At 37.6% G+C, this 144,179-nt stretch overlaps 3 protein-coding genes, 1 long non-coding RNA gene and 1 other non-coding gene across 11 annotated transcripts; 3 read left to right on the top strand and 2 right to left on the bottom strand.

Annotated features, from left to right (window-relative positions):
* Positions 1–33,928: 33,928 nt before the first annotated feature.
* On the bottom strand, positions 33,929–34,411 carry LOC149023890 (uncharacterized). Its single transcript, XM_089143371.1, has one exon. The coding sequence runs from the start codon at positions 34,409–34,411 to the stop codon at positions 33,929–33,931; it is 483 nt and encodes a 160-aa protein (XP_088999497.1).
* A 3,742-nt stretch (positions 34,412–38,153) lies between these two features.
* Positions 38,154–38,260, top strand: LOC149023891 (small nucleolar RNA R71). The gene has a single exon (XR_016171863.1). It is a non-coding gene; the product is annotated as a small nucleolar RNA R71 (small nucleolar RNA).
* Positions 38,261–47,233: 8,973 nt separating this feature from the next.
* On the top strand, positions 47,234–62,878 carry LOC149023892 (protein FAR1-RELATED SEQUENCE 5-like). Of its 4 annotated transcripts, XR_016171575.1 has the most exons (7): positions 47,234–47,527; positions 48,244–48,316; positions 50,060–50,131; positions 59,281–61,419; positions 61,515–61,556; positions 61,645–61,707; positions 61,799–62,878. XR_016171575.1 is itself a non-coding variant. In XM_089144351.1 (4 exons), the coding sequence occupies exon 4, from the start codon at positions 60,176–60,178 to the stop codon at positions 61,148–61,150; it is 975 nt and encodes a 324-aa protein (XP_089000477.1). In that variant the 5' UTR covers positions 47,234–47,527; positions 48,244–48,316; positions 50,060–50,131; positions 59,281–60,175; the 3' UTR covers positions 61,151–62,878. The 4 variants fall into 4 exon arrangements, 1 of the variants encoding a protein (XP_089000477.1); XR_016171576.1 differs by having other exon boundaries at positions 50,060–57,732; positions 59,281–61,707; XR_016171574.1 differs by having other exon boundaries at positions 59,281–61,707.
* A 10,199-nt stretch (positions 62,879–73,077) lies between these two features.
* On the bottom strand, positions 73,078–79,603 carry LOC149023893 (NADH-cytochrome b5 reductase-like protein). 2 transcript variants are annotated; one of them, XM_089144353.1, is made up of 4 exons: positions 78,849–79,603; positions 78,438–78,480; positions 78,031–78,105; positions 73,078–76,595 (listed from the first exon to the last, which is right to left on the bottom strand). In XM_089144353.1, the coding sequence occupies exons 1-4, from the start codon at positions 79,011–79,013 to the stop codon at positions 76,576–76,578; spliced, it is 303 nt and encodes a 100-aa protein (XP_089000479.1). In that variant the 5' UTR covers positions 79,014–79,603; the 3' UTR covers positions 73,078–76,575. The 2 variants fall into 2 exon arrangements, with proteins under 2 accessions (XP_089000479.1, XP_089000478.1); XM_089144352.1 differs by having other exon boundaries at positions 78,010–78,105.
* A 32,543-nt stretch (positions 79,604–112,146) lies between these two features.
* LOC149023894 (uncharacterized) lies at positions 112,147–128,220 on the top strand. Of its 3 annotated transcripts, none has more exons than XR_016171578.1 (5): positions 112,147–112,450; positions 113,166–113,238; positions 114,414–114,483; positions 126,375–126,409; positions 127,154–128,220. It is a non-coding gene; the product is annotated as an uncharacterized LOC149023894 (long non-coding RNA). The 3 variants fall into 3 exon arrangements; XR_016171579.1 differs by adding an exon at positions 113,385–113,557 and having other exon boundaries at positions 126,375–128,217; XR_016171577.1 differs by having other exon boundaries at positions 126,375–128,216.
* Positions 128,221–144,179: the final 15,959 nt, after the last annotated feature.

Genomic DNA, 144,179 nt, shown 5'->3' on the forward strand with positions numbered 1-144,179 from the left:
CTGATTACCAACTTCCCCCCCCCCCAAAAAAAAAAAAAGTAAAAATAAAAAATAAATGGAGTTGCTCTAATATAGACATATCAAGCAATGTGAAGCATTAACCATTAAGCAATGTGACGTATCAAAGACCTACTCCTAACATCCTAACCCATTATTATTTCAAAGAACGAAACTTATTGAGTATAAACTAGTATAAAATTCTGACTACTGTCTACACAAAAATTAAAACGGCATGGTGCTTGTAATGATAATCTACCTAAAAAGAATCACTGGTTAATGGCAATAAACAAACAAGTCTAAATCTAAATGTTTTTTACAACAGATAAAGAGGTCCATCTATCACTCTACTCCCAAATTCCAAAATCTCTCATTAGGCTACCATTCCAAGCAGCAACATTCATTAACAGTGAAGGATAAGCAAATAAAGGGTTTCAAAAGCAGATATGACTTCACTTCTTCTCAATTCTTTTTGATGAAGCCATTGTAGGGCAGGTGATCTTTCAGAATCTATGTTCACTCAGTTGATATCATAGAAGGGCAAAGAGTTTATGTAGCAAACATGACATTCGACATATAGAAAAAACTTCTACGAATTGCCTGTTTGTCATATCAGCTTCCATCGACCTTCATTGGAGAAGCAAATAAAGGGTTTTGAAGACAAACCTTGGTAAACAGCAAGTTTAAGGAATGAAGAAGGCTATCTTCTCGCAGATTTGAGATTGATGAAGGTGTTCTTAATTTGGAAACAAGAACCCTATATACCGTTGTCATAGATGAAGCTCATATTTCTTTCGCAAGCTCTCTCCCTTTTTCTCTCGTTCGCAAGTTGCAACCCTTCACCTCATCAGTCTGGAAGTGAACCCTATCGTCGAAAACCGTAAGTGCAAAGTACTGAGAAACCCTAAGTGCAGAGTAGCTCTCTTCAATCTTCAAGCTTGCTTTTTAGAGAATGAATCAACATTTTCCTCAAATTGCCATTTTAAATTGCACCGTTTCTAAGTATTTGAACCGATTTGGTTTGAAATGAATCTACTCGAACTGCATTAGTCGAACCGGTAACCTAACTTAAAACTACATGATCTGCATCATGTTACGAATCAACGGTCAATATTCAAGGTGCAAACGTTAGCTTGTTCTTTTCAAAGGGCATCATGTCGTTCTGTGCAAATGTGAAACGACACCATGCCTTTTTAAAATTTACTCTACATTTAGTGAAACGGCATGGTGCTATTTCAAATATCTGCAAAATAGAACCATGCCATTTTGCAGGTATTTAAAACGACACCATGCCTTTTCCAAATTTAAAGGGGATCGTGAAACGGCATGGTGACATTCTGTGTAGATGTTAAATGGTATCATGTCGTTTTAAAGTTTAAAGATCCTATACATTTAGTGAAACGGCACCATACCTGCAAAACGGCACCATTCCGTTTGATCACTATGATCACAATGATGAAACGGAATGGTTCCGTTGTGCAGGTATTTGAAACAACACCATGCCTTTTCCAAATTTAAAGGGGATCGTGAAACAACATGGTGCCGTTATGTGTAGATGTTAAACTGTATTATGTCATTTTAAAGTTTAAAGACCCTATACATTTAGTGAAACGGTATGATGCCGTTTCATATACCTGCAAAATGGCACCATTCTGTTTGATCACTCTGATCACAATGATGAAACGGAATGGTTCCGTTATGCAGGTAATTGAAACGGCACCATGCCTTTTCCAAATTTAAAGGGGACTGTGAAACGGCATGCTGCCGTTCTATGTAGATGTTAAACGGTATCATGTTGTTTTAAAGTTTAAAGCCCCCTCTACATTTAGTGAAATGGCATGGTGCCATTTCAGATACCTGAAAACGGCACCATTCCATTTGATCACTGTGATCACAATGATGAAACGAAATGGTTCTGTACTATAGGTAATTGAAATGGCACCATGCCTTTTCCAAATTTAAAGGGTTCCCCCTACATTTATTAATGGCATGGTGCCATTCTATGTAGATGTGAAACGGCAGCATGCTGTTTGAAATTCTAATTTTTTCCCCTTTCCTATAACATGCATTCGTTTCAAAAAATATAATCGTAGGATTCGTCAATTACCTCTTGTATGTCTGTCGAAGGCTTTGCTGAGTTGCTTAAAAATTCATGTAAATTGAAAGTGTTTTTCAAACGTAGCTATACAAGTTTGCATATACGTTAGTGCATGAATACATACCAACTCTTCATCTCTTCATCATTTTTTGGTAAATTGCAATTACACGTCTACATACCAACTCTTTATATCAAGTACTTTTCTGAGAGAATCTTGCTGCCTCCTTAGACTTTGATTTCTCTATCAACAACACCACCATGATGACATCAATAGGTAACTAAGCTTTCTATGAAACGGCACAAAAAGATACCAGAGTTGGGACATGGATGGATTTGAAAGTTAGCGCATCAGTGAATGTTGTCAGAGCTTCTTGATGGAGGCCCCTTTGCTTCATATACTTACACCTAAGACATTTGATGAGTCCCCAACTAAAGAATTGATGAAATAGAAGAAACCTTCATTAGTATTCAAAGCAAGACTTTCTTATCAATATTGACAATAAATATAACAACCAAATTTTCTAGTAGCAAGACACAATGACACATCCCAATATCTCATATATTATAACCTCTACTATACTAGAAAGCCAACTTTCAATAAAACACATTTAAGAAGACTGTTTAAAAATTTTTAAAATATTTCAAAAATGCTGAATAAAGATATTAAACAAGAAAAATATTCACTATACAGCAAAATACATGGTTGGAAGTGGAGACACCCAACTGCAATAGTGCATATGATCTACTCATCCTCAATGTGCACCCTTGAGTATTGTGACAAGTACACGTGCTCAGAACGCTGACAACATTCTATTCCAAACATTGGTGGGCCTTGTAAGCCACATACTTCCTATATAATCCAACAATAAATATGTAAGAATAACTTTGAAATTAAAATAAATGAGCAATACAAAAAGAGATAATATATGCATTTACCTGAGTTGAACAATGATCAGAACCCTGACCAAGTTGTATTGAATTCTGGGAGGAAATTACGTGCTGTATAATCCAACAACACATAGGTAAGATTAATTGTCAAATGAGGTAAAATAGATTTACAATACAAAAAGATAATAAATCCATTTACCTGACTTGACCATGTATTAAAACCCTTGAACATTTACAAAGAATCAGACTCTAGCAAGGTTACTTCAATGGAGCCTTGTCCTTCCACTAGCTTGACAGACCTCATCTTTTTAGTTTTTTTCATGCTAGAGCTTCTGTCTTTTTTCTAATCCCCTTTTCTGAGACTCCTTCGGTCTTAACTGTAAATTTCTGTATGTTTCACCATTTTCTTCCTAGAGATGCTTAGTAGGTTGCACAGGATGTACATTTTTTAGCTCTTTGAGAATCCCATTTACATGCTTACATAGTATCTTATAACCAACTTGTAAAACCCAGCCCTAACCTTGACCCGGAAACCTTGTTATTTGTAGGTCCGATGACCCGAAGTAAAGTAAGAAGTCAGCTTTGGGCCATCCCAGTAGAGGACTTGGTGTCTGGCTTTGAATCCATGAAAGTTGATGTTGAGGTTCTATTTATGGAAACTGAATCCTGATGAAGATCTGATTAGTTGATGGACTTGGAGTGCTCTCTATCTTGGTTTGAAGGCATTTCTACCTATTAGGTAAGTCACTTGACTTGTGTGCAAAACCCCTTTAGGATTGGATTTGATCTGGACCTTCAATTCCCTGTTTTGGTCTTCTTGTCGGCATTGGTCGACCGATTGGTCGACTGGACCAGTCGACCAATCCACTCGACCAATGAGTGTTGTCTTTGGCAATTAGGTTGTTCTTGCTCTATTTAAGTCCAATCTCGAGTCCACTTCGTATTTGCTGCCTCCAAACTCTCTGGAACGAACCAAAGACCTCTGCAAGTCATCCCTCTTGCATCCTTGGTGTTTTCTTGACGGATCTTCGTCGAAACTCTTCTTTTTGCATCAAAAGGTATGTCTACTCTCTCTTCTTCTCCTCCATCTTTGTTTTTCTTTCCTTTTTGAGTTGAGACAGTAGAAGAGATGCTGCATTCTCTGTTGCAAACATCTCTGAACATGTTCTCATGATCATCCTAAGGATTTGAGGCTAGAACAATGATCTTAACCATGATCATTGCAAGCTTTTGAAGGAATCATGATCAAACCATGATCTAATCTTTGTTAAACTCCTAATCTGAATTCTGATCTCTTTGGATCTTCTATGTTGATCATGTTAGTAGTTAGTTACTGTGTTTTCTTTCCATGATCCATAATCTATCAATTTCTAGTTGTTCTCTTCTACCATACTATGTGTTCTTCATGATGCATGGTAGTTACATATATGGTAGGTTTTATTTCCTTATTTAGATTTATGCTTCTAAGCCTTATTCCATGAAGATCTATGTATGTTTTCATGATACCCTTACCTGAAGCAAAGATCTATCCTCCTATTGTTCTTGTCTTTGTTTTCTATTTCAAATTCATCAAGATCCATGGTTTAATTATGGTAACTTTTTGTTTCCTAATTTGGATCTTGATATCTTGATTTGGATTAGTGTTTTGAGGTCCCCTATATGTTAGAATACTACTGATGTAGTCTACCCCTTGATTAGTACCCTTTTGAACCACCAAATTCGGATTTCATATCTTAAAACTCTGTTTTTTTTAGGCTACTGTCTGCATTGGTCGACTGGACCACTCGACCAATCCACTCGACCAATGAGTACAGCAACTCCAGAATTGGTCTGTGTTGGATGTTTTGGTATCTTTTCTGTTAGGGATCTTTCCTAATATGTTGTATATACTTGTTTAGGACCTTCTTCTCAAGTTTGCCGAGATCTTACTTGATTTCTTAGGATTCCTTTGCGAGTTATAAAAGGTAAGGATGGTTATTTCCTTAATTACATAGATAGCATGAATCTAGTTTCTATATTTGAATATCATAGATATGATTCCTAAATTAGATTCTTACAATGATATACTACTGTTGCATAACTTTGATTACAGTAGCATTACTTATTCATATTGAATTGATTCATGTATGATTTACTTACCAATGTTATACAAGTGATTGTAATTATTGATTTCTTTCCATATATGAAGTTACCATATATGTGATGATATGAATTGATGCATGTGTATGCTTAAGTATGGTTTGGAAAGGAGAGGTGTCCTTTTGACACTTCTGTTCTTGGACTACTACGGGAATATTATGGGATGTTTCCGGAGATGCCCTCTGGACACCTTCCTAAACTGTTGGATGACATATCTAGGATTGTCTAGTAGTGTTTGGCTAGGATGTCCTGTTATGTCGAGACCCTAATCGGAGGGGTATTGAGACCGAACGACCCGTGGTAGCAATGGGGATTCATGGGCGCTCAAGACCGGTAACCAACCCGTGAGAGGACAGGAATCACATTGTGGGGGCCATTTATTGGTAGGGTTGCATATGGTTAGACTTGGGCTCACGGGCGCTTAAGACCGGTAACCAACCCGTGAGAGGACGTGAGAGCTTCCCGTTTACCATATGTGGATGATCAATAGGGTTGATGAGTCCGTAGTCAGGGACTATGAGGACTCTAGTGTGAAGGATACCGGAAAGGATCGTCAGGGACGAGGAATGGACGTATCTGGATCTGACTTGATGTAACTAAGTAGAAGACTTGCATATGGCTAGGTTTTACCCCGACATGCGCCAAGATTTATACCAAATGGTTGTGAGAGAGTGTGTTGACTTAACCCCCTGCCAAGGTTTGTCCCGAGGGATGAAGGACCCATTACCAATCGGCTGCTCAAGACCGGTGAAATGATCCGTGAGAGAATCCAAGATATCTTAAATGGTTGAGGATGTGAGTGGACTTTCCTAAAGAAGTACGGTGCTATGACTTAAAGCATGTCTGCCAATAGAGACCAGCATACATAGAGTTAGATTCATTCATTCATTGCTTGTCTTATATCATATTGCATTCATGATTGTTCTGGAATCCTGCCATTTATGTTATTATGGATTTTTAATCGCCTTACTGAGTTTCTTTGAAACTCATTCCTTTATTGTACAATGTTGTTAGACTATCCTGCAGTACTTGAGTACTATGACGGTCCCTATGAAGAAGCGCAAGGCGAAGAGGCATATCTCCAGGAAGGTGATTGCGGTTACCACAATTACTCTGAAGATCCCGCGAGTGGTTATGCTCCGTACGATGCTTAGTCCGACCATTGAGTGGAAGCGTCCTTGTGCTATTTATGAGATTTACACTTACAAGGATGTTGTCTATAAAGTGGAGAACAATTTAGTTACCCAATGTACTTGCTACTGGGATTAGGTTTTGTCTAGTTTATTCTTAGAGCTACTTTTCCGCTGGATGTAAAGTGGGATTTTTGCTTCACTTTACTTATCTGTTTGATACTCTGATTATATCTATTATTCTGATTCATTTATGATTCATTCTTTCTTTATTGGATCTATGATTTATCTTCCGCACTCTTGTTATGATTGTTCATGATTATGTTATTGTTTATGTGGGAGGTTGATCACTCGATACCTGATCTTCGGGCTGTGGATCACACTCTCGGGTATGCCAGATAGGGTACCGGCTAGGAGGGCGTGACACAACTTCTGTTTCATAGGCTTGGTTAATAACTTTCAAAAATGTCGGAGTAATCATCCTACATCATTGTAAGCAACTTAATTGTCCATCAACTTTAATCCTTGCCCTTTTTCTTCCTATCCTGTCAACTACTGACATTTTCAAACTAATCTTGTCCATCTCACCAAAACATATTTTATTGGAATGCACTTGATTTGGAGATAATTTAACACTCTTAAGATATGGACACAAATGATTCCAAAACTCTCAAATTTATTACAATTACATGTTAGGCTTTCTTCTACTGTATTACGCAATACTCTGTATCCCTTCCCAGTATAATGTCTATTCACATCTATCTTCAAGATCATATATTCAACATAAATATTTGAGACATTCTAGCTGTTGACACCGTAAACATGCACCAACTCATACTCCTTCATAAATTCTTTGAATATAATTGAAGTATATAACTTGTAAGCTTGAATCAACATAGGTATCATTGAATGTCAACGCCCAAGAACCTCATTTCGTGCATCAAATTCTTTTTTCAATTCATTTGCACGTTTTGCATCCACAACATCCATAAAATGTTTCATAAACCTTACAAGATCAAGTTTGTGTCCAAGACATTCTTTCAAATCAGCATTCACACTTTCATCCAATTGTGTGCTCCTCACATCTATCGTGAAACAGTCCTTCATGTAACAAAAAGCCCAGTTTTTCCTTATTCATATGTTCTATCTAGCCAACCACTGTTTACAACCTCATAATTTTCTTTTAAATTCCTCCATGCAAATTCAAATTCCTCAACTTCTGTATAATCGTAGATGCATTTGTACAAAACTTTGGAATTGTGACTTATCACTCATCAAATATCCATGGTGTTTCCTTGCATTTTGACAGAGATGCCAAGTGAATGCATGGCGTGTATTAGTTGCAACCTCAGTTAATGCCCTTGCCATTGCAACGTCTTGGTCAATAAAAATTGTCTTTGGCTTCTTTTAACTCCAAAAAAAAGTTTGAAATAACGATTCAAATGACTCAGGTATCTCATCACAAAGCAAAGCAGCTCTAAAGATAATTGCAGTCCTATGATGATTAAACTCCACAAACACAGCCAATGGTTTATTTTCCTTGTTTGTGCAGAAAGTAGTGTCAAACACAACTACATCACCGAATAGTTGATAATCACATTGCATCTGTGGATCAACCCAAAATACATTTGTCAACTTATCCTCACTGTCCATCTATACAAAATACACAAAAGCAAGGTTTAAGTTCCGTTGATTGTCTAAAAAAAGTATCAAGCTCCGACATCACCATATGCCAAATCACGTTGGCTTTTTCTATTCAAATAATTATGCAAATCTTTCTTTGTGAAACCAAGGTTTTCATTGCCCCCTGCTTGCAAACCCAACAAATTAAATGTCAATCTTATCCCCGTTCTAGTTCTGTCAATCAATTATATTTCTAGCTTAGGTACTTGATATTGCACGTTGGGAGCGTAATACATGTACAACTTCTTCTTTCTGAAGGTCATGGTTGTGTTCATCACAAAAATTTTCAATTACTAATCGTCCGTTATGATCTCTTCTTACAATCCATCCTTGCTAAACAGCCAGTTCTAGTCTCAGGACGTTGTAGTTTTACATCTACTTCTTTTTCTCTTTGATGTCCTTCTTTGTTGCAAACGCAACACCTTTGCACGATGATACTCATATCTATCGTGCTCCTATGCAAATAATTTCTCACTAAACCCACACATACGCCCATACTTATTATAAAAGTCATAAGCTTCTTCATATGATTGAAATTCCATACCAATTCGAGGTGTCACCTCATCTTCATTATCATCCATGTCTACCAACTTTGGCAATTCACTACAAAGACACATTTATAAAAGTTAGGTATGAAAAATAGTAAAGATTATTCAACAACAAAGATGAAGCTAACAAACATTATGAGATGACAAACACTTCAACACAAACTTTAAGTAGTTTAACCATGTTGGCCTCCCACATAAGAAACATAGAGGAGACCTTAAGTGCCTTTGGATTATTCTTTTTTTAATTCGAGGCAGTTCGTAATGATCTTGGCATAAAAGAAGCTAAGTTTACCAAGTATATCTTACAAGCAAATTCAGTTTTCTTCATGAAGCTGAAAGCAACAATGTATTACATTGTAATACTTTTTTAGGACATGAATTAACATCGTAGTCTCAGAGTTTGAAAGTCACAAGCTAAGAGTAAGTTACATATATTTTCAACAGTAATAGACTTTGGCAAGAATTAACTAGAATGCCTTTATTGAAAAAGGAAAAAACCTAACTAGAATGCACACACAGTTGTTCAAAATGGAAGACGTGAGTATGGGAATGAGAAGTTCAATAGCTCAAAGCCAGTGGAATACGTTCACAGCTTTAGGTTCTGCCAATTTGGTTGTATAAATGACTACCTCACAGCGCACTACCAGTCTCCTGAACAGATGACCTGCATGTGAGACAAATTGCAACAAGAAGGACGACCTCATTGCTACAATATGAGATGATGATGATGATGATTTGTGTTCCTACATCATATTAAAAGCTTCTACAAATGACAGTCGCAACAACAACAACATTAGCGACTACAACTGTAACGCCTTGATTTCCAATATGGGAAATTAGAACGATACTTAACCCAAGAATCGATTTTCCTTAGGTAGTGAACCAGTCGTGATAGAATAGATTAGAAATTTTTTAACATCAAACTCAAAGTATTCAGAATATTTAAGCAGTGGAAGTCTATTTTTAAATTGTAATAAACTAAATGTTTCCATTATTCTAAAGTATCCAAAATAAAGGGTTCGACTATTACATTTATCAAATAAAACATTTCATTACCAATTACATAATTATATAAATATAGATAAAAAAAACATATTTTATGTCCTTAACAAATAATATATGAATGAGGCTCATCAGCAATATGGACTTCTTCTGTATCACAACTCAATTCTTCAAAGTCATGCCCTACACATTCACCATCTGGAGAAAAATATTGGGTAAGTTTCGAAAAACTTAGCAAGATAAAAAATAGCAAGATCTCGACATGTTTGAAATAATGTATCGAAATAATACAAGAAATACAATGAAATGAAATAAATAATCCAATAATGCTAATGCACAAAATGATTATTTATCTTATTTAGAAACAATACGATGCCCCCATGTCGTTATATGGCCTGCATGCGTTATACAGGCTTAACATTCGTATTGCTCCATTTGGGATTCAACACATCATACCCCATGCCGTTACATGGCCTGCACGCGTTATACAGCCCTGATATGTGTGTTGATCCCTCCAGTGTTATCATGGGTTTTCCCAATAGGAAGGGATGAAGATTGATCAACGTCGTTACGTGGCCTGCGCGTGTTACACAGCCCTATCAACCCATCCATGTCTCTATCGGACCATGATAAATGGAAAAATTTATGTCTTCTTCTTATAATGCAATATGCAATGCAATACTAAATCTTGATACTCATAGAAATTTATAAAAGACAATAAATGAAACATATAGATATAACGCAAAATTTGCAATATAGATCAAATGTTACAATGGTTCAAATTAGTAGATATACATAAAAGATTCTCACTTGCAATACATATTAAGATAAAACACAATATTTCAAATTATAGATAATATGAAGAGTTATTACATGCAATTTATATCAAATAAAATGCGACATATCAAATACACAATTATTCAAACAAGTGGATATACATGAAGATTCTCACTTGCCTCCATGATAGATTCAATATCAAAATATTGCAATGTTTGAGCGGTCCAATAAAACACAAACTAGGACAGACGATTACAGTGAACGGATTTAGTTTAAAATAAATAAAAAAAATTAGAAATTCTTATTGATTTTAGAGAGAAATGAACTCTCTCTCTCTCTCTCTCTCTCTCTCTCTCTCTCCTTTGGAAAAATTTCTCCCCCGTAAGGTGAATCCCTCTCTCTCTCTCTCTCTCTCTCTCTCTCTCTCTCTCTCTCCTTTGGAAAAATTTCTCCCCCGTAAGGTGAATCCCTCCCCCTATTTATATGCAAGAATTCATAATAACAATTAAGTAAATTAATAAAACTTAACGTATGATAAATTCTTAAGGGATTAACTATTTTTAATATACATAAATTAGTTTATTATATTATATTTTAACTCTTAGCGTACTTTGTTTCTTAAGTTTACAAAAAAAAATGAAGTGTTAATTTTCTTAAAGTATAAAAATGTTTAAGATTTATTAAGCTAACAATCATAATAAATATTTAACTGATATATTATTTATTAATTTAAAATTTTGAGTTTATTTAAGTAAATTGACTAAAAACGATTCATTTATTTGGTTTCATTAATTAATTAATTTATCATTTTATTATTTTCTAAAGAAATGGTAATTACTATAAAGCAAAATATTATAACTAAATAATATAATTAATAATTATTTAATGACAAAAATACCCTTAGTAGAATGTAGGGGATTACAACGATGATCTTTTGATAATTGGTGACTTGGATGTTTGTCATCTTTCCAGGCTTGGTCTAGAGGCACATAGGCTATCTTGGCCAATGGGTAGCTTCATGACACACAGTAATTTGGTTTATAATGTTTTGTTGGTAAAGTGTTGGTCTAGTCCTATTACAATGGGAAGTCATTCAATATCAAAATTTTCTTGGCACAACTACTGCAGAACTCGGATACATACTAGTGATTTCAGAGGACTTTGTACAATAAGCGAAAACCCAAAGTTAAATTCATACAATACAACACTAAGCTTCATATTCTAATTACTTTGTAGGAATATTGAGATACGTCCATTGCAAAATTGTAGACTTGCAAACTAACTCAGTACTTCCTTCAAGATCACTTACTTTATGTATATCATAGAGCCACATACCTATAATATACATTTTGTAAAACCCCTCCAATAAATGGTGACCACCTACTCCTACTTTAACTTAAGTTATACACAAAATACATAGGTCATATTGATCCCTATAACTCCAACTTGGTGCCAATCTCTAAATTTTTCTTAGCCACTGGAACAAATAAGGGCTTTAAATTAATATTTGATGTCAAGATGGAATTCAGTTGTAATGGGTAAATATGTGGGTGTAATTCTCTTACTACACAATGTTGAATAGATCTGGCTACCTTGAGGCTTCAATGATTGGAGCGCATATACTGTCACACCCCACCCGCCTGTCTCGGTTACCCGCCGACAACCCATGGGAGTGATCCTTCACAGGATCCACGGTTTTAGTCTATCAACAATAATAAATACAAATATAGACAATCAAGAGCAATAAATGTTTAATAAATGAATTAAAGAATTTCAGGAGTCCAAATACTCCAATAACATAATAAATGGAAGAATAATGAATTAAAATGAATACGAGTTCAGCGGAAGCAATCAAAAAGAATTATATTATTTTCTTTCCAGTTTCCTTTTCTAAGGCTAAATAATGTTTCTCATGAATTTCTAGAAAAGTCGTCCTCCAGTTCTTCTCCAATCGTTGAGCGAACTGTCTAACAACTTTCCGTCTCTGTCCATCAATAGATGCGATAAGCGCACTCCATGCACTCGCAGGAGCTCCCGCACAGGCTATCTCCATTTCCCACTGCCGGTGCCACATCCTCTTCATACGGGAAGGTTCTTTCATAAGAAACCAGTCCATCTTCCAGCACAATTCCTCCATCTGTGCAGGCTAAAAAAAATATACAATAAAGGAGTGAGTTCTAGAGAACTCAGTAAGAACAATTACAATTCCCATCAAAATATCCAACAAACTAGAAATGCATAAATGATATGAATGAATGCAGAGTATGAATGATACTATAATTCTAACTATGCAAGTCTCTAACAGTTGACATGCTTTAAGATATACACCAGCCCTCCTCTGGGTAAGTCTAGTCACTCTGATCCGGCAAGGACTGGTTACCTCTGTAGGGATCCTGGGCAAAATGGAAGGTCCACACCTGGCTCTCAAACCATGGCTGGGGTTAAGTCAACACTCTCTCACCACGACCATTGGTAATGAGTACTAGCGCATGTCGGGGTTTCTAATCCAATGCAAGGTCATACAGGTAACATGTCTACATGAAGTCCAGATACATCCCCTTATGGCACCAACCAACTCGGTTCAGTATCCTTCGCAACCTAGGAATGAGAATCCTTACGGACTGGCTACCGATGTTGGACTCCATTCCATAACCCTATGGTCATCCACATATTGTTGGGGCGGAATGCTCTCATGACTCCTCACGACACCCGGTCCGTTCCTTGGACATCCATGAGCCCAACCCTAATATATGCAACCCTACCATTTATATGACTAAAAGTGGACCAACGTCACATCACTATCATCACGGGTCATCCGGTTTCAATCCCCTTACCGAAAGGGTAGTAGCATGTGGGGTACCTAGCCATGCAATTCTAGACTCTACCCAAGAATGTCATCCAATAGTTATGACAGTGCTGGAGACATCAGCAGGCATGTGTCCCATTTGACAGCCTTCTGATATCCCAGAGGAATACCTCATCCAGCAGAACAATATACCAACCATAATCAGTACATAACATTAATAACCAACAAAGTATATATGTAAACAAGATGAACAGCAGTAATATAACAAGATCAGTATGTAAAACATGGTTACAACAACATACATAATGAAAGACTAATACTAACAGACACTGGACTAGCATGTTCAAGTCTATTCATAAAGATAGGATTGAATGTCCTTACCTGCATATAAGTAAATCGTCTGTAAAACGGAATCCGTAAACTATTATAACACTTTCTCTTCAAACAGAGAACACCTATATACAGGGTTACAATAATGTATAAGTCAATTTAATCAGATTGGATCAAAACCAAAAGTCAGTTGGTCACTGTTTACCAGCCGATCGCTTAGGTTGAGCGACCGCCACTAGTGACCGCCCCAAAAACAAAGAGTTTCAATCCGAAACTCAGGCTTCTGATCATCCGTTTTCAATCTGGATTTCGAGTGATCATAGCCTAAATCTCGAATCTAACACTCCCACAACCACTGGGTGAAAGGAAACCTAACAAACACCATAATTGGGTTACCCATAACTCTCCCCTTGACTGGATCTATCCTTTTCACGAAAGTAGGGTTTCGTTTTCGGATGAATCATATCAAAAAGATTGGAAAGAGAGTTGCGCTTGATCAAAAGGGTAACCACCATGATGAGGGGATGGGTTAACACGAAATTAAAAGACAAAGGAGATAAAGGATGAAGGGTGAATCCATTACCTCACTTCAAAATACCATAAACAGGGAAGGATTGATCACCAAATCACTACCAGCACTTCAGATCTACTTCGACACTTCTCCGCAGCCATCTAACCTCCAAAAACAGTAACCACGAATAAAATATTCGTAAATTGGACGAGGGTTACCTTTTATAGAAGTCGGGGGGGGAAATAGGGCAAAATCCAGCAAACAAACCAGGCAGTCGCTTGGTTTGATCGACCGCCACTAGCAACCACCCCCATGTATTTTGCCATACAAGGGTGCTTTTGCTAGGGGGTTGATGTCCAAGTACAACCTAGCCCTAAAGGAGAGATGGGGGAGATCTTACCTTTATTCTGGACATCTCCAGACATCACTTGTCTTCCAGAAGTCCAACTACCAAGCAAGGCAGGCTCTTCAGAGGATCCAGATCCATGGGTTCAGGGTATGGATCATGGACTTCTATCCGGACACTGCACAAATTTAATATGGATCTCGGGTTAGAAAAACGGGGGTTGTTACATATACAATCTCAAAGGGCTCGAAAAGTTGGGTCTGACCATGTATACTAGTTGTGGATTCATGGATAAGCCACCCAAAGTCTTAAAAGAGATCCCTTTGGCTGACTTTGTTTGATGGAATTCAATCCTTTGTGGTTATGCACAGAATGGCTTCAATGAAGAATTTATCAGATTTTACATGCTAACAAACGAAAATTTCTTACGACCTAACCACATGATGTTCACGAGTTGATGAAGAAGAATGGCTTAGGACCTAGGACCTAACCACAGAATGGCTTCAATGAAGAATCAATTAGATTTCCCACAAGTTTGTACTGTTGACTTTGTAAATTAATCTATTCAAGATTAATGAATAAACAACCAGCAGATTTATATAGAATTGATTCAAAACAATTACAATTAATCTATTCAAGATCAATGAATAAACAACCAACAGATTTATATAGAATTGATTGAAAACAATTACAATGCAAAAAATACCAAATATTCAACACAAACAAACTCTGATAAATTGATACACACATACATAGAATTGATTCAAAAAAAAAAAAAAGTTTTCAAAATGCAACTACTCCTTAGAGGAAAAAATAGAAAAAGAAAGGATTGGACTCACCAAATGCACCATTTGATTGGAGCTCAGCTGATCGACTCACTGATTTTACAGCATAAGAAAGGAACGCAACCCACCTTTGTTGCACTCCTACTCTGGTTCAAATCTGAAGCTCAAATGGAATAATTGGATTTGATGGGAGGGGTACTTGAAGAATCATGAGGGAGAAACATGGAAGCACAAAAAAGATAAGAGATCAGAGACGTTGCAATTTCATCCAAATCGATACTTCAAATTGTAAACCAATTGTTTTTACTACGTATCTCATCCAAAACAGTCGATTAAGAAGAAGAATCACACCTGAACAATGAACAAGAGAGAGAACGAAGAACAAGAGACCGAGAGAGCGAGAGAAACGAAAAACCAGAGTTGTTTTGCTTGAACGAAGAACCAGAGTATTTAGGTCTTTCGTGCCTTTGTGATCGAAAAACCAATTTTGAAAACGTATCTATTTTTTAATCATATTGTATATGTTTTTCAATTGTATGGTTTTTGTAAACGTATATATTTTTTAAACCATATTTTTAAATTAAGTATGGCTTTATGTATAAACGTATAAGTTGTTTTGAATTGAACCACTAGACCGATAGTTCTGGGTGGACTGATTAGGGTAAACCGATGCTTTAACACAAAATCCAATTATTTTATTATTATAATCAAGCCAACCGTCCAATTATGATTGGACAATTGGCTTGACCATCCTGCGCATTTATTGCAGGACTCAAGCAAAATCCATCACGCGAACCTCATCCTTGAGCTCCATCGTTGAGTTGAATCACAAGTTCAATGTCGAGCTTCTTCTTCTGCAACATCTAGTTGAGTCTATTGTTGCCACTGTCTCTCAAGCTCTATTGTTGATCTTCATCGTTGAGCTCTATTTAGTATTATCGGTTTTACATTCTAATGTTTTTTAATAAAAATCTTCTTCTTTTGTAAATCTAGGTGAATCAATAGTTGCCTTTGTCCTGCATCAACCTGGTCTTGCATCTTCTTGTTGTTCGGCACTGGTCTTGAATCTTCTTGTTGTTCGGCTTCTACCAAATCACAGGCACACATAGACTAGATTTTGTTTCAGATTTCTCTGTTATTTTGATTATGTGTTCTAATTGCATCTGGGTTAGGAATCTGCATGTCAAGTTTTGTCATCTATTGATTGCATTTCATTATCTCATATTTCTCTGTTTTGGAGGTTTTTTGAGTATTATTATGTGTTGGTTAATCAAGGGGATAGTTTGATTACTAGTTGGTTTTTTTGAGTATTATTAAGTCTTGGTTAATTTGTGGATTTCTCTTGTTTCTACTGAATCAGTATGATATTGAATTCAAGTGAGCTAAATAACCTTCTTCCCACTTTATTTTTAGTTTTGATGGCTTTTGTATTCTAAATCCACAGCGAAAGACAAATGAATGATTTACTTTGAGACCTGCTTTGATCAATGAAACTACAGGGAAGTTAGATCTTCTGTGAAAGATTCCCACATGTTGTGATTAAGGCCTGAAGCACAACTGTTTATTAGTATTAGACAATGAGGTAGGAATTAGGATTTGGATTTCTTGCTTTTATTTGAAATTAGAGATATGGAATTCATGCTAATTGGCCTCTTCTATGTAAGGGGACTTCACAAAAGGATATGAAGTGATAAATTACTGGACTAAGAGAAGATTGATAAGATTGGGTTTGGGACCACAAAGTATCTTGGCCTTTTCCCCCAGAAATTAGCTACTCTACTTTCTAATCAATTTCCTTTTCTAATCAATTTGGTCCTCATAAGATTACACCAATGGAAAAATTAATCTGTCCATAGATGAGAAAGTGAAGGGCAAGAACGCACAAGATATAGCTATTCCCTACCTGTATAAAATAAAAGACTTCTTCCTTGTCTCTTTTAAAGCCTCTTTTTTTTTTCTTTTTTTTTTTATTTTTATTTGTATGATTGTCACTTTTCAAATAAGTGGTAGATATTGGAAGCATACGTGCATCAATATCTTATATCTCTAGCAACTCCAAATTGAGCCAAAAGACAAGACAAAACATGCATGCTTTATTGAAATCTCTCAGTACGTTTCCGTGGTGGAGTGGGGGGGGGGGGGGGGAGAAGGTCCACTAATGTTAATTAAATATCCCTTATTAGTATCATTTTGTGTATTAATTAGAAACTAAGGCATGACCTCAAAGTGAAAGGGAGACCTGCCATGATCCTCAATAGGATTATATTTCTAAATTAGTTTAAGTTTTATGGTATTTTCCATGAGTGGATTCAAGCATTGCCATTTTTACCGGTACCAAGTTAGTTGAACAGTTGTAGATGCTAGTACAAACTAAAACAACAAACACGATAATAATGGATCAAGTATTCAACAAACAAACCACAACAGACACAAGAATTTTTAACGTGGATAAACTCGCGAGGGAAAAAACCGTTGGATTGTTATTGGAGTCCACCCAAATTTCCACTATCATCAATGATAACATCAATGGGTGCATAATCAATATTCTTTCTCTAGATAACACTAGAGGAACACAAAGTCACAACCATATCATCAAAGAAATGGAAATATAAGAGAATGGAGGAAAGTCACCAGAGAGGCTTCCCATGAACTGTGGTAGAATAAAATTCTGACCATTGGATGTGAAGAGCTAGGTGTCATGACCATTTCCTTCAAATTTTATCTCATTCCGGTAACGTTTCACCGCTGGATTCACCGAAGAAAGTCAAGAAAATCTTACTTTCTTCTTCCTCCCGTTTCTACTCTCTCTTTTCTTTCTATGCTTTTTTTCTCTCTCCTGTTATGCGGTTACAATAGGTTTTCAAAAAACCTATTGCTTTTTTATTCATTTTAAAAAGCATGGCCCCACCTCCATACCCATGAGGGAGGAAACCACAACTTGACTCCTTACTTGGAATCCATTTGCGCAAGCTCCTTGCACACCTCAAACTTCTCTCAAGTAACAATCTTTGTTAACATATAAGAGGCATTCTTATCTGTGAATTTTTAAAATCTTCAACAACTCATCTTCCACCACATGATGCAACCAAAGATATCTGACATCAATGTGCTATGTGCGAGAGTGATATCTGGAGTTTTTGCTCAAATCTATAGTTCTCTGACTGTCATAGTATACCACATACTTGTATTGCTTCAAACCCAATTCTTAGAAAAATCTTTTTAACCACAACATTTCTTTCCCTACTTTTGTAGCAGCGATGTATTCAGCCTCAGTTGTAGACAAAGCCACACATTTTTGTAGTTTGGACTGCCAAGAAACAGCTCCCCCTGCAAAAGTAAACAAATACCCAGAAGTTGACTTTCTACAATAAAGGTCACCCGCCATGTCAGAATCAATATACCCTTCCAAGACTGGATCTGAACCTCCAAAACATGAACACAACTTGGAACTTCCTCTCAAATATCTGAAAATCCATTTCATAGCCTCCCAATGATCTCTCCCTGGATTATCAAGAAACCCTCTCACAACACTAACTGCCTATGCAATATATGGTCTAGTGCAAACCATGGCATACATAAGACTACCAGCTACAGATGAGTAAGATACCTAGCATTGCCTCTCTTTCTTGACTAGTAAATGAGCATGACTGCTTACTCACTTTAAAGTGACTGGTAAGAGGCGTGCTTACATGCTTAGCACCTTGTATGTTGAACCTTTTAACCACCCATTCAACATATTTTTCTTGTGACAACCATAGCTTCCTAGCCTTCCTGTCACGAACAATCTACATGCCCAATATTTGTCTGGCTGGTCCTAAGTCCTTCATATCAAAGGACTTGAACAATTGTTATTTCAACTTCTTAATCATATCTACATCATGCCCAATGATCAACATGTCATCAACATAAAGGAGAAGAACAATGTACTTACCAACTGGAAATTTTCTAAAATATAAACAAGGATCTGCTTGAGTCCTCTTATACCCAATAGCCACCATAAGTGAGTCAAAATTCTTGTACCACTGCCTCGGTGCCTACTTTAGTCCATAAAGACTCTTCTTTAACTTGCATACCAAGTGCACCTTCCCTTTGACTTCAAACCCTTCTGGTTGCATCATGTAAGCTTCTTTATTTAACTCACCATTAAGAAATGTAGTTTTCACATCTAACTGCTCAAGCTGAAGATCCATGCTAGTTGCTAAACCCAAAATGACTTAAATGGAATTTTACAACTAGAGAGAAGATTCATCAAAGTCAATGCCCTTCTTCTATCCGAATCCTTTAACCACCAAACAATCCTTGTGGTTCACTAGCTTCCCAGATGCATATCTCTTTATCTTGTATACCCATTTGTTCTTCAATGCCTTTCTGCCTTTAGGAAGTTTTACCAACTCATAAGTATGGTTCTTATGCAAGCAACTCCTCTCTTCTTGTGTAGCTTTCATCCAACTAATTTTATCACTATGGATCACTGTTTCCTGAAAGCTTTCGGGCTCCCCCTCATCAGTAAGAAGAATATATTCAGAATTGGGATGCCTTTGTGTTGGTTTACGCTCTCTAGTGGACTGCCTCACTTAAGATTCTACAACTTCTTTGTTGGTGCAACCTAGAGGGGGGTGATTAGGTTGTACCTCGTGGATTATACCAAATTCTCGGTTTGATTGCAATTTCAAAGTAGATTGACAATTTGAATGAAATTCAGTAAAGACAAGCAATCACAACACATGAATTTATAGTGGTTCGACTTTACAAGTCTACGTCCACTCCTCTCTTAGCCTCAAGAAAGTGTTCCACTAATGAATCCCTTTCAATACAATGGGTAGGGAGTCAAACCCTTACAATCTTTGTTACAGGGCAAGAGTACCCTTTACAATCTTTGTTCACAGGCAAGAGCACCTAAGCAATCTTTGTTCACGGTCAAGAGTACCCAATAACAAATTCTAATCAACCTAGACTAGAATTCAACAACCAATTCAAATACAAGAAGTGTTAGATATTACCTAACAAGGAGAGTGACACTTTACCCCTTGTGTGAGTGTGATGCAATGAATGAATGAACGCTTCAAGAACAGCAATGCATCAAGGTAAGGCTCCAATGACCTTCAATGACTCCAAACTTGGCTTCAATGAGCTTGCTTAGCAACTTTGGAATGACCCTCAAAGTTGAATGGAGTGGGAGTGCTTGTGATGGTGCTAAGACACTCAATATTGGCTCTTTCACTTTAGAGTGAGTATATGGCTTAATGGGGGGAGAGGATTAGTCTCAAATGGGGGTGGTTGGGATCTTATAGACCTCAACTCAATGCCCTCCCCATTTCCCCAACGGACATAAAATTTCAGTGAAATTTTACTCCAGACGGTCAGCCGTCTCAAAAACTAGCCGTTGAAAAATAGCCGTTACACTTAAGTCAGGGCCAGACGGTTAGCCATCTGCCTAGACGGTCGTCCGTCTGGCCTTTTGTTTGTGCAGAATCAGAAAAACCAATCCAGATGGTCAACTATCTGCCCAGATGGTTGACCGTCTGAGCTCTGTTCTTCTGAACAAATTTGGGGCTGGGACATGGCTTGGGTTTTTGGACTTTTTGGTCAACCCTAAGCATTTTACACCTCATTAACATGTCCTAGGTCACTCTAATAATATGAATTACATATAATTGATGCATTTACATGAATGTGTATGCGAGAGTGTCCTAAGCCCTATGTCAGCCTAAGTCTTGATCTTCGACTTGATCTTTGACTTGATCTTCAGCTTGATCTTGAGCAATGGTCTCGACACTCATCTTGACTTTGGTTCTTTGTCTAAGATGGTTTGAGTTGGTCTTGAGCTTGACTCTCCGGTAATTCTTTGATCCGGCCTTTTTGCATCGAGATTCACTGTAGTGATGAGCTGGACATAACACAACTACATGGAATCATTAGTAGAGTGTTTGTCATCATCAAAACTTATTGGAGGCCGATGTGGCAAATGCTGACATGGAATTTCCCAACAATCTCCCCCTTTTTGATGATGACAAACATGCAAGTGATAAAATGACAGAAAACTGTAAACATTACCATTTACGCACTTGGATGATCATATAGCCATGAAGTGTGCTTATTACCCCTATTAAGCATCATGTAAACCATCATATATTCTTCCAACCTTCATGCTATTAGATTTACAGTTTAAGGAGAATTGTAACGGACTCCTTATTTTCTCCCCCTTTGTCATAAACAAAAAGGAGGAAAAACATGGCATGCTCCCCGTACATATAAAGCTCCCCCTAATTATGAGCTTCCCCTTGTAGCAAGAATAAGAGAACAGTAGATAAGATAGAAACAGAAACTTGCATTTCATCATATGTCATTTACATCAATTAGAGTAAAAAATCAGATGAAAATACAGGTGTTAACAAAAAAAAATGCAGCAGCAGAATATCATAGCCACAAAAGAGCTGTTCAACATAAACATATCATAATTCAACAAAAGACAACTGAACTAGTCTTCCTCGTCACAGCCCTCTGCATCATCTCCACCTTCTTCATCCCCACTGCCACTGCCACTGGCCTCAATGTCTTCTTCCTCATCTCCTTCCTCATCCTCATCTTCTTCAGCGCCTTCCGCTTCTTTGACTCCCGGAGCCGGTAGAGGAGGAATTTTGAGATGAGTCATCATATGTTGCATCATGATGGTTTGATGAGTGATCATCCCTTCAATAGTATTCACGCGATGTCCCATTGAATCAATACGGGCATCAAAGTGTTGTTGCATGTGGGTGAGGCGAGAATCAAGAGCCTGAAATCTCGAGGCTATAGAGGAGGAGTAGGCAGATGGTTGTTGTGGCTCAGCTGATGTGCCTTCTGTATCCATGGGCTGAGGTGCACTTATTTGATGGGCTTGTGCTGCTGTGCACTTGCGGGAGGGTACAATGCCTTTGGCGTCTATCTTTGGTGGGGGTTGTGTAGAGTCTTCATTCTTCAGACTGACTTTAAAGTGCTTGAAGACTTTGGTGAGGAGACTACCATATGGTAGACATTTGTTCCCAGTCACAGCAGACTGAATCATGTAGTTTAGGATGGCATACGGGAGGCAGAGGGGTTGATGATGAATGATGCAGTAGGTGACATAGGTTTGAAAATAGGTAATATCAGACCAATGTCCCTTTTTAGGAATTAGGTTCCGCTGAGTGATTTTGCTAACAACCTTGGCTTGTTCAGTGAACATGGTTTCTTTAATGTCCACGTGGTAGCGAAGAGGGGTACCAGGTGATAGGAGACTTTGATAGACATCATCTATCTGAACATCCTCAGGTGGGGTATCCTTGTAGGTCCAGAAGCAAAGATCACCCTCAGTGGAGATCTTGCATATGAGATAAAAGGATGGGATGGTGAGAATGATGTCTACCCCTTTCACATACGAGGTGACTGTCAGATTTTCGTTGGTTCCCTCATGTCGAAGATTAGAATAGAAGTGATTCACCAGGCGGGTATAAGTGACGTCCTTAGCATGAAGCATGGATTCCCAGCCCATAGCTTCGAACATTTCCTTGATGGGAAATTTGAGAAGGCATCATGGTCAACAATTGAGCCTTGCTCGATGCTTCGGGCAAAAACCTTAGGGAACATCTGTTGAGCCTTGGCATCCCTAAACCATTTGTCTAGTCTAGGTGGACGCTCAGGGGACTCATCACGAGGGGGTGGAGGAGAGACTCTAGAGGAGGAGGCACCACCTCAAACTGACGGATTCTTGCGGCGAGGCATGATGAGCTGTCAATCAAGATGATACCAAGTATAAGCAAACACACTTCATAGAAATCTTGAAAATTTCTATAAGATATGCATGATGGACTCATGTGCTTAAGGCTGAATGCAAGATTCAATGGCTGAAATCATGACAAAAACCAGAGAATATTTCAGAAACTGAGATAAGCCTAGATTTTCTAGAAAAAGGTAGCCCAAAAGAAAACACAAAAATTTTGCCCTTAGGGCATGTAATCTTCATAGTTTTGAAGATGAAGAGTTGGTTTCACTCATTTAGAGACTTGTTTCAATCAACAAGTATTCTTCAGAATATGATTGAACAAGTGTCTCAGAGTATGTTTCAAAAACAATTTGAAGAGTTTTGGAGACTAAAACAGGGGAAATCATGACCCCATGATACCAAATCAGGTTTTGAAGGAAGCATTTTTAAGATGTCAAAGACAATCTGATGGAAAGGAATTCTCAATGATGATAAGAGGGTCAAAAGACAGGCTGCTGTCATACTACTGGGATCAAGTATGACAGCAAGTTAATGACCCAAGGAATTCCATAGCCAGTATTTTAACATGATGGGCATGTCTTAGTAATGAAAAGAAAACTGTATTGGTAACCCAGAATTCAGCCAACTTAAACCCAGAATTTTTAACCTAAAAATAACCATTTTTCCCAAAACACTACAGCAGAGTGAAACTCTTAGGTTAAAAATTTCGTTTGAGAAATACAGCAACTCAGAGTTTTTCTAGCAATCCAGAATTTTACAGCAACTCAAAATACTGCATTTGAGATCTTTGGAGACTTACCAGAGGGCAAGCACGCTGAGGAGAGTGGATTTGAGGGCTGCTGTACTTTGGTCCTTCACACACACAAAGAGAAGAAGCAGTTCCCCACTCTAAATCAGGGCTGGTGTTCTTGGGTCTTGCACACGGTGTGGAGAGATAGATGGAGAGAAAGAGATGAGTTTTAAGGAGGAAGAAGGAGAGATTTGAGGAGAAAAATCGGGATTTTGAATCGTGGGAGGTTAGAGACGAAGAGAGAGAGAGAGAGAGAGAGAGAGAGAGAGAGAGAGAGAGAGAGAGGGCTGTGAATGACTCAAAAACACACTCGTGTGTTTTTGAAGAGAGCCAGACTTACGATCGTCTGAACTAGACAGTCGACTGTCTAGTTGTAATTTACTGTGTTTTTTGAACACAGTGGGCTAGACGGAATTTCCGTCTGGCAGACGGAATTCCGTCTAGGCTCTATAGTCAGACGGACGACTTGCTGGGCAGACGGTCGACCGTCTGATTGCTGAACTACCCTGAATTTTAAGAGTGGGATTTGGAATAGGTTTTTTTGATGATTTTGACTATTCTAGGAGGTCAATCAGTCCCAATTCTCTTTTTAGTTCAACAAAACGGTCTTCGCTTAGGGGTTTGGTGAAAATGTTCGCCAATTGATGGTTTGTATCAATGAATTCAAGGACAACTTCATTCTTTTGAATACAATCCCTAAGGAAATGATGTCTAATGTCAATGTGCTTGTCTCTTGAGTGAAGCACAGGGTTCTTGCTAAGATTGATGGCACTAGTGCTGTCACACTTAATGGGACATTTCTCAAGTTGAACCTTGTAATCTAGTAATGTTTGTTTCATCCAAATGACTTGAGCACAGCACTTACCAGCTGCAATGTATTCCGCCTCGGTTGTCAAAAGAGCGACACAATTTTTTGTTTCTGCTTGAACCATGACAGTAGGCATGGTCCAAGCAAGTGACATATGCCACTTGTGCTCTTCCGGTCAACATGACAGCCGGCAAAGTCGGCGTCCGAAAAACTTAACAAGTCAAATTCTTGACCTTTGGGATACCACAGTCCTAAGTTTGATGTGCCTTTCAAATATTTGAATATTCTCTTAACAGCACAAGCATGAGACTGTTTAGGATTGGCTTGATATCTTGCACAAGCACAAACACTAAACATGATGTCCAGTCTACTAGTCGTTAAGTATAGAAGGCTTCCAATCATACCTCTATACTTGGTGGCATCCAAAGGCTTCCCATCCTCATCTTTTGACAATTTCAAAGATGTGCTCATGGGTGTTCCACTAGCCTTTTGAGATGTTACATCAAATTTCTTTATGAGTTCTTTTATGTACTTGGTTTGACTAATGAAGATGCCATTTTCATTTTGCTTAATTTGTAAACCAAGAAAGAAAGTTAATTCGCCCATCATGCTCATTTCAAACTCATTTCTCATGCAAGTACTAAACTCATGACATAAGGATTCATTTGTAGCGCCAAATATGATATCATCCACATATATTTGTACAATAATGATGTCATTTTTCTTGTACTTGACAAATAGTGTGGTGTCTACCTTACCCATTGAGAATCCCTTTTGGACTAGAAATTTACTTAGTCTTTCATACCAAGCTCGTGGAGCTTGTTTAAGTCCATAAAGGGCATTTTTAAGTTTGAAGACATGATTGGGGAAAGTGGAGTCTTCAAAGCCCGGAGGTTGTGTAACATACACTTCCTCCATAATAAATCCATTTAAGAATGCACTTTTTACATCCATTTAATATAATTTGAAGTTTTTGTGACATGCAAATGCCAACAACATTCTAATGGATTCTAGGCGAGCTACAGGTGCATAGGTCTCATCAAAGTCAATCTCCTCTTGTTGATTATATCCTTGGGCAACCAACCTTGCCTTGTTTCTAACAACTTGACCATTCTCATCAAGCTTGTTTCTAAACACCCATTTGGTGCCTATGATGGTATGGTCTCTAGGTCTTTGAATGAGTTCCCAAACATCATTTCTTTCGAATTGATTCAACTCTTCTTGCATGGCCATGATCCAATAGCTATCGGTTAGGGCCTCTTTAGCATTCTTAGGTTCTATAGTTGATAGGAATGCAACATAATTGCAAAAGTTTTGAGTTCTTGATCTAGTTTGGATTCCTTGACCTAAGTTGCCTATGACTTGTTCAAGAGGATGGTCTTTCCATGGGACCACCTCTTTAGGCAATTCTTGAGAGGGGGTCCCATCATTTTTGGGATTTTCTAGAGATAAGTTGTCAACTTTTTCTCTAATGACATGTTCAATCCTCTCATCATTTTCCTCATCAACTAGAGGTTTGTATTTTTTCCTTAGGTGGAGATATATCGAATGAGACATCCATTGATTCTTCCACAACTAGGGTTCTTTTATTTAGCACTCTATATGCCCTACTGTTTTGGGAATATCCCAAGAACACTCCCTCATCAACTTTTTCTTCAAATTCTCCCTTAGGGTCTCTAGTGTTCAATATAGTGCATTTACATCCAAATATTTGGAAATGATCAACCCTAGGAACTTTGTTGTTATACAATTCATATGGTGTCTTGTTTAGGAATTTCCTAATTAGGACATGATTCAAGATATAACAAGCGGTGCCCATGGCTTCCGCCCAAAGATACTTTGGCATTGAGAATTCGCTAAGCATGGTCCTAGCCATTTCTTGGAGTGACCTATTCTTTCTTTCTACTACTCCATTTGATTGGGGAGTTCTAGGAGCTGAGAAGTTTTGAGTTATACCCTGTTTTTTGCAGAATTCTCCAAAGTAATTGTTGTTATCAAATTCCCTCCCATGGTCACTTTGAATGGTGGTTATGAAGTAACCTTTCTGGTTTTGAATTCTCCTAGCAAGGATGAGAAATTCTTCAAATGCATCATCTTTATGCTTTAGAAATATGGTCCATGTATACCTTGAGTAGTCATCAACTACCACAAAAGTATAATGTTTACCTCCCAGGCTAGCTGTGGGAATTTGTCCAAATAAGTCCATATGTAGGAGTTCTAGTGGTCTACTAGTGGAGACTAAGTTTTTGGACTTATGTGACACTCTAGTTTGTTTTGCCTTTTGACATGCATCACAGAAATAATTTTTTTCAAACTTCATCTTTGGAAGGTTTCTAACTAGATTCTTTGATGCAATGGTCTCAATTAGCCTCATATTGATGTGGCCTAATTTTCTATGCCAAACTATAGTTTCTTCATGTGACATAAGGCAAGTCAAGTTAGGAGATAATTCATTGAATAAGCAAGTATAAATGTTATCCCTCCTACTACCTTTTATGATTAGGTTTCCATTCATATCTTTCACATGGCAACACGAGACATCAAAAGTGACCTTATATCCTATACTACATAGCTGACTTACACTAAGCAAGTTATACAATAATTTATCAACTAAGTATACATTAGAGATAGAAGTACCTCCAATGTTGATTCAACCAATGCCAACAATTTTTCCTTTGTTGTTGTCTCCATAGGTGACGCTTCCTCCATCATACCATCGAAGCTTTGTGAAGAGCTTTGGATTTGACGTCATATGCTTGGAGCACCCGTTGTCGATGTACCATTCACTTCTTTGGATGTTCATCAAGCAAACCTCATGATCTTGTTCTTCATGTGATTTAGCCATCAATGCTAAGTTGATCTTTTCTTCATCGGACTCTTCACTTTCTTCTTCATCATCTTGTAGATAACTTCGGCTTTGTACGCCTTCTTTTTCCCTTTGGTGGGGCATTCATTCTTGAAGTGTCCCAGTTTCCTACACTCAAAGCAAATGACATCTTGACTATTAGTGGGTGGGGTTCTACCTTTTGATGGATTTTTACCTTTGAATTCTTTTGACCCTTGTCCTTTTGATGGAAATCTTCCTTTCCTTCCTTTGAGAAATTTTCTGAACTTCCTTGTGATAAGTGCAATATCACTGTCGGAGTCACTTTCTTCTTCTTCACTTTCATCATCCTTCTTGATGGAGCTTTTAAGAGCAATGGACTTCTTCTTTGGCTCTTTTGAATGACTTTCTTCATACCTCTTGTCTTCCTCAAGCTTAGCCTCATGTGCAAGTAGAGATCCCATGAGCTCATCAAGTGTGATGTGTTCTAGATTTCCTACTTCTTGAATTGATGTTTTCATGGGTCTCCAAGATGGTGGAAGAGCTCGTAGGATTCTTCTTATCACATCTTCATTTGCAAATTCCTTGCCAAGGCTATGCAACTTATTTATAATGTTAGAAAATCTAGTAAACAAAGAAGTTATATCGTCATTATCTAACATTTTGAAGTTTTCATATTGAAGCATATAAACATCCAAATTTATCTTATTTATTTGGTTTGTTCCTTCATAGGTGACTATTAATTTGTCATAGACTTCTTTTGCATTCTTGCAAGTACCACACCTATTGTATACCTTTTCACTCAAGGCACATTGTAGGAACATTTTAGCCTTATGGTTTGCTTGGGATTTAACTTTGTCAATTTCATCCCATTCGGTCCCTGGTTTGGGGATTTTATTACCATCTTTATCAAGTTTGGTAAACTCATTGGTCCATATATAATTATGTCCCAAACATCTAAATCAATAGCACATACAAAGTCCTCAAACCTATTCTTCTAATAAGCAAACCCTTCTCCATCAAAATATGGAGGCCTAGAGGTATTTAGACCTTCGGGTCTTGAAGAGAATTGGTTGGATGATGATGCCATGATCTTCTACTCCTTTAGAGATTGATTCTAATCTCAATTTGAGCTCCCGCTCTGATTCCAATTGTTGGTGCAACCTAGAGGGGGGTGATTAGGTTGTACCTCGTGGATTATACCAAATTCTCGGTTTGATTGCAATTTCAAAGTAGATTGACAATTTGAATGAAATTCAGTAAAGACAAGCAATCACAATACAGGAATTTATAGTGGTTCAACTTTACAAGTCTACGTCCACTCCTCTCTTAGCCTCAAGAGAGTGTTCCACTAATGAATCTCTTTCAATACAATGGGTAGAGAGTCAAATCCTTACAATCTTTGTTACGGGGCAAGAGTACCTTTACAATCTTTGTTCACGGGCAAGAGCACCTAAGCAATCTTTGTTCACGGTCAAGAGTACCCAATAACAAATTATAATCAACCTAGACTAGAATTCAACAACCAATTCAAATACAAGAAGTGTTAGATATTACCTAACAAGGAGAATGACACTTTACCCCTTGTGTGAGTGTGATGCAATGAATGAATGAACGCTTCAAGAACAGCAATGCATCAAGGTAAGGCTCCAATGACCTTTAATGACTCTAAGCTTGGCTTCAATGAGCTTGCTTAGCAACTTTGGAATGACCCTCAAAGTTGAATGGAGTGGGAGTGCTTGTGATGGTGTTAAGACACTCAATATTGGCTCTTTCACTTATGAGTGAGTATATGGCTTAATGGGGGAGAGGATTAGTCTCAAATGGGGGTGGTCGGGCTTTTATAGACCTCAACTCAATGCCCTCCCCATTTCCCCAATGGACAAAAAATTTCAGTGAAATTTTACTCCAGACAGTCGTCCGTCTGCCTAGACGGTCAGCCTTCTGCCCAGACGGTCGTCCGTCTGGCCCAGACGGTCGTCCGTCTGGCCTGGACTAGCCCAGATGGAATTCCATCTGCCAAACGGAAAATCCGTTTGGCCTACTGTTTGTGCAGAATCAAAAAAACCAATCCAGACAGTCGACCATCTGCCCAGATGGTCGACCGTCTGAGCTCTGTTCTGCTGAACAGATTTGGGGCTGGGACATGGCTTGGGTTTTTGAACTTTTTGGTCAACCCTAAGCATTGTACACCTCACTAACATGTCCTAGGTCACTCTAGTAATATGAATTACATATAATTGATGCATTTACATGAATGTGTATGCGAGAGTGTCCTAAGCCCTATTTCAGCCTAAGTCTTGATCTTCAACTTGATCTTTGACTTGATCTTTGACTTGATCTTCGGCTTGATCTTGAGCAACGGTCTCGACACTCATCTTGACTTTGGTTCTTTGTCTAAGATGGTTTGAGTTGGTCTTGAGCTTGACTCTCCAGTAATTCTTTGATCCGGCCTTTTTGCATCGAGATTCACTGTAGTGATGAGCTGGACATAACACAACTACATGGAATCATTAGTAGAGTGTTTGTCATCATCAAAACTTATTGGAGGCCGATGTGGCAAATGCTGACATGGCATTTCCCAACACTCTTCTTGTGGGGCTGCTCCCCCTGCTCCATAGAATCATCTGTCACAACCTCTAGATTGTTAAGATCAACATGTTCTTCATGAGTAGGTTCTCCCTCTTGGAACGGATGTGGGATCAAACATAACATTCTCAACATGAGTAGGCTTCTCAGACTTTTCAAAGTGTGTAATATTTTCAGCTTCACGAAATAGTAGACCTCTACTTCTGAAAGTCTTCTTCTTTTTTGGATCCCATAATCTATATCCAAACTCTTCATTTTCATATCCCAAGAATATGCAAGGAGTTGCCTTGTCATCAAGCTTTGATCTTTGCTCCTTTGATATATGTGCAAATGCCTTACAACTAAACACCTTCAGATGAGAGTAGGAGGCATCCTTCCCTCTTCACACCCTTTCTGGAATATCAGACTCTAAAGGAACTGATGGAGACCTGTTCATCAGATAACAAGCAGTGTTGGTTTCTTTCTCCCCAAAATGGTCAACATAGCCATCTTCAACATGCATCTCACTTTCTCAACAATGGTCTGGTTGTATCTCTCTACTACCCCATTGTGTTGAGAGGTTCCTGGAATTGTTATCCCATGTATGATGCCATACTTAGAACAATATCTCTTGAACTCTTTTGGTGTGTACTCTCCAATAAAAGGACTTAACAATAAACAATCTAACAAGACCCTGACTCTAGAATGCTAGGCAGCAACTTAGAAATTAACAACTAGATCAAAAGATTCAGCATCTAAATTGAACCACAACAGAAAGTTAAAAACAATTAAGAAACTAAGAACATCTATAAAGAAAGATGACAAGATGACATATGCAATGATCGGAATCAGGACCAAGCATACCCCCAAACTGAAAATGAGCAGTGTCCTCATAGCGAAAAAAAGAAAGAAAAATAAAGTAAGAAAAAAAAAACAGAGTAAAAGAAGAACGAGAATAGAACTTCCCTAAACAAGCTAGTCATCAGCATCATCATCATCTGCAGCATCAACATCTTCTGCATCTTCATCATCAGGAATGTAGTTCCCTTCGTTGCCATAAGGAGGAGCAAGGATTTGGGTGGGAAAAGCGGGGAAAGATGTGAACCGGGTGTTGTTCATCCTCAAATTAGTCTCAAGTGCGCGGTCACGGGCAGCCACATAAGACAAATAATCAGTGTGGATGTCACAATTGATTTGAAGTTCCAGCATTATGTGAAACTGTGTGACTTCCATTTGATTGATGCGCTGCTCCAGTTGAGCGTAAAGAGAGGGGGAAGCACCAGGGGTGAAAGAAGTGGGTGGGATGGCCTCGGCAGCAGCAGGAGGTGGTGCACTGGAGGTGGTAGCTATAGTAGAAGTATGCGAGTGATAATGTATCAGGTGATGGCACCTTTGTTAGGTGTGCGGGCATCAGAATCCTGCACAGGAACATTGTTAGCCAAACACAAAGCAGTAATTAAAGAAGGAAAGGCTAAACTACCACCCCGCCTAGCTGCACAAGCACAAATGGCTTCATGAATGCAGTGACCCACATTGATCCGACGCCCCTCCAAAATAGAGTGTAGGACCAAAGCTCTATCCACTGAAACAATCTGGATATACATGGAAGGCATTAAGCGGGTCTGTAAGAAGTGGTACCAAATTTTGGCCGCGGGTTTCAAATACTAGCGGGTGAAAGTTAATGCCCCTTGGGGGGATGCAAACCATTTTGTGCTAGGAGAACATAAATTAGGGAGAATGTTATGCAAGGCAGTAGGGTCTGTCGAAGCAAGATGGGCATTGTGCTCATCCTCTACATTCTCCAAACTATAAAAAACATTAAGGGTTTGACTATCTATAGGGACCTAAACCCCGCTAACATAAACCTGGTCTTGAGATGGGGCAGTGAGATTGGCATAAAATTCATAAACAAGGGATGGGATGTATGCACCAGGATGGGGGCAAAATTGTTCCCATTTATGCTCAGCTATGATGGACATGATGAATGGAAAGTCTTGTGCCTCAGTGGGATTTAATTTAAACCCCTTCTCCTAAAAAATATTCTTGTTGGAGATGGATGCGAAGCGGGCCTCATCCGTGGGAGAGTCAAAAATAGGGGGAGCCATGGAAGCACTAGAACTAGGGTCGGATCTGCTCTTCTTCTTAGGGGCCATTACTAAGGGAGTGCAAGTGGCTGGTGCAAAGAACAGAGAAACACAATGAAATAAACACACAACCAAAGACAGGGATAAACAAACAAGCACAAACACGACAGGCTAAACAAGGCTATGAGACTACGGAAAATAACTACAACGAACAAACAAACACACGGAATATAGGGATTTGAGGGGAAACAACAACACTGGAGGATAAAAACAAACGAAAACAAAAAGGAACAGAGAGGAATGATGAAACATTATTTTTTTTTATTTTTTTTCGCAAGTGGTTTTGGCTCCAAAGATCAGAAGAAAAATTGCAAAGAGCCTAATGAAAACAAACAAGCTAAGACAAAACAAAAACAAACACACCAACCACATAAAAAAAAATGAACAAAGAAGACTACACAAACACAGCAAACATAAAGTTCAAAAATAGGGAATGAATGAAAAGAGATGGGGAGAACACTTAGCTGATGTGGTGTAGCGAAGATGGAGTGCAGAAACACACAAAACTTGCACGAAGCCTAGCACAGCAAAGGTAGACCACTGAGAAGTGAATCGACGGTAGAATGTGGGAAAAAGTTAGGGTTTTGGTGGGATAGGGACAATTGGTGAAGAAGGAAGCACAAGGGTGGGCGAATGTAGGTAAGAGTGTGCAAATGGAGGTGGGAATTTGTTGGAGAAAGCAGAGGAGGAAAGATGCGAAGCAAAGGAGTTGCAGTGAAGACGATGAAGGTGCCGTTAGGTTTTGGGTGTTTTGATTTTTGGTGGGTTTGGTTTTGAAAAAGATGGGTTTAATGGGTTTGGGTCTGGTTTTGGTTTAAGATGGTTTAAAAATGGGTTTGAGTCAGAATGGGTCAGCAGCGGTGTAAGATGGGTTTAGAAGTGTGGAAACTATGGGTTGGTTGGGTTCGAGGTTAAACCGGGTCAAGTGAGTGGTTTTATCCATGCTATGGAGTTATTGCAGCATTGTTGTGGCAATGAACACAGAATGCAATTTGTAGCAGAGAATGCAAGACCTATAGCTATTGAACAAAACTTTGCTGCAGCAAGTCTATAGCAAAGATAGTGAATTCTCTTGGGTACTGACACATGCTCTGTTCAGCAGTTGGGTTTACTACCCAATATGGCAAAACAACCACTCAATCTCTTTGTGTTCCCCCCACTCCCTGCACATCAAAAATACATGTCATCAAGTCATCTTTCAGTTTTATTATCAAGTGAAAGTAAGAGAGAAAAATTGTAAACTACCCACAAACTTTATTAAACACCTAATTAACTAATAACCAACAACTTTACTAAAAATAATGAAATTGAGTGGCCTCCCTTTGTTTTAAGCATCTTGAAGGATGATTGAAGATTTGTCGCGCTCCAATGGTGCACCCCAATAATGCTTGATCCACTGCTTGCTCTAGTTCCCAAGGCCATTTAATGACTTCTTCTTGTGCACCTTCCATGATTAGACTCAAACTCATTTGCTACTTCACGTACCTGTTGCAACATTCCTCCAACCAAATTTTAAGCTTGTACACTGAAGGATTGATCCCTTTGATCTCTACTATACTCCATTCTAATGTTCTTCTATACTTCTTCAGCACTTCAAGTAGCATATCTTCCTGCTCCTCTACTAGCACTGCTAAAACAATAACAGGGAGTGTCTTGGCTTCAACCAAATTGGCATACCGAAGGTATTATGAAAGAAGTGTGAACTCTAACACAGGTGGCTCTTCAATTGATGGTTTAGGGGGTTTAGTTTCACATTTAGCTAACCCAAGAGGCTTGAATGCACTCCCTCTAAATGCCTTAGTTGGTCTTGCCTTTAACCAAGCCATATATCTACTTGCTTCATCATCCACTTGTTTAATTTCTATTGCCAATGAAAGCTCTAGTGGGTTTGTAATACACTCTGTCTCCAACTCTTCGGAAACCAGCGCTTCAATGACATCCACAACAAAGCACTCTTCTATTGCATCTGGAGATCTGATTGCCTTCAAAACATTGAGTGTGACTTGTTCTTCATTAACCCTCATTGTCAATTCTCCTCTCTCCATCAATTAACGTTCTTCTAGTTGCTAAGAATGGCCTTCTTAGAATTATGGGTACATCTCTATCCGCTTCAAAGTCCAAAACAATGAAATCACCAGGAAAGATAAAATTATCTACTTTTACCAAAACATTTTCAATTTTTCTTTTTGGGTAAGCAAGAGATCTATTAGCTAATTGTAAGGTCACTGTTGTTGGACATGCTTCTCCAACTCCAAGCTTCTTGAAAATTGACATTGGCATAAGGTTGATACTTGCTCCAAGATCACAAAGGGATCTTCCAATATAATTATCTCCAATAGCACAAGGAGTGGTGAAACTTCCAGGATCTTTTAATTTTGGAGGGAGCTTGTTCAGCAAAAAGGCACTACTCTCTTGTGTCATGGCCACTGTCTCAATCTCTCCAAATCTCTTTTTCTTGGAAAGGATGTCTTTCATGAATTTCACATAATTTGGCATTTGTTCAAGGGCTTCTACCAATGGTATATTGATGTGGAGCTACTTCAGAACATCCAAGAATTTTTTGAATTGATGGTCTTGCTGCTGCTTATGAAATCTTTGAGGAAAAGGGGGTGGTTTATAACTTAGTTTTTCTAGAGAACTCTATTGCAATGGTGTTGTAGCCGTGGGATCAGCATTCTGTTTTGCAGAATCATATTGTTCCTTTTGAACAGCAACTGGATCTTCCTTCTCCCCTTCTTCTTGGATAGAAATAGTCCCTTCTATTGGCTAGACTTTGAATCAGGTGGCTCTAGAGGTTTTCCACTCCTTAATGAAATAACTTTGCAATGCTCTTTGCCTTCACGCCAAGGGTTTTCTGTATCACTTGGCAATGATCCTTGAGGTCGATTACTTAAAGCATTAGCCAGTTGTCCTACTTGATTCTCCAAATTCCTCAATGAAGATGCTTGACTCCGAATAATTGCATCATTCTTTGCCATATACTCCTTCAATAGAAGTTCTATTGATGAAGAAGGTTCCATAGGCTGAGTCATCACTTGCTGTTGTGTCACACCCCACCCGTCGGTCTCGGTTACCCGCCCGACAACCCATGGGTGCGATCCGTCACAAGATCCAAGGTTTTAGTCTATCAACAATATTTAAGACAATATAGATAATCAAGAGCAAAGAATATTCAATAACTGAACTAAATGAATTACAGGAGCCCAAAATACTCCAATATCAAAGGAAAGAAATAAAGAATAAAGGATAAAACAAAAATGAGGGCAGCGGAATAATTCAAAAGTATTTATATCAGTTTCTTTCCAGATTGCTTTTCTAAGTCAATGAACTTAGACTCCAGTTTAATAAGGTGAGGGGTCCTCCAATTCCTCTCCAGCCTCTGTGCGAACTGCCTGACCACCTTTTGCCTCTGACCATCAACCGGTGCGATAAGCGCACTCCATGCACCCGCAGCAACTCCCGCACATGCTATTTCCATCTCCCACTGGCAGTGCCACATCTTCTTCAAACGGGATGGTTCCTTCATAGGAAACCAGCCCATCTTCAGATATAAATCCTTCTTCTGTATAGGCTAAAAACATACAAAGAATAAAGGAATGAGTTCTAAAGAACTCGGTAAGAAACAATCATATATCTCATCCATCATCCAAAAATGCCATGATACAACAGTAATATGAATGAATGCAAAATATGAATGATGCTATGATTTCTAACTATGCAAGTCTCTAATAGCTGACATGCTTTAAGATAAACACCAGCCCTCCTCTGGGTAAGTCTCATCACTCTGATCCGGCAAGGACTGGTTACCTCTGTAGGGATCCAGGGAAAAAGGGAAAGTCCACACTTGGCTCACAAACCATGGTTAGGGGTTAAGTCCACACTCTCTCACCACGACCATTGGTAATGAGTACTGGCGCATGTTGGGGTTTCTAATCCAATGCAAGGTCATAATGGTTACATGTCTACATGAAGTCCAGATACATCCCCTATGGCACCAACCAACTCGGTTCAGTATCCTTCGCAACCTAGGAGTAAGAATCCTCACGGACTGGCTACCTCTGTTGGACTTTACTCCTTAACCCTATGGTCATCCACATATTATTGGGGCGGATGCTCTCATGATTCCTCACGACACTCGGTCCGGTCCTTGGACATCCATGAGCCCAACCCTAACATATGCAACCCTACCATTTCTATGACCAACAGTGGACCACCAAGTCACATCACTGTCATCACGGGTCACTCGGTTTCAATCCCCCTACCGAAAGGGTAGTAGCATGTGGGGTACCTAGCCATGCAATCTAGACTCATCCTAACAATGTCATCAATTAATCATGATAGTGCTTTGAAGGTATCACCGAGGCATGTGTCCCATTCCACAGCCTTCTGATATCATCAGCCAAGATATCCCAAAAGTAACACCCCAACTATCATAACCATATACCAATTACCATAATCATATAACACTCACAATTCACCAAGTAATTATGAAATCAAAGCAAACAGCAGTAGTATATTAGAAATAAATACAACTACAGCAGCATATAACAATAGAAATTAAGATTAACATGTTCAAGTATATGTAGATAGATAAGATAGACTGTCCTTACTTGCATATAACTGAAACGTCCGTAAAATGGAATCCAGTAACTATTAGTAGACTTTTCTTTTAAACAGTAATCACCTAAACACAGGGTTATTAGAATATATAAGTTACATGAATCAATTTGAATCGGAACCGAAATCCAATTGGTCATCATTTACCGGCAGCCGGTCGCTTGTGCGGTCGCTTAGGTTAAGCGACCGCCACTAGTGACCGCCCCAAAAACAGTGAGTTTCAATCCAAAACTCAGGCTTCTGATTACTCAATTTCAATCCGGATTTCGAGTAATCTTGACCTAAGTCTGGAATTAAACACTCCCTAAGCCAAAAGGGTGAGAGAAAATTAACTATTACCATCAATAGATTACCCATAACCCTCTCCTTGATTGGATTAACCATCTCACGGAAGCAGGGTTCCGTTTACGGTTATTCCATCTCAAGTAGATTAAAAAAAGAGGGTAAAAATATCCAAGGGGTAATCACAGAGATGAGGGAAAAAGGGTAAAACCAATCTAACGGAGAAAAGAGAGTAAAGAACGAAGGGTTAGTTCAATACTTCACACCAGAAAGCCAGAGAAGAACAAGACCGATCTTCCAAGTCACAGTCAGTACTCCAGAGACTCTTTCGGATCTTCCCCGCAGCCGTCTAACCTCCCAAATAAGCAACCACGAATAAAGTATTCGTTAATTAGACGGAGGTTACCTTATATAGAAGTCTGGGGGAAAAATAGGGCAAAATCCCCGAAACAGACCGGGCGGTCGCTTGGGCCGGACGCTTAGGTTGAGCGACCGCCACTAGTAACCGCCCCCATGTAATTTGCCATACAAGGGTGCTTTTACTAGGGGCTTGATACCCAAGGCCAACCTAGCCCTAAATAAGAGATGGGGGAGATCTTACCTTCATTCCGGACATCTCTGAACAACACATGACTTCCGGAATTCCCAGCTTCAACCAAGGCAGGCTCTTCAGATAAAGGATCCAGATCCATGGGTCCTGGGTATGGATTATGGGCTTCAATCCGGATACTCCACAAGTTCGCCTGACTAGACCTTCGAGTTCTCGGACCTGGAATACGGATCTCGGGTTAGAAATACGGGGGGTATTACATGTTGAGTACTTGGAAGTAGATGAGGTCGAGTTGGAATAGAAGATGGGCCTACGTTCTGTCCTTGAGCATTCCAAGAGAAGTTAGGGTGCTGCTTCCAACCAGGATTATAAGTGTTGGAATATGAGTTATTAGCTTTGCTGAAATTACCAACATAGTAGGCTGATCCGAGGTTAGATAGACAACTATCAAAGACATGCTCCCCACCACAATATGTACACGAGACTGTTGTATTTTGTTGAGTTTGTACAGTTGCATCCAGGTTTACGGATTTTAACACACTAGTTAGGGATGACACTTGTGCAGTTAAAGCTGTCATTGCATCCAACTCATAAATCCCTACCACTCTCTTATTTGCAACACCTCTCTTAGCTGGCCACTGGAAGTTGTTGTTAGCCATTCTCTCCAAAATCTCATAAGCTTCATTGTAAGACTTTGCCAATATAGCCCCATTTGCTGATGCATCCACTATGGACCAAGTTTGTCCACTTAAACCATTGTAGAAAGTCTCCATTTGAATCCAATGAGGAATGTCATGGTGAGGACATTTACGCAAAAGCTCCTTAAATCTTTCCCATGCCTCATACAAATATTCACTATCCAGTTGTTGAAAACCAGTGATATCATTCCTGAGCTTGGCATTCTTTGTTGGAGGGAAGTACTTCATCAAGAACTTCTCTACTAAATCATTCCATGTGGCTACTGGTTGTGGAGGTAAGGAGTTCAACCATGCTCTTGCCCTATCCCGTAATGAGTAAGGGAATAGCTTCAATCTCAAGGCTTCTTCGGTTGCTCCAGGTATCTTGAAAGAATCACTTACTTCCATAAAGAGTCTAAGATGGAGATGAGGATCTTCTATTGGCATCCCATTGAATTGTCCTACAGTTTGAAGCATTTGGAACATCACATGCTTAAGTTCAAAATGTAATGTTTGGATTTCTAGCCTTAATATACATGGATTCAGCTCATGCAACATTGGGACAGCATATGCTCTAATGGCTCTATCTCTATCATCACCTTCAACTGCCATATTATTCTCATTATTATTCAACCCATTTCTCACTACTTCAGCCATTGTCTGACTGCTTGCTAAACCTCGCTGCTCCTTTCTTCTAGCTCGAAATGTCCTTCAATTTCAAAGTCAAAGGGTATCAACTCTTGATCAGGCAGCGGATTCATACAAGGGTAAAAGCACCTAGGAATAAAAGAAAACTAATATCAAAGTAAAGAAATTTTAGTAGATAAAACAAGAAATTACTTCTATACTAATTATCAATGACAAAATTCCCCGGCAACGGCGACAGAAACTTGTTGCTTGTGTCTCAAGATGTTACGTAAGTGCATGTATCGCAATCAAGTAGTAAATAATAAGTACGGTATCGATCCCTCGGAGAATTCTATCTTTAACTTTCAATGTAAAAGTAAAATTGATTTAAACAAGATTAACAAAATTGATTTATGATTGACGAACTAAATAATCAAATAACAGGTAATTAAACTAAAGAACTGAAATGGAGAATGAGCAATAGAAAAAACTTAGTGAGTGAAAAGAGTGTTGCGAACCAATTTCCCTTCTCCTGAATTTATAATGCAAATACTATAGTAATACTACTGCCCAAAATAAATCAAAAACCTGGAATGAAATGGCATAATGGTATTTTCCAATACACATATGCTTTAGCATCCTAATTCAACATCTGCATATTCCTATGAAGAAATGAAATACGAATGCAATTTATACCCAATCCCAATCATGGCAATGTGAGGTAATTGAGTATTCCTATCCAACCTACTAATTAACACAATCTAATTAAAGATTAAGCTAACCCACACCATTCAACAAGCATCTAGATTCAATTAACTTTTCAATTAACTAAATCATAGCAAACATTCATGAAAGATCAATCAAGAAATGAAATTAATCAATATATAACATGTTGAATTCATTGACAATAAATTGTTTTGCAGTAAAACTAAAGAACACTTGATAGTGGCATCTCAAAATTCAGGTTTAGGTACTATTATCATCCCAACACAACACAAATTTAGCCCATAACAGAAATCAAATTCACAGAAATAGATATAGTTATCATTAAGCTAGAAAATAAGAAGATAGAGTTATAAAATTGAAAAGAAACTAGGAGTTGCGATGCTTCCACACGAACTCCAGTCTTCTCTACAGCAACTCCCTTCTCCAGCAGCTCTCCTTGCTTTAGCACGAGTCCAGCTCCTCTCAACGTATTCGTTCTGCCTCCCTTAGCACGAGTCCAGCTCTCTCTCCAGTGTATTTTGTTCTACCTCCTTTTCTCTTCTCCCTCAGCCCTCTCTCTCTTTCTTCCATAAATGCATTCAATCATTAGGGTAGAATCTGGCCATAGGATTAGAACATTTCTCCTAAGATCAAGGGCTGAGATCAATCATGTATTTACAATAATAACGTCCTCTTTAGTTAGCCCCTTCTGGTCATTTCCACTTGAATTAGATCTGAGAATATTCTGCTCCGTAATGTTGCAGCAAGCTTTACAGCAAAGTTAAAGGACAGGTTCTCCTTCTATTATGGATCTTCACCTACATTTTTCAAGAGAAAGAGGGTTAATCAAATTTATCCATTAATTTGAAGAGAAATTCATGCAAGAGTGACAATAATGACCTTTACAAGATGCAACATGTTAAGACTCAATAAAACAACATCTAATGACTACTAACACTAAAACAAAGATAAAATACTCCTAAATCAAGCCATCTCAAGTATAAAGTTACCAAGCTTAACTCTATTTCATAGAGTTATCAGTACTCTCCTCCATTATCAGTGTGGAGACACTCAAAAATTTTCTTGACATGGAACTGCTGAAAATATGGAATGCTTGGTCTTTGGATTTCAATAAAAACAACCACACCTTTCGTAATGCATCACCAATGAAAGTAATAAAATATCTATTACCTACTAATGATGGAACCTCAATTGGACCACAAATATCAGAATGTACCAATTTTAATAAATTTGATTTCTTACCATGATGCTGTTGAAATGAAACTCTATGTTGTTTCCCAAATAAACAATAATCACAAGAATTTAAAAACATATATTTGGCAAGAGGAATCAAGGACTTCTTTGTCAAAACCTGCAGCCCCTTGTCACTCATGTGACCTAGTCTCCTATGCCATAGATCAGGTAAGGAATCATCCTTTGTTGCATTCAATCAGCCTTCACATATTCTCACTCTTGTCTAGTACAAAGAGTAACAAACGTCTCCTCTAGGAACCACAATGACCCCTTGATGAGCTTGTCACATCCTCACAACCGGTACCCTAACTGGCATACCCAAGAGTGTGATCCACAGCCCCGAAGATCAAGTATTGAGGAAATCATCCTCCCACATATATAATAACATAATCATAAACAGGAAATAATCAAGGTTTAAAATATTATAAACAAAAGATTAAAGTCAAGAAATGAATAATCAATATAATCAGAGTGCAACAATATGATACCAGATGTAATCACATCAAAAGAAGTAGAGTGAGGCGGAAACTCACTCCACAAAATACAGCGGAACACAAAATGTAAGTCTAAAAGAAATAACAACTAAATCAAAGGAACTAAGAGAAATAACTAAACATCAGGGTTTTCTATTCTATAGACAACGTCTTCAAAATAGTGGACTTCATCAATCCATTTGAAACGCTCCACCTCCACGTTGTCTTTAATCGTAGTACGCAGCTTGATCAACTGAGGGATCATCAGAGTAATCTTGATTGTTGCCAACACCTTGCGTGTAGTACGCTTCATCGGCTTGCGCTTCATCGTACTGTTCGCCATAGTAATCAGTACCTGTAGAATAGTCTAACAAAAACAATATACAAAACGAATGAGTTTCGAAGAAACTCAGTAAGGTAGTTAATCCATAACAACATAAATAACATGGAAGCAAACCATAACAAGATGCAATGCAATATGAAACAAGTAATGTATGTATGCATCTAAACTCTATGTATGCTGGTCTTTATGGCAGACATGCTTTAAGTCATAGCATCGTACATCTTTGGATAGGTCAAACACACAATGCCTTTTGGTAGTGGGTCCGGCATCCCTCAGGACAAACCATGGCAGGGGGTTAAGTCAACACACTCTCTCACAACCATTTGGCATAAGTACTGGCGCATGTCAGGGAAAAGCCTAGCCCAATGCAAGTCATCTACTCAGTTACATCAACTCAGGTCCAAATACTTCCATTCCTCGCCCCTGGCGATCCTTTCCGGTATCCTTTCCACTAGAGTCCTAATAGTCCCGGACTACGGACTCATCAACCCTATTGGTTATCCACATATGGTAAACGGGAAGCTCTCATGTCCTCTCACGGGTTGGTTACCGGTCTTAATCGCCCATGAGCCCAAGTGCAACCCTCCAATACATGGCCCCCACAATGTGATTCCCGTCCTCTCACGGGTTGGTTACCTGTCTTGAGCGCCTGTGAATCCCCATTGCTGCCACAGGTCGTTCGGTCTCAATACCCTTCCGAATCAGGTCTGATATAACAGGGGTACAACCTAACCAAACACTGCTAGACAGCCCTAGGTATGACAACCAATGATTCGGGAAAGTGTCGATGGGCAACCCAGGAAACATCCCATACTATTTCCGATAATGTCCAAGGACAGAAGTGTCAAAAGGACACATCCCAATCCCAAACCAAACTTAATCAAACACAGTCTCAGATCAGTCATGACATATACAATCAGCAACTCATTATATAAAAGAGAATGTAAAGTCATGATCAATTCATAAAACAATATAGTAATAAGCAATCTCACATAAGTCTAAGTAATAAAGAAACATGATAAAGAGCTACTGTTCTCACAGTAGTACATCAGAATATAAAGTGTACAAATAGTAAACAACTCATAGTTTCGTAAAGTAGAAACCAGAGAGTAAGCAATCTATGTAGTTAAGGAGATAACTATCCTTACCTTCTAATTCGTAAAGGAACTTAGAGAATCAAGTAAGACCTTGACTAAACCCGAGAAAGAGTCTTAAACAAGTGTATACTATGAGTTAGGAAAGATAATAGAAGGAAAGATCACAATTCAATCAAAACAGACCAAGAATGGGGATGCTGTACCCATTGGTCGACTGATTGGTCTACTGCCCAAGTCGACCAATGAGTCGACCAACAGAGACAGTAGCCTTCAAAAATCAGAATTTTTAGAATATGAATCCGAATTTGGTGGTTCAAAAGGGTACAAAATAAGGGGGAAACTTTAATGGAAACATCTAAGTCTATAGAGGACAACAAACCATTAATCAAATCAAGTTTCCAGGTCACAACTCAGGAACCAGAAAGTTAACCTAATTAGGTTAAACATAGATTATGAAGGAAAAATATAATATGATCAAGGGTAAGGAATTAAAGATTAATAAGTTACAATTCTAGTAAAGAAAATAAAGTGAGAGTCTTCTAACATGATCAAAATAGGGGTTCTTGATTTTACCCAAGAAATTAGGGTTTCACCCTTTTTGGCTCCCATGAAAAGGTTGAGAGTTCCGGATGAAGGGAGGTAAATTGATAGTCAAAACTAACAAGAAGAATCATTCAATGATAAAGTTTAGGTTCATATAAATTTTACCCAAGAGGTTTCCCTCTCATGGGGAATTACCAAAGGTTCTCCAGATGACCACACAAGGTTAAGGTTTCAAGGGTTAGGGTTTCCAGGATTCAACTGGCAAGGGTTGAGATCATGATGATGATCATAGGTCTCAAGGAACATGATGAGATCATGGAATAGATGGTTGCAAGAATGCAGCATCATCTTCCTGATCTCAATCAAGAACATATTCAAGAAAAGAAAACCAGAGATAGAGAGGAAAGAGATCATACACATACCTTTGATGCAGGATGATGAAGATTGCTTGAGTTCTTGCGAGATATCAACCAAGGATGCAAGGGAATCGATTAGAATAGGGTTCTAACTCGTTCCAGAGGCTTAGGAGGCAGATGAGGTGGAGTATTCTCGAGATTAGACTTAATAGAGTAACCACGATTTAAATTTCAAAAACAGAATCAATTGGTCAATTGATTGGTCGACTGGTCCAGTCGACCAATGAGTCGACCAATCAGAACAGCAACTTCAAAACAAGGAATTGAAGGCTCAGATCAAGTCCAAACATCAAGGGGTTTTGCACACACCTAAAGTGACATACCTAGTAGGTAGAAATGCCTTCGAACCAATACAGAGAACACTCCAAGTCCATCAACTAATCCAATCTTCATCAGGGTGCAATTTCCATTGAAGGGACACTGACATCCACACTCAAGGATTCCACTCCAGCCATCAAGTCTTCTATTGAAATGGCCCAAAGCTGACTTCTTGCCTTACTTCGGGTTACTGGACCTACAAACAACAGGGTTTCCAGGTCAGGGTTAGGGCTGGGTTTCACAGAGCTTCCATAATTCATTAATGAAGATACTCTCAAATCCTTTCTATCCAAGGCAATCCCCGAGATCAAATTAAGATGCAAATCAGGAACATGGCGTATATATTTCAAAGTGAGTGTGTAGCTCATGTTTGCACTATACAAACATCACCAACACCTACAATATTGTAGGCACTAGTGTTCTCCATCTTCACAATTCCAAAGTCTCCTACTTTGTATATAGTGAAAGACTCCCTAATACGAGTAGCATGATAAGAAGCTCTTGTGTCAATAATCCCACTCAACCTAATGATCTGACATGTGCAAACATTGATCCTCACCAAAAGGAAGAAGAACTAGAGCCTTATCATATGTTATAGAGGCGGTGTTATTATCATCATCTTTCTTCTGACTGTTGCCTTCATTTTTGTTCCTTTTCCAAATTCTGTAATTGCTTTTCATATACCCCTCTTTGCTTTAATTTAGATTTTGATATTTCTTTTGATTTACCATGACTCTTGGCTTTACTATGACCTTTGTTAAACTTGTCTTTACTCCTCCCTTGTTCTCTGTGATAAATGCTTGTGCATCATTTGAACTCATGGACTTTCTTCTTGTCTCTTCTTTTAAATAATGCACTGGTTACCATGTTCATTGATAATTTACCCTGTGAAGTAGAATTGCTAACTGATACAACCAAAGTCTCCTAAGAATATGATAAGGAACTCAATAACAATAAAGCGTGCAATTCATCTTCAAGCTTCAACCTCACTATACTCAACTAATTCACTATGCTTTGATATTCATTCAAGTGCTCAGTAACTGAAGTATTTTCTTTCAACTTTATATTAACAAGCTTTCTCATCAGAAAAGCTTTGTTCCTAGTTGTTTTCCTGTCAAAGAGACTCGCTAACTTTTTCCAAAGTTCTTTTGCCGATGTCTCATTTGCAACATGATATAAAACACTAATGTCCAACCACTATCAAATTGTGTCAACAGTTTTCCTATTAAATTTGGTCCACTCAATTTTAGACATATCTAATATTCGATTAATATCACCTTTAACAGGTTCATATAAAGTCTCTACAAAATAAGAGATCTACCATCATAGGCTTCCAAATCAGCCTATTTGATCCATTAAGCTTAACCATAGTACTTGAGGTCTTTTTCATTTTAATTTACACAACTACCAACCAAGCTTTGATACCACTTTGATGGGAGGCCAAATAATATACTAGTGTAAATTAAAACAACAAACACAACAATAATAGATCAAGTATTCAACAAACAAACCACAACAGACACAATAATTTTTCACATGAAAAATTCCGTAGGGAAAAAACCAAGGGAGTGTTATCGGAATCCACCCAAAATTTCACTATCATCAATGATAACAACAACGGTATACAAACAATATTCTTTCTCTAAATAATACTAGAGGAACACAAAATCACAACCATATCATCAAAGAAATGGAAATATAAGAGAATGGAGAAAAGTAACTAGAGAGGCTTCTCAAAAACTGTAGTAGAATAATATTTTGACCGTTGGATGTGAAGAGCTAGGTGTCAAATAATTCCCTTCAAATTTCATTTCATTTTAGCAACGTTTCACCATTGGATTCGCAGGAGAAAGCGAAGAAAAGCTCACTTTCTTCTTCCCTCCATTTCTGCTCTCTCTTTTCTTTCTGCTCTCTCTCTCTCTCTCTCTATGCTGCTGCAGCAGGTTTTCAAAAAAACCTATTGCTTTTTTATTCATTTTAAAAAGCATGGCCCTACATTGTTTAATGGGCCGGACCCAACAATCCTCTTTTTCTAGGTATAGGGTTTTAACAATCCTCTTTTTCTCTCTTTCTAATTCACAGTTGAATGATTGGATTTTTATGCTCTACATAGATAAGAAAAACTTGTTTAGGGAGGCCACGAGGTCTCTAGAAGAAAGAACAGAGCTTCAACCTTGATGTAATAATCACATGGCATTTCTCCCTGCACCACTTTCTATTTCTTCTTGAGCAATTTTAGATTGTTCCTTAGACTTACCTTGGAGGGTAATGACTCAGTCCTTCCCTCCTTTTGTCTCTTCCGCTTCATTGCTTTTTAATTTCTTCTTCTATTTATGTTCTTTATTTTTTTTTTCACGAGTTGGGTTTGGAAGAAGGAAACAAAAAGCTTTGAAGCTAATCTAGTTGAAACGGGTAAGTTGGATTTTTTTAATAAATATTAAAAAAGTTTGTTTTTTTTACCTTTAAAATGTCTTTACCTAATCTCAACTATTAATTTCATATTTTATTTTACCATTATAGTGATAAAGTTAAAATGTCTTTACCTAATCTCAACTATTAATTTCATATTTTATTTTACCATTATAGTGATAAAGTGCGGTGCACAGTACTACTGCAGGGTTGGCAAAGTGATAAAAACATATACTTTTTAAGGAGTTGGGATGGCTTTGCAACCATACAATGCAGTGAGACCCACATGTGAAATTAATGATTTTTTTTCTCAAAATGTTTATTGTTTTTCATCTGTGGGCCCCCACTGCATTATGTGGTTGCAAAGTTGTTGGCTCGGGCGACTGGGAGATGATCCCAACTCCTTTTTTAGTGGATATGTTATGAGACCGACTTTTTCGGATATATGTTATACCCATCCTCTTATGCATAAAATCTCTCCTGTAAAAAAAAAGAAAAAGAAAAAAAAAAGTTGCATTGATACCTCAAAATAGAGGCCTTAAAGCACAGACACTCCACTTTATGTTTAAACATCATATAGATTACCTCAAAATTGAATTTTCATTGGATACATTCATCCAATTTGTCACTAAAAATCTTTCAAACACGATTTATTATAGGGATATTTTTAACAATAAACAATGATTTAGCTGTTTTCAGTAATAAATTTAACAAATATGTCGAAGAAAAATCCTATTTTGGAATCTCTGTATAATTTTTTTTTTTAATGAAGTTCATCTAGGCTAACTTGCTAGCACCATGACTACATCTTCAAGGTGGTTTTTATATAATTAATACAGGCGGAACCCCTAGTTCTGAGGGAATTCGAACTCTGACCTCCTATGTGGAATCGTTGGGTTTTGCCAAATCTCTGCATGTTTTAGTCATAAAGTGGAGGTGTTAAGTGCGTTAAGGCCTTCATTTTAGCTGCTGGTGCAATATGCTTAAAAAAAATAAAATTCCTATGAGGATTTTCTCCCCTCACTTCATACTCAACTGTACCCGTTCACTCTTTAATGCTTCCCAGCTTTGGGAGAAGGGAAAAGCAAAATCTTTCAGAAACCCTAAAACGAGAGTTGGGGTTTCTTTCTCTTCGATACGTCTTAGTTTGCCTAAATCTCCATACCCTCGTGTCTTCTCCTCTGCCTCATCTCTGCTAAATTTCTCATACTTATTTCTGTGGACCAAGAAAATATCTGAACCTTTTCATCTCTTTTTCGTTTTTCTGATTACCATCCATTAGCTTCGTGGCTTGTTACCAGGTATTTCCTTCGTCTCTGCATCTCTGACATTGTTTTGCTTTGTGATCTTACTCTTGCTAAACCTGCATTGTCGAGTTTTCTTTGTGAGTTCGTGGTATTGTTAATCTTAATTTCTTGAAAAGCATTACGGTTATGTTTTTTGCGTTTCCCGGCTGGACTTTTGATGAATTTGCGAAATTTTGTCTTCTGTCGCCGATCTTAGAGAGTACTTGAGGATCCATCAACTCTGAGATCATATCTTTGGCGTTCTTCAGTCCTTACTGAAGCCTTAAAAGTATGTTGATCTTGTTCTCTTCTGCATCGAGATTTCTACATTTTCTGCGGATATGCGTTTGAAGTTTTGAAAGAATTGAAAAAAGTGGCTTTTCATTTTTTTTCTTCATTCCTTAGCTTTTTTCGGTCTTCTTCGTTCATTCTCTGGCTATGGCTATGGTTCCGGCGAAGGAGCCGGGCAGAGAAATTTGTCTCCGGCTGGGTGCTCTGAGGGTTATGATTCTTTCTGATTCCAGAATATGTATAAATTTGGGAATATGTTCTTTGTTCATGGGCATTTCTGGTCCAGCGGATAAAATTTCCTCTATGTTTCTTCTTCTCCTCTCCTCTGCTTGTGCTTTCTGTGGTGACCTGTACGATGTTTTGTTTTTCTTCTGGATTGCTATTTTATTACATTGTTATGATTCTCTGTTCAAAAGTTCATTTTTTTTCTTCTTCTAAAGTGGACTGCAGGAGACCGACTGTGAGGTTGAGATGAAAACGCAAGGTGCTTCTCTTCAGTCCCTTGCAGCATAGGTAACGTTTTTTCATTTATTTGGTGCGAAGCCATTTTGGTATATATGCACCGCAAGGCACATTTTCTTGACCTTATTACGAATTCTTTTTTCCTTCCATTCTTCTTCCTGTATCGGAAAATGGGCAATGGGAATACGGATCATCATCGAGGCTCCATTGGGACTACAAAGATCTACGGTTCAGATGTATACTAAAATTCCATTTCATTGGTTTTGGATTATTTGTTAGTATCATCCTATGAGACTCTAATGGAAATGTGTCAAGAGTCCCATTTGAAGGCTTCAAAAGGATGGCTGTTGTAAGAAAGAGAAAGTATTTCTGTTAGATTAGTAGAGCGGTCAAAAGCCCAACCTCCCACAGGGATGTCCTAAGTTCGCACCCTTTTGGCGGCACTAAGGGTGTCAATTGTGTACTGAACCGCGCTGTCTAAAACCACACCGTACCGTACCATTCAAAATTTGGTACGGTACGTTCTGAAACCGAATTTCTTCATTACGGTTACGGTTTTAGGTACTCATACCGTCGGTACGTACTGAAACCGTACCGAATTGGTACCGTACCAAATTAAGAGATATAAATTGTAATTTTACAACTAAAACACTTTTCCTTATCTGTAATTCTTTATTTCAATTTTTTGTTTCATCATTCACTCATCTCCTTAGATTTACTTGTTTTGTCTCTATTAATTAGATTTATTTGCTTTATCTATGTTAACTTCAAATTATATTGATTGGTTGATCACAATTTCATTAGGATCTTAATGAACTAATAACCAAAGTGATATAAGTTCATTCGTACCACAATTGTACCGCACTAGGTACCGTGTTTAAGCCGTTTTCCCGTATCGATTTAATACCGAAACCGTACCGAACCGTTTTTGTAAATACCGAAATCGTATCGTACTGTTTAAATTCGGTACGGTACGGATCCGATTTTCACTATTCAAAGTTGGTACCGTACCGAATTACTGAAATTGTATTGATTGACACCCTTAGGCGGCACCTATATTATTAATATTCCCCCACCCGTATATATAAACTCTTCAAATTCAAAAAAGTATTTTTGTTGGCTTCGTGTCGTGGTAGTGTTGCTTTCAAGATTAGTCTCTTTTTTCTTCTTTTTTCTCCCCTAGAATTGGGGCTTTCAAGATTAGTCTTTTTTTCATGCAACACATTATCCAAGGTTAGAGAGTAAATCAAAATAAAATGTTTTATATCTCCCATATTTTAACCCGTAGGTCTAACCTTGACACATATTGCTCATTCCTAAGAAAGTGGATGGTCCATTTTCGTGTCAAAAATGGGTTGGAGGAGCATCTATCTGTTATGGACTTTTGGAACTTCTGTGCAAGGAAATTGTAGTGCAATTGGAATTTTGGGGCATGAATTTGAAAATTTAAAATTAGATTATGTTGAGGTATGGATTGAATTTCATATTTTCAGTCACCATAATTGATTTTTAGAGAATTTTGAGATTGACTCGTTTATTTTTGGTATGGTCTAAACTGGTCCTTATCAAGTTGTAGTTTCATTTTTTACCTTCAAATTTTACCTTAAGAATGAGAAATTTCATTTTGCCTTGTCTTTGTTAGTTTTCTTGATGGCTTTTAATTTAATTTTTTTTTTTTGGTTCCTTGTGATGGGGGTATATTGTGTAGAAATAGAATCATAGGAATGCTACTAGTTTTATCTTATGTCGAGCTTTATTCTATTGATGTAGCTAATAGAGTTTATATTATTGCAGAGAATAGTCAAGTTCTTTCATATTGGTGCTTAGAATAGAGTCTCTTTGGAGTTGGTAGTCTCGGCAATTATGGTGAGTATATTGCATTTCTTAATTCTTTTTGAATATGATTGTTTGTGATTTTTATTTTATGAAAATGTATGTGCTTTTTTGTACATAAAAAGGTTTAAATGAACCATGTGCTTTCTTGTACATAAAAAGATTTAAATAAACTCCTTTGTATAAATAGTGTATATAGTAAAGGAAACACGTACAATACTGAGGTGCCCAGTCTTGATCAATACGATTTGTATTCTCTTTAAAAGGAGCATTATAGAAGATTATTGGGCTAGACTTATTTTAAAAATGAGTAATTTTTCAAATTTATTGCTTGATTTTTTCGTTTACTTCATTTCAGTACATTAGTGTTTAGGTACTTAGATCACAGAGTCAAGTCTTGTAAGGATGTTAATGAATGTGGATTTGTTTATTTGATTCTAATGTAGTGCATTTACATTTATTCATGTGCAAACATTTCATTGGACCAAAATAACCTTATTCCAAAACAACATATCTTTTTCTCGTTAAATAAACCTTTTCAAGCCACCTTTGTGTAATATTTTTTGAATTATGCCACCAACAAAATGACCCACCTATCCTTGACAAGTTCTCTTAAGAGGTACACGTCTTCAATTGACACCCCCTTTCCTCAACCCTTATGTCTCTTCGCCGCCTCCCCTTATTTCTCTCATATAAATATTATTCACAACAAAAAAATGCTTGCTATATTTCATCCCAACCCAAAAATCTGCCTAATATTTTATTTTCGAGAAACACCTTTAGAAAAAGGAAGAATAAAAGGTAATTCCTTAACAAATATCACATCAATCAACATTAATAACTCATAAACATTTAAAAATTTAGAACCATAAAAGAAGAAAAGGATTACTTAACCTTGTTCTCGTTCTAAAAGAAACATTGTATATTTAAATTATTTAAGGGCCTTTTTGGTTAATTGAGTCTGGAGATTTCAAATATCTAGAGATTTCAATTCTATAGATTTCAAATCTATAGAGTCATAATTTATAGAATTAAATGTTTGATTGTGGAATTAAATCTGTGGATTCATCCTAAAAAACTATTTGATCGACGTGATTTTTGTGAATGTGCAAATGTATAGCTTTTTTGAAGTCTCTGGATTTCACCCCTTACCCATAAATCTACAGATTCACGTTTTTAGTGCAAAAAGGTGAATCTCTAGATTTCATGAATCTATAGATTTTTACAACCAAACAGGTATAATTCTCAGATTCATGAATCCAGAGATTTCAAATCTCTGGATTCATGTAACCAAACAGGTCCTAAAGAAATAATGAAAACCACATGCGTATGCACGTGATATTTTGCTAGTGTTTAAAAGGTAAGAAATGGATTGTAGATTCTCCAAATTTGATTGCAGTAAATAGTATTTTCTTTTCAATTGAAGCTTCAGATTGGCTATTTTGTAGCCCACACGACGTTGCATCCAAAGGATAGTGATACTTTATTTTTGCCCATTTTAACTTGTAACCCAGGAGTTTGACCTCCAAGCTCGTCCAATTAAAATGCAATTTTGCTACTGTCAAACGCAATTAATGCGCTTGACGGTCAAGCCAGCCGTGGCTTCATCATTCCATTAAAATAATATAAACACACCTTTAATGCTTGGTTTTTGCTAATGGTTCGGTCCAATGACAAACCAGCGGTCCGAGTTGGGCGGTTTGAGTGGTTTATGTAATTGAAGTATTGGTATTCCATACAAGTGTGGTTAATACGTTTTAAAAACACAACATACAAAATATGTATATACAAATTCAAAAACCAAAACCAGCAGTTCAATTTTGCTTTTCAAAATGTTTTGAAAATACCCTAAACCCATGGCTTTCACCCTGCCCAACTCATTTTACGATTTGGAGCTCTGAAAATCTGGAGAAGAAGAAGAACAACAAGCCCTCCTGAGAATGAACTCGCTTCCGTTGATCGCATCTTGGAGAAGCTCGAGAAGATCTGTTTGTCATTGGAAGAAGAAGAAGCAGAGGAGAAGACGAGTTGAACTCGTGTTTCATTTCAAAATCAAAAGCCCCAACTCTTGTTCTAGGTCAGCCTCAAATCCTCTTGTTCTAGGCGATATCCTTCAAATTCTGGTATCCATCATTTCTCCCAATCTCTTTTGTCTATGCTTTTACATTTGATAGGATTCATACGGAAGTGCAATTCTTCGAAGGTGTGGTTTTGTGCCTTAGTGGAGAATTTTCCACAATGTTTGAGTTTCTGTTGTCATTCTTCAATCTTACAATCAAGTCGACTTCATACCATCAATCATAACCGGTGTTCTTGGTTGGATTGGCTAACGTTTTCCCTGCATTTCCTTGTTTGAGATTGCGCAGGACCCTAGCAAATTGGGTTCCATGGGCTGCTATGCTCTGGGTGCTGCCGTACTTAGATAGGATTCGTATCGTAGCCTTTCCTTGTTTCAGCCTATTTAGTGTCCCCTACCAGAATGGCTGAAACCTCTCTGCTTCTCTATCCCAAGAAAAACTCTCTTCTCTGAATTTCCTTGGATTTCACGCCATTAGGTCACAAGATTCACAACCAATTTTCTTCATTTCCATTTGAACTAACGAGTAAAGTTCCTGCTTAAACTCATCCATTGCCAAATAACCACACACACGTAGCTGAGATTCTTTTTACTTTCATTTTCCTGATATTTCACACAAGATAAGTCAAAGATTGAAAGTCTGCAAGAGAAGATTTCATTTGCAAGATAATTACTTCATCATGTTCATTGAAGTGTGTTCATTCAAAACTCAGTTACTTCAGTACGTAAAGTTGTTAGTGAAGGGAATGACACAACACATGATCGATCAATGGCTTTAGGTTAGGCTTTTGAAGCCTACTCTATGATTCTTCAGTTTTCACTATTCAGCTTCCCAAAGGCAGAAAAGAAAAAGGTTATTAATGGTTGTCCAAAATGTTAGGTTTGATGGGTAGGGTTTAGGCTTGAAGGTTTCATTATGCACTCATATCACCTCCACTTCTGACTTCTGAGAGTACATGTATGGTTTGCTGCTGTTTGACTTCATATCCCCTAACTCTATATACCTATGACTCTTGTTGGAGAATTGATGTGTCACATCCACCCAGCCGGTACCCTATATGGCATACCCGAGTGTGTGATCCACAGTCCACAAGATCCAATAATTAGTAAAATCAACCTCCCACATTCACAACAATATAATCAAGAACAAGACTAAATCAATGTTAAAAATATTATTCAAATGAATCAAAGTAAAGTAGCGAGATAATCATCAGAGTGTGGAAAAGATACCAATAGATATATAAATCAAAAGTAGAGTGAGGCGGAATCTCACTCCACGAGTACAGTGGAATGTAGTTCGAAAATCAAAGGGATTACAACTGATTCTAAAGACAAGAAAGAAAGATATAATCTAACTAAACTAAAATCTTTTCTACTTTATAAAGGATGTCCTCATAAACATAGACTTTATCAATTACGCTCAGACGCTCCCACTCCACAGTAGGGCTAATCCTGGTAACAAGAGAGACCACTCGAGGGATCCTCAAGGTAATTTTCGTAGTCGCCAACACTTTGCTTATTAGACCGATGTCCCTTCTTTGGAACTAGGTTCCGTTGAGTGATTTTGCTGACGGCTTTAGCTAGTTCAGTAAACTGGGTTTCTTTAATTTCTTTGTAATAGGTAGGCGGGTGTCCATGGGGTAGAAGACTTTTATAGACATCATCTATATCAACATCCTCAGGTGGGGTACCCTTGTAAGTCCAGAAACGAAGTTCCCCCTCAGTAGAGATTTGAAACAGGGTGTAGAAGGAATGAATGGTAAGAGAGTAATGTACACCCCTTTTACATAGGAGTTGACTGTCAAGTTTGCACCTTCTCCCTTATAGCGAAGATTGGCATAAAAATGACGGACAAGTCTGGAGTAGGTGAGTTCTGTGGCACGGAGCATGGGATCCCAGCCCATGGCTTCGAACAATTCCTGGATGGGAAATTTAGAGAAGTCATCAAGGTCAATCGATGTCCCTTGCTCAATGCTTCGGGCCTTACACTTGTTAAATGTATTCTTGGCTTTTGTATCCCTAAACCACTTGTCTAGGCTACTGTTTCTTGGAGGGGGTGGATTTTTGGATGGGCGAGGAGGAGGGTCTGTAGAGGACGTTGCACCGCCTTGGACAGAACGCATCTGCAGCGAGACATGATGAGCTGTCAATCACAACAAATACCAACTAGTGTAAGCAAACACATTTCGAAAATGGAAATTTCAACAATGCAAATAATGAATAATTGGATGAAAGCCAAATGTTCAGAAGGAGAAACAAAAAAGAACCATAATTTTCTTGAATAAAGGAACCCACTTAAAGAGTGAGAAATCAGGTGGATTTAGATGAATAAATATACAAACAAGTAAATGTGTATGAGAGATTTGGAAGCAAGGTTCGGCATGTCGGCCCGTGTCGCCGTGTCGGACCCTGGCGACACGGCGACTCGGGCGACATGTCGCCAAAAGTCGGGCGATATACTAATGTATTCGGAAGAGTGAAAGGAAAGGTAGAAAACCTATGCATTGTCAAAAATCTGTGCGGTGAAGGTAACCGTCTTTAGCGAGCTTCTCAAAGTTCTGCTCCACCTGAGTCCATCCATCACCACCTTTGCGATTGCTAATGAATCGGAGTCCACAGAGCTTTTTGAGCTCTAGATTTAGTACGATCGAGTTGAGCTCTCTGTTTTCGCATATCACAAGCTGCAAGAACAAAATCAATTCCAGAAGAAGAAGCAGCAGCAGCAGCAGTCTGCGATGCAGAAAGGGATTTTCCACGGCCCCATGAGAATCTCTGAGAGAATTGTCTCATCTTTGACGCTGCTAATTGTAGCCCAGGCGCCTTACAGCCGCCCACGGACCCAACAGCGTTCTTCGTCGAGAAGTTCAGTGAGTTCCTGCGATCTTAAATTTGTTTCTGAAAACCAAGCTCTATAGCTCTGATCTGTCTCTCCCTCACTCAAAGGAGCTAATGGAGAAGGACCAACAATTAACTAGTTGTCCGTGGATCCTCGAAGCATAGATACGACTAGACGTATTTCGCATCAACGTCGACGACCTCGACATCGATGGCGAGTGAAATCCATTTCCAGGGGCCGATTCGATATCAAGAACTCCAACAGGTTCAACTCTCCGGAGAATAATGGTGTCGTCATCCTTGAAATCAAGAGTCACTTTGACGTATTCCTCCATTTCCGGCGAAGATACGCCGCTGAAAGCACAACTGGAGGCTCCTCCTCCCACCGTCGAAGTGACTTCTGGTTACTTCGGTGTCGCTGGGGGGTGTCATGTTGCCCCCCAGCGACATGGCGATTTTTTGCCCCGTGTCGGCGATCGCCGACACAAGGAACCATGTTTGGAAGGCATGTACGAAGTCATGACCCCAACATATATCTCCAACTGTCACCCCATTCACCATCCAAAACAAATTCATAAAATACACACGACATTGTGAGTTCTCTATAAATAATGGAACATAACAATAGAAAGGCATGATTAGCAAAACAACTTGCCTTGCACAGCCTAAAGGAGCAAATTAAGTACTTGGTTAAACCAAACCAAAACAAATTGCCCACCCTAAAAGGTTTGATTCAGGATTACACTATACAAACTAATAGGCCAGCAGAATCTTCCCCGCAGGATTCACACTAGATTCAATTGAAGACTTTAACTTGCATAGAAACTAGAATTATTCAAATTTTCAGAAACTAAATTAGCCAAAAGTTCCCAGCCCTGTTGCTTCCCTATAAGAGTCACTCAGATTGATACTGAACTAATCAACCAGACCATCATATCTTGGAACCAATACCAGACTCCTAAAGTCCAAGTTGACATGACAGCCCAAATAACCCAACTCCACTCATCAAGCGTACTAATGAGCTCGTCCAATGGTTTTAGACTTCATATTATTCTGCCGAATAGTTCCATTGAAGTCCATGTCCAGACCTTGTTTAATACCATAACAGGATGAAAGCCGTCAGCCCCTGTTCTAGTCAACACCCTATCCTGGCCTAATTGCACCTTTGTGAGTTTTTATATTTTCTTATATTCCAGATTCCAGTTGGTCCTAAAGGGACCAACGGCCCTTAATTTATGACAATAACAAAGGAGTTCAAATGGGACTAGAACCCTTAAACATACCAGGAGTAGAAAATGAAATGGAAAGCAGCAACTAAGTAGATCTTAATAAGTCAGACCTATACATGGAGTAGAACCCAAATTCATTTGTTTCACCTTAGAAACATAAATTGATTTTAAATGAAACTTATTAAGGGACTAGGCTGCACCTGCGATTGGACAGAATCACAAAACTGCTACTGCACAATTGAAAATCACAAAATGCATACAAGAAAAAAAAAAACCCAAGTATGGACAATGTCAACTTATTCAAGTGGTGCTGGCAGCAGCCCTAGGTGGGGCTTCTTTTGGTCCCCTGTTTTCAGTCTCCATCCACCCCACTGTTCTAATCAAGCACCCATAAACTAAAAAGATAAAGGAAAAAGGAATCACTTATTTCCAACAACACTAGCAGAAAAACAGACGGTTTTAGCAGATCATCTACAGGGAAGGAAAAAATATACATTGAATGTTGCAAAATTGTCTAGTATCCACGAGCTTGAACTCTAAGTAAAAGCACACACACAAATTCCTACCTCCACTCACAGTGAAGGAAGATGAAGAAGTGGGTTGCAGACCGCTTCGGTTGAAGAGAGATCAGTTGCAGAGACAAGGATTTGGTTGCACAACAAGGCTTCGGCTCTTGGTAGAGAGATAGGTTGCTGATATGCTTCCAAACAAATGAAACCCTGCGCTCCTCTGCAACCGGTTTTTGATGTTGGGGCTTTTGGGAGTGAAATGAATGAAAGGCACCTCTGTTCGCATATGATTTTTGGTGAAGAAGATCCTTCGTGCTGTTGAGAGTCGACCTAATAGAGGTTATTGGCAATTACAAGAGTGCTAGTATTGACAAAGCACATATGTACATTGTCTTGTAAATATGGGCTTGATTAAAATCCAAAACTAATTGTGAGACCCAGGCCCAGGCCCAGCCCAGTTATGAAAATTGTCTATAAGCCTCATTATAGACCATACGATTGCTTCAAATGGTAATCAACCAATCTTAACGTTTCAAAACATTGTCTTCTAAATAAGAAAGGCGCGCGAATTGAAATGGCACTTATTCCGCGCGAAATATACTCCATGTGAACCAGCCTGCAACTCAGGTAAGTTTTATGTCTGAGTTGAAGCTTTGTTGTTCTCTCTGTCTACTGCAAATGCATGGTTTATCTTTCTCTCTTGAATCGATTGAAGGTCTGTTTTTGGTTGTCTGACTCTCTTTTTCTTTCTTTGAAGCAACACAGTTCGTTGAAGCTTTATGGTTTTCCATCTCTCACTCTCGATTTCAATGAAACTTCGACACAAATAAGTCTCTGATCTTTTTTGTACAAATGAAGTTTCTCCCTCACTATTCTTGAAGTACCCCCCAATCGAATCTGAATATCCCTTTTGAGCTTCAGATTTGAAGCATCGCATGAGTGCAACAAAGGTTGATCAGCTGTGACAGTCAAGAGGTGCATTTGGTGAGTCCGATCCTTTATTTTCAAAATTGTTTCCTCTAACGAGTAGCTGCGTTGTGAAAACGTTAGTCAAATTTTACAAGTTTTATTGAATAGATTAGGAAACATTTATGTCTAAATTGCATTCTTATTGTATAGAGAATACAACCATTTTTACACAAATTGTTTGATAATATGCGATCAACATGCTATCATCAACCTAGGAATTTGATCCACGGTCTATTCTGCAATGGTTGGCTTCACAATATTATTCAATGGATGTTTGCACTGTGCATCCTTATAACTATGATGCAGCCACTGGCGATTCAATTACTGCATTTATGCACTCCTCTTATGATTCTACTAGTTATCATTTATTAGTCATGGCGGTAAATTTTCCACATCTTCCCTCTACTTGTATTTTCGATTCTAGTGCAACTAAGTACAATGCCTTTCATGCCTCTTTCTTCACTTAATTTACATATTGCAATTATTCTTTACTAATAACTTTACCCTAATGGCTCTATTGCTCCCATTTCTCATATTGGTACTCTGACATTGTTTCTGGTTTTATCCTGGATCATGTTCTTCTTGTTCCTTCATTCAATTCCCCCCTTAATATATATTACCAAGCTTAATTCTGCTTCTACTGTTGTACTTACATTTTCTCATAATTCATAAATTTTTTTGAACACATTTTAGTCAGAAGGTTATTGTGAGGAGTAATTCGTCTATTATTTGTATTTTCCATTTTACTCAATGTTCCTTCAATTGGAATAATAGCCAAATTATATGATTGAAAATAAAAAAGAATAACTAGAGAAAACTCAGAATTGTAAAATCCAACCAGCATGTGATTCATTTGGGGTTGTTTTCATGTAAAGCTAAATAGATAGTCACAAAAGAACAATTTAGTAGGACTTCATATTTGTTAACTGCATTTCAGTAGTAAATTACTTATTTCAGTTCAAATGCCATTCAAGTTAGTTGGTCATAATTTTTGTCTCCGTAAGAGTAAATTGGAGTTGATCCATGACTGTGTGGTTGGTTACACATGTACCCAGAGGTGTCCCAAGTGCAGTTGGTCCTCTTGATCTTGGTTTTGTCCGATCCTTTCTTTTCAACGATACATAATGTCTTCAAGCTTCAAGTCCACATATATGTCAATTCTTGGGTTACACATTTTGAATTACTCTTCATCCGACTCATTCATTTGTTGATCCATTTTATATTTGTTTAATTTTTTTCAAGTTATTCACTAGGGTTGATCTAACTAAAACAAAGCTTAAATTATAACTTAATGATTGAAGTTATTATGGGCTGCTGTGGTAGTCTCCAACATGAAATACAAGATTGATCAATGCTGAGTATGTTAATTCATGTGCTAAGAAAGCTGAATTTGGTTGTAAGAACTGTCATCGATTTGATTACATATGACTAGATCACAAAACCATGACATATGTGTTAAACTGTTCTCATCTCATTATGTACCTTAACGCTTCATATTTGTTGTTGACTAATCTTTACTGTTTTTCACTAACCTAAATTTTATAAATAAATGTGTCTTCGCAGTGAACCCTCACACTTTCTTCGATGTGGCATAAAATTTATATCATTTGAAGAAGCGTATGATTGCTATAATAAGTATGAGCGTATGTCTGGGTTCAGTATTCGAAAGAGTTATTTGCACAGGAGCACGACTGATAAGACTGTCATCGTGCAACGATGTTTTGTCTGTAGTAAAAGACACCGAAGAGAAAAAGAAGTGGATGCCTAACGGGAACGTCCTGAGACTAGAATTGGTTGTTCAGCAAGGATGATTATAAAATTAGATAATGATGGACGAATATGTGTTGATAAATTTTGTGATGAACATAATCATGTTCTTCAGATTGAAGAAGCTGCACATTTGTTGCGCTCCCAGCGTGCAATATCAACTACTCACAGCATAGATATAGAAATGGCAGACAGAACTGGGATGAGGACAAGATTGACATATAATTTGATGTGTTTGCAAGCAGGGGGTCATGAAAATCTAAGTTTCACAAAGAAAGATTTGCAAAACTATTTGAATAGAAAACGGCAGCGTGATTTGGCATTTGGGGATGCGGGGAGCTTGATGCTTTATTTAGACAATTAGCGCAATTTAAACCCTGCATTTGTGTATTCTATACAGATGGACAATGAGGATAAGTTGACAAATATATTTTGGGCTGATCCACAGATGCAATGTGATTATCAACTATTTGGTGATGTAGTTGTGTTTGATACTACTTTCTGCACAAACAAAGAAAATAGACCGTTGGCTTTGTTTGTGGGATTTAATCATCATAGGACTATGATTATCTTCGGAGCTGCCTTACTTTATGATGAGACAACTGAGTCATTTGAATGGTAATTTCGAACTTTTTTTTGAGTTAATGGTGAAAAGAAGCCTAACATAATTTTCACCGACCAGGACGCTGCAATGGCAAGGGCACTAACTGAGGTTGCACCTACTACAGTCCATGCATTGTGCACTTGGCATCTCTGGCAAAATGCAAAGAAACACCATGGATATTTGATGAGTGAGAAGTCACAGTTCTCCCGAGTTTTCTACAAATGCATATACAATTATATAGAAGTTGAGGAATTTGAATATGCATGGAAGAATTTAAGAGAAAATCATGGGGTTGTAAACACGGGTTGGTTAGATAGAACATATGAAATAAGAAAACAATGGGTTTGTTGTTACATGAAGGACTGTTTCACACTAGAGGTGAGGAGCACACAGTTGGCTGAAAGTTTGAATGCTGATTTGAAACAATGTCTTGGATGTAAATTTGATCTTTTAAGGTTTATGAGACATTTCAATGATGTTGTGGAGGCAAAACGTGCAAATGAAGTGAAAAAAGAATTTGATGCTCGGAATGAGGTTCTTGGGGGTGCACATTCATCGAAACCTATGTTGATTCAAGCTTACCAGTTATACACTCCAACTATATTCAAAGAATTTTTGAAGGAGTTTGAGTTGGTCGATAGTCACGGTATCAACAGCCAAAATGTCTCAAATATTTATGTTGAATATGTGATTTTGAAGGCAGATGCAACTGGTCACTATACGGGGAAGGCATACAGAGTATTGCGTAATACAGTTGAAAAAAGCCTAACATGTAGTTGTAAGAAGTTTGAGAGTGTTGGGATCTTGTGTGTCCATATCTTAAGAGTGTTCAATTATCTCCAAGTCATGTGCATTCAGACAAAATATTATTTGGTGAGATGGAGAAGATCAGTACGAGAATTGTCACAAGTTGACAGGACAAGTGGAGAAGGGGAGGCAAGTCAAATGGATGGACAATTTAGTTGCTTACAGCGTAGTAGGCTGATTACTCCAACATTTTTGAAAGTCATTAAGCAACATGTGAAATGGGAGTTGGTTATAACATACTATGTAAGCATCTAAATGGGATTGTCAAGGATCTTGAAGATGTAGACGCTGTGCAACCTACTGAGCATGAGTCTGAACAAAGTGGTGAAGCCTACCGAAATTTTCAGTTAAGAGCAAAAGAGTCTCAGAAAAGGGGATCAGAAAAAAGAATGAAGCCTTGGCATGAAAAAACTAAAAAAAAGAGGTCTATCAAGCTAGTGGAAGGACAGGGCTCCATTGAAGTTACTTTGCCAGAGTCTAATTATTTGTTAATGTTTGACGGTTATAATACATGGTCAACTCAGGTAACTACATTTCAATCAGTTACTTTTGTATTGTACATCTTATTTACATCATTGCACAATTTATCTTACCTATTATGTGTTGTTGGATTATATAGCATGTACAACTTGGTGTAACTACTGATCATTCTTCAACTAAGGTAAATGCATTAATGGATCTCTTTTTATATTGTTCATTTATTTAAATTGTTTTTGTTTTTCTTAGAGATTTGTTGTTGGATTATACAGCATGTACCTTCCTCCTAAAATTCAGTACATCTTGGTGACGGTTCTGATCATTATTGTAGTAATGTAAGTGCATGTACAAAGCTGTTTTTGTATTTCTTATTTATTTTAATTTCAAATTGATACCATGCTTCATATTTGTTGTTGGATTATATAGGAAGTAGGTGGCTTCCAAAGGCCACCACTCAGGTTTGGAGTAGAATGTTATCAGCGGTCTGAGCATGTGTGCTTGACACAGTCTTCAAGGGTGCACATTGACTGATAGAAAGCTTGCTGTCATCATGGTGGTGTTGCTGACAGAGAATTTATTGAGTGAGGACGCAGCACGAGTCTCTCAGTTTCAGTTTGCGGTCACATGAGCTTCATATTAAAACAAATTCTCCCCCTACAATTTTTTTATGGATAGTGGTAGTAGTTTGTATAAAACAATAAGGGACATATGTCAATATACAACAATGTAACTCTTCAGTTTAAGATTTCAATGAGCATCACAGTGGATGTTTGCTCAAATTGACTCAGCATTTTAACTCATGTGTTTTTTGTACAGGATATGTCTCATATTATTTCTAACTTAATTGTCAATATACATTTAAACAAAATGTCACACAGTCATCACTATTTTTGGACTCAAATGGGGCTGATTGATCCTTTTGAATGGAGAAAATCCTCAAATTTGCATCCCAAATCCCACTCCCCAAATTTCTGGGCAGTTGAGCAATTATTTTTCCAATTGATGTTGAGCACAATCTTCTCTTCTTTGATCAGTGGGCATGGTGGTTTCATTACTTAATATTACTTCATGTGTATGCATATATTCCCACTTGTCTTATAACAGATACAGGAGAACAATGGAGAATACCTCAGCAGTGAAAAGCAGAGTCCAAAGTCTTGTACTTTTCATTGTCTTCTGCTATACCTGATACTTGTAACCCAGTGTATATGTTGATGATCCCCAACAAACAGATTCCAGTTCCAAGTACACAGTGAGCAAAATACCACACACTTCTTCCTTTAGTTCATGTGTACAGAGGGGGAAATGAAGTTAGAGAAGCTTGCTGTCCTCTCTCTCTCTCTCTAAGATGCCACCAACCCACAGACACATTGTCACATAAGAAGATAAAGCCACACTCGGTGAGTCATCACTATTTTCATCCTCTTAATATTGAGGAATCAGTCAATTTACCTTTGAGGCCTGAAGAATCCAACTATGACTTCCAACCATATGATACCATAAAGAACCAAGCCTATTCTTTGATGGTTGTTGCTGAAGGAGTTATCAAAATTTCTGCTGGACATGACTGCTCCAGCTGTAGCAAGGAGTACTGAAAGTATCTGTTAAATGCAAGCAACCAACCAACCAGATCAATGATAATATGAGCATAAATTATCCAAAGTCTAGAAAGATTTAATTACTTTCCCTACTATCTCAAGCCATATTTGGGAATGAAAAAACAGAAATCCTTGTCCTTTCTCACTGTAATCTTTGGAACCAATGTGTGTGTGTTTCTACATGGCATGCCTGGACAGATTCCAACCAAGACATTCATCTTCCATTAAATGATAAAAGAGGTACACAGTATATAAATTTATAGTGATTGCTTTACTTCTACTTACATCCAACCATGCTCTCATCCCAAATCTGGTTTGGAGATCAAGCAAGATGGGCTCTAGACTAATAATTACATGGTAAGATTGAAAGAAATGAATATATTTTTGGGGTATCTTCTTCATAATTGAAAGCCTTACTGTTCTACCCTGTCTGATAATTAAACAAAGTTAAAGGCAGCAATGATCACAATTTTTGCCTCCAACAGAATTCACAATCCAGTTAAATATTGGAAAATAGAAAAAATTCAGGTGGTTGGTTCTTCATCAAGGAAAAGTACAGCCTAAGTAACACAAAAACAAGGGAAGAGTCAAACTCAGCTGCAATATAACATGGCAATAAAATTTAATAGGAGAACAGGCAAACTCTCAGTTCAGCATTGAGACGGTCGACCGTCTCCTGAGACGGTGGACCATCTCGCTAAAAATGCCAGACGGAATCTCCGTCTGGCTTACTGGATTTTGACAGACAATTAGACGGTCAATTGTCTGAATGAGACGGTAGACCGTCTGGTAAACTTAAAAATACGCGTGTGTCCTCAAATTAGCATCTACAACATATGTATTGTCTCTCTCCTTTCAGTCACACTCCTCAAGATTTGAAAACCTCCAAATCCCTAATTTCTCTCAACTTCCTTCCTTTCCCAATACATCTACGTTCCATTTTCAAATCCCTTATTACCTCTCTTCGGTGCGTGAGAATCCAAATGCAGCCTTGGTTGAGTTTGAAACGACATCTACTCTCTCTGCATGTGTGAAGGACCCATAGTAGCACTCCTCATACTCTGTCTCTCTCTTCCCTACGTGCTTCATCTTTGGTAAGTCCTCAAGGATCTCATGCCCATCTGCTGCATATGCTTCAAGCTTTTACAAAAAATTATTAACGCAAGGACATAATAAACAGATTCTGAAAGGTTTGGAATTACTTGTGAGATCATTGGTGATGATCGTAGGAGTATTCTTTGGTTTTTATTTGATTTCTCTTCCTTTACCTTGCAATTAAACCAACCAATACAATTCAAAATGACTTTTTTTCTTTGGGTAAACCCTAAGTGGGTCACTAATCGTTGGTTGTTTAGTAGCTCATCTTCTCATTGTCTGGACTACTTCATTACTAATGTTGGTTGGAATCCTTTTTTAAGTATTTCTCAAATGCTCCTTATATCTGTTTTTGTTTTTTTAGTGGATTCTGTGATTTTTTTAACTTGTTTGATATTTTATCACTTACCATGTAAATGATGAGTCACAGCCTGAATATTTATTTACTAATACAAGGATATGTGCCCACTGAAAAGTAATTCCCTCGCGATCATTTTTGCTTCCACCCTACAAATCCATTGGCCTACAATCTACTCTGATTCAGTCCAACACATGAACTTTTTTGTCAAAGCATTGGACTTTATAAATTCAAGGATTTCCCCTGTTTTTCAAACCATAATTTTCCCATAAAATCCACCATTTACATTAATTTCTTGTTGAAAACATACTCTCTTGAATGTTCATTTGTTACAATAAGATTCTCGATCAGTTACAGCAAATGTTAATCTTCCAAAATCATGAGGATTACATGTTTTTTAGGGCAAAATCTGTTTTTCTAATCATGATGGATGCACTCCTCTGTTTTACTTCAAACTTGTGAAGTAATGATGCATGTTTAGGTCTTTGTCTAATCTCAGCTGTTGAAATCCCTTCAAATGTGTTTCACATCTGTGTTTTACCATGATTTAAGCCAAACCACTTAAATTTTCAATTCAGCCTTGACCACATGAGTCCATCATTCTAGTAATAATAAAAGGAATAATAATAATAATAACTTAAATCATTCATGGTTGTTCTTAACCTTCCCCTCTTCATCTAAATTTGTTTGTCGTTCAAATTTGAAGTGGATTTTAGGGTAAATGAGGGCAGTATGAGAATTTTGGAAATTAAATAGATGCCCAATTATCACTTGACAATCAGCATTGACCAATTTCTGATTTCCCTTCTCAAACACTTACCTGATAATCTAAGTATACCAAAATCAGGGAGCCATCCACCTCCAACTCCAATTGGGTTCAACTTGTTACTCTTTTGTTGTTTGAAGACTTTCGATCATCTTTACCAGTTTGTATTGTCTAATCATATATACTGGATGTTTTATTTTGACATATTTTATCATAAATATTTGTCTTAAGAAAGGGGTTACAATTGTATATCTCCATATTTGACTCACTATTGTACTTGTGGAGTTGTGAATTTAGTGCAGTTGTGTTCTCTTTTCTCCAGAATGGGTGGATGCAATTATGAAGACCAGTCTTCTATAAGTATTGAACAACCCACTCCATTATGCTACTGTGGGCAAGGGAGGATGTTGCTGCTAACTTCAAACACAACAAAAAATCCACGTCGCACATTTTATAGGTGCCCAAATGGTGAAAAGCATCCACATTCTTTTATTTGGGTAGATCAGATGTGTGGCAGCGAAGCAGAAACATACGTACATTCTAGAGCTTCAACGTTGTATTACAGTGGGAATAGTAGAGGACATGAGGTGAGATCTTCCAAAAGCATACATGACGAGCCAGTACGCAATATTGTGAATTTGGGTGCTGTAAGGGGAGCCCCTACTCATCAACTGCACAATCAATCAATGTTGGACCGAATCACAATGTTGTATCATGTAATATTGTTCACTCTTGTTTGGGTTTTTTTACTTTCTTGCTATGTACTATATTCAAGAAACATGTAAAGGCCCTACGTTCTTACTTCAGTACTGTAACATAGACAAGAGGACAACAGTAAATAGGTTAGGTATTACATATTTATTGTTATGTACTGTATCTATGTCAAAGACTAATCACATTGTACCTACCAGAGGTTGTAAGTAATGGAGTAAACCAATATTACCGAAAATATGTATTAATGTAGATATTCAATTATTGTCATATCAATTGTAATACGTGTTTATGATGTGTTTCAAAGAAGCATAAAAATTCCGGAATTTCAAGTACTGGGAATTCTTTATTAGCCGAACGAGTAAAAAAAATATATTTCAAAACTTGGTATGTGAAGTGGTTATTCCAATGTAAAGTTGTACTGAATTATGAAGATATGAAGATTTGGTATGTATGAATACATGGACATGCATGCAAACTTGTAAAAAGGAACCACTCCTGATGCGGATCAGTTATGCTTCTGGATCCGACTGAGCCTCCTCTCGTATCCGGGACGATGAGTCCTGCAAGAAAGGTTAGATGCGGGCCGGCTTGTGTGCCGGGCAGCTGCCTCCGATGGCAAAGTTAGATGATGAACCGAATGAGGTCTCGTGCAAAAGCTACACAAGATTATGCTCAAAGTGTATTGGTTACTTACCGGAGGGGTAGATCTGTGTATTTATAGTGCGGGTGTTACCTTTTACGTGTTTGGTAAGTTGGCCTGACAAGGGCTGATGTTTCTCCTCGGATCATGCTCCCTTGTCGTTAGTCCCATTCAATCAGCTGTCGAGTTGACCTTCTATAACAAGGATGATTGTTATATTTGTGGCGTACGTTACACCTTCGGTTATAGAAGATCGGCATCCTTCCCGACTAACCGCAATGTGGAGCCCCATTCAGCTGGGACCCGATTACGTTTCATCATGATAGGGTCGGGTGTAACCCGCTTAATATGACGGTACCCATTAATTCGGGTTATACCCGTCTGGTGCATATCTTTCCGTATCATATCCGTTTCGTCAGTACTACAGACGAAATGGAATGGTTCCTTTCTAAATGGAGCCACTCCGTTTCATCAGACAAATAGACGGAACGGAATGGTTGCTATCTAAATGGAACTACTCCGTTTCATCATATACGAAATGAAATTGTTCCATTTTAAACGGAACCACTCCATTTCATTTATTATGAAACGGAATCGTACCGTTTTAATAGGAACCACTCCGTTTCATAAGACCCAATGTTAAAACGGAATGGTTCCTTTTTAAACGGAACCACTCCGTTTCAGAAGATTCATTTACCAAACGGAGTGGTTCCTTTTTGAATAGAACCAACCCATTTTAACATAGACAAAACGGAATGGTTCCGTTTTAAAAGGAACCACTCCGTTTCATAATACCCAATGTTAAAACGGAATGGTTCCATTTTTAAACGGAACCACTCCGTTTCAGAAGATTCATTTACCAAACGGAGTGGTTCCTTTTTAAACGGAACCAACCCGTTTTAACATAGACGAAACGGAATGGTTCCTTTTTAAATGGAACCACCCTGTTTCAGAAGACTCATTTACCAAACGGAGTGGTTCCTTTTAAACAGAACCAACCTTGTTTTAACATAGACGAAACGGAATGGTTCCGTTTTAAAAGGGACCACTCCGTTGCATAAGACCCAATGTTAAAACGGAATGGTTCCGTTTAACAATGGTTCCTTTTTAAACGGAACCACCCCGTTTCAGAAGACTCATTTACCAAACGGAGTGGTTCCTTTTTAAACGGAACCAACCCATTTTAACATATATGAAACGTAATGGGTCCCTTTTAAAAGGAACTACTCCGTTTCATAAGACCCAATGTTAAAACGGAATGGTTCCTTGTTAAACGGAACCACTCCGTTTCAGAAGATTCATTTACCAAATGAAGTGGTTCCTTTTTCAACGGAACCAACCCGTTTTAATATAGACGAAACTGAGTGGGTCACTTTTAAAAGGAACCACTCCGTTTCATAAGACCTAATGTTAAAACGGAATGGTTCCTTTTTAAACGGAACCACCCCGTTTCAGAAAACTCATTTACCAAATGGAGTGGTTCCTTTTTAAACGGAACCAACCCGTTTTAACATAGACGAAACGGAATGGTTCCCTTTTAAAAGGAACCACTCCGTTTCATAAGACCCAATGTTAAAACGGAATGGTTCCTTGTTAAACGGAACCACTCCGTTCCAGAAGACTCATTTACCAAACGGAGTGGTTCCTTTTTAAACGGAATCAACCCGTTTTAACATAGACAAAATGTAACGGTTCCCTTTTAAAAGGAACCACTCCGTTTCGTAAGACCCAATGTTAAAACGGAATGGTTCCTTTTTAAACGGAACCACTCCGTTTCAGAAGATTCATTTACCAAACAGAGTGGTTCCTTTTTAAATGGAACCAACCTGTTTTAACATAGACAAAACGGAATGGGTCCCTTTTAAAAGGAACCACTCCGTTTCATAAGACTCACAGACGAAACGGAATGGTTCCTTTTTAAACGGAACCACTCCGGTTCAGAAGACTCATTTACCAAACGGAGTGGTTCCTTTTTAAACGGAACCAACCCGTTTTAAAATAGACGAAACAGAATTATTTCGTTTTATAAGGAACCACTACGTTTTATAAGACCCATAGATGAAACGGAATCGTGTCTTTTTATACGAAACGACTCCGTTTCGTCTATTTTAAAAATAAAACGGAATGGTTTCTGTTTAAACGGAACGAATCCGCTGCTTCAATCGTTTAAAAAGGAACTTAATTTCAAAGTATGTCCATTTCCTCCAAAGTGTGTTCGAAACAAAAAGACATCACATTCGACAGCTTTACTCACTTTGTTCATTGGAGACAAGTTAAATTTAAACTGTATTTGAAACAAAATATTTAAAATGTTAAATGAATTGATTTAAGCTTTATAGGAAATGCGGATCACATAGAACATAGGAGGCATCTCTCAGTTGGCTCATCCAATTTTCATACTCTACACAACATCTTCCGCTACATCACCTTTCTCATGTACATTTGACCCCAAACATCTAAAATTTTAAATTTGTGGGATTTCATTATTGTTGACAATCGAAAGTGTATGAGGTGTTTTCAATTAACCAATTTTATAATCTTATCTTCTTATTGGTATTGGAAGGTCCTCTGATAATTTATTTATGTAATTGCATCATTTGACCAGATCTGGAGGCCCAGCAGGGTGCTTTACATTCGATATGAGGCATACAAGTTCAAGTAGCTACAACAAGGTGAAGCTAACGGCTTCTCAATCCCAACTAACAATTCTCCTCTTCGAAGGAAAGCTTGGTTGGGATTAGGGTTAGTTTAGATTAGTTGGATTTAGATTTATCAACAAAATGAAAAAAAGTATGAAAACAGGTTCAAGTTTCTCATTATTGTCAACAAAAATAATTTCACCACCAAGATCTCATAGTGGAACCTACCTTACAGTTGCTGTGTTTCGTGAAATCCCCACATTTCTACCCCTTTAACCCGTGGTTTTAAAACCGAGAACCTGGGCCTTGATTCGGCGACAATTGTGGACCATTCAATTCGAGCCCGAAGGATTGGAAATTAAACAAATGTTGGTAAATGACCCTTATAATGACTTAAAAACTCTCCTAGAGTTTAAGTGAAGAGAGAAGATTAGTCTCGATAGTGTAAAAAGGGTAATTTTGGAATATCCGTAGATCAGTGATGGAAAATTCGATTGACGCAAATAAGATATCAAATCGAAGATCGTCGAAAGACCTTTCCAACGAGCCAAAGATCATCAAAATCGGAGTTTGTTTGGGGGTCCAACCTTGAGCCAGAAGTTTGAGCCGTTTGGGTGAACCAACCCCCACCCTATTTTCTATTTAGGGGCAAAATTGGAAATTCGGATTTTAAAACCCTATTTATGTTTTATCTCATCCGTAAACGCATTTTTGGAGGCTAGAAAGAGGCGGAAACTTTGGAGAAAAGGAGAAACGAAAGAGAGGAGCGATTTTCATTCTTCCGAAGGTGTCTGTGATCCGAATCTTTGCAAAATCATTACGAAAGGTTAGTTTTCTTTAATGCTTCTCTTACTCACAATTTTGTGAGTATTTTCCCTCCTTTCCTTTTGAGGAATCTTGAAAGGGAAGGTTGTTAGGTATCTTGGTTGCTTTCCTTTATTGTATTAATGTCCCTTCCTAGTTAGTGGGAGTGATATCTTTTCTCTTCTCTTCTATTGAGGGATCCATGAAAGGGAATAATGATAGGTATCATACAAGCTATCTTTTCTTATATTAATGTTTCCCTTGAGTTTGGGAGTAATGCTTTATCCTCTTGCAAAAGATTTTAGAATTTTGATTCTCTAGGTCACCCACGGGTGATTTATGAGAGTCAAATTTGGGGCATTTTGTTTTTGGTCAAATTTAATAAAATTGAAGGTACCCATAAGATCCTTTTGTTGTCAATTAGCTTTCCCCAAAATTTCGTTTCGTTTAGAGTTCGAATTGGTGACGAATTAGTGACCATTCACTAGTTAGGTTGAGAACTACCCTTTTTAACCTAGTTTTCATATTTGGGTTTTTGTGGGAAGATTTTAAGATATCATTTGAAACCCAAATTGGCTCTAATTTGTGATAATTATTTCTTTTGCATGAATAGGTTAATATATCTTTAGTCACTAATTTGTGAGAAGGAATTATTGATCATTGGAGGAAGAATAAAGTAAAAGGTGAGGAATATACTTAACTTTATATTACATGTGTAATGATGTCAGTTACTTTTCATTATTGATATCTTGTATTGCTTTAGTATTATCTTGTGGTTATTTTATGTCTTTTGTTAAATATGAATTGCTATGATTTATGTTTATTATTACTTCTGATGTTGCTCCTTGCTTTGAAATCTATTATTGTTGTTATGAAATGGAATGTGATTGTATGAGAGGAGAAATATTATTATTTCTTCTACCTTGTATTTTCTACTAGGGTTGTGGGTTCACCCATTGCCCTAGTGATATTATATGATTGCTTATATTGTGGTTGGGAATGGGGATTGCCCTTTGGGCATTTCTGCCATAGGATACCAAAGGAGGCGGTATGGGACGCATTCCTATGGTGCCCTTGGCTCTTTCCCAATTACTGATTTACATATTTAGGGCATGTCTAGAAGTGTTTGGTTAGGTGACCTCATGAGTACTACTACCCTTTCGGCAGGGGTATTGAAGCCGGTTAACCCGTGATGTTAGTGGTCGGGTCCTGTATGTCAAGCAGGCCCACTATCATCATAGAGAGGTAGGGTTGCATATAATAGATAAGGGCTCATGGACGCTCAAGACCGGTGAAATGACCCGTGAGAGGACATGGAGATCATCCTGTCCATTATATGTGGATGACCACTGGGTTAATGAATGGGGTCCAATAGATGCCTCCATTGAGGATTCCATTCATAGGTGGGAAGGTATTGAACCAACAGAGCACTAGGCGTGAGGGGAAATATCCGGACCATATGTAGTACGAGACCATATGACTTTGCATTGGGCCTAAGATTATCCTTGACACGCGCCAGATCTTATACCAATGTTGATGTGAGAGAGTGGTGACCTAATCCCCAACTATGGCTTGACAAGACTTTACACAACAACCGCGGAGAACCCAACAGACGTGCATCAGAGCCGTGAGGGAAGAGTGATGAGACCGCCCAAAGAAGACTGGTGTGTGACTTAATGCGTGTCTACCATAGAGACTTCATGATAGAGTTAGGAGCATAATCATTCACATATCATATCATTGTCATTAATTACATTATTGATATTCATGTTTTTTGTGTGGTGTGGAATCTTGAGAATGAATGTGTGATATGATGTTGAGTTGACCTCACTGAGTTCTGTTGAACTCATTCCTTTTATGTCTTTTTTTCTATTAGATTATGCTGCAGGTTATGAGTACTTCTTCCAAATGAAGGATGCGTTACCAATATGTCTTCTTGAAGGAGTGATCGAAAAAGAAGTGGACACACATGGAGCTTCATGCCAGTATCAAGACTATTCTTTTGGGTGGGATTCCATTAGAAAACTAGTCTAGTTTAGTTTTCCGCTGCGTTGAAAATTACTCTCTTTTCTTTTCAAAACTCTGATGTTATACCTTTTATTTTGAAGTAATGGATGATTGTAACCATTATTTCGGTTTTGATAACTTAGTATGATAAACTTGATTTATTCTTGTCCATTTAATTATGCTATATCATGTTTTGTATGGATTTGTCATTGAACCTAGATCTTGCGGTGTATCACCCCCACGGGTATTCGGGTATGACCGGATCCGACTGGGTGGGGTGTGACAGTTTCAATAGGAAGTCCTAGTTTCTTTTTGTAGTATTCGAAAAATTACAGGCGACGTATTGTAGGTGGTAAATGAAATGATTATGTTTTTCCTTTCTTTTCTTTTCTTCTTGGATGGAATAAGTTGTATGGAAAGAGGGAGTATATTCAGTCAGACAATTTATTTATAGTAACTTCCGGGATATCAAAATTAAATATCAGTAATTAAACATTAAATTATTAAAACCCAGTTATATGTTCCAACATCCAACTCAGTACAATTGTTAATGACTTCATCCTAAGATTTTTGAACCCATGGTTGTTAGTGAGTTTTGGTGAAGGTGATGTGACTAGTAAGGTATTTGATCCTCTAGCATTGTTTATATTTGTATGATCTTGAATTATCCGGATCCCAACTAGTATCACAGCCTTCAAGAATGGAAATTTTTGAACCATAAACAAGATTTGCTACACAAAAGTATTTGTACACATTCAATGAGTCTAGTTGGTTAACAAGGAGAATACAATGTTCATATCAAACTAAATGTTCATAACAAACATCAAATCCAAACCTTCCCACCAACTGTGGGAAGACGAAACAAGGTGTCAAAACTGGAGGAATTCCAACTGTAACACTACATGTCAACTGCCAAAAACCTACATCAGGACATCGGTGTTGTCCAATTCCCATAAACCATTCCAGCCACCAGCAAGCAGAACAACTGAAATCTCCATAAGAAAAAAGACCACACAAATTTAACAAACAACAACAGAACATGAAGTAACACAGGACATTGAGAAATGCTGTCGTCAATGTCATCTACAGCCTTCAAAATCTGTGCTTGTCCATCATGGCATTAAGAATTTAGGCAGTGATTGGTCCAACTTAAGTTGAAGGGCACAACAGAAATTGTGACCACTAGATCGTGCCAATTGCCAACTAAAATATAAGCAAGAAGAAAAACATCAACACCAAAATTTATTGAATGATGGACTCCATTATCAAAAGTTTGATTGATTCAGTAGGGACCATATCACAGCATATTATATTAATAAGTCATTTCATTAAATAGGGTCCTCTAAAACAAATTATATGGACATGGTATATATTCACAGTCAATGCAATAAAATAGGAAAGATATCCTGGATACAAGATCATCGGACTCCCTGTATTTTTATTATAAGGAGTAACGAAGAACATGAAAAGAATGAGTGATTTTCTTGCCCATTTAGATTCTCTCATCTTCCTTATGAATACATATTGGTTTACTTTACTAATGTGGTGAATACATGTGTAGATACTGCCTGGGAGAATCTGCTAAAGTGGGTTTTTCAGAAACAGAATGGCAGTAGTGATTCTGAGGAGTAAATTCATGTGAGAGTCTCTTCTGTTTGTATGAGAGGATAGTTCAAATTTTCTGTTTCATTTTTGAAAGTAACTCTGATAGTTTGTTACAAAAGTTAGTCTACTATTGGAGTCATAGACTGAGAAGCTAATAAGCCCAAGAGGTCCCCTTGTCCCTGTTTCAATTTTTTATTTTTCCTCTCCGAAAGAAATTTTACATAAATGAAAAACATTAGCGATCTTATTTCTTGATTGGATTCTTATTGACAACTTTGTTTGTTCAATACATTATTAACCTATTTTGGTTGCTCCTGGGTATTTTATTTTCCTTTGATTTCCAGTGGTTGCATCTAGTTGGAATTTAGTTAAGAATTTAGTCATCAGCACCTCCCATTTTAGTTTCCTCTGTTGATATTCTTGAAGTTAATGAACCTGTGAATATAGTTCCTGCAAATAGCTCTCTAGCCCAAACTAAAACTTGAGTTCTTAAGCAAAAACTTGCTTGATGAAACTAAACAATAGTATTACATGGTGGAAAACAGAGGACATCATTATAACCCAGAAAAATAGCTACTTAATATGGACATCACTTCATCAAACAATAACACAACATTCTATACTGACTTAGTTGAAAAAGCCAACTTGATTCCCAGGATTTTCAGGTTAGATCTGTATCTAAATTAGAATTCAGAGCAAAACCTCTACTAAGTACAATCAAGTTCATCAAAATTGAGTAGTTATCAATAGCAGTAAAGCATAAAAAGATTTAATCTTCTCAAACCAAACCTTCACTTTTCAAACCTCAGGAAAATTACAAAAAAAGCAGTTCATACTTCAACATTACAAGCACACCAAGCAGTACTATAGTCTTCCAACTTTTCTGGTACCAAATAAACAGAAATAGAAGAAATGCAGTACTAGTGTCACTGACCTATGAGAAAAATCACACTTTCCCATACTACATGAAGTGAGAAGAGGGATCTGAGCCACAGTTTCAGTTTCTTTCACTTCACCCATTTTCTGGTCTCTTTGATGTTATTTCCTTGAAGACATTTGGGCATTTATAAGGTAGAAAAGATGAGCTTGGTTCAGTCAAATAAGATCCAAAGAACCCTTGCTTCAGAAATTAAACAGATTGAAAGGTCCCATCAACCAAAAAGAAAGATATAATCCCCATGATAGGAGGCAAAGAAGTGGCTTTCAGTCCACAGGAAGTGGTGGTCGAGTTCACACACCCAGCATCATTTTTTTTACTTTTCTGTTGCCCAGCCAACGAGGCAAGAAAAAAGTGCACGAGGACCACCTTCCATACATGTGAACAACCAAAGGTGTAGACACCAAAAGAGAGAAAGTGCTAGCAGACTTCACAACAGAGCATGTTATGTGTATATGTATGTGAAACAGAGAGAGAATCCTGACCGATATAGATAATGTCACTGTATTTCAAGTGGTGAAGGAGACATTAATAACTTGTTGACAAAACAAAGCCCCTACACTTTCTCGATAATGTCATAACTAAGAGCTTAAGACCAACAACCAATAGTGTCTTTTCAGTCCTCACAAAACATGATGATTCTAAAGACTACCAAATGCATCATACCCGTCATGAGTAAGACAAGCAGTGGGTATAAAAATCTAGGTCATATTTTCTGAAGGGTACAAAACTTAGTGCTTCATGTTTATCACTGGCTTGATCCACTATGTTTAAATTCACTTGGTTCCTTTTAGTTAAATTCTCTCTTTTATCCATTGTAGATGGTAGTTTACATGAATTTTCTAAATATTGTTTGAACTGTGATACCATATGGATTTCTTTTTGCATGTTAATAAAGATGGAGTTGGGTAGAGGAAATTGATTTGGTGATATTGATGCAAACATGCAGGTTACGATAAAATGGATCCAAATGATCTAGGATGGGAGCTCATTGAGATTCTGAACCCACGGAACAAGCCAGGGAGAATTACTGTGATAAATAGGATGGGAGCTGAGAACATGAGAGTGAAGCTCTGATGATCTTTCCTCTCACTACCACACTGCAATCTAAGACTGAATGCATCTCAAGCACTTGAGGTTGCCTTCATAATTTCTGAAAGGCTTTAAAAAGAGGATTGGCTTTAAAAAGAGGATTGGCTAATTCCCAGTTCTAAAACCCTATATCTGATGCAATGCATCAATTAATTTAATATAGTTACAAAAAGTTAAATTAATAACCAGAATATGAATCAGATAAACGATAACCAAATAACTGAAAAGAATAGCACACTGTTTCATGTTTGCTTTGATGCCGTCAATCTAAGGACATATCATTCAAATTGAAAACAATAGCAACCTGCAACAGGAGAACAAGAAATTAACTTTGCTAAACAAATATGGCAAAATCCCAAGTTCAAAATTTTGACAGTATCATCTTATTCAAATTATTCCATTCCAAAGCATGATTGAAATGATCAAGGCCTCTGTTTTGGACCCAGCACAACATTTAGCTAAAGAACAATCATTGTCAACCACAGTTTTCGTTAACTAGACAAAATAATCAAATAAGGCTCTAAAATCACATTTTCCTGAACAAAACCACTTCAAAAGGGCAATGAACTTTACAAAAAGTACCTCAGCACAGAGCGAACTTCAAAGCAAATATTAGCTCAGATCTGCTGCATTCTTGTCCATCAAGAACAAGGATACTTTACTTTGAACTGAACATTAAAACAACCCACAAAAAATACATCAACAAACTCATTTGACCTAGACAACGAGATAGGTACCTGAATAAACACATGCAACATATAGAATAGATTCTCTAGGACCAGACATAGCTTTGAGTGGAGACGCATATCCTGGTCCTTTACTGCAACAACCATTGGAAACGGTCACGTGTGGTACAACGACAGACACCATTGTTAGATCTCTTCTGCTTGATGCTTCTGCTTCCTGCTTCAAGCTATAAAATCTTCTTTTGCTTGCTGCTTCAAGGTCCTAGGGCTTCGTCTTCTCCTCTGCGACCAAATATTTTGAAATGAACTAGAGTAACAACGGAATGCCCCACTTTTGATTGATTTTGAAAACGTATTTTTTCTTTTGAAATCGTATATACAAAGAAGTGGAGTATGAATTGAACCGCCCAACTCGAACCGTCTTAAGGATTTGGACCGAACCGCCAGACCAACCACTGCTTTAACACTTTGTTTGCATTATTTTAATGAAATAATGAATCCAGCCGTCCTATCTAATCGGACGGCTGGCTTGACCGTCAAGCGCATTAATTGCGCTTGACAGTAGCAAAATTGGTTCTTCTCAACCTTTGACCCATTGGAGAGGTTTTCAACTCTTGTCACTTTATTCCCAAGATTTGGACCGAACCGTCGAACCGGTCAAAACCCATTGTATGTCTCTCTAAATTTATATGCTGCTCGAGAATGAGGTTTTTAACTCTTGTCTTCCAAAAACCTGAGAATCCTATTTCACAACTACTGCTGAAAATGAAAATCGAAACTGAAAATAGTGAAAAATTGGGGCGGGGTTGGGCGGGAGGAAGGAGGGAAAAGCTGGCGGTAAAATGATATGAGGAAATCTAGGGTTATTTGCAGCGGTTCTAATAAAACTGCTGCTATATTTCACGGGCGGTAACACTGAAAACACCACTAATATATTGATATTCAGTGGCGGTAACATTAAAAACGCCACTAATATCTTGATCTAATATTTAAATAATTACCGACCGTTCTACAAAACTGCCACTAAACCCCTCGATCTTTCACCCACCTCTTTCCCTCCCACTTCCAACCCGTGTGTTTTTCTCATTAGTGGCGGGTTTTTTTAAATTGCCACTAAATATACATTACTAGTGGCGGTTTATGGTAAACCGCCCCTAAACGTCACTAATTCTATTTTTTCTTGTAGTGATTTGCTACATCCAACAAATATCACTACTTTACAACCCAATGACAAATCCTTGACCTAATAACTTCTACTCAGTTGTACAAATCCTACTTAGACATCGGCTGCATTTAAAGATTTTGCCAACCACATATGAGTACTAAATATTTTCTTTGCACAACAATTTGAGTAACTCTTGGCTTTTCCTTCATCCTCTTCTCTCCTTACATGATCACCAATTATCCTATGTTGATAGCAGAAAAATATTCAAAAATTGCAGGAAGTATTACAAATGTACAGTGAAGGAATGATTCAAGCCAGACAATTTTACCCAAGGCAATCACTGTTGAATTATTCAGCCAAATGTATCCATCTTTTGTACTTCAAAGAGCACATAGACCTTTAGACTTGGTATAAGCTTTGGAACTAAATCCGTGAATCAAGTTGCAAAAGCCTTGGGTTCCCAAGTTTATAAGACATAATAAAACTCCTTTTATAGGAATTGAGAAGTAAGATCAATAAATGAAGATTAACCTGAACAACTTTGTGTTGTACCTGACCCTTGCACTTTCCTGTAGCTTAAATTCAACCCACTCATCTGGATTGAGAGCTGGAAAAGGAGCAGAAACCCTAAATGCATGCATAGAGTAGTGTGTCAGGAACATATCCAGTAGGGTACCATACAAACTCCAAGTTTAGAATATTTGCAGTAAAATTTTTAATCAGATTTTGAGGTTTATCAACATGGAGGCATCATTTTAAAGGCTTCCTCTTGGTCAGCAAATAACTGAGTACCATGTTTGCTTATTTACTTCTAAAGCTAAGAATGATATACTTTACAACAGTTCAACAATAAGTGATTGTTTCAATTTAGTTATACTATACACATGCTGTGGAATTCTCTGCAGATTTTACATTCAAAAAATAGATAAATAAATAGACAATACAGTATGAAAACTAACCAACTTTTTCTTCTGCCGCTTCAGTACTGTGATCCAGCTGAACCTGCAACCAAAGAAATTTCAACTCTCAACATTCAATCAAATAACTTACTTTCTACCGGAAAAAAGATCAAACAAATTACTAAATGTGTATTAAGTAAACACTGAAAGATCAGAATTGTACAATAATAAAGAAATAAAGCAAGACAGAAAAAGTCACCTAAATCCTAACATCCATGACACAGAAAATGAGAACAGTAAAAATATAAACAAAAGTTAGGTCCAACGCTTAACAAAATTTGGTCAAACAAGCCAAAATCTAATTTAACTCATATAAAAATCAAATAGACAATACAGACGTCAAGCTATTTCTATTATAACCATTAAACCAAGCAGTTCCCACCGAAAAGACTAATCTACAGCAGGAACTACCATATTCGGCAAAGAGTAATAGTAGTATGAGATTCCACCAGAAAGAGCAGCGATTACTCCAAATGGAATTCTAAAACCACCAAAATTCGGTTTGGGTCCATCTTTGAATGTATTGTTCAATACAACTGGAGTAGCATTTGATAATCTTCTAAAGAACAGAGCCATTTTCGATCTCCGAGACGAAGAAGAGATGAAATGAGACTCTTCGATCGTGAAGCAAAGCAAATAAATGGCGCAGGAACGATCAAGACTTTTGTTCAACCTCCTGCTTCTTCTTCTTCTTCTTCTTCTCAAGACTTTCACCGAAAAATACCTTTCTGGGATTCAAGGAAGTAGATGTTGACATAGATGATGATGTAACCGTTTCGGCTGCTTTGACACAGATGATGAGTGTAAACGCGTACTAAAGCTCTTTACTCTTCTGCTTCGATCAAAACTGGGAAGCTTTCAACTCGTCTTCTCCTCTGCAAGCTCTAAATCCAGAGGGGCTTTTGATTTTGAAATGAAACACGAGTTGAAACACGAGTTCAACTTGTCTTCTCCTCTGATTCTTCTTCTTCCTCAACCTGCTGCTTCTCGGGCTTCTCAAAGATGCGAGCTTCGATCGATCGTGTAGCAAAGCAGAATAATCCCCTGCAACTGATTTCGATCAACTCTGACGGTAAACCCTAAACCTCTTCCTGCTTGCTGTTCTTCTTCTTCTCCAGATTTTCAGAGCTCCAAATCGTTCACACGAATGTTAAGATTGGGCGGTGAAAGCCATGGGTTTTGTGTATTTCAAAACATTTTGAAATTCTCAATTATACCGCTGGTTTTGGTTTTTGAATTAGTATATATGTATTTGGTTTGACTTGTATTATTAAAACGTATTAAAGCTCCTGTATAAAATACCACTACATAACCAACAAAACAAATCAACTCGGACCGCTGGGTCGTTAGTTGGACCAAACCATCAGCACCAACCACCCATTTAATGAGGAAGAACGATATTTTAATGGAAGAATAAAGCCTCGCTTGACTGGCGCATGACAGTAGCAAAATTGAGGAAATAGACCACTCATGCCGATCTCTCTTGTAGGATATCACATATGGGTTATTCTTTTTGTAACCCAATTTCTTTGTAATATCACATATGGGTTATTCTTTTTGTAACCCAATTTCTTTGAAAAATCACATATATGCATGTGAAAAAGTTGCTCAAGCTTCCTTTATATGAATGATTTCTAGGAATTCCAATTATCCGTCTTTTTCACCGCACATTAAGAGGGGACTTATGCTTGAATTTTCACTAGAAAAATTAGAAGTGGATTGATCTCTCTACCATACTCTCCATCTAATACACCGTGAAGAAGTGTAATAAAAGCACAAGACTCTACACATAAGGATAGAGAACCTGACTATGACTAAACTATATATTTATAGGTAAACTCCAAGGTAGTTCCCTTAGGTTGTACATGAGAGAGCAAATGAACTTCTCCAAATTAAGATTTCTGGAATAATATATAGAACTATGCCTCTAACATCTAAGCTTCATTCTTTTTGAGAAAAGGGTGGGAAGTTCGTGGGTTTTTGTTCGGTAAATAATAAGGTGATGATGGTGGAATCATTTATTGAAGGCTTCAAGCATCTCCCTAGCTAGAACATGTATTGAATGCCACTTTCAGAGAAACATCAGCATGACAAGCAGCAGGATTTGTACTATTACCTCAATTTTGTCAAGCCAACCGTCTGATCTAATCAGACGGCTGGATTCATTATTCCATTAAAATATTCAAAACCCACCTATTATACTTGGTTTATGTTGACGATTCAGTCCAAATGCTACCAGGCGGTCCGAGTTGGGCGGTTCGAGTGATATATGTAAGTGAAGTATTGGTATTCCATACCAATTGGTTAATAAGTTTTAAAAACACAACATACATACAATTGTTTTCGTGTATACGATTTGAAAATGACAAATACTTTTTCAAAATGAATCAAAAGCGGTAAGAATGCAAAGAAAGACAAAAACTTACAATCCTTCCTGAAAAATAAGTATCTCAGGTTTTGTAGATAAAGCAAGAAAATGTTACTCCAATTCCAAAATTCTGAATCCATAAAAACTCTAAGTAGGTGGATATTTTCAACTAAATTAGAAGCTATTTAGGGTTTGCTTGCAACTTATTGCAGAGCATTTTTCTGCTTAAATCAACAACAAAATTAGGGTTTCGACCACATCATCAGGAAATAAAACCCAAAACAACATTGCATAATAGCTGCAATTTACAAGAGCTTTAAGAGTTGGTTAGTACCTTTATCGCAGAGCATTGTTCGAATCAAATGGAAGAAGACAAAGTGAGGGTTTCTTCTTCTTCAAAACCTTAAGACCAAAATGCTGGAACCTTATCTCAAACTAGGGCTTCTTCTTGTTCAACCTGTTACTTCAAGCTACTTCTTCTTCTTCTTCTCCATCAAAGCTTCAATCGAAAGTTGTGTGTAACACCAAATGATCTGTGAGCAAAACTGCTGCTTCAAGCTACTTCGTCATCTCCTCTGTCATTGCTTCGATAAAAAGCTGGGTGCAACATGAAATGATTTGTGAGCAAAGCTGCTGCTTCAACCTACTTCTTCTTCTCCATCAGAGCTTCGATCGAAACCTGGGTGTAAGACGAAATGATCTACGAGCTTGGCAAGTTTGGGTTTTGTGTTTTTTATTTTGAAAACCGGAATTTTGATTCAAATTTTGAAATCGTATATATTGTTTTCAATCACGTATAAAACATACTAGAACCAATTGAGTCGAACCGCCCAACTTGAACTGTTGGTTTGCGCTGGACCAAACTGATTATTAAACTGATGCTTTAACACAAAATCTGATTATTTTATTATTATAATAAGCCAACCGTCCGATTATGGTCGGACGGCTGGCTTGACTGTCTTGTGCATTAATTGCGCAAGACTCAAGCAAAACATGTTGGTTTTGTAGAAGAAGAAGCTCAACTTGCAAGTGAACATGCGATACGGTAGCACGAGCTCAACAATGGAGCTCACCCAAAACTTCATTTTTTAGAAATGGGAAGAAGATAACATGGTGTGAAGCCAAATTGTAGCTCAACAAGGCGATGGAGCTCAACAAGCCCAACAATGGAGCTCGGCGACGGAATGGAAGAGGACTTTGTGAGACAAGCTAAACCTTAGAGATACAAATTCACGATAATCATGTTTATACTTGGGTTCATTTTGGGTGATTCTATTTGGAAACCACCTCAAGAGGCTTGAGGTGTTTTCCAATGGAATCGGGTTTTTATACTAAGTGGATTCCAGGAAATTCCATGGAATCACCTTGATTCCGAGTCAACATTGAACCAAATGACTTTTTTTATTGGAATCATGATTCCCAGGAATCTGATTCCAAGGAAACATGGAACCAAACATGGCCTTAGTTATTTTGACCAACGTGGGCTTCAGGTGTGACATGTTCACTCCTAAATTCCAAACAATTCGTAAGGAAGCAATACCCAAAAGGATATAGGCAAGTTGGCACATCCCTTAATATGCACAAAGCATTTGTATAAGCACAAAGCATTTAATGTTAAATTTAATGCTCTAATACACGTGCAGACATATAAGGTCGGTCTTCCATCGACTCGCCATTCTTGTCGAGAAGTGACAACCGAGAAGTTCGTTGAATGCTTACGTTGGTATGTTGAAACCTCCACGTGGATTCATAAGGTAAGTTACAAATTAAGGTGAATCATCCCCCTAAAAAGTGAACACCGAAAAGTAGCAAGTTGGTTCTTTTATCTGAACCAAAATTGGTTGTCCCAAGCTGAACGGTTCAGATTCGTTCGATGGTCTTAGCAAAGATTGATATAACAGTACCCAAAAAGAAAAAGAAAAATCTAAGCCCATCCCATTCGATTTTGCTTTAGTCATGTGCACTTATTATGCAGGAATGTTCTGCGGACCGTCCGATCGCGCTAAATGAATCCTAGCCATTGATTGTGGTAGGAAGGGTTATGCCGAACCGCTGGACCAGATGAACCATAAACAACACATGCTTTTCAAAATGACCAAAATCAAGCGCGGGATTCTCTCTTTCTTCCACATATCTTCATTTGAAATCGCATCTGAAGCTCTCTCGCTTCTTTAGTATTTTTGAAAAAATCATCTCTCACGATTTTCCCTTACGAATCTCTATTCCATTTGAACTTTACAATCTGAAGCCCTCTGTTGGATGCCCTCTTCCATTTGAGCTTTCGATTTTGGTGGTTGAGGAACGGTGGGAGCGAACGAGATTTGATCCATCTCTTTCTACCATAATTTCAGAAGAAGAAGAAGCTCTGAAAAACGTTGAGATTCGACCCATTCCTGAAGAAGTTATTGGAATATCAGTGCAAGGAATCCTGGTTTCTTCTTCTTCCATTTTAGCTTCACAACCTAACTTTGGGTTCATTTCGTCTGCGATCAAGTTGCAAATCGTGTGTGTGATTTTCCCTTTGTAAGTTCTTTTATTTAAAAATCTTAATCTCATCATTAGTTATACTTAGCTAAGTAGAAATGATATTTTCGTAGATTTGTTTGATTTTATTTTCTTTTAATTGTTCAATGGATCCAATGAATTAGTTTTTAGTTAAAAAACATAGAATGGACAATCCGAGTTGGTGAAGCTTTCGATTTTGCATTGCTTTCTTCTACACTGAGTCGATTAGCAAAACGGACCCTTTGCTGCATTTTGTAAGCTTCAATCCCTTCTAATGGAGGTTTTTTTTTTTTCTTCCTTTTTTTTATAATTTATTTTAAATGTAACGAGTTAATAGAGTTTAGTCAATACAACTCAAAGGTGAGTCTTGCATCTGTTTAATCTCTATATGGAACCTCGAATTCCTCCTTTCTCTATGCATTTTTTAAGTTCCAAGTGTTTATCTTTTTGCATTCATTGAAATGCTTGGTGATTGAAAGATAAGCATGTGTGTTTTTGATAAACTTTTAGTTTTAATGCTTACTTGAATTAGGAAAGTTCAAAATTTACTAATTCTGGAGTAATATTTCGTTTTGTTTGTTGAGGTTCTCTATGTTGGATCTTTATGGTGGTGGTGGTTTTAGTTTAGTGAAGTGGTTCTGGTATTTAAAACCAGATTTGCAGAGCTCATGACAGTTCTTTGGGACAGGTTTGGGGTTTTTCTTAGGGAATTGAATAGTTTTTAAATGATATTGCTTACAATATGTTGGTTGGGAGCTTGAAAATGTCTTTCCATACATTGATATGCCCATCACATGTTCTCGGTAATCTAAACAAGCATACAATCTAGTATAAAAGTAGGCTTAGTTCAGCTTAAGCTATGCAACCTTCTGTTTTTTGGATGAATACCTTATGTACTTTTCTTACACACTGATAAGAGTAGTAACTCATCATAATCTAAGAGAAATTCTGGTTTCGGTTTGGCTCTAAGAAAATTTAAGATAAGTAGTCCCCTACTCAGGCAAGCCAGTACAATCAGTATTATTGGAGATATATAAATTGTATCTATTCTAAATTTCTTGGAAAAACTCATGACATGTAGTTTAGGAAATGGAGAAGTGAATCTCCTTTCATATCATATTGCAAGACATGCTCGTTCTCAATTGGATCACACTCCAGTTGTGGATAATTTATGACATAAAAGAGTCTTTCTTGAGCAATCAGTGCATTTCCTTCAGTGTCATAAACTAACAAGAGGTTACCTTTGTATCTGTAAGAAAAACAATATTAATGGCATGACTTTGTAATGTGTTAATGCGATGCTCTAGTTTTATATGTTGTCCATTGTTTTCTTGGTAGTGAGGTGATAGCAAAGGTTAATGTTGTGGATCATTTGTAGATAATATGGCAAAAGGAAATATATTGAAATAGAAAAACAATGTATGACATAAACATATGCATTTATAAAACTTCCCTATTTGACCTTGTTCATGACTTGCATAAACTGCTTAAAGTTGTCTTAAAGATGTTCTCGAATAATTTTTACTATTTATGATACCTAACTTTTATAAATGTGTCTTTGTGGTGAGTTGTCAAAGTTGGTTGGAGATGGATGATAATCAAGATATTTTCACGTCTTGAATTGATATGGAATTTGGGTCATTTGAAGAAGCCTATGATTTTTATAACAACTATGGCCGTATTTGTGGGTTCAGTATAAGGAAACAATATCTGCATAGAAGCACAGAAGATAAAAAGTATTATTTTGTAAAGATGTTTTGTTTGTAGCAAAGAAGGACAGCGAAAAAACAAAAGTAGATGTAAAGCTAAAGCGTCCAGAGACTAGAACTTGTTATCGAGCTAAGATGACTATAGTAAAAGTGATTGATGGGTAATTTAAAGTTGATAAATTTTTTGATGAACACAATCATGATCTTCAGAAAGAAGAAGTTGTACATTTAATGCGGTCCCAACGTGCAATATCTAGTAGTCAAGCTACTGAAATTGAATTGGCTGAGAGAAAATGAATGGGGACAAGGTTTGCATTTAATTTGTTGGGTTTGCAAGCAGGGGGCAACGAAAACTTTGGCTTCACAAAGAAAGATCTTCAAAATTATCTGAATACCAAACGCCAACGTGATTTGGCATATGGTGATGCTGGGAGTTTAATGCTTTATCTTGACAATTAAAGGAACTTAAACCCTGCTTTTGTGCATTGTGTACATATGGACAATGAAGATAGGTTAACAAATATATTTTGGGTTGAGCTAGAGATGTAGTGCAATTATCAAATATTTGGTGATGTAGTTTTTTATACTACTTTCTGCACAAATAAGGAAAATAGGCCGTCGGCTGTGTTTGTGGGGTTTAACCATCATAAGATTGCAATTATCTTTGAAGGTGCTTTGCTTTATGATGAGACAATGGAGTCATTTAAATGGTTATTTGATACGTTCTTTAAAATTAACGATCAAAAGAAGTCGAAGACAATTTTCACTAATTAGGATGCTGCAATGGGAAGGACAATAACTGAAGTTTCATCTGATACATGGCATGCGTTATGCACTTGGCATCTTATGCAAAATTTTAAAAACCATCATGAATATCTGATGCATGAAAAATGGTCATAATTCTCCAAAATTTTTAAAAAATGCATTTGGGATTATAATGAAGTTGAGGAATTTGAAATTGCTTGGAGGAATTTAAGAGAGAATTGTAGGGTTCAAAACACAAGTTGGCTAGATCGAACATATGCATTGAGAGAAAAATGGGCTTGTTATTATAAGAAATATTGTTTCACAATAGGTGCGATGAGCACACAACTTGCTGGAAGTGTGAATGTTGATTTCAAACAATGTCTAGGACATAAACTTGATCATGTAAGGTTAATGACACATTATCAAGATGTTGTGGATGCCAAACATGCTAATGAATTGAAAAAAGAATTTGATGCACGAAATGAGGTTCTTGGGAGTTCACATTCAAGGATATCATTGGTGAAGCAAGCTTACGATTTATATACTGCAAGTATATTTAAAGAATTTATGAAGGAGCATGAGTTGATGAATGCTTATGGTATCAAAAGCCAAGTTGCAAATAATTCTTATGTGAAATATGTGATGTGGATGGCAGATGAGAATGGAGTTTTCATGGACAAGGAATATAGAGTATCGTATAACATAGCTGAAGAGAGCTTAATATGTAGCTGTAATAAATTTGAAAGTTGTGGGATCCTTTGTGTCCATATTCTAAAAGTCATAGATACCCTTCAAATCAAGAAATTTCATAGAAAATATGTTTTGATGAGATGGATGAAAGCAGTCCGACAATTGGCACTGGTTGACAGGACAAAAGGAGAAGGGGCAAGTATTGAAGTAGATGGATAACTAAGTCTCTTACAACGAAATAGGATGATTACTCCCATAGCTTTGAAAATTATTAACAAAGCCTGTGAAACGGAAGTTGATTATAAGATACTATGTGATCATCTAAATAGGATTCGTAAGGAGGTTGAAAATGTAACTCTTGTGCAATATATTGAGCATCTTTCTGAAGAATGTGGTGAAACATATAAAAATTTATAGCTCAAACCTAAAGTATCTCAGAAAAGGGGATCAGCAAAAAGGCAAAAGTCCTGGCATGAAAAAATTAGAAAGAAGAATAGGTCTGTCAAGCCAGTGGAAAGGCAGAGCTCCATTGAAGCAAGCTTGCCATAGTTTAATTTCTTGGAAATTTTGCAGGGTTCTAATCAGTGGTCAACTCAGGTAAATGCATGTACTCTCCTTTTGTATTGTAGATTTATTTATATTTGACAATTAATCTTACCTATATGTTGTTGGATTATACAACACGTAGGTGCCTCTCAGAGTTCAGTACAACTTGATGAGGGTTTTAATCAGTGTTCAACATAGGTAAATATACATATTCTCTCTATTTGTTTTATAAGTTCATATTTTTGAATTTGAAAATTAATGTTACCTGTGTTGTTGGATTATATAGGAAGTAGATGCCTTACAATGTCCACCACTGTCTGGAATAGAATCACTTCAGCATTCTGAGCCGATGTATTTGTCATAGTGTTCAAGTCAGGTGAATGCATATATTCTTTAATTTATTTTATTGTTTATACTTTTATTGGAGAAATCATCTTACCTAAACCACTGGTTTTGGCAGTACAAGTACTGGGATGGGTCAGGAGATAAGTGAATCATGAAGGGGCCAAGGGTGCTCGTTGAGGATGAGTAGATCAAATTCATCATTGTAGCTGGATCTATTGGTTACTGCTCTTCGTCAAGGACTTCAGATGGCATGAATGTTTTTGTTGCTACTCTTCATCAAATACTTCTTGATATTCAAAATTTAATTTATGTAATACATGTAATATATATAAATTCATTAATTCAAATGTGTAAAATGTTCTATGTTTTTGAATGAAGTAGTTCGCCAACTTGATAAGCAATATTTTGCCAAGAATGCCACATCAATAACGCATTTGGTGGGTTGGATTTGTATGAAATTGACATCAAGTACCTAAATAAGGAATTAGTCACCCAAAATGACAATGGGAACCCAAAGATATAGGGATAGCTATAGGAGTATGAACATTTACATGAATAGTATCCATAATTATCAAGGTAGTGAGGCGACTACAGTTAAGGGTTAATACGGGAAAAAATGTTGTTGAACCGGGTCCGCCCTTGGTTCAACCCTCAACCCTGGTCGGGGGCTAACTGACCAATTTATGTTCTGGCAAACTGGGTTCGAAGATGGCGTGCTAAGGAAGAAACCTTACACGATCAACGGGCAAGCACGAGTCCGAGATGCTCGAGATGAACAACTCGTCAAAGAGACGGTTAACAACATTCACGGGAGCGGATGATCGTGCCAACCCAGACAACTTCCACGCCCATAGCATCAAGATCGTGCAATCAAGGGAAGTTATCCACTACCCCACTAATGGGTCTAACCATCAAGACCTGACGGTCACCTGAAGAAGGCACGTACAAGTTCAACGAGCAGGATTAAAAGGTAAACTCTATATAAGTCATAACCTACGTACAAAGAAGGTATATGAATCGTATTCCCAGTTATCGTATTGATACTTTAGCTCTACAACTAGTCAAAGCCTTTGTGATCAGTTCATTAACTGACTTAGACATTGGAGGTGGACTCCCGACCCCCACGGTCGGGCCACATTTGACGATTATTTTGCAAGTCATTCTCAAGTGATCTAAGGGCTGAGCAAAATTTGGATGCATCATTTTGCACCGTCTGTGGGAAATGCTTCAGAAAGTCATGATTACCAGGTCAGCAACAGTAGCAGCAACTGTGGCGGCTCAGCGAGAGGTTGACATTCAATTTCCTGGTGGGAACAATCCAGAATATATCCCTGAAAGAAGTCGTGCTCGTGAAGTACGAGAAGACGGAGGACAAGGAGGTAATGATCGATTAAACCCCCCGAATCCTCTCCAACAGCAGTTGGATCAAATGCAACTCCAGTTCTTGGAGATGAACCAGACTGTGAAACCCAGCCCTGACCCTAATCCAGAAACCGTGTTATTTGTAGGTCCAGTGACCCGAAGTAAGGCAAGAAGTCATCTTTGGGCCATTTTTGTTGAAGACTTGATGGCTGGATTGGAATCCATGAGTGTTGATGCCAGTGTTCCAATGGTGGAAACTGCACCCTGATGAAGATTGGATTAGTTGATGGTCTTGGAGTGGTCTCTGTATTGATTCAAAGGCATTTCTAACTCCTAGGTATGTCACTCTAGGTGTGTGCAAAACCCCTTGATGTTTGGACTTGATCTGAGCCTTCAATTCCCTGTTTTGAAGTTGTTGTCTTGATTGGTCGACTCATTGGTCGATTGGACCAATCGACCAATTGATTCTGTTTTTGAAATTTGAATCTTGTCTCTTCTATTTAAGTCTAATCTCGGGAATACTCCGCCTCCTCTGCCTCCTAAGCCTCTGGAACGAGTTAGAACCCTAATCTAACCCATTCCCTTGCATTCCTTGGTGATCTCTTACAAAGACTTGAAGAATTCTTCATCCTCCTATAGCAAAGGTATGATTTCACTCACTCTTTCTTCTATCTCTGATTTTCTTTCTTTAATCGTTGAGATCAGGAAGAAGATGATGCACTCTTGCAACCATCTATTCCATGATCTCATCATGTTCTTTAAGATCCATGATCATCATCATGATCTTAACCTCAGCCAGTGGAATCTTCGAAACCCTAACCCTAATCCTTTGAAACCCTAACTTGTGTGATCATCTGGAGAACTTTTGGTAACCTCCCTTGTGAAGGAAAATCCTCTTGGGTGACAATTGTGTTAACCTAAACTTCATCATTGAATGACCCTTCTTGTTATTTTTGGCTAACAATTTATCTCCCTTCATCCAGAGCTCTCAATTATTTTCCGAGGGAACCAAAAAGGGTGAGACCCTAATTTTCTGGAATCAAACCAAGAACCCCTAGTTTGATCATGGTAACCCAATCAATGTATTTTCTTTACTATATCTGTAATCTTCATATCCTAGTTCTTTTATCTTTGATTATAATATTTTTCCCTCATAATCTATGTTTAACCTAGTAGGTTAACCTTTTTGTTCCTAGGTTACAACTTGGGAACTTGATTTGATTTATGAATTGATATCCTCTATACCCTAGAATACTACCATGATAATTTCCCTCTGATTTGTACCCTTTTGAACCATCGAATTCGGTTCTTGATTCTCAAAATTCGGATTCTTGTAGGCCATCTGTCGCATTGGTCGACTCATTGGTCGACTGGTCCAAAGAGACCAATCAATCGACCAATGAGTACAGCAACCTCATTCTTGGTTTGTTTTGATTGATTTATGATCTTTTCCTTTATGCATCTTTCCTAACATGTTGTATGCACTTGTTTAGGACTGTCTTCTCAGGTTTAGTCAAGATCATACTTGGTTCTTTAAGATCCTATCCAAGTTAGAAGGTAAGGACAGTTAATTCCTTAACTACATAGATTGCTTGTTCTCTGGTTTCTACTTTATGAAACTATGAGATTACCTACTGTTGTTGTATTTTAATTCTGATCTCCTACTGTGGGAACAGTAGCACTTGTTTATATTGTATTTTTATTATTCATGAATATGAATTACTTATTATTGCCTAATCTGATTTTTTGCTTTTACATTCTCTTGTATATGATGAACTGCTGGTTGTGTAAGTCATGACTATTCTGAGAATGTGTTTGCTTAAGTTTGGTTTGGGATTGAGGAGTATCCTTTTGATGCTTCTGTCCTTGGACATCGGAGGGAATAGTATGGGATGTTCTCCGAAGATGCCCATCGACGCTTTCCTGAATCAATGGTTGTCATACCTAGGGATGTCTAGCAGTGTTTGGCTAGGATATACCCCTGTTATATCAGACCCGATTCGGAAGGGTATTAAGACCGAACGACCCGTGGTAGCAATGGAGATTCATGGGCGCTCAAGACCGATAACCAACCCGTGAGAGGACGGGAATCACATTGTGGGGGCCATTTATTGGAGGGTTACATATGGCTAGACTTGGGCTCATGGGCGCTCAAGACCGGTGAAATGATCCGTGAGGGGACATGAGAGCTTCCCGTTTACCATATTTGGATAACCAATAGGGTTGATGAATCCGTAGTCCGGGACTATTAGGAATCTAGTGGAAAGGATACCGGAAAGGATCGCCCGGGGCAAGGAATGGAAGTATCTGGACCTGAGTTGATGTAACTGACTAGATGACTTGCATTGGGCTAGGCTTTTCCCTGACATGCGCCGGTACTTATGCCAAATGGTTGTGAGAGAGTGTGTTGACTTAACCCCCTGCCATGGTTTGTCCTGAGGGATGCAGGACCCATTACCAACCGGCTGCCCAAGATATCAAATGGTTGAGGGAACCCAAGATATCTTATTTGGTTGAGGGTGTGAGCGGACTTTCCCTAAGAAGTACGGTGCTATGACTTAAAGCATGTCTGCCATAGAGACTAGCATACATAGAGTCTAGATGCATTCATACCTTATCTGTTTCATACTGCATTGCATCATGTTATGTTTTACCATATGTTATCTATGATGTTATGGATTAACTATCTTACTGAGTTTCTTCGAAACTCATTCCTTTTTGTATATTCTTTGTTTAGATTATCCTGCAGGTACAGATTATTATGACGAGCAGTACAGTGAAGCGCAAGCCGATGAAGCGTATTACACGCAAGGTGCTGGCGACGATCAAGATTACTCTGATGATCCCCAGGCGGATCAAGCTGCGTACTACTTTTGAAAACATCGTAGAGTTAGAAAGGATTCATTGGATTGATGAAGTCCACACTTATGAAGACGTTATCTATAAACTAGAAGACGCTTGATCTTAGTTTATTTCTTAGTACATTTGTTTCAGTTGTATTTCCTTTTAGACTTTCATATTGCGTTCCGCTATATTGGTGGAGTGAGTTTCCGCCTCACTTTACTCTTTTTGATATCATTGGATATCTGGTATCTTTTCCGCACTCTGATTATACTGATTATTCATTATTGTTTTGAACCTTTGTTTATAATATTGAACATTGATTAATTCCTGTTTATGATTATGTTATTGTATATGTGGGAGGATGATTTCCTCAATACTTGATCTTCGGGGCTGTGGATCACACTCTCGGGTATGCCAATTAGGGTACCGGCTGGGAGGATGTGACACAGACGCTTCGTACGTTGGTCATACAAGTGGTGGCTCCCTAGGCTTTTGATCATCAGAAGGCCAGAAGGCATGCAGGAGAAGCAGAGACGCTCATACCACCATTGAGGGGACATTCCCCACAGGGAGATAGGCAACCGGCAGGCTGCCAAAATTATGGCCTGAAACTGTGAGGGAATTCCCTAGAGCGAGACAGAGAACGGAGAATCAGGGAACTACCCAAAAGGAACGGTCGACATGAACAACCGCAATCAAACCAAACCAGGTCGGTAACGAGATTGGGTAGAGGGGTACGCACCCACTCGCCATCCTCAAAACATTTGGGTTGTGAGAGCTATTGAACCGGTGGGGGACGTTCGATCCACATTGGTCAGGAGCTTGCAGATATTAATCAAAGGTTGGGATTGCTCTCTCGAGGGAAAATGGCCGATGACATCTATTCGATCATTAGAAAGACCCCCTTTGTCGAGGCAATAGCTGGATTTATGTTTCCTCACAATTTCCGCCTTCCAACTTTCTCTTCGTTCGATGGTTCGGGAGATCCCGTCGCTCATATCAATTATTATCAGCAAACTATGGCTGTGGCTAGTAATTCTGATGAAATCCTTTGCAGGGTGTTTGGTTCATCTTTGACCGGTGCAGCGACAGAGTGGTTCTCAAATCGTCCTTCGGGAAGAATTGTCGATTTTGAGGAATTGGCGCGAAAGTTTATTGGTCATTTCCAGAGTGGAATCCAGATAAAAAAGATGGAGGAGACTCTGTTTACCATAAAGCAGGGGAAGAATGAATCAATTCGGGAGTACCTGAAGTGATTTAACAATGTTACTATGGAAATTGAGAATCTGGATGAACAAGTAGCCAAAACTGCTTTGTTCACTGGACTCACAAACCGGAGGCTCTTGGAGTTGTTACTTCAAGACATGCCAACCACTTATGCCGAACTGGTGCGAAGGTGTAAAAAATAGGCAGAAGTGATGGAGATTCTGGATGTGCGTCAGGGAGAAACAAAGGCTTCCATCAAGGAACCGAAGGCTCCTGAAAAAGGCAGAAGCCTAGGCAGCCCAATCATGATCGAGCAAGAAAGCCTCGTCCAGCATGGAGGCAGTGTTCTCCCGATCAAGGCGACTATACACCATTGAATACTCCTCGATCAAAAATTTTGAATATCATCAAGAGATAGGATATCTTAAATTGGCCACCAAAGGTCATATCCAAGCTTGGAGAGCGTAACATGGAAAGGTACTGCCATTTTCACAAAGATTACGGGCATTACACCAATGATTGCAGGCACCTGAAGGACAACATTGAGAGATTAATCTCTCAAGGACATCTCTTGAATTTCATTAAAGGATGACCAGCGGAGCCAAGAATAGCTGTCGAGAAGAGGGACCGTTCGGGAAGCCGAGAGCGACAAGTCGAGGTTCCCAAGTCGAAGAAGGGAAAGGAGGTGGTTGGTGCTAGCCGATCTCCTATCCTAACTATTTTTGGGGGACCCAAACCAGAGTCTCTCCGAAAGTTGAAAGCCAAATCTAAGTTCGTTGGAACTAGAGAAGTGCAGAAATGGAAGAGAACGAGTGGTGAAAGTTCAATCACCTTTGATGATGAAGACGAAAGAGATATTTGCACACCTCATGATGATGCCATAGTCATCAAGGTGGAGATTGGACGTCGGGAAGTACATAGAGTATTGGTCGATACCGGCTCTTCTGTAGATCTTTTGTCCTACGAAGCTATCAAAAATGAAGTTGAGAAGTTGAAGAATTCAGGGTTCATTGAGCTTATTGAATGCTCAACCTGGTTGGCCAATGTGGTAATGGTTAAGAAGGCCAATGGAAAATGGAGGATGTGTACTGATTACACGGACCTCAACAAATCTTGCCCAAAAGACTGCTATTGGATAGATCTTTTGATAGACGCTACAGCAGGATATGAGACTCTGAGTTTCATGGATGCATATTCGGGGTACAACCAGATTCTTATGAATCAGGAAGATGAAAAGTTTACTGCTTTCATGACTGATCGAAAAAGTTTCCATTACAAAGTCATGCCGTTCGGCTTAAAGAACGCTTGAGCAACCTATCGAGAGCAGGTGAACAAGATTTTCAAAAATCTGTTCGGGAAGAATATGGAGGCTTACGTGGATGATATGTTAGTCAAAAGCGTGGCGCGTTCGGGGCACATAGCTGATCTTGTAGAGGTATTTTTAGTACTACAAAGATACCAAATGAAGCTGAACCCGGAAAGTGCGCGTTCGGCGTATCTTCGGGAAAGTTCTTGGGTTTCATGGTATCTCAAAGAGGTATAGAGGCTAATCCAGCCAAAATACAAGCTTTGATTAACATGGAACCACCAAAGACCGTTCGGGACGTGCAATGCTTGACTGGAAGAGTAGCTGCGCTGAATCGCTTTATCTTGCAGTCGGGAGAGAAGTGTCTCCCTTTCTTTAAAGCTTTGAAGGATTTAAGGGGAAGCAAGGAGGCCCGATAGACGGACGAATGCCAAAAGGCGTTCGAGAACTTGAAAGAAATTCTTGGCAAGCCACCTCTCTTATCTTGAGGAGAAGGGAGAAACTTTGCAAGTCTATTTGGCCACTTCACCCTTGGCCGTAAGCGTAGTTCTCGTTCGGGAGAAGGAAAGAAAGCAATGGCCTATCTATTATGTTAGCCATGTGCTCCTTGATGCAGAAACGGTACTCCCAGATTGAGAAGCAGGCTTTGGCTCGTATGATGGCAGCCAGAAAACTAAGACCATACTTTTAGGCACACCCGATAGTGGTGTTAACTAATTTTCCCTTGAAAAAAGTTCTTCATAAGCCTGATTTATCTGGAAGAATGGTGGCATGGTTGGTTGAGCTTGGAGAATTCCAAGAGAATTACGGCAATCAAGGCTCAGGCACTAGCAGATTTTGTCGTAAAAACCACTCCAATGGAAGAAGAAACCGAATCGAGTATCCCAACCATGTGGGAAGTATACGTTGACGGTTCAAGCAATAAGCATGGGGCTGGAGCGGGTGTCCTACTCAAGAGTCTAGCAGGTTTCGTCATTCGGTATGCCTTAAGATTCGCCTTTGAAGCAAGCAACAATGAATATGAAGCCTTAATAGCCGAACTCCGTTTGGCGAAGGCCCTGGCAATAGCTCATGTCACTATCTTCAATGATTCGCAGCTGATTGTTAATCAAGTGCAAGGAGAGTACGGTGTTAAGTAGCCCCGATTGCAAAAATATCAAGAAATCGTGCAGGCATTACAAAAAGAATTCAAAGACCTGAAGGTGTGCCAGATCCTGAGGAAGGAGAATACAATGGCAGACGAATTCTCAAGATTGGCTAACGCCAAGGAAGACGCTCGACCCTTCAATTTATATAGAGGAGTTAGCCCTCCCGAGCAATCAGGAAAAAGAGATATCCTATATTGAAGCCGAGCACTGTTGGATGGACCTGATTTTGGAGTATCTTTGGGATGACAAATTACCTGAGGACACGAAGGAGGCCCGGATGGTTCGGGTACGAGCGTCAAGATTTATTATGCAGAACGGAAGGTTGTACCAAAGGTCCTATGCTGGTCCACTCCTTAGATGCTTAGGCCCCAAAGGATCGAGAATCACTTTGGCGGAAGTTCATGAAGGGATTTGTGGGGTGCACATGGGCTCACAAAATCCTAAGGCTTGGGCTGTACTGGCCAAGATACAAGAAGTTGCAATGGAGTATGTCCGTGCCTGCAACAATTGTCAAATTCAAGCAACAATTTCAAAAAGGCCTGCAAAAACCCTAACGTCAATTCTAGATCCTATCCCATTTGCAATGTGGGGAATTGACATTATGGGAAAACTCACCAAAGCATCTGGCGGACGAGAATATCTTATTGTGGCAATCAACTATTTTACAAAGTGGGTAGAGGCAAGCGCTCTGGCAGCAATCACTGAGAAGAAAGTAGAGAAATTCGTTCTGGAATCTATAATTTATAGATTCGGGATGCCAAAAATCATTTTTTCCGATCACGGGACACAATTTGACAATCCCCAGTTCGAGCAATTCTGCAACACTTATTAGATCGAGCACCGAAGGTCATCGGCGGCGTATCCACAGAGCAATGGCCTAGTGGAGGTTACGAACCGAACGTTGCTAGACTGAATAAAGAAGAGACTCGAGTCGAACAAAGCTTTGTGGGTCGAAGAGCTACAAAATGTTCTTTGGGCATACCGAACCATGGTTCGAACACCCATGGGAGAATCTCACTTCAAATTGGCATATGGATCTGAAGCACTAGCACTCATGGAAATAATGGCGGGGACATTACGACTTGTTGGATGAAGTTCGAACAAAAGCAATTGCCCGAACTCAGCAATACCAGTGAAGAATAGCATCGCATTATAACTCTCGAGTTAAGCGTTGCCAGTACCAATCAGGAGATTTAGTTATGAGGAACACGTTGGCTTCAAATCCTCGCAACCAAAAGAAGCTAGATCCTTCATGGGAAGGACCTTATATGATAGTCAAGCCGGTTAGTTCGGGAGCACACAAGCTAAAGAACATAGCCACTGGGTATGAACTAGACCAATCGTGGAATGTGAGGCACTTGAAGAAGTATTATCCTTAGGGATTTACCATTTTTGTTTCTGATGTAGTCTTTTGCTTATTCAATGCAATTTCAAGTTTTAAACAAAAAATATTTTGATTGGGGGCTACTGCTACATACCAGTACCTGAACAATGATGATGAATCAAAAGGCTTCGGTTTAAAACCCGAGTGAGACCTTCAAAAGGCATCGGCTTAAAACCCGAGTGGGACCTTTGAAAGTTCAGCGGAATTCTTAGGAATCCTTAAGTAGAGGCATCAGTTTAAAACCGGAGTGGGACCTTCGAAAGCTTAGAAGCATTCTCAGGAATCTCTAAGTCAAGGCATCGGTTTAAAACCCGAGTGGGACCTTCGAAAGCTTAACGAAATTCTTAGGAATTCCCTAAGTAGAGGCATTGGTTTAAAACCTGAGTGGGACCTCAGAAAGCTTAGAAGATCTTCCTTTTCTTTAGTCAAAGTGTTGACTCTCCTGCCACGTTCAGCAGAGACCCCTTCATGCTTCTTCAGCTCACGATTTATGGCTCCAATGCTGCTTTTGGCCAAATCAAGATCTATTTTTAGACGACCGACCGTGGCGTTTTCTTCTTCAAGCGCAGCCGCCTCCTTCTTCAATCGGGCAAACTCTGAGTCTGCCGACCTCATCTGTTCCTCATAATATTGAAGTCGGGAGAAGCTGCGACCCACTCGGTTCAAAGCCTCAATTTGTTGGTAAAAGTTCTCCACAGTGCTCCTGAGAAGATGGAGGATTGTCAATGAATTCCGAAGGATGCTATGATCAAGAAGTTAGTGAACCAAAAAAGTCAATTACCTGGTAGAAATATGGACAAGTGCATCATCGCTGAGAGATTCGAAGGCAGTCGGCTAGCATCAAACAAAGAGAACTTCATTCGGAAGCTTTTTCAGGATCCTGTGTGACCCGATCGGATGTGTTCAAAGTCCATTGGGGAACGAAGATCTCATCCGACCCCTCGATCTTCCGTTGTTTCTTCGGGACAGTGGCATCAGCTGAGTCATGCTTCCTCTTGGTTCAAACAAGAGGAGGGACAACCTCTTCTTCCTTCCATAGGCCTTTTTCCTTTCCCCGAGCCTTCACCCACGGGTCTTGATATTCTTATGCTCTTGGTGGACCGCTTCGGGATGGGGAAGGCAGTTTTCTCAGAGGCAGCTCTCTCGACCGATGTTACCGTTCGAGGAGACCTTTTCTTTGCAGCCTCAACTCCCTTAGCTGCATTGGCCCGGATGGCTTACGGATTAACTCTTGGAGGCACTGCAAAAAAGATGGAGTTAGATAACTTGATGAAGTGATATGATGATCAGAAAGAACACAAGGATTAGAAAGCTCACGCTTAGCCAGCCCCCAGTATTGAAGGATAGCTTTATATTCCATCTCGAAACCGTGAATCTCCTGGAACCACGGAATTCACTTGATCTTGTTGGTAGCAGCTTGTTCGGCGTCGTTCAACGGAAGAACGCGATTAGCCTCGGTATAAGAAACAAGTCGATTCCAACCGATCGGGAAGTTCAAATCTTTTTGGGGCGCTCGGCAGAAAAAGTACCGTTTGCGCCACCCTTGATGGTTAGAAGGACAAGTACCCCTGGCCAAGATATTGCCTGACCATCCAAGCTCAGTCTTCTTACGCTTGGATAGGAAAACCCAACCTGGAGGGTTGGATTGAGATAGAGCATAGAAAGGTACAAAAAGAGCAAGAGAAGGTTCAATGCTAAGTTCGAAGCATAAACCAAGAAAGCCGACGATATGACGCCAGCTATTAGGGAGAAGCATTCCGGGACAAATCTCCCAATGGTTCAAAATGGCAGAAAACAAAGGATTGAAAAAGGGAAACCGGACTCCACTTTCCAGAGTGTCCAGATCAACGAAAATTCATCAGGAATATTCGAATTGGCCCTCTCATCAGAATTGGGAAGTCGAAGAAAATAGTTGGAAGGAAAATCAAGATGTTCGAAGTCCATTCGGCATCGGTATATTCAGAAACAAAGGAACTTGGGTCTTCTTTGGGTATGTTAGATTGCCGAGGGGCCTTAGTGGCCACTTTCGAAGTCTTAGATGGTCTGGAATAGAGAGGCAGGGTTGGTACCTCAATCTCTTTCTTTCGGCACCCGTCTTCAAACTCACGCCAAGCCTCAGTTAATTTCTGTTCCTCATTATATGATTGCTCGACGAAGACAAAGACAGTGGCCTCGTCACCAGAATCGCCTTGACCGGTGTAACGTTCAAGGGAGCCTTCGTCAGAGATTTTACCACTTCCCATTACAAGGAAAGTCTGGTTGTGACTTTTTAATCAAAAGAAAGCGAATGTGAAAGTGAAAGGAGTAACTAAAGTATGCAAAGAAGGCAAGAAAGTTACTAAACTTACTTGTTCACCAGAGTAAAAAGCTTGGAAGCAGGAAGGCAGCTAGGGCACAAAGAAGACAACGACGAGTTTTCGAGTTGCAGACGAGAATGTAATTTGAAAAAGCAACAAGCGCTTTTTAAATAAGCCAGCTAGGGGCACGTGTATGATCAAGATCAGTTCAGATCAATGGTCGTGATCGGGAGACGATTCGAAAAGGCATGAATAAATCGAATCGAGGTTGATGTTTTGAGGAACTGTTGTTTTGAGTTAAAAGCAATGATGGTTTCGGCTGAAATAGACACGTGGCAACTCCCGCGTAAAAGATGAAGACATTTGCGTAACTCGAGGAGAATGATGACGCAGTACCATTAAATGCGAATTGACATTTAAGAGAACAAGCAACCGTTCGGATTCCTTGTTCAGTGTTCACATTCTGTTTGAATCATACCAAGCCCTCGGCGTTCCCGAACGCTTGGCCTGGGGGGCTTGTGATACGGGAGAAAATGTCGTTGAAATGAGTCCGCCCTTGGTTCAACCCTCAACCCTGGTCGGGGGCGAACCGACTGATTTATGTTCGGGCGAACCAAGTTCAAAGATGGCGTGCTAAGGAAGAAACCTTACACAATCAACGGGCAAGCACAAGTCTGAGATTCTCGGGATGAACAACCAGTCAAAGAGACGGTTAACAGCATTCACGGGAGCGGACGATCGTGCCAACCCAGATAACTTCCACGACCGTAGCATTAAGATCATGCAATCAAGGGAAGTTGTCCACTACCCCACTAACGGGTCTAACCGTCAAGATCTGACGGTCACCAGAAGAAGGCACGTACGAGTTCAACAAGCAGGATTAAAAGGTAAACTCTATATAAGTTAGAACCTACGTACAAAGAAGGTATATGAATCGTATTCCCAGTTATCGTATTCATACTTTAGCTGTGCAACCAGTCAGAGCCTTTGTGATCAGTTCATTAACTGACTTAGCCATCGGAGGTGGACTCCTGACCCCCACGGTCAGGCCACATCTGACGATTGTTTTGCAGGTCATTCTCAAGTGATCTAAGGGCTGAGCAGATTTTGGACACAAAGGGTTTTTCCAAGCATCCTGGCGAGTCTGGGGTATGTTTATGTTGACAAAACTTATGGGATGTGTTAGGGTTTTGTAAAGGAGGTATGGGATAACTCAGGGTTTTAACAAAACAATATGGGTTGGGTTTTGAGATACCAAAATTACTATAGAGCTGAAAGGAGAGTCTGGGGTTGGGTATGAGTTGGTTTTCTTTCTTTCGTTTCTTTTCTGTTCTATTACTGCTGCAAGATCCAAAAGAGGGCGGGGGATTGCAGCATTTAGGAGGGGTGGGGGTGGTTTCTTGGGCATGCTGCAGGCTAGGGAGGGGAAAGGGAAGGGGGAGAGGGGCTGGATGGGAGGGGAGGGAGGTTGGGCTGCAGGGTAGGGAGGGGCCTATAGTGTATAGGATCATCTACTACTATTTTTGTTGCAAGAAATTTTAGAATTCGAATCCCCTAAACCAGGTTGAACCTGGTGAACCAAGTGGGGGTGAATTCTTCTCAGACGAAGCGCCTTCTACCCAGACGGCGCGCCTTCTTATCAGGCGGACCAGTCCGTCTGAGCATTGTGATTGTGGAGCAATTACAAGGTGCGCCATCTACTCAGACGGTCCAATCCGTCTGAGCTATTGTGATTCACTAGTTACAGGTAAATCACAGTGGCTCAGACGGACTGCTCCGTCTGATCAGAAGGTGCACCGCCGTCTGAGCATTCTTTCCTTTTTTTTTAATTTAATTTTGTACCTATACCATGTGCTACTTTACTCTAGGGAAAATATGGCCAATAGATAATCCATAATTTTTACATTGAGTTGTAATTCAAAAGCATCATATATCAAAAAAATTAAATGTTGGACCCAATTTTTTTTTTTAATTAAAATTCTATATATTTAAAAGGAGAAGAGTTTGACGCAGGAGTCATAGGAGTCTTTATGGTAAGTTTTTTTTTCCTTCCATTCTTGCCAGAGCCACTCAACCCTAAAGTCATCATGTTTCTTGACTATTGCTTATTGCGCTCCACTGCTCATCTATTCACAGGGTAAGTTGTAATTCAAAAGCATCGTATATCAAATAACAAATTCCGGTAGTCAATTTCAGCCAACATTTTTTAATTGAGGACAATTCATTACAAATTGGAATAAAATGGTTTCAATTTATTATGGAATTTAACGACTAGTAGATGACCCCTGTGTGATGGCTACATTTTAAGATGGATATAAGATCAAATAACAATAAGAATTAATGGATACAAAATATGACTTTCTATTATTCAAATGTATCATTACATTTCCAAGAAAATCATACAAAAAAATTTGCCACAAAAATATATATGATCAAACAAAGCGTCCATACAAAAAGCCATATGAGCGTCAGCCCATTACACAAACAACATAATAGTTTGGACTACAAATCATGACTCAACATCATCATTGGAACGCTGTGGTGCTGGAGGAGGGATCTTCAAGTGGTCCATGATATGATGTATGAGACTCTCTATCGATCCCATACTGCTCCTCATCTCGCTCTAGATAGAGTCCAAGCGATCATCAAACTGCTCTTGGATGGAGTCCAAGCGATCATCAAATTGCTCTTGGACGCGGGAGATGCGATTGTCAAAATCTTGGAACTCAACTAACTGTGCGAGAGTGGAATGATTCAATTTTTGTTAACTAATTAACTAAACTAAACGATCCTAGTCTATATGTCTAATGCAATCGAATTGAAATGAAAAATAAATTAAACACAATCAATGCATAAATAAAAGACAGGGAAAAAAATGCAAACAATAAAAATAAAAAGGAAAAGGGAAGTGATCCGACTGTCAACTCTATATCGAGGGAAGGGGAGTATAATAATAATGACTTTGACCGTGGACCTTTGCCGTAGCTTACAGTCCACCGATCGGGGGAATGGATATTAAAGAAAAAGAAAAAAAAACAGTGCAGAAAGTAAATAACAAAGCAATAAACAAAGCAATAAAAGGAAAAGTAAGCCTTAACCAAAGAGAGGCACGACTGTAGGCATCTCTGATTAAGGATCCAGGGGAAGGGAGAACGATAAATAATGCTGAAAGTAAATCCTAAATTAAGAATATGGAGGGATAGATAGAAGCGGGAATGGAGGGAGGAGAGAAGATTAATAAAGAAGGTTACTTACTTGCGAATTGAACAAACGATTCGAATCTCAACCAACCCTAACAACCAGATCTAGATCTAGAATGATCTAAATCTGCAATTGCTAGACCCAGAGAAAAAAAAATCTAAAAACTTGAAACTTGAACTTGAATCTTGAACTTGAATTGCATTACATAAAAAAAATTAAACCTAAACATTGAATCTAGAAATTTAAATCTCACAAATGCAAGCAAAGAAAACTAAAGAAAGCCTATATAAACTGAAGAGAGAAGAAAGAATGCTTCTACTAAGCTTTAGATTACCTTCTCCTTTGATGGAGTATGTTCTCCTTTTATAGAGTTTACATGAGATATGAAGCACGGCTGAATTTGAATAAAACTCAGGGTTTTTATCTGACTCAGCCAATTAGGGTTTTGACGTACTAATCGCGCCAACTTAGAGAGATCAGATGCATAATTCCACCGTTGGATTTGAGGTTTAAGTAGTTGTGAAGCTCTCCTCCAAAAATCAGCTCAATCGGACATCGGATGACCATTTGATGAAAGGTTTGATCGAAACTCGACAGAGGCATTCAAAAACGAAAATTTTCCTCTTTTTCTTTCTGAATATAATTATTTTTCCTCTTTTTCTTTCTTTAATTAAATCCAAGATAGGAAATAAGATATTGAGGTATGCAAGGACTCCTTTCCATTTGGACTCTCTCAATAATATCTCTATATATTTGATTTAAAATCTCAGTCGTAGATCAAATTTGCCTTCTTTATCTCATCAATATTTTGGAGTTGGCCCATAATCACACATCTCTAGCCCATCATGCTCCAAATCAGGCCCATTTTCGCATTTGAGAATTTGAATGGCTTTCTTGACGTGTAAAATAGCATGATTCAAGCCCAAAACTCAAAATATTTGCTTAAATCTTGAAAAATCCTATAATTTGCAAAAACAACATAAAACTCAAGGTAACTCCACTCTAAGTGTATAAAATGCATGCTTTATGCCCTAAGATTTCACACATAAATGTGCTCATCAGATTCTCCCACACTTAGACTAAGCTTGTCCTCAAGCAAAAATTATAGAAAAATACAAATGTAGGTAAGAAACTAGTGCAACAAAATAAATCCTAACTCACTTTCGTAGGAATCACGGTTACACTTAGCATGTGCAACAGGCCTTTAAACCACTAGGTTACCCCTAGAGGACGAGTTTTGTCTCGTGGATGTTTGCAGAGAATATACATCCAAAATTCCAATTTAGCTCAAAATATACATTGCAAATTCCAACTCTAACAATTGGTAAGTACTTATACAGAATCAATAGCTATGACAAATTTTCTCACCATTGATTTAAGATCCCCCCACACTTGAACTTTATTACCCCATATTGATTCTTGAGACAAAGCATATATCTCAGTCAAAGACTCACCTTATATCTTTCAAGTACACCTCTCCTTTAAGTAAAACCACTCATAAAGTAAGGGGACCAAGGCTAAGGTTTTGAAATATTTTTGACCAAACAATTTTAGCCAAAGAAACAAGGACCCACAAAACTCATAGATGGTCCAATGCCTTAAGTTAAGGGCCTTTTATTTTCCTAAGGAAGGTCTCATCTCAACATATATACAAGATACCTTCCTCTCAACAGGGTTTTTATGTGTTCATGATGGGTACCAAAATCACTCTCATTTCACACATCATAGCAATTGAAAGAATATGTATACTAACCAAAAATCAAAGTTAAAATCTACAACAAAGCTATACCCCCTCCCCCCCACACTTAAGTAATGCAATGTCCTCAATGCATGCATGCTAAAGAAGGAAGACAAATGAGGGGTATACCTTTCAGTCAAGATGTGCTTATCATGGGAAGCTTTAGTCTTATCTTCAATATCAATGTATGATGGGGAAAACACTCCAAATAAGAAAAACCGTGAATTGAAAAATCATCTCTAAAGATCTCAAGAAAAACATTCATAATGTAAAAAAAAGAAAATTCTCATCATACATTGAGGTTCTCTAAAAGGTTTTGCATCTTTCATAAGATGAATATGATGTTGTTCAATGGAAGAGCTTAGACCTTTGATATGAGTGACAAACCAACCCAATGCTTCTCTATTATCATTCAATAATGTGATCAACTCTTCTGCTTTGTCAGAAGTTAAATCAGAGACAACAATAATAGGAAGATGATTATCTTGTCTCAGGAAAGCATACTTTAAATTAGAAGGCAACTCTTTCAATTCTAGCTTGGGGGTTCAATTATTGAGGGCTTGGGAATGGAGATGGAGATGGATAGAGGTTTAATAGGCTCCAAAGGTGTGTGAAAATTTAAGACTTCAGAAAAGAAAGTTTCACCATCATCATCCAACATATCCATACATTCTTGAAATTCAGAATCAAAATCAATCTCAAAATTGGTAATCACATCATTAGGAAAATCAAAAGATTCCTCAAGCATATTGATCTCTTATTCTATTTGTAGTTGTTTTCCTAAAGATAACCGTAAGAAGCCATTTCGACAATTGATTAATGTATTACTAGTAGCCAAAAATGGTCTTCCTAAAATTATTCGGATTTCATCCTTGATTGAAAAATGTTTAGTATCTAGTACAATGAAATCAACTGGAAAAATAAATTCTCCCACTTTTAGTAAAACATCTTCAACCATCCCTTTAGGAATCTTAACTGACCTATCTGCCAACTAAAGAGTAGTTCTAGTTGCTTTCAATTCTCCCAATCCTAGTTGCTTATAAACATGGTAAGGCAGAAGATTCACGCTTGCACCAAGATCAAGTAAAGCATGTTCAATGTGTGTATTGCCTATGACACAAGCTATGGTGGGGCTCCCTGGATCCTTATACTTGGTTGCTACAAGTTGAGTAATTATGGAACTAATGTTACCTGCCAAGAACGCCTTTTTGGGAATACTAGTGATTCTTTTATGAGTGTATAAATCTTTCAACACTTTTGCATAGGCGGGGATCTGGGATATGGCATCCAAAAGAGGGATATTCACTTCTATCTTTTTGAAAACATAAAAAATTTTCTCCATAGTTGCAATCTTCTTCTTATTAACTAAACGACTGGGATAAGGGGCCTTAGGAATATAAGGACTCTCATTTGAAATTTGCTCTTTTCTCATAGTTTCTGATAGTGGTTCACCAAACTTAGGTATTGCTAAAGCAACTGGCTCATCCTCAACTTCTATGGGTTCCTCAGACAAACTTTTATTAGGAGATACTTGAACAGTCTCCTCATCACAGTGGTCACTAATCTCGCTCTTTTCATTAATATGTGACTCACCTGTTAAATACCCTTTCCCACTTCTCAAAGCAGACACAGAATTAATTAAACCTAAAGAAGAATGGGAGGATTCAACTTGGTTGACTTGATTTTGTGGTCATTCTTGAATCAGAATCCTAGGATTTAACTCAGGTTGGCTAGGCATTTTACCTTTTTCTCGCTCAGACAAAGCACATGCAAGAGTGGAAATTTGTTTTTCCATATTATGCATAGAAGTCATGAAGGTGCTGGAAAGTACTTCCATATTCTTCTCTAAGGAAGAGAGACGAGAAAACTCTGGATTGTTACCTCTGTTAAACCCAGGTAATGATTGATTTTATGCAATGTGAAGCATATGAGGCACAACTGGTGGATTGACAGGCCTAGCTAAATTGGCATTCTGGAAATTTGGGGCTTGAGGAAACTGGACATTTGGATTATGAGAAAATTGGGCATTTTGTTTTTGAGGGGCACCAAAGTGGTTTTGTGTGGAATAATTGCTTAATCCATTTTGATTTTGCCCTTGAGACCATGAAAAGTTAGGATGATTCTTCCACCCAGGATTGTACGTGTTACTGTACGGGTTTGGAAACATCACACTGACATTTTCATGTTGGCCTCCAGAATAGCTAGGACATTCCTCAATTACATGTGTAGGAGACTAACACCATGCACACATATCAATAGATTTGTCAAATAGATGTGCTTGACTTGGTGGTGGTGGTGCAGCTTTAACTACCAAAGTCTCTAACTTTTTTAAAGGACTATCTATTTGTGCTTCCTTATGAACTTGGCTATCAACAAAATATCCCCTACTAGTCCTTTCAGATTCTTGGGTTGACTCCCAATCTCTAGTTCTATCTGCTAAGTCTAAAAGAAATTCCCAAGCTTCGGAATCATCAGTGAACGCTGTAAATCCTGTGGGGCACATAGATTCCAAGAGTTGCTTTGTTTGATAATCAATACCCTCATAAATTATTTGGCATAAATGCCACAATTCTATACCATGGTGAGGGCATTCTTAAAGAAAGGAAAGAATTTCTTCAAGAATAGGACAGTAAATTGTTCCCATGTGGTAATGCTATCCCTAGGTAAGCTATAAAGCCACTTTTTGGCTTGGTCCTTTAATGCAAATGTAATAAACCGTAGTCTTACAGCATCATCAGTGAGTTGTTGTACCTTCATAAGAACACAAACCTCCTCAAACTCCCTAAGAAACAAATATGCATCTTGATTAGGTAACCCATGAAATTGGGGTAACATAGACAGATAATGGGATTTAAGTTCAAAATGATTACCCCTCGCTTCAGGTAAAAGTATACATGAGGGTTGTGCAGATCGAGTTGGATAAAATCTATCCCTAAGACTCTTAGGTGGAGGAGGTGGAGGTAGGTCTTCCATGGTCAAGGTAGACACTCGGACAATTCTATTTGTGGAATCACGAGTCCAGACACATATGAACTAACTCCCTAATGCAATTAATGGCTCTTATGAAAGAATGAGATTTTTTTTTTAAAATAAAAATAAATGAGCAAATTGCACTGGCACCCCAAAATGGAGGCCTTAAAGCACTGACACCCCATTTTATGTTTAAAAAACACTGACACCCCAATTCAATAAACACACTAGTCCATTCTGTTAGTGAAACTGTTAACCCATTGTTAATTTTTTTGTAATTCCAAAAATGACCTTACTAAAATCTGGAAAAAAAAAAAAAAAAAAAAAAAAGAAAAGAAAAGAAAAGAAAGAAAGAAAAGTGAAACGGTTGAACTCCCAATCGTCCATAAAGTTAGTTTTTTTTTTTTTTTTTGGTAAATGAGAATAGATTTCTTGAATAATAAGTCAAGGGTATGATAGTCTTTGCAAAAATATGATTAACCAAGTAATAACCCTACTAACAGAATTGGACCTATGTGTTTTTTAAACATAAAGTGGGGTGTCGGTGCTTTAAGGCTTCCATTTTGGGGTGCCAGTGCAATTTGCTCAAAATAAATTAACTAAAAAATAAAACAAAACAAAGCAAAACAAAAGGAAAGTAGTGAATTTCCCACCGCAAAGATTGAAACAATGATTCCAAAGCTGTAAGGTTGCCGTATAGCTGAGCGCTGTATAGGTTTGACAGCGAGGGAATCCATATAGTCTTCGGAGCCACCTACAATCGAATCTTAGGGATTCTGCAGTAGAGTGGGGACTACTATACGTTTTTGTTTCTACTCAAGTTAAGAGTAATATCTTTGAATTTTTTTTTTTAACACTTCGATTTATCTAAGAATGAAAAAAACAAAATGGACTAATACCTCCCCGGCAACGGCGCCAAAAACTTGTCTGTGAAAATTAAAAGTAACTGCAAGCGCACGGTATCATGTAGCTAACGGGTCGATCTCAAGGAGATATGCCACTTATAATTCAACTTCTTAATAGTAATGCGAGAGTGGAATGATTCAATTTTTGTTAACTAATTAACTAAACTAAACGATCCTAATCTATATGTCTAATGCAATTGAATTGAAACGAAAAATAAATTAAACACAATCAATGCATAAATAAAAGACAGGGAAAAAAATGCGAACAATAAAAATAAAAAGGAAAAGGGAAGTGATTCGAGTGTCAGCTCTGGATCGAGGGAAGGGGAGTATAATAATAATGACTTTGACCATGGAACCTTTGCCATAGCTTACAGTCCACCGATCAGGGGAATGGATATTAAAGAAACAAAAAAAAAACAGTGCGGAAAGTAAATAATAGAAAGTAAATAACAAATCAATAAACAAAGCAATAAAAGGAAAAGTAAGCCTTAACCAAAGAGAGGCACGACTGTAGGCATCTCTGATTAAGAATCCAAGGGAAGGGAGAACGATAAATAATGCTGAAAGTAAATCCTAAATTAAGAATATGGAGGGATAGATAGAAGCGGGAATGGAGGGAGGAGAGAAGATTAATAAAGAAGGTTACTTACTTGCGAATTGAACAAACGATTCAAATCTCAACCAACCCTAACAACCAGATCTAGATCTAGAATGATCTAAATCTGCAATTGCTAGACCCAGAGAAAAAAAATCTAAAAACTTGAAACTTGAACCTGAATCTTGAACTTGAATTGCATTACATAAAAAAAATTAAACCTAAACATTGAATATATAAATTTAAATCTCACAAATGCAAGCAAAGAAAACTAAAGAAAGCCTATATAAACTGAAGAGAGAAGAAAGAATGCTTCTACCAAGCTTTAGATTACCTTCTCCTTTGATGGAGTATGTCTCCTTTTATAGGGTTTACATGAGATATGAAACACGGTTGAATTTGAATAAAACTCAGGGTTTCTATCTAACTCAGCCAATTAGGGTTTTGACATACTAATCGCATCGACTTAGAGAGATCAGATGCATAATTCCACCGTTGGATTTGAGGTTTAAGTATTCGTGAAGCTCTCTTCCAAAATCAGCACGATCGGACATTGGATGACCGTTCGATGAAGGGTTTGATCGAAACTGGACAGAGGCATTCAAAAACGGGATTTTCCCTCTTTTTCTTTCTGAATATAATTATTTTTCCTCTTTTTCTTTCTTTAATTAAATCCAAGATAGGAAATAAGATATTGAGGTATACAAGGACTCTTTTCCATTTGGACTCTCTCAATAATATCTCTGTAGATTTGATTTAAAATCTCAACTATAGATCAAATTTGCCTTCTTTATCTCATCAATATTTTGGAGTTGGCCCATAATCACTAATCTTTAGCCCATCATGCTCCAGATCAGGCCCATTTTTGCATTTGAGAATTTGAATGGTTTTCTTGACGTGTAAAAGAGCATGATTCAAGCCCAAAACTCCAAATATTTGCTTAAATCTTGAAAAGTCCTAAAATCTGCAAAAACAACATAAAACTCAAGGTAACTCCACTCTAAGTGTATAAAATGCATGCTTTATGCCCTAAGATTTCACACTTAAATGTGCTCATCACTTTTCATATACCCCTCTTTGCCTTTATTTAGATTTTGATTTACCACGACTTTTGGCTTTACTATGACCTTTGTCTTGTTTTTGCTATTCCCCTCATTCTCTGTGATAAGTGATTGTGCATCATTTGAACTCATGGACTTCTTTCTTGTCTCTTCTTTTCAATAATACACTGGTAACTATGCTCATTGATAGGTTACCCTGTGAAGTAGAATTGCTAACTGATACAACCAAAGTCTCCCAAGAATATGGTAAGGAACTCAATAACAATAAAATGTGCAACTCATCTTCAAGTTTCAACCTCATTGTGCTCAACTGATTCACTATGCTTTGAATTCATTCCAGTGCTCAGTAACTAAAGTATTTTCTTTCAACTTTATATTAACAAGCTTTCTCATCAGAAAAGCTTTATTCCCAGTTGTTTTCCGGTCAAAGAAACTCACTAACTTCTTCCAAAGTTCTTCTGCTGATGTCTCATTTGCAACATGATGGAAAAATACTAATGTCCAACCACTATCAAATCGTGCCAATAATTTTCCTATTCAATTTGGTCCACTCAATTTCAGACATATCTAATATTCGATTTATATCACATTTAACAGGTTCATATAAAGTCTCTACAAAATAAGAGATCTACCATCATAGGTTTCCAAATCAACCAATTTGATCCATTAAGCTTAACCATAGTACTTGAGGTATTTTCCATTTTAATTTACACAACTATCAACCAAGCTTTGATACCACTTTGATGGGAGGCCAAATAATATGCTAGTGTAAATTAAAACAACAAACACAACAATAATGGATCAAGTATTCAACAAACAAACCACAACAGACACACAATAATTTTTCACATGAAAAAACCCGTAGGGGAAAAAACCAAGGGAGTATTATCGGAGTCCACCCAAACTTTCACTATCATCAATGAGATAATATACAATCAATATTTTTTCTCTAGATAATACTAGAGGAACACAAAGTCACAACCATATCATCAAAAAAATGGAAATATAAGAGAATGAAGAAAGTTACTAGAGAAGCTTCTCGAGAACTGTAGTAGAATAATATTTTGACTGTTGGATGTGAAAAGCTAGGTGTCACGATAATTCTCTTTAAATTTCATCTCATTCCAGCAACGTTTCACCATTGGATTCGCCGGAGAAAGCCAAGAAAAGCTAACTTTCTTCTTCCTTCCATTTCTGCTCTCTCTCTTCTTTCTGCTCTCTCTCTCTCTCTCTCTCTCTCTCTCTCTCTCTCTCTCTCTCTCTCTCTCTCTCTCTCTCTCTCTCTCTCTCTCTCTCTCTCTCTCTCTCTCTCTCTCTCTCTCTCTCTCTCTCTCGTTATGCTGCTGCAGCAGGTTTTCAAAAAAACTGATTGCTTTTTTATTCATTTTAAAAAGCATGGCCCTACATTATTTAATGGGCCGGACCCAACAATCCTCTTTTTCTAGGTATAGGGTTTTAACAATCCTCTTTTTTCTCTCTTTCTAATTCACAGTTGAATGATTGGATTTCTATGCTCTACATAGATAAGAATAACTTGTTTAGGGAGGCCACGAGGTCTCTAGAAGAAAGAACAGAGCTTCAACCTTGATGTAATAATCACATGGCATTTCTCCCCGAACCACTTTCTATTTCTTCTTGAGCAATTTTAGATTGTTCCTTAGACTTTCCTAGGAGGGTGATGACTCATTCCTTCCCTCCTTTTGCCTCTGCCGCTTCATTGCTTTTTAATTTCTTTTTCTATTTATGTTCTTTATTTATTTTTGAGGCATTTTATTGTTTTCATGAGTTGGGTTTGGAAGAAGGGAAACAAAAAGCTTTGAAGCTAATCTAGTTGAAACGGGTAAGTTGGATTTTTTTAATAAAGATTAAAAAGGTTTGTTTTTTTTTTACCTTTAAAATATATTTACCTAATCTCAACTATTAATTTCATATTTTATTTTACCATTATAGTGATAAAGTGCGGTGCATAGTACTAATGCAGGGTTGATAAAGTGATAAAAACATATATTTTTTAAGGAGTTGGGTTGGCTTTGCAACCATACAATGCAGTGGGACCTACATGTGAAATTAATGATTTTTTATTAAATGTTTATTGTTTTTTCACCTGTGGGCCCCCACTGCATTTTGTGGTTGCAAAGCTGTTGGCTCCCTAGACTGGGAGATGATCCCGACTCATTTTTTAGTGGATATGTTATGATACCGACTTTTTCGGATATATGTTATACCCATCCCCTTATGCATAAAAACTCTCCTGTAAAAAAAAGAAAAAGAAAAAAGCAAATTGCATTGACACCTAAAAATAGAGGCCTTAAAGCACAGACACTCCACTTTATGTTTAAAAAGCATAGATACCTCAAAATTGCAATTTCATTGGATACATTTGTCCAATTTGTCATTAAATATCTTTCAATTTATTATAGGGATATTTTTAATAATAAACAATGATTTAACTATTTTTAGTAATAAATTTAACAAATATGTCGAAGAAAAATCCTATTTTGGAATCTCTGTATGTTATTTTTTGGAATGAGGTTCATCCTGGCCAGCTTGCGCTGTATGTTATTTTTTGGAATGAGGTTCATCCTGGCGAGCTTGCGCGCACCACGACTACATCCTTAAGGCACTTTTTATATAATTAATATAGGCGGAGCTTCGCCATTGGTCCCGAGGGGATCTGAACTCTAACCTCTTATGTGGAAGGGTTAGACTTTTCCAAATCTCTATGTAAGGTGTTAAGTGCGTTAAGGCCTTCATTTTAGCTATTTGCTAAAAAGAAAAAAAATCCAACAGTATTTTCTCCCCTGACTTCATACTCAGCTGTACCCGTTCACTCTTTAATGCTTCCCCGCTTTGGGAAAAGGGAAAAGCAAAACCTTTCAGAAACCCTAAGACGAGTGTTGGGGTTTCTTTCTCTTCGATACGTCTTGGTTTGCCTAAATCTCCATACCCTCGTGTCTTCTTCTCTGCCTCATCTCTGTTAAATTTCTCGTACTTATCTCTGTTGACCAAGAAAATATCTGAACCTTTTCAGCTCTTTTTCGTTTTTTTGATTACCATCCATTAGCTTCGTGGCTTGTTACCAGGTATTTCCTTCGTCTCTGCATCTCTGACATTGTTTTGCTTTGTGATCTTAGTCTTGCTAAACCTGCATTGCCGAGTTTTCTTTGTGAGTTCGTGGTATTGTTAATCTTGGTTTCTTGAAAAGCATTACGCTTATGTTTTTTGCGTTTCCCGGCTGGACTTTTGATGAATTTGCGAAATTTTGTCTTCTGTCGCCGATCTTAGAGAGTACTTGAGGATCCATCAACTCTGAGATCATATCTTTGGCGTTCTTCAGTCCTTATTGAAGCCTTAAAAGTATGTTTTTCTTGTTCTCTTCTTCTGCATCGAGATTTCTACATTTTCTGCGGAGATGCGTTTGAAGTTTTGAAAGAATTGAGAAAAGTGGGTTTTCATTTTTTTTTTCCTTCCATTCCTTAGCTTTTTTCGGTCTTCTTCGTTCATTCTCGGAATGGCTATGGTTCCGGCGAAAGAGCCGGGCAGAAAAATTTGTCTCCGGCTGGATGCTCTGAGGGTTATGATTTTTTCTGATGCCAGAATATGTATAAATTGGGGAATATGTTCTTTGTTCATTGGCATTTCTGGTCCAGCGGATAAAATTTCCTCTATGTTTCTCTCCTCCTCTGCTTCTGCTTTCTGTGGTGACCTGTACGATGTTTTATTTTTCTGCTGGATTGCTATTTTATTACATTGTTACGATTCTCTGTTCAAAAGTTCATTTTTTTTCTTCTTCTAAAGTGGACTGCAGGAGACCGACTGTGAGGTTGAGATGAAAACGCAAGGTGCTTCTCTTCGGTCCCTTGCAGCATAGGTAACGTTTTATCATTTATTTAGTGCGAAGCCATTTTGGTATATATGCATCGCAGGCACATTTTCTTGACCTTATGACGAATTCTTTTTTCCTTCCGTTCTTCCTGTATCGGAAAATGGGCAATGGGAATGCGGATCCCTATCCAGGCTCCACGGGGACTACAAAGATCTACGGTTCACATGTATACCAAAATTCCATTTCATTGGTTTTGGATTATTTGTTAGTATCATCCTATGAGACTCTAATGGACATGTGTCAAGAGTCCCATTTGAAGGCTTCAGAAGGAAGGCTGTTGTAAGAAAGAGAAAGTATGTCCTAGGTTAGCACCCATGCACCTATATTGGGAATATTCCCCACACCCGTATTTATAAACTCTTCAGATTCAAAAAAGTACTTTTGTTGGCTTCGTATCGTCATAGTGTTGCTTTCAAGATTACTCTCTTTTTTCTTCTTCTTTTTTTTTTCCCTAAAATTGGGGCTTTCAAGATTAGTCTTTTTTTCATGCAACACATTATCCAAGGTTAGAGAGGAAATCAAAATAAAAGGTTTTATATCTCAAATATTTTAACCCGGACACATATTGCTCATTCCTAAGAAAGTGGATGGTCCATTTTCGTGTCAGAAATGGGCTGGATGAGAATTTATCTGTTTTGGATGTTTTTGGAACTTCTGTGCAAGGAAATTGCAGTGTAATTGGAATTAAAATGACGCTAATACCCTTCTACATAGTTTATCTACAAAACAAAGAAAAGGAGCATTATAAAAGTTGGTTTGAATTGGTTTTGGAGTTTTGGGGCATGAATTTGAAAATTTGAAATTACATTATGTTGAGGTATAGATTGAATTTCATATTTTCAGTCACACCATAATTGATTTAGAGAATTTGAGATTGACTCGTTTATTTTTGGCATGGTTTAAACTGGTCCTTATCTACCCCCCTCCCAAAAAAAAATAAAAAATGGTCCTTATCAAGTTGTAGTTTCATTTTTTACCTTCAAATTTTCATTTTGCCTCGTCTTTGTTAGTTTTCTTGATGGCTTTTAAATTATTATTTTTTTTGGTTCCTTGTGATGGGGGTATATTGTGAAGAAATAGAATCATAGGAACGCTACCAGTTTTATCTTATGTTGCGCTTTATTCTATTGATGTAGCTAATAGAGTTTGTATTATTGCAGATAATAGTCAAGTTCTTTCATGTTGGTGCTTAGAATAGTCTCTTTGGAGTTGGTAGTCTCGGCAATTATGGTGAGTATATTGCATTTCTTAATTCTTTTTGAATATGATTGTTTGTGATTTTTATTTTATGAAAATGTATGTGCTTTTTTGTACATAAAAAGGTTTAAATGAACCACGTGCTTTCTTATACATAAAAAGATTTAAATAAACTCCTTTGTATAAATAATGTATATAGTAAAGGAAATAGGTACAATACTGAGGTGCCCAGTTTTGATCAATACGATTTGTATTCTCTTTAAAAGGAGCATTATAGAAGATTATTGGGCTAGACTTATTTTAAAAATGAGTAATTTTTCAAATTTATTGCTTGATTTTTTCGTTTACTTCATTTCAGTACATTAGTGTTTGGGTACTTAGATCATAGAGTCAAGTCTTGTAAGGATGTTAATGAATGTGGATTTGTTTATTTGATTCCAATGTAGTGCATTTACATTTCTTCATGTGCAAACATTTCATTGGACCAAAATAACCTTATTCCAAAACAACATATCTTTTTCTTGTTAAATAAACCTTTTCAAGCCACCTTTGTGTAATATTTTTTGAATTATGCCACCAACAAAACGACCCGCCTATCATTGACAGGTTCTCTTAAAAGGTACACGTCTTCAATTGACACTCCCTTTCCTCAACCCTTATGTCTCTGTGCCACCTCCCCTAATTTCTCTCATATAAATATTATTCACAACAAAAAAATGCTTGCTATATTTCATCCCAACCCAAAAATCTGCCTAATATTTTATTTTCGAGAAACACCTTTAGAAATAAGGAAGAATTAAGGGTAATTCCTAAACAAATATCACATCAATCAACATTAATAACTCATAAACATTTAAAAATTTAGAATCCATAAAAGAAAAAAAGGATTACTTAACCTTGTTCTCGTTCTAAAAGAAACATTGTATATTTAAATTATTTAAAGAAATAATGAAAACCACATGCGTATGCACGTGATCTTTTGCTAGTGTTTAAAAGGTAAGAAATTTGATTGCAGTTTCTCCAAATTTGATTGCAGTAAATAGTATTTTCTTTTCAATTGAAGCTTCAGATTGGTTATTTTGTAGCCCACACGACGTTGCATCCAAAGGATGGTGATGCTTTCTTTTTGCCCATTTTAACTTGTAAACCAGGAGTTTGACCTCTAAGCTAGTCTAATTAAAATGCAATTTTGCTACTGTCGACGGTCAAGCCATCCGTCCGATCTAATCGGACGGCTAGCTTCATCCTTCCATTAAAATAATATAAACCCACCTTTAATGCTTGGTTTTTGTTGACGGTTCGGTCCAATGACAAACCAGCAGTCCGAGTTGGGCGGTTCGAGTGGTTTATGTAACTGAAGTATTGGTATTCCATACAAGTTTGGTTAATACGTTTTAAAAACACAACAACAAAATACGTATATACAAATTCAAAAACCAAAACCAGCGGTTCAATTTTGGTTTTCAAAATGTTTGAAAATACCCAAAACCCATGGCTTTCACCCCGCCCAACTCATTTTACGATTTGGAGCTCTGAAAATTTGGAGAAGAAGAGCAAGCCCTCTTGAGAACGAACTCGCTTCCGTTGTTCGAAATCAGTTGCTCATCTTGAGAACGAACTCGCTTCCGTTAATCGCATCTTGGAGAAGCTCGAGAAGATCTGTCAGTCATTGGAACAAGAAGAAGCAGAGGAGAAGACGAGTTGAACTCGTGTTTCATTTCAAAATCAAAAGCCCCAACTCCTTGTTCTAGGTCAACCTCGAATCCTCTTGTTCTAGGTGATATCCTTCAAATTCAGGTATCCATCATCTCTCCGAATCTCTTTTGTCTATGCTTTTACATTTGATAGGATTCATACGAAAGTGCAATTCTTCAAAGGTGTGGTTTTGTGCCTTAGTGGAGGATTTTCAACGATGTTTGAGTTTCTGTTGTCATTCTTCAATCTTACAATCAAGTCGACTTCATACCATCAATCATAACCGGTGTGCTTGGTTGGATTGGCTAACGTTTTCCCTGAATTTCCTTGTTTGAGATTGCGCAGGACCCTAGCAAAATTGGGTTCCATGGGCTGCTATGCTCTGGGTGCTGCCGTACTTAGAGAGGGTTCGTATCGTAGCCTTTCCTTGTTTCAGCCCATTTAGTGTCCCCTACCAGAATGGCTGAAACCTCTCTGCTTCTCTGTCCCAAGGAAAACTCTCTTCTCTGAATTTCCTGGGATTTCACGCCATTAGGTCACAAGATTCACAACCAATTTTCTTTGTTTCCATTTGAACTTACGAGTAAAGTTCCTGCTTAAACTCATCCATTGCCAAATAACCACACACGTAGCTGAGATTCTTTTTACTTTCATTTTCCTGATATTTCACACAAGATAAGTCAAAGATTGAAAGTCTGCAAGAGAAGATTTCATTTGCAAGATAATTACTTCATCATTTTCATTGAAGTGTGTTCATTGAAAACTCAGTTACTTCAGTACGTAAAGTTGTTAATGAAGGGAATGACACAACACATGATAGATCAATGGCTTTAGGTTAGGCTTTTGAAGCCTACTTTATGATTCTTCAGTTTTCACTATTCAGCTTCCCAAGGGCAGAAAAGAAAAAGGTTATTAATGGTTGTCCAAAATGTTAGGTTTGATGGGTAGGGTTTAGGCTTGAGGGTTTCATCATGCGCTCGTATCTCCTCCAATTTTGCTACTGTCATGCGCCATTAATGCGCATGACAAGTCAAGCAACCGTCCGATTAGATCGGACGGCTCGCTTTATTCTTCCATTAAAATATCGTTCTTCTTCATTAAATGGATGGTTGGTGCTGATGGTTCGGTCCAAGGAATGACCCAGCGGTCCGAGTTGGTTTGTTTTGTTGGGTTATGTAGTGGTATTCCATACAGCATGGTACTAGGTTTTAAAAATACAAGTCCAACAAAATACGTATCCAAAAATGAAATCACGCAAACCCAAAACCGATCGGCTCAAATTCAAATTTGAAAATCACACAAAAACCCTGTTGCTTTCACACAATCTATTCGAGCTCTAAAGATCGAAGGAGAGAAGAAGAAGCACCGTCGAAATCACAACCGGAGTTTTCACCCGCCCACTGTCATCTACGACCGCTTCCGTCTGAAGATCGAAGGAGAAGAAGAAGAACAGCAAGCACAACCAACTCGCTGTTCCGTCTGAAGATCGAAGGAGAAGAAGAAGAACAGCAAGCACAACCAACTCGTTGTTCCGTCTGAAGATCGAAGGAGAAGAAGAAGAGGAAGCAGAGGAGAATACGAGTTGAACTTGTGTTTCATTTTGAACGATCTGTATCAGGTAAGACTTACAGTCCAAGGTCGTTCATTTAATCCCTTTCCCCAGGTTTTTTCGCATATCTCCTGGTTTGTTTTTAGGGTTTAAGGTCGCATATCTCCTGGTTTCCCATGTTAACGAGTTATAGCCCGTCGTTTTCTGCATCAGCTTTAAAGTAGCGAATAGGTCTGTTTAATACCTTTAATCAAAAGTTGCTGCAAGTATTATACTAGTGTATATTTATTACGGTAATGCCTTTGTTTTTCCTTGAAACAATTTAATCATCCATAAGTTTTTACTGTTATTGCGGGAAGAAAATAATGTTACTTGAAACGCTTCTGAAGCATGACTGGTTGTTTCATTTGATGTGATTTATGACCAAATGGCTGACTTCTCTTTGCCTCTTTTGGTGTTCAATATGATATTCCATTAAAAGATTATTCGTTTTGATTTTTCTGTCGGACTAAAAAATTTGCCAAGTAATATTGGCATGAGCTGGTGAATGTTTAGTGACTGAAACATGATGGAAGATACTTCTATAGCTGGCATAAAACATAAGCTAGTGACTCAATTCTATTTTGCCAATGTCCTTGGTTGCAGCCTCATGAAGAGTCCAGCTTTTCCTCCCTTGCTGTGTTGTATGTTTGTATGAAGTTGCTAATTAGTGTGTATGTCTTCGATATATGCTGACATATTTTTGAGTTCTTAGATCGAAGAGAACAATGTTTAGGTAGGGAACCTTGGATGTTCAAAATGTGGTATGGTAGGGAACCTAGTTATTTTATTTCAAAAAATTATTCCTAGAACTTTCCAATAAATGGCATTGTAGCTAATAGTTCTGGTATTCTGTTTTTGGATACATTTTTTGTCGGGTGTTCTTTCCTTTCTTGTATAAATACTGATGGTATAATTTTAATCAAGTTATGAGGCATTGACATTATATTGGAAGCTTCTTTTTTCTTTTGTTTTATTGTGTTGGTGAAGAAATGGTTTTTTGTTAGTGGTATGTAATGATATTTGTGAACTTTGAATGCTTTTTTTAAATGTTCCAAGTTCCAAAGAGCATGGTGAGGTGCATGCTTTGGTGGGTGATGTTTTAAATTGGTTGTGCCATCCATGTATTAAAGAAATAAAGAGAATGCTTGGTAATGAAGATACCTAGGAACTTGGCATATAGAAACTGAGCCAGACCTTGATTGTCCTCGTGATAAACTAAACTTCCTCAGCAAATAACAGAACACGTGATCTTCTTGTTTGACATCAGGCCTCTTTTGCTCATCACGTTCTTGTGTTTGTTGATTCACTCTTTTCAAGGTTTTGTGGTGCAATAGAATAATGGGTTAAGAATAACCATGAGAGGGAAAAAAGATCTGAATGAAGATTATATTGGCCCCTTTTGTTGTATGGAGTTATGCTAATTTGGGTTTCCTTCTTAGCATGGCTGCATGCTTCTCTGTTCTTCTGGTCGGTTTGTATGAGTTTATGGGAATTGATGTTGGAATGACAGCGTTGATTTAGTTAACCATTCCTTTAATGATTACATATTCTTTTTAACTCAGTAGTGTTAATGAGAAAATAAATTGTTAGTTTGACTTTGTATTATTGATGAAGTAAAATACTGCCGATGATGGCTTTGCAGGTTAGATGTGCTTAGCCAACTTAAAGTGTTCCAAAGTATAGATCACCTTTTTAGTGTTAATTTTCTTCATCATTGTGGTCCCTTCTGAATTTACCTGATCGGCTTATCTAATTTCTATGCTAGATTTGCTGAGATACCTGAGAGATTTGCTGCCAATTGTACTTTCTATGGTAGATGCATGTGGTTAGGTTGTTTCTAAGAAAATAAATTGTTGGTGGCAGCCTTTGGTTCAGAGCCCTTTCCTACCACTCTTCAGACTGCCATTGTTCTCCATTTCTTTAAATATGAGTTGATACTGATCAAACCCCTTTTGTCAAGTAGTAGTTGTTATATATCGTATTCCAAGATGTATTACTTTTGTGATGTTTTTTTCTTGTTCGTATTCCAAGATGTATTACTTTTGTGATGTTTTTTTCTTCTTCTTTAATGTGCTGTCTTGTTTAAGCATGATGTTGAAGGAAAGTGGTTCACTTCTGTTTTGAATCTTTGGTGTCCTTCCGCCAAAGGATATAAAAGTTATCAGGGTTGACAAGTCGGAAGAAAATTTGATGTGGATTTGAGTTTTTTACCTAAGTTTTGTCAGTGTCTTTCATTGAGTCGAATACAGTGTTGTTTTTCTTAAATTTTCTTTGTGGTTTTTAAAATCTGCTAATTGACTACGACTTAATTATCTGGGATTAGGTCTTTCCATTGATGTAAACTTAGTTTATGCCTTTTCTGTCGGTTGACATGAACTTAATCTTACCTAACTTAAATATCAAAATAAAATGGAAAAACAGAGGAAACTTGATTATGAGTCACTGTTCATGATTAACCATGAATTCACCTTACTAAGGTCAAAGTACTAACTGTTTGATAAGAACCCTCTTTCATATGAGGAGAAATATAGTCAGGTGTTTCTAGAACCAGGCAGATTGAGATAGGTTATATGATGTCATTTGGTTACTTGTGTTTTACTCTTTGCTCTTTTTGTGTAGATTAGGAACTAACATATTTTAGATGAAACCTTTGGATTTGCAGAACAGGAGTACTAGGTTTGTCATTGGTGGGTATTAGGTAGGTTTAAGGCCATTAATACTATATCAGAATAAGTCACCAACGATAGGTTAATTGTCATCCATCCGAGAAATTATTGAGTTTGGATTAAGCAGTCTTGCCATATTATGAGATTCCAGACAGTAGAAGCTATAGGTCCCCCCCCAAAAACCAATCTTTTTCTCATCTGGTAAAGAGAATGATGGAGTTGGGGTGACTAGTCAAGAAATATTACAATGAGAACAGAAGAGAGTTGAAACACTGAGAAGCAATGAAATTGTGGTGCACCCCCAAAATATACTAGTGTTGGGTACTTTATTTTTTTATTTTTTGCCAAACTGTTGGTACTTGACCAGTGAGCCAAAAGCTCTGATGCTGATGGAACAAGAGTCAAGCCGTTTAACCAATCTCATACAAGCATGGTGGGAGATCTCGCGAGATCTCTCGCTATTTTGACATAGCGAGACGAGAGGAGAGGCGAGATCTGCGAGATGGGAGATCTCGCCACATCTCGCCGAGATCTCGCCATATCTCGCCGAGATCTCGCCATATCTCGCCGAGATCTCGCTAAGATCTCGCTGCAACCATCAAAAATTGCCAGAAACTTGATTTTTTGTCGGAATTTGTTGGGGATTCAACTTCTAAACATCTTTAAAACATCTACAACATCAAATTATCATCATTCAAGCCTATTTCAACTAGCTCTACAACAAAAGTAAGATTTTCCCCCAAATTTGAATTTTTTTCAAATAGAATATTCTACAATGGGTGTGTGAGTTTAGTGTAAATATATGTTGATCCACAAGCTTTTATTTAAATTTCATGGAAACCAATTTAATGTGACATTTAAACCTATATGTGACATACTATAGTGATGACTGATGAGTTGACTTGGGAGTCATATGTGGCCACCGTTCAGAATCAGTTGATTCAGAATGCTGAGTGATACTCTTGCTTGTCTTGTAATCTTATTACTCACATACTCTTGTGATTGTGATTGTGAACTTATGGATTATGATTTATGACTTACTAAAAGTCTAAAACTTCTTATGGTTGTAAAATTTTGAAGCCATTTAAGTTCTTTGATAGTTTGATGTGTAATGTATTTAATACTTTATAGTTGATAACATGAATTACTTAATATCTCTACATTTCGGTTTTACACATAGGTTTGACTCAGAAGACGTAGTTAGGGTTATTTTCTCACAAATCTAAGGCCACCAATGTGTTCAAAAGGCCTTAAATAGGCTAAATACCAAGTTTCAGCCCAACCAGAGCCCTAAAACCCACCGAGATGGGCCACCGAGACTACCGCCAATTTTTTGGCATATCTCGACCGAGATCTCGCCATCTCGGTCGAGATCTCGGTATTTCTAAGTGGCGATCTCCCACCATGCATACAAGGCTGGCACAATCTAGTGTCCATATGACAAGATTGGGCCCCAATAGGCACATAACAACAACAAAACCACAAGTTATGGCATACTAAGTCATTGATCTGAACTAGTCTGTGGCAGATGCAGTTCAAAGCAGTGGATATCTGATTTGGGGATCAAACTTCAGGCAAATGAGACTGGTATGTCATACTATGTAGGTGTCCAGTGGTCCAAAAGGTGAAGTTTTTTATTTTTATTTTTTATGTGAGATGCCGAAATACTACTGCATCTCAAATGAAATCAGAGGGGTCCCTATCATGCAAGTCTGTGGAAAAGTTTTTCTCATAAATGTAAGTAGAAACTAATCCCATTTTTCTTTTAATAATGGCAAAAGGTCCACGCTTATGACCAAAATGGTGAAGGTTTTCTTTGCCTCATTGCTGGTCATGAATGAATCTCATGGCTGATGAGAAATTGTCACAGGCAGCTCATATGCTTTCTAATTATGACAGTAAGGTCAAACAAAGACTACTGACCACATTCAACATTCTTATTTGAATAAAAGAAGATCACACAGGAACATGTCACATAATGGATTGAAATAAAATCCAATGTTACAGTACTACAGCTTAACCAAGTGTAATTTCCTGAGCTGTCTTTGGGAAAGTTCTTCTTTTCCAACTTTGTTTATTTCTCTTCCTTTGCCTTGTGCCTGCTACCCATGTGAGGTTTGAGTCAGTGACCCTCTCCATCACATGCTCCACCTTCTTTACATTCCATATTATTGTGATCTTTTTCATCCATATTCACCTCTCTCTTTCTGTCCCTCCTAATTCCATCAATGACCCTGAAGCTCCTACCCTTAACTAAGAATGATAATACATTAATTATATCATTGTCTACCATTAATTAAGGTGACATCATTATGTTACTCTGAACTTAACCCCTCCTTGTATCAGTGCACTCTTCTTTAATGTGCTGTCTTGTTTAAGCATGTTGTTGAAGGAAACTGGTTCAGTTTTGTTTTGAATCTTTGGTGTCCTTCCGCCAAAGGATATAAAACTTATCAGGGTTGACAAGTCGGAATGTTGTTGAAGGAAAGTGGTTCACTTTTGTTTTGAATCTTTGGTGTCCTTCCGCCAAAGGATATAAAACTTATCAGGGTTGACAAGTCGGAAGAAAATTTGATGTGGATTTGAGTTTTTTACCTAAGTTTTGTCAGTGTCTTTCATTGAGTTGAATACAGAAGGTGCAGCAGACTAGTACAGGGGTGGAGCAGTGTCATAGGGGGTAAGGGGGAGGGTTTTAGGGGATATTAGGGGCCTGGGGAGATGCTGCCAGTGGTGCAGCTGCAGGGGTAGGGTAATCCTAGGGTTGCACTGGGCAGTAGGAAGAAAAGGGGAAGAGAGAAGAAGTGGGGAAGGGGTTGGGGGAATCTAGTCAATCTACTCACTTATTTGCTGAAAACCCTTGAAGGTTCCTTGCTGGAACTTTTGATTGACTGCTGTAGATCTTGAAGAAGATGAAGAAGGCATGAAGAAAATGCTGGAAATTTAATAGTGATGAATAGTGAAGAAGATCTTTTCTAAAACCCGCCGAGGCCCCTCAAGAAGGAACCCTAGGCCTCAACTCAATAAACTTTTCATTGACTAATCAGACTTCGGATTACAAAGAAACAATAAGCTTATTTTAGGCTACTAGAAGACTTAACACCATGTGGGATTCCTTAACAAACAAGGATTCCATCTAGACTCTTGAATTGGAATCTAAACAATTATAGGCACATACTGAAAATAAAAGACTAAATAACTTTAGATTCTATGTAAGGAAGTTCACTTGAAAAATAACTATCTAGGACAGTCAACCACCAACTACATACAGCCAACTTCTAATTAAAAGTAAACTGCTAAATGATAAGAACCCTCCTAAAAGATAGGAACCCTCTTTGTACTAGAATCTTATCTTATCCACAAGCTAACCAATTCAAACACAACTTAAATTAAGAAGTAAAAACTAAGTCAAACTCTAGAAAATATGGCTGGAAATAATTCTAGCAATAAAGAGGGCTGAAAGATGCCCTAAATACCCCTAGTAGGGGGTTCGGCCAGCTCAAGGGGGCTTCATGGAGCCATCTGGTGGGCCACGCTTAGGATTTGGCCAGGGTGGGTCTCTGTGTTCACATTAGAGTATCAACAGGTTTGTTGGCAAGAATCTTTACCAAGATCTTTACCAAGGGGTAGTTAAAGATAAAAGAATTACAGTAAAACCAGCATGTTATCTCAAAAAACTAGTGGCTGTATCAACGAATCCTAGTTGTGGACCTAGCATAAGTTAAGCCAATAAGCAAGGCTTAAGGATTGTAATATGTTAGGGAAATAAAACCTCAAAGAAGCACACATTAGATAACTAAGCTGGTAAAGTATTTGCAGACCATAGGGTACTTAGGAAAACAGAGCTTCCGCAGTAGTTTAAGCGCTAATCAAGGAGAAAAATCAAGCTAAGAGAAACCCCTCAAACAAGGATCTAGTAGTCTTTGTAAGTTGATGCAGGCTGGTATAGGGCTGCAATGGTGGGATGTAATGGAACGAATATTAGGAGAATAGGGAGGGGAGGAAGGGTGATGTAGAATAGGGGGAAGGGCAATGTCGCAATAACAAACAACTGAAAATTGTATCCTAATATAATCTATTTAAAGGAAATAAAATGCAAATCCTAATTGAAATCAAAAGTCTGAGATAAAGTCTAAAACAATTTCTAAAACCTCATATAGGATTACTAAAACTAAAATTGAAATAACATACTTATTAAAGTCCAACTCTTTCTTGGACCAAACCGCATGGGACTGGTTCTCCTGGGTTTGGACCAGAACCAATTGAATGGATCTAAAACTGCATCATAAGTTCAACCTTAAGATAGAAACACAGCAGAAGGCAGCAAAGGGTGAAAAGCTCCATTGCATTGGCTAGAAAAAAATTTGTGAAAACTCTACAATAGGGTCTAAGAAATCACTGATCAAACTGAGAAGGTTCAAGCCTTCATATGATGAATTGTCTTTAGGATTTGTATTGATCTTTGTATTGCTCCCTGCTATTATTTGGTGTCCTTCCGCCAAAGGATAGAAAACTTATCAGGGTTGACAAGTCGGAAGAAAATTTGATGTGGATTTGAGTTTTGTACCTAAGTTTTGTTAGTGTCTTTCGTTGAGTCGATTAAAGTGTTGTTTTTCTTAAATTTTCTTTGTGGTTTTTAAGATCTGCTAATTGACTACGAGTTGCGCTTTAATTAATCTGAAATTTTCCATTTCACTCCCACAAAGCCAGAAATAGTTAGGACTTTATCCTGCACTCCTTCTATGATGAAGTTTGGTGTAATGGAACTGATGTATTACGATTGTATAATCAAGGTAATTGGTATTTGGAAGATTTTATTTTGGCATGTGGATAGGTTTTATAGCCTTTGCTCTTGTTTTGTTCTATTATCAGTTATTTTCAAGAATTTTGTGGCAGTTAAGCTTGGCAAACATGGTATAATTTTGTTTTTTTTTTTTTTGGGGGGGGGGGGGGAAAGGGGGATAAATGGCTTGGCATACAGGATCGGTCTCCATAGATCTTCTTTTATCTTTTGTCTGTTGATTATGAAGTTAGTTTTGGCAGTTCCCTTCTCATCATATCAGTTCTTACTTATGATTCCTTTCCTGTCATGAAGACTTATATTTTCCGACTAGTGATTTACTGAAGCTTTAAAACTAACTGATGATTTCGAATCTGCTTCACTGCTTAACATCTATTTTATGTTCTGAACCTTTGTGTGGTTTCATTAATTCCCATCTTGTTTTGATTTATTAGAGTCCTACTGTGAGTTTGATGTCAAACTCCACTGTTTTACGATCAGATGCGATTCTCTTGCAGCATATTAATCATATATCATTGCTCAAAGTTGTTGGTTTTTGATACTCTTAATTGCGATTTTGAATCCCACATGAATAATTGGTAACCATTTAATAACTGGGTCTTTATTTTGTTTCAAATAACCATTTTCTTAGTGGGATAACCTTATTAACTTTCAGATCAATCCATTGGATGAAACTCATATTTTGAAGGGTTGTACTAGACAACTAAAGTGGCATCAGATCAACATGATTTCGATCAAACACATTGTCCATTATTTCAAATCTTACCAGTCCTAAATCTTTCCTTATCTTATTCTGTTTTTTTTTATTAAGTTTGTTGGTGAACTGAAACTAAAAGCGGGTCATAGAATTTGGCGTGCAGATTGGTTTCAGCTTTTACTATGTTATTCTTCTACTTTTGGTTAATTTAATGACTTTAAAATGTCATTTCTATTTGTGTGTGAAATTTTTTGTCTTTAATATAAGTTGTTGGGTGAAACTTTCCATTCAGGCCAATGGTTGGATGGTTGTTAATTTTGAACAATCTAATATGTGGACCCAATATTTTCATGCTTACAATGGTTGTCTACTCTCTTTAATGTTGTCTCATCCTCGTAACAACCTTATTTGTGTTGTTATAGTTTAGTTTCATTGTCATGATATGCTGACAACAAATATGTTTTGTGATCTATGCAGCAAAAACTAAAAGTCAACAACAGATGGCTCCTAAGGTAAATAACACGCGAAGAGGACAGAGAGTGCTTTGTCAATGACAATGCGAGAGAAGCTTATGAGAAAATAAAAGACCAATCTATAGAAGAAGGAAGTAGCACAACGGTTTAGAGACATGGGGTGGGAAACCATACTTGAGTTGCCTCCGACTTGTTACTACCACTTGGTGAAGGTTTTTTATTCAAACTCGAGGTTCAATGAGGAGGGAATCTTAAATGCCATCTCAAATGTTAAAGGGGTGGAAATTGTGTTGAATATTGGTGAGCTAGGTCGTAGGCTAGGAATCTCACCTGAAGGACATTTAATTTTTTGGGAGCCTAGGAAGAAGTTTGATGAGATGATTGATGTGGGTGTCACCTATAGGGATATAATGGTGAACTACACGGGTGACATCCGCGTCAACTTAAAGCAGCTGAAACCAATCCCTCATGCTATAGCATACATTATTCAACACAATAGTATCCCGCGTAGGGGTCACCGTGGAGGCTTGACTTCATTTGAAGCCTATGTGACGTATTGTGTTCATTCAAGGACACCTGTCAACCTATCCTACATAATTCTTCGCATGATGATGTATGCGAAAAGGGCACACAATCGGGCTCTTCCATTTGGTAGACTCCTTACCCGTATCTTTAAAAGCTACGGAATTGATCTTGAGGGGGAGGATTGTACAAGTGGGAAGAAGATAAACAAAGATGTTAAAACCTGTGGATCTAATTTTCATTGTGATGTGCCACATGTAGGAGTGCAGGCTGCTGTTGATGCACACATCAGTAGAGCTGAATTTTTGGCTCTTCAGCAACAAGTAGCACGAAACAGGGGTGATATTCGCTACATGCGTCGGCGCGTAGACCAAATTGCCAACCACCTCAAGCTCCCAGGAATTTTAAACTGCTCAAGCTCTTCGTCAGATGTTGAAAGACCTGCATCAGATTCTGAATAGCTTCATTATGTCTGTTAAATTTAATTTGAATGTTATGTGAAGTGGATTATTTGGTTGAATCCTTTGAACAATGTTTATTTAGGAGATGCTGAAAAAGTTGGTAAACATTTTGTATGTGATATATTTGTTATATTTTGTGAGGTTAAATATACTATGTGTGAAATACAATTAGAATATCAGCTATTGGTTTTCCTTGTGTTAATTGAGTATACTATGTGTGAAATACAATTAGGATACAGGTTTGTTTAAGTTCTGCAAAAGTTTTATTCTCACAAGAGGCATTGCTTAATTGAGCTGATGATCGAGGGTATGGTGGAATCCTCAACCTGCACTCTTTTCCATGAAAATTGGTAATCTGAATACGGAGCTGGAGCAGAGTAGTAATGAGGACAATATCGTATGAGAATAGTTTACTGAGATCAGGTTAATTATGTAATCAGCTTGTACGACTTGATCTGTTTAAGGGGGTGGGGGGTTATGAACTGTGTGCGATGCGAAAATCATAACAGGAATTGGTAGTAGCATGCAGTAGCAAATTCTATATTCTTTTGCATATATATTACTTCCATGTGTCCTACAAGTGATTTGATCATGTGAAGGAAAACTTGCCTCGTAGTTCATTTCTAAATATTACTCCATGTTGTGTTTGCTTAAAATCATTTCAGTTGTTTCATTAATTTCCCCTTGATCTTAGATGAAACAATTGGTTCTAGTTGTCTCATTAGTTTCTTCTTCTTGGAGAGTTTACTCGTCAATGCAGTGACAACATCTCTTTTCTTGAATAATGTTTGAAGAGTGAAGATTTTCTTTCTTTCTCTCATGTCCACAAATTTTTATAATGCCATACCTTGAAACTGCAATCATATGTTATGTTCAGGTTCAGCTTGTAAGCCGCTGATTGAAGGAACCACAGAGCAAGAGGCAGGCCAAATATGACCATATGAAAACTTGTGACAAAGTTCATTTGTATGACCTTGGGTAGAGCCTTGTTGGAGGACAAGGATCCATGGAGTTGTTGATGCCATCTATGTAGTTGTCAATGTATTATCTTTTTCTTTGTTTGAAAATTGAGATCCAACATGTGTTTTTTAAGGTAAATCCTGAGCTCAAATAAGTTATCCAAGGTATGATGGTTCCAACCCATCAGGTTCATTAATAAATTTTTTTGGTGTGAACATGTGTCTTGTTCATACCTATTGCTCAGTTTTATTTTCATATGTAAAATGAAAAATACAAACAATGAAAATAACTCTATTCTATTGGACTAGCTTCAGTTTCTATATGAACTTTTTGGTATAGTCAATAACATGTCTTTCACTCTTTTAGCTAGCAACTGGTATTGCTTTTCCTACTGTTTCAATCGTTCATATTTGTTGCACCAGCAGAAGGGAAAGGCTCTGAAACAGGGGAATTGTAGATATCAGCATAAAAGGGAACAGTTGCTTTGATAAGGTTGTCAAGCAACATACTTGAACATGTTACCACTATAATGGTCGATCTTTAGGAACTGGTTATTGGTTTGACCCTTGTCTTTCCTGGTTCTTCTTCTATGTTTCCAAGCCCCCCCCCCCCCCTCTCTCTCTCTTTTTTTGTCCAACTTTTAGTATGCTTCTCTTCTTTTTCTCAGAATAACTTTTAATGTAGTTGCAACTAGTTGATGATCCCCAAGTGCTGAAAGAGTTCAACAATGAAAAAGTCAATCAAATCAAAGAGTTGCAGGAGATTGAGGACTTGCAGATGAGAGATAGTAGAGCCTTTCGGTGAAAATAAAGTAGAAGTTGCAAACCTTGCTGCTCCAAAGCTTCCTATCCTTCTCATAAGATTATAACTTTTCAAGTTCAGTCCTCTTGTGCTGGCATCCCATTGATAGCTGCAGCATAAGAAAAGCTTATCAAAAAAAACAAAAAATTCATGTTTAGGCTATCAACTTTGCATGGCATGTAAGTGAATCGGACAGTTTCTGGATAATATAACTTCATTTTAAAAATTCACTTGCCCAATCACATTTAAAGAAAACAAATTCAATTATTCAAGAACCAAGTTCTCAACATTGTCAATTTGCTTACACATGATATGTCAATTTACACTGCATTTGGATCTCAATCAAACTTATGATGCCCCCCATCAATGCGATGGAGCTTGAATATCATTCAGTTAAAGCACCAATCTTGTGAATATAGTTGTAAATATTAGAAAAGCCGTCGATGGCCGTACAACCCCGGAATTCATCTACAGTTCCATGTGCTACCGAGACGGAAGACCGTCTGAATTTACTAGCCCAGATAGAATTCCATCTGCCAGACAGAATTTCCGTCTGGGCTACTGTTAACAAGTAATAGAAATTGTGAAACCAGACAATCAACTGTCTGGGAGACGGAATTTTCGTCTGGCCTACTGCTGTTTAACACAAAATCAGAAACCAGACGGTCGACCGTCTCGGAAGAAGGTCGACCGTCTGGGGCTGTTTTGCTCAATGACCTTGGGGCTGGGACTTTGGTTGGGTTTTTTGAGTTTTTGATCAACCCTAAGAGGAATACCTCTCACTAACATGTCCCACGTCAGTCTAGTAACATGAATTACATATTATTAATGCATTTACATATAAGTGTAGGCTATGTATGTGTTTCCTCACTTCTCCTGGGGTCATTTGGGTGTGCCTTTTTTTTCCCTTTCTTTTTTACAATAATACAAAATGTTACAACAAGAATCTTGTTCTTGGTTTTAAAGGACTTCAAATTATTTACACCACAATTTATCAAAGTAGGATTTTTTTGTTGGATGAAGATTTTCGATCTATTAAAGACTTTTTGAAGGAGTTCAGTAAATACGTGCTGGGGATTTTGATGATATTCACATTATAGGTTTAAAAAAGGTATAGAAGAAGAAGATGGAGTTGCATATAGCACAGATTTTAGCGATACTTTCCTTTGCTGTAAATCTTAAAATTTTGAATGGTTATCAATATAACTGTAGCGAATGGTCCTTGTTGTCATGAATTGAGATCTCATTCCATAATCAGGTCATTTACATCAACAATTCCAATATTCATGTGTAAAGACCAAGCTAAAAAGTAGTCATCATAACAAGGGAAATAAATACATGAATCATAGAGTTGTCCAACACAATCTTAACATGACATCAGTAATATGTTTCAAATAAAATTTCTTAAAAAGAGAACTAAAGCTAGTCATCATCTTCGCCGGCCTCTTCTTCATCTCCACTCCCACCCTCATCACATGCCTTCGCCATCGCCATCGCATCGCCATCCCTGCCATCAGCCCGCCATGCCATCAGCCTCGCATCGCCATCTACATCATCTTCTTCATCTCCTTCGTCATCATCATCTTCTTCTTCATCGCCTTCCGCTTCTTCAACTTCTGGATCCGGCATATGAGGAATCTTCAAATGAGTCATCATATGTTGCATCATGATTGTTTGATTAGCTATCATGGCTTCAATAGTATCAATGCGATTACCCATTGAGTCAAAACGGGTTTCCAGTTGTTGTTGCAAAGAGGTGAGGCGAGCATCAAGGGCCTGAAATCTCGAAACAGTAGAAGAGTAGGAAGATGTCTGTGGCCTAGCTGATGTACCTTCTATGTCCCTGGGGTTAGTGGCTGAAGTCTTTCGCTTGCGGGATTGTTTAAGGCCTTTGTTGTCTATTATAGGAGGTGGCTCATCAGAGTCTTCATTGTTCAGATTTACATTAAATTTCTGGAATACTTTGGTGAGGAAACTGCCATAGGGTAGACACTTGTTTTCAGTTCTAGCACACTGAATCATGTATTTAAGCATGATGTACGGGAGACATACTGGGTGATGATGAATGATGCAGTAGGTTACATATTCTGAAAAGATGTAATATTAGACCGATGTCCCTTCTTTGGAACTAGGTTCCGTTGAGTGATTTTGCTGACGGCTTTAGCTAGTTCAGTAAACTGGGTTTCTTTAATTTCTCTGTAATAGGTAAGCGGGTGTCCATGGGGTAGAAGACTTTTATAGACATCATCTATATCAACATCCTCAGGTGGGGTACCCTTGTAAGTCCAGAAATGAAGTTCCCCCTCAGTAGAGATTTGAAACAGGGTGTAGAAGGAAGGAATGGTAAGAGTAATGTACACCCCTTTTACATAGGAGTTGACTGTTAGGTTTGCACCTTCTCCTTCATAGTGAAGATTGGCATAAAAATGACGTACAAGTCTGGAGTAGGTGAGTTCTGTGGCACGGAGCATGGGATCCCAGCCCATGGCTTCGAACAGTTCCTAGATGGGAAAATTAGAGAAGTCATCAAGGTCAACCGATGTCCCTTGCTCAATGCTTCGGGCCTTACACTTGTTAAATGTATTCTTGGCTTTTGTATCCCTAAACCACCTGTCTAGGCTACTGTTTCTTGGAGGGGGTGGATTTTTGGATGGGCGAGGAGGAGGAGGGTCTGTAGAGGACGTTGCACCACCTTGGACAGAACGCATCTTGCGGCGAGACATGATGAGCTGTCAATCACAACAAATACCAACTAGTGTAAGCAAACACATTTCGAAAATGGAAATTTCAACAACGCAAATAATGAATAATTGGATGAAAGCCAAATGTTCGAAGGAGAAACAAAAAAGAAAACTGTTATAAATAATATTTATTATGGATGTCCATTACCCCAAAGAGATTGTACTTCCAATTGAAGATCTCAATTACCTCAGGATGCAATATTGGTGAAGATCACAACCATCTCATTACACAATATTGGCAGTCAATACTTCCATTCTATGCACCTTCTATCTTGGGTGGCAATCTATCTTTCCATATCAAGAATATCTTATTGTGTGTAAGAATCATATATTGTATTTCCATATCAGAGTAGATGCTCCTTCTACTATAAATATGTAATGCACTCAACTGAATGAATTAGTTCTGATTGAACTCATCTTGTCTTTCTTCTTTGTATCTAATATATTTTCTCTTTATTTTATAATACGTTATCAGCACGATTCCGCTCGAAGAACGAATCCGCTCGAAGTATTGCGTTTTGAGAAGAAAGACAGCAGACTATGTATCATTATGTTTTCTATTCCAAAGTGAAAAGAATGATTGACCTCCTCGCACGTTTTTGTAAACAATGGAATTTACCTTGTCCATCTTGAAATGTAAGTGCATCATGATAAAAAGGTATGTGTTTTATTGAATCTAAGAATCAATCAAATAATAAGATATTATGTTGCTTTAACGATTGTAGTTTTATTTATTGTATATAGTGGTTGCTAGCTTTGCACCACAAATATTGTTAAATGCACCTAAAGTGCAAGATTTGAAACTGTAAATGAATACAGTTCTACAGATGCACATGAAGTTGCAAGATTTGAAACTGTAAATAAGTACAGTTCTGCAGATGCACTTGAAGTTGCAAGATTTGAAATCGTAAATTAATACGATTCTGAGATGCACATGAAGTTGCAAGATTTGAAACTGTAAATAAATACAGTTATGCAGATGCACATGAAGTTGCAAGATTTGAAACTGCAAGATTTGAAACTGTAAATAAATACAGTTCTGTAGTTTTTGAAATTAATTCTCTTTTGAAATTATAAGGAGAAAATATTATTCATGAAAATATCCCAGCAAATTTTCAAGTTTCAGATTTGTTGTTACAATAGTAATATTGTAAAAGGAGTTTTAAGAAATACTCTGAATGATATCATGCCTATTTATGGCTGAGTAAAATAATGGACTATTAATGAAAAGTCATGAAGCTCGTCTTATTGGTTCTGTTCCATTCCCTGAAGTGAATGCAACAATTCATGATATGCCTGAAAGAAGGCAAAATTAAAATTATGATCATGACTGTAGAAGAGGATGAGGCAAAAGACGGAATAATTACCGTCATTATTATGGAAGTAAATAAGAGAATAATAAAGATTCTCAATATAACAATTCAAGAAGTGAAGATAATATTTTTTACCGATGTGGTATGAAAGCTATTAGACATGTATCTATCATACTCCACAATATTTAATTAAGCTTTGTCAAGCCTTAATTAAAGAAATAAAAATAATGTGGAGATAAATTAGATTTTCCAAAATCATGATACTTGAGCAATTTTTGCCTATGAAAGGAATGATTTTGATGGCCTCACATGTACTACATATCTAGATGCTGCAAACTTCTTTGAAGATAATAGTTGAAGATTTGATTATGTAATTATTTTCTCTTCAAATCTCATCTCATATGTTAGTTTATCTTAAATTTAGTATTTTTCCTTTATAATTTTTTTTTATTGACTTTCTATATATCTTTTAATATATTATGTTTCATTTTGATGAAGAATGTGAATGTTCTCTTATATGCTGTGACGCATATTATATTGAGAGAAAAATATATATATTTCTCTTATTTGATGATGTGGAAGTCAATGTTCATATAAAATCGATAGTACAACATTGATTGGAAGCTCTGGAAGAGCTAATCTATTATTATCTGGGAGATAAAATTGGCTATGAATAATTCATTATTTTGTAGTAAGTTTCAAAGCTATTTGCCAAAATGATTATCAGATTGAGACTACAAATAATGGTATAAGTAAATATCTATACAAAGTTATTAGATATTTCTCCCAATTTGTACTATACGAATATCGCATGGTTGAAACACATGCTTGGGTAAATCAAATGAACATTGATTCCAATAATTTTATTATTTGGTATGACCGGTTGGACCATACCGGATCAAGTATGATGCGAAAAATTATTGAAAATTCAATTGTCATCCATTGAAGAACCAGAAGATTCTTCAATTAAGTGAATTTTCTTGTATTGTTTGTTCTCAAGAAATATTTATTATTAATATTCACCAGCTAAAGTTGAGATTGAACATTCTACGTTTTTGAAACGTATAGAGGGTGAAATGTATGGGCCCATTCACCCATCATGTGGACCATTCAGATAATATATGATTTTAATAGATGCATCTATAAAGTGGTCACATGTATGTTCATTATGAACTCGCAATTTGGTGTTTGCGAGATTGTTTGCTCAAATAATGAGATTAAGAGCATAATTTATGAATTATAAGATAAAGACAGTTTGTCTTGATAATGCTGGTGAATTTACATCTCAGGCTTTATGATTATTGTATAACAACTGAGATCACAGTTGAATAGCCTGTTACTCATGTTTATATCCAAAATGGTTTGGTAAAATTATTTATTAATTGTCTCCAATTAATTGCTAAACCATTGTTTATGAGAACAAAGCATCATTTGTACGCATCGGGCCAAAAGGTTGTCATAAATTCTCCCTATTACAATTGGCTTATGGTCAGAAGCCAAATATTTCTCATCTTAAAATTTTTGGATGTGCGGCTTATGTTCTAATTGCTCCACCACAGCGCACAAAGATGAGTTCCCAAATAAAGTTGGGAATATATGTTGGATATAAATCTCCTTATATAATGCAATATATTGCCAATGATAGGAGATTTATTTAATGAATTAGTTTTTCCAACATGAGGGGGAGAGAATAAACAATTGGAAAAAGAGATTGATTGTAATGCATTATCACTATCTCATTAGATCCTCGCACTGAGCACTGTGAATTTGAAGTTCAAAGGATAATGCAATAAATATTGTGAATCAATTGCCAGATTTGCTGACCTGCTAAGAGTTACTAAATCTCATATTCCAGCTGTAAATGCTCCAATTAGAATTGATGTCCCAGCAGGACAATCTATCAGTGCAAATGAAATTAAACCACGTTTTAAATGTGGAAGATCAATCGGTTCTAAGGATAAAATCCTAGAAAAAAAGAAAGGAGCAAATGATCAAGATGGTCATAATATGGAGACAATTGATTATGAAGATCCTGAAGACATAACTTTCTATAAAACCCCAGAAGAGGTTCGGTACACGAAAAATAATGAAGAGATCTCGATTAGTTATGTCATTGCGGGAAAAAGATGGAACCGAAAAGATAAAGTTGTCGACAACATTTTTGCATATTATGTTATTGTTGAAATAATACATCAAGACGAGGATCTTGAATATAAATTTGTTGATGAATATAAATCAAGAAATGATTGGCCAAAATGTAGAGACGCAATTCAAACAGAATTGAATTTGCTTGCAAAATTAAAGTTTTTGGACCTGTAGTCCAACATCTGAAGGTATAAAGCCAGTGGGGTACAATTGAGTTTTTTGCGAAAAATGAAATGAGAAAAATAATGAAATCGTGATATATAAAGTATGAATTATGGCACAAGAATTTTCGCAGATGCCTGGCATTGATTACATGGAAACATGTTCTCTTGTGGTGGATGCAATCACCTTCAGATATCTTATTAATCTGGCAGTATATGAAAATTTTGACATGCGTCTAATGGATATTATTACGGCCTATTTATATGGCTCACTCGAGTGTGAAATATATATGAAAATCCCTGAAGGATTCAAAATGATCGAAGCATATAAAAATTCCTAGGAAGTTTGTTCAATAATGCTTCAAAGATTATCAAGGCATATATGGTAATCTCCTTAGTGGATATTTACTAAATGAAAAGCATAAAAATGATCCAATTTATTATTGTGCCTTTATTAAAGGATATGGATCTAATTTTAGTAAGTATGTATGATGATGATTTAAATATCATCGAAACTCCTGAAGAGTTTCCAAAAGTAGTAGATTATTTTAAGAAAGTTGAAATGAAAATCTTGAAAAGACAATGTTTTGTCTTGATTTATAAATTGAGCATTTGACGAATGAAATATTCGTTCATCAATCAACTTATATAGAGAATATTTTGAAGAGATTTTATCTAGATAAAATACATCCATTGAGTACCCCAATGGTTGTGAGATCGCTCAATATAAAGAAAGATTCATTTCGACCCCAAGAAAACAGTGAAGAATTTCTTGGTCCTGAAGTACCATATCTTAGTGCTATTGGGGCATTAATGTATCTTGCTTGATAATACACAATCGGATGTAGCATTTTCTATAAGTGTATTAACAAGATTTATTTATTCTCCAATACGAAGACACCGAAATGTTATAAAACATATATTTCAAGTATATTCGAGAAATTATTGACATGATATTAATTTTATGAATGTAGATATCAACTTACTAGTTTTGCAGATGCGGGATATTTATCTGATCTATATAAAACTAGATCTCAAACATGCTATTTATTTTCAAGTGAATGTTAGCTATTTTATATTTGGTTAAGATCAATGATACAATACATTCATGAAGCATGTAGTCTTCTACTAGAAGAAGGAATTTCGACAATATTATATGAAGATTATGCTGCATGCAAAGCTCAATTGAAGGGATGATACATCAAAGAAGATAGAACGAAGCATATTTCACCGAAATTCTTCTTCACTCTTGATTTTCAATGAAATGATGAAATATATGTTTATTGAATTCGTTCAAGTGATAACTTGACAGGTTTATTTATTGAGGCGTTGCCTACTTCAAATGTTGAGAAGTTGGTATATGATAATGGAATGTACGTATTCAAAGATACTCAATGATGTTATCATCAGGGGGAGTAAAATACGTGCTGCACTCTTTTTCCCTTAACCAAGGTTTTGTCCCACTTGGGTTTTCCCCGTAAGGTTTTTAATGAGGCGACTACCAATACGTATTATTTAGATATGTATACTCTTTTTCCTTCACTAAGATTTTTTTCCCACAGGGTTTTTCTTAGTAAGGTTTTAACGAGGTACATTATCTATTGATGGACATCCAAGGGGGAGTGTTATAAATAATATTTATTATGGATGTCCATTACCCCAAAGAGATTGTACTTCCAATTGAAGATCTCAATTACCTCAGGATGCAATATTGGTGAAGATCACAACCATCTCATTACACAATATTGGCAGTCAATACTTCCATTCTATGCACCTTCTATCTTGGGTGGCAATCTATCTTTCCATATCAAGAATATCTTATTGTGTGTAAGAATCATATATTGTATTTCCATATCAGAGTAGATGCTCCTTCTACTATAAATATGTAATGCACTCAACTGAATGAATTAGTTCTGATTGAACTCATCTTGTCTTTCTTCTTTGTATCTAATATATTTTCTCTTTATTTTTAAAAAAAAAAATTTTTTTTTAAAAAAAAAACCCACAAAAAAAGAGAGAAAAAGGGGGGGTATATAGATATAAAAAAAAAAAAAAAAATATTTGTTTGTGAGTTTTGGAAGGCATGTACGAAGTCATGACCCCAACATATATCTCAAACTGTCACCCCATTCACCATCCAAAACAAATTCATAAAATACACACGACATTGTGAGTTTTCTATAAATAATGGAACATAACAATAGAAAGGCATGATTAGCAAAACAACTTGCCTTGCACAGCCTAAAGGAGCAAATTAAGTACTTGGTTAAACCAAACCAAAACAAATTGCCTACCCTAAAAGGTTTGATTTAGGATTACACTATACAAACTAATAGACCAGCAGAATCTTCCCCGCAGGATTCACACTAGATTCAATTGAAGACTTTAACCTGCATAGAAACTAGAATTATTCAAATTTTCAGAAACTAAATTAGCCAAAAATTCCCAGCCCTGTTGCTTCCCTATAAGAGTCACTCAGATTGATACTGAACTAATCAACCAGACCATCATATCTTGGAACCAATACCAGACTCCTAAAGTCCAAGTTGACATGACAGCCCAAATAACCCAACTCCACTCATCAAGCGTACTAATGAGCTCGTCCAATGGTTTTAGACTTCATATTATTCTGCTGAATAGTTCCATTGAAGTCCATGTCTAGACCTTGTTTAATACCAACAGGATGAAAGCAGTCAGCCCCTGTTCTAGTCAACACCCTATCCTGGCCTAATTGCACCCTTGTGAGTTTTTATATTTTCTTATATTCCAGATTCCAGTTGGTCCTAAGGGACCAACGGCCCTTAATTTATGACAATAACAAAAGAGTTCAAATGGGACTAGAACCCTTAAACATACCAGGAGTAGAAAATGAAATGGAAAGCAGCAACTAAGTAGATCTTAATAAGTCAGACCTATACATGGAGTAGAACCCAAATTCATTTGTTTCACCTTAGAAACTTAAATTGATTTTAAATGAAACTTATTAAGGGACTAGGCTGCACCTGCGATTGGACAGAATCACAAAACTGCTACTGCACAATTGAAAATCACAAAATGCATACAAGAAAAGAAAAAAAACCCAAGTATGGACAATGTCAACTTATTCAAGTGGTGCTGGCAGCAGCCCTAGGTGGGGCTTCTTTTGGTCCCCTGTTTTTAGTCTCCATCCACCCCACTGTTCTAATCAAGCACCCATAAACTAAAAAGATAAAGGAAAAAGGAATCACTTATTTCCAACAACATTAGTAGAAAAACAGACGGTTGTAGCAGATCATCTACAGGGAAGGAAAAAATATACATTGAATGTTGCAAAATTGTCTAGAATCCACGAGCTTGAACTCAAGTAAAAGCACACACACAAATCCCTACCTCCACTCACAGTGAAGGAAGATGAAGAAGTGGGTTGCAGACCGCTTCGGTTGAAGAGAAATCAGTTGCAGAGACAAGGATTTGGTTGCACAAGGCTTCGGCTCTTGGTAGAGAGATAGGTTGCTGATATGCTTCCAAACAAAAGAAACCCTGCGCTCCTCTGCAACCGGTTTTTTATGTTGGGGCTTTTGGGAGTGAAATCAATGAAAGGCACCTCTGTTCGCTTATGATTTTTGGTGAAGAAGATCCTTCGTGCTGTTGAGAGTCAACCTAATAGAGGTTATTGGCAATTACAAGAGTGCTAGTATTGACAAAGCACATATGTACATTGTCTTGTAAATATGGGCTTGATTAAAATCCAAAACTAATTGTGAGACCCAGGCCCAGGCCCAGCCCAGTTATGAAAATTGTCTATAAGCCTCATTATAGACCATACGATTGCTTCAAATGTTAATCAACCAATCTTAACGTTTCAAAACATTGTCTTCTAAATGAGAAAGGCGCGCGAATTGAAATGGCACTTATTCCGCGTGAAATCTACTCCATGTGAACCAGCCTGCAACTCAGGTAAGTTTTATGTTTGAGTTGAAGCTTTGTCATTCTCTCTGTCTACTGCAGATGCATGGTTTATCTTTCTCTCTTGAATCGATTGAAGGTCTGTTTTTGGTTGTCTCTCTTTTTCTTTCTTTGAAGCAACACAGTTCGTTGAAGCTTTATGGTTTTCCATCTCTCACTCTCGATTTCAATGAAACTTCGACACAAATAAGTCTCTGATCTTTTTTGTACAAATGAAGTTTCTCCCTCACTATTCTTGAAGTACCCCCCAATCGAATATGAATATCCCTTTTGAGCTTCAGATTTGAAGCATCGCATGAGTGCAACAAAGGTCGATCAGCTGTGACAGTCAAGAGGTGCATTTGGTGAGTCCAATCCTTTATTTTCAAAATTATTTCCTCTAACGAGTAGCTGCGTTGTGAAAACGTTAGTCAAATTTTACAAGTTTTATTGAATAGATTAGGAAACATTTATGTCTAAATTGCATTCTTATTGTATAGAGAATACAACCATTTTTACACAAATTGTTTGATAATATGCGATCAACATGCTATCATCAGCATAGGAATTTGATCCATGGTCTATTTTGTCATGGTTGGCTTCACAATATTATTCAATGGATGTTTGCAATGTGCATCCTTATAACTATGATGCAGCCACTGCCAGCGATTCAATTACTGCATTTATGCGTTCCTCTTATGATTCTACTGGTTATCATTTATTAGTCATGGCGGTAAATTTTCCACATCTTCCCTCTACTTGTATTTTCGATTCTAGTGCAACTGAGTACAATGCCTTTCATGCCTCTTTCTTCACTTAATTTACATCTTGCAACTATTCTTTACTAATAACTTTACCCTAATGGCTCTATTGCTCCCATTTCTCATATTGGTACTCTGACATTGTTTCTGGTTTTATCCTGGATCATGTTCTTCTTGTTCCTTCATTCAATTCCCCCCTGAATATATATTACCAAGCTTAATTCTGCTTCTACTATTGTAGTTACATTTTCTCATAATTCATAAAATTTTTTGAACACATTTTACTCAGAAGGTTATTGTGAGAAGGAGTAATTCGTCTATTATTTGTATTTTCCATTTTACTCAATGTTCCTTCAATTGGAATAATAGCCAAATTATATGATTGAAAATAAAAAAGAATAACTAGAGGAAACTCAGAATTGTAAAATCCAACCAGCATGTGCTTCATTTGGGGTTGTTTTCATGTAAAGCTAAATAGATAGTCACAAAAGAACAATTTAGTAGGACTTCATATTTGTTAACTGCATTTCAGTAGTAAATTACTCATTTCAGTTAATGCCATTCAAGTTAGTTGGTCATAATTTTTGTCTCCGTAAGAGTAAATTGGAGTTGATCCATGACTGTGTGGTTACACATGTACCCAGAGGTGTCCCAAGTGCAGTTGGTCCTCTTGATCTTGGTTTTGTTCGATCCTTTCTTTTCAATGATACATAATGTATTCAAGCTTCAAGTCCACATATATGTCAATTCTTGGGTTACACATTCTGCATTTCTCTTCATCCGACTCATTCATTTGTTGATCCATTTTATATTTGTTTAATTTTTTTCAGGTTATTCACTAGGGTTGATCTAACTAAAACAAAGCTTAAATTATAACTTAATGATTGAAGTTATTATGGGCTGATGTGGTAGTCTCCAACATGAAATACAAGATTGGTCAATGCTGAGTATGTTAATTCATGTGCTAAGAAAACTGAATTTGGTTGTAAGAATTGTCATCGATTTGATTACATATGACTAAAATCACAAAACCATGACATATGTGTTAAAGTGTTATCATCTCATTATGTACCTTAATGCTTCATATTTGTTGTTGACTAATCTTTACTGTTTTCCCCTAACCTAAATTTTATAAATAAATGTGTCTTCATAGTGAACTCTCACACTTTCTTCAGACATGGTTGACAATGTCATACCTTGATGTGGCATGAAATTTTTATCATTTGAAGAAGCGTATGATTGTTATAATAAGTATGGGCGTATGTCTAGGTTCAGTATTCGGAAGAGTTATTTGCACAGGAGCACGACTGATAAGACTGTCATCGTGCAACAGTGTTTCGTCTGTAGTAAAGGACACCAAAGAGAAAAAGAAGTGGATGTCAAACGGGAACGTCTTGAGACTAGAATTGGTTGTTCAGCAAGGATGATTATAAAATTAGATAATGATGGACGAATATGTGTTGATAAATTTTGTGATGAACACAACCATGTTCTTCAGATTGAAGAAGCTGCACATTTGTTGCGCTCCCAGCGTGCAATATCAACTACTCACGGCATAGATATAGAAATGGCAGACAGAATTAGGATGGGGACAAGATTGACATATAATTTGATGTGTTTGCAAGTAGGGGGCCATGAAAATCTAGGTTTCACAAAGAAAGATTTGCAAAACTATTTGAATAGCAAACGGCAGCGTGATTTGGCATTTGGGGATGCGGGGAGCTTGATGCTTTATTTAGACAATCAACGCAATTTAAACTCTGCATTTGTGTATTCTGTACAGATGGACAATGAGGATAAGTTGACAAATATATTTTGGGCTGATCCACAAATGCAATGTGATTATCAACTATTTGGTGATGTAGTTGTGTTTGATACTACTTTCACACATAAATGTGCTCATCAGATTCCCCCACACTTAGACTAAGCTTGTCCTCAAGCAAAAATTAAAGAAAAATACAAATGCAGGTAAGAAACTAGTGCAACAAAATAAACCCTAACTCGCTTTCGTAGGAATCACGGTTACACTTAGCATGTGCAACAGGCCTTTAAACCACTAGGTTACCCCTAGAGGACGAGTTTTGTCTCGTGGATGTTTGCAGAGAATATACATCCAAAATTCCAATTTAGCTCAAAATATACATTGCAAATTCCAACTCTAACAATTGGTACGTACTTATACAGAATCAATAGCTATGACAATTTTTCTCACCATTGATTTAAGATCCCCCACACTTGAACTTTATTACCCCATATTGATTCTTGAGACAAAGCATATATCTCAATCAAAGACTCACCTTATATCTTACAAGTACACCTCTCTTTTAAGTAAAACCACTCATAAAGTAAGGGGACCAAGGCTAAGGTTTTGAAGTATTTTTGACCAAACAATTTTAGCCAAAGAAACAAGGACCTACAAAACTCATAGATGAACGCCTTAAGTTAAGGACCTTTTATTTTTCTAAGGAAGGTCTCATCTCAACATATATACAAGTTACCTTCCTCTCAACAGGGTTTTTATGTGTTCATGATGGGTACCAAAATCACTCTCATTTCACACATCATAGCAATTGAAAGAATATGTATACTAACCAAAAATCAAAGTTAAAATCTACAACGAAGCTATACCCCCCCCCCCACACTTAAGTAATGCAATGTCCTCAATGCATGCATGCTAAAGAAGGAAGACAAATGAGGGGTATACCTTTCAGTCAAGATGTGCTTATCATGGGAAGCTTTAGTCTTATCTTCAATATCAATGTATGATGGGGAAGACACTCCAAATAAGAAAAATCGTGAATCGAAAAATCATCTCTAAAGATCTCAAGAAAAACATTCACAATGTTAAATAAATTCTCATCATACGTTGAGGTTCTCTAGAAGGTTTTGCATCTTTCATAAGATGAATATGATGTTGTTCAATGGAAGAGCTTAGACCTTTGATATAAGTGACAAACCAACCCAATGCTTCTCTATTATCATTCAACAGTGTGATCAACTCTTCTGCTTTGTCAGAAGTTAAATCAGAGACAACAATAATAGGAAGATGATTATCTTGTCTCAGGAAAGCATACTTTAAATTAGAAGGCAACTCTTTCAATTCTAGCTTGGGGGGGTTCAATTATTGAAGGCTTGGGAATGGAGATGAAGATGGATAGAGGTTTAATAGGCTTCAAAGGTGTATGAAAATTTAAGACTTCAGAAAAGAAAGTTTCACCATCATCATCCAACATATCCATACATTCTTGAAATTCAGAATCAAAATCAATCTCAAAATTGGTAATCACATCATTAGGAAAATCAAAAGATTCCTCAAGCATATTGATCTCTTCTTCTATTTGTGGTTGTTTCCCTATCCTGAACATATTAAACTCTACAGTTTGATTTCCAAAAGATAACCGTAAGATGCCATTTCGACAATTGATTAATGCATTACTAGTAGCCAAAAATGGTCTTCCTAAAATTATTGGGATTTCATCCTTGATTGAAAAAGGTTTAGTATCTAGCACAATGAAATCAACTGGAAAAATAAATTCTCTCACTTTTAGTAAAACATCTTCAACCATCCCTTTAGGAATCTTAACTGACCTATCTGCCAACTGAAGAGTAGTTCTAGTTGCTTTCAATTCTCCCAATCCTAGTTGCTTATAAACATGGTAAGGCAGAAGATTCACACTTGCACCAAGATCAAGTAAAGCATGTTCAATGTGTGTATTGGCTATGACACAAGCTATGGTGGAGCTCGCTGGATCCTTATACTTGGTTGCTACAGGTTGAGTAATTATGGAACTAATGTTACCTGCCAAGAATGCCTTTTTGGGAATGCTAGTGATTCTTTTATGAGTGCATAAATCTTTCAACACTTTTGCATAGGCGGGGATCTGGGATATGGCATCCAAAAGAGGGATATTCACTTCTATCTTTTTGAAGACATCAAAAATTTTCTCCATAGTTGCAGTCTTCTTCTTATTAACTAGACGACTGGGATAAGGGGCCTTAGGAACATAAGGACTCTCATTT

The sequence above is a fragment of the Hakea prostrata genome, chromosome 2 (genome assembly GCF_041222555.1).
Source record: "Hakea prostrata isolate BN-2017 chromosome 2, UWA_Hpros_2, whole genome shotgun sequence".
NCBI classification, from domain to species: domain Eukaryota; kingdom Viridiplantae; phylum Streptophyta; class Magnoliopsida; order Proteales; family Proteaceae; genus Hakea; species Hakea prostrata.

Excerpts from the sequence above, each read along its gene's own strand:
- LOC149023893 (XM_089144352.1), bottom strand. The coding sequence starts at position 79,013 with ATGGCTCTGTTCTTTAGAAGATTATCAAATGCTACTCCAGTTGTATTG. Across the intron at positions 78,106-78,437 it reads AGCGGCAGAAGAAAAAGTTG|GGTTTCTGCTCCTTTTCCAG; the intron begins GTTAGTTTTCAT and ends GCATGCATTTAG. Across the intron at positions 76,596-78,009 it reads TACAACACAAAGTTGTTCAG|AGGAGAAGACGAAGCCCTAG; the intron begins GTTAATCTTCAT and ends ATTTGGTCGCAG.
- LOC149023892 (XM_089144351.1), top strand. The coding sequence starts at position 60,176 with ATGGCAAGGGCACTAACTGAGGTTGCACCTACTACAGTCCATGCATTG.
- LOC149023890 (XM_089143371.1), bottom strand. The coding sequence starts at position 34,411 with ATGCCAAATTATGTGAAATTCATGAAAGACATCCTTTCCAAGAAAAAG.